This window comes from Salvelinus namaycush, chromosome 40, assembly GCF_016432855.1.
Source record: "Salvelinus namaycush isolate Seneca chromosome 40, SaNama_1.0, whole genome shotgun sequence".
Taxonomy (NCBI): Eukaryota; Metazoa; Chordata; class Actinopteri; order Salmoniformes; family Salmonidae; genus Salvelinus; species Salvelinus namaycush.
In genome coordinates this window covers 5,908,868-6,022,085 of record NC_052346.1, presented here as the reverse complement: position 1 = coordinate 6,022,085, position 113,218 = coordinate 5,908,868, and the positions used below count along the sequence as shown (strand labels likewise).

General features: G+C 43.6%; 4 protein-coding genes across 4 annotated transcripts; 3 read left to right on the top strand and 1 right to left on the bottom strand.

Moving 5' to 3' along the window:
* Positions 1–3,272: 3,272 nt before the first annotated feature.
* LOC120033674 (ADP-ribosylation factor-like protein 4C) lies at positions 3,273–4,788 on the top strand. The gene has a single exon (XM_038980107.1). It carries the CDS (start codon positions 3,737–3,739, stop codon positions 4,313–4,315), a length of 579 nt encoding a protein of 192 aa, XP_038836035.1. The 5' UTR covers positions 3,273–3,736; the 3' UTR covers positions 4,316–4,788.
* Positions 4,789–35,853: 31,065 nt separating this feature from the next.
* Positions 35,854–52,710, top strand: aox6 (aldehyde oxidase 6). Its single transcript, XM_038979356.1, has 31 exons — positions 35,854–36,117; positions 36,393–36,450; positions 37,061–37,157; positions 37,677–37,785; positions 37,865–38,053; positions 38,147–38,227; positions 39,110–39,193; positions 39,529–39,766; positions 39,847–39,998; positions 40,267–40,360; positions 40,472–40,581; positions 40,730–40,914; positions 41,106–41,268; positions 41,372–41,461; positions 42,116–42,285; positions 46,573–46,699; positions 48,063–48,282; positions 48,397–48,521; positions 48,651–48,784; positions 48,926–49,013; positions 49,121–49,207; positions 49,340–49,531; positions 49,848–50,075; positions 50,175–50,270; positions 50,426–50,554; positions 50,709–50,783; positions 50,904–50,956; positions 51,204–51,318; positions 51,471–51,725; positions 51,879–52,046; positions 52,329–52,710. Exons 1-31 carry the CDS (start codon positions 36,064–36,066, stop codon positions 52,380–52,382), a joined length of 4,020 nt encoding a protein of 1,339 aa, XP_038835284.1. The 5' UTR covers positions 35,854–36,063; the 3' UTR covers positions 52,383–52,710.
* Positions 52,711–69,822: 17,112 nt separating this feature from the next.
* LOC120033332 (basic leucine zipper and W2 domain-containing protein 1-A) lies at positions 69,823–79,855 on the top strand. Its single transcript, XM_038979630.1, has 12 exons — positions 69,823–69,949; positions 70,664–70,737; positions 70,848–71,024; positions 71,265–71,359; positions 71,506–71,571; positions 71,728–71,863; positions 72,163–72,272; positions 76,198–76,368; positions 77,626–77,772; positions 78,393–78,531; positions 78,829–78,951; positions 79,080–79,855. The coding sequence occupies exons 2-12, from the start codon at positions 70,674–70,676 to the stop codon at positions 79,109–79,111; spliced, it is 1,260 nt and encodes a 419-aa protein (XP_038835558.1). The 5' UTR covers positions 69,823–69,949; positions 70,664–70,673; the 3' UTR covers positions 79,112–79,855.
* A 1,720-nt stretch (positions 79,856–81,575) lies between these two features.
* Positions 81,576–82,644, bottom strand: LOC120033180 (transcription factor 15-like). The gene is made up of 2 exons (XM_038979462.1): positions 82,144–82,644; positions 81,576–81,593 (listed from the first exon to the last, which is right to left on the bottom strand). Exons 1-2 carry the CDS (start codon positions 82,642–82,644, stop codon positions 81,576–81,578), a joined length of 519 nt encoding a protein of 172 aa, XP_038835390.1.
* Between the last annotated feature and the right edge of the window lie 30,574 nt (positions 82,645–113,218).

Here is a 113,218-nt window from a genome sequence, read left to right as displayed (position 1 = left end):
CCTACTGAAAATAGCAGCAGTGTTTCAGCACTGTTTCTCCGTCCACCTGTAGTGTACCCTCTCCTCTGCAGGCAGGCTGTGTCCGCTGGACCATAGCAGAGGCAGTACCAGGTACACTGGAAATGGAGTGGAAGACAAAGTGAAGGGACTTCTGAGTGTGTGGGGTCGATTTCAGGGAAGGAGAAATGTCAAACCTCGCTGAACGTAGAACTAGATAGAGCAGAAGTTAGAACATTAAATGTATCCTCATTTAGCTGTTAATCAGGCATTCAGGTGTAATATACAGAAACCGTAGGCTACTAAAATCACTTTGTTTGGCACCAAATGTTCTTCTAAAACTAACAAAAACTAACAAAGTCACCTCTGCATCCCAAATGGCACCCTATTCCCCACATAGTGCCCTACTTTTTACCACATCCAATGGGGCTCTGGTAAAAAGTTGTGCACTATATAGGGAAAAGACAGCCAGTTGAGACGCAAACTGAGAGAACTGGAAGGAAATCAATGTTGCTGATAGCTCTTCATGCCAATGAAGCACTTTACATCAGAGCTAATGTAAAATGCATGAGCTAGCCTGGCTGGAAGGATGTCTCAGGTGTCAGGCAGTAGGACTGGTTAAACACCAATAAAGAAGTGACATTTCACACGGAGAGAGAGAGAGAGAGAGAGAGAGAGAGGGAGAGAGAGAGGGAGAGACTCCTTTGTCTTCCTTTAGGGAGCTGGATAGGGCAACATTATTTGCAATGTGTTGATTTGTGATGAGCCTCAGCTTTCTTTCTTAATTTTATTGATCCCAGCTCCCACCACAAGCTGCATCAATGAGCCACGCAAGGATAAAAAGCCACTTGTGGGGAACACGGCCCTGTTGAGTCAGGTTGCACAGTCTCTCTCTCTCTCTCTCTCTCTCTCTCTCTCTCTCTCTCTCTCTCTCTCTCTCTCTCTCTCTCTCTCTCTCTCTCTCTCTCTCTCTCTCTCTCTCTCTCTCTCTCTCTCTCTCTCTCTCTCTCTCTCTCTCTCTCTCTCTCTCTCTCTCTCTCTCTCTCTCTCTCTCTCTCTCTCTCTCTCTCTCTCTCTCTCCCTCCCTCCCTCCCTCCCTCCCTCCCTCCCTCTCCCTCCTTGAGTTGTATAATTAGTTTGCTTCTTTGGGGAAAAAACGTTTTTGTAGGAATAAACAAAATATATAGCCTTTTGGCCAACAAGTCTATATGTTGCAGTGTGTGTATTTATGCATAAACTATTTAGTTACAAAGCATAGGCATTCACTAATAGTCCTACCCTAAATAGCCTCATATATGATTAGGAAAGGCTGATCAGAAAATAAAATGCAGCTCTGGCTGAACTGTGATAAATGGACAAAATATTAATTAGGTGCTTAGTTAATAACCCCTAAGGCAGGCTGTTACATTAAAGGCCCACACAATGCTGGTGATTCTCTGATACACCTCGACGCAGACGACACCATTCTGTATACTTCTGGCCCCTCTTTGGACACTGTGTTAACAACCCTCCAGACGAGCTTCAATGCCATACAACTCTCCTTCCGTGGCCTCCAACTGCTCTTAAATGCAAGTAAAACTAAACGCATGCTGTTCAACCGATCGCTGCCCGCACCTGCCCGCCCATCCAGCATCACTACTCTGGATGGTTCTGACTTAGAATACGTGGACAACTACAAATACCTTGGTGTCTGGTTAGACAGTAAACTCTCCTTCCAGACTCACATTAAGCATTTCCAATCCAAAATTAAATCTAGAATCGGCTTCCTATATCGCAACAAAGCATCCTTCACTCATGCTGCCAAACATACCCTCGTAAAACTGACCATCCTACCGATCCTCGACTTCGGTGATGTCATCTATAAAATAGCCTCCAACACTCTACTCAACAAACTGGATGCAGTCTATCACAGTGCCATCCGTTTTGTCACCAAAGCCCCATACACTACCCACCATTGCGACCTGTACGCTCTCGTTGGTTGGCCCTCGCTTCATACTCGTCGCCAAACCCACTGGCTACAGGTTATCTACAAGTCTCTGCTAGGTAAAGCCCCGCCTTATCTCAGCTCACTGGTCACCATAGCAGCACACACTCGTAGCACGTGCTCCAGCAGGTAATTCTCACTGGTCACCTCCAAACCCAATTCCTCCTTTGGTCGTCTTTCCTTCCAGTTCTCTGCTGCCAATGACTGGAACGAACTGCAAAAACCTCTGAAGCTGGAAACACTTATCTCCGTCACTAGCTTTAAGCACCAGCTGTCAGAGCAGCTCACAGATCACTGCACCTGTACATAGCCTATCTATAATTTAGCCCAAACAACTACCCTCTTCCCCTACTGTATTTATTTATTTTGCTCCTTTGCACCCCATTATTTACATTTCTACTTTGCACATTCTTCTACTGCAAATCTACCATTCCAGTGTTTTACTTGCTATATTGTATTTACTTCGCCACCATGGGCTTTTTTTTTTGCCTTTACCTCCCTTATCTCACCTCATTTGCTCACATTGTATATAGACTTATTTTTCTACTGTATTATTGACTGTATGTTTTGTTTATTCCATGTGTAACTCTGTGTTGTTGTATGTGTCGAATTGCTATGCTTTATCTTGGCCAGGTCGCAGTTGCAAATGAGAACTTGTTCTCAACTCGCCTACCTGGTTAAATAAAAGTGAAATAAAATAAAATAAAAAATAAAACGGCAGCCCTGCCACTTGGTTTGCTATGGAAGCCTGCTGGGGAGTTGTCCTGACATCTAGTGGTGAATCTTTGCAGCACATGCATTTTTTTGTAATGTGATATAAATGTAACTTGCCATGGGTCGTAAAAAAAGGCAATAGGCCTACCTGTAAAAAATAACTGAGAAAAACACCTGGTAAAAATGTGTGTCTAAACTCCACCTCCTCAATTATGGTGCAGTATTCATGTCATGTCATAGGTCTATTCTTCATTTGTATCTTTATTTGCATGTCATAGCTTTACATAGGTGCCAGCAATGTATTTTAATAAATAAATATAACACTGTACAAAGTTTTGTAACCTTGAAATTTCGTTTCACTATTGACCCTTAGTGCAGTTTGCTTGCCGCTATGCACATGTGGCACGGGTAATGTGAAGTTTCGCCCCTCCATACTGAAGTCTATAACATTCCTGATTTGTCTGCTACGCGAAGGCGGAGTCTCCTAGTGTAGTAGACTAATATGTGTGCGCAACGCTGAATGGTAACCCCTGTGGCAACCTTGTGAACCAACAGTCTGTCCACAGCGCTGGGCTTCAGGATGTTATTTTTTTCGCTGATAACAGAGATTTTCTGAATTTAGGCTACCTGGCCTCTTCAGAGAAGGTCAGCATTTGCATATTAATTCATGTCAAGGTGAGATGTTAATACAACAACCCGTGGTGGATTGTTAGGCAGCATCCGATTATTGAATAGCATTTGTTGGCTGCAGCTGTATGCGACGGGAGACAACGTGCCAGAGGTGACTGCATCTCATCGCAGCATTTATTGATAGACCAAGGGGGACTGATGACAATAACAATTTCAGATAGTACTTAATTGTGCTCGTCTACAATACATACATGTTGTCTACCTTGAGAAATGCGTGCTTGCAGAACGCAATAGCAGAAGATGGAACAACAATTACTTTTTTCATATAGATCTCAGAAAGCTATAGCCTATGTGTATGCTTAGCATAAAGCAGGTCCCTCTTATTGGACTTCTCATTCACTAGTGCGTAAAATGGGTAACAGTTTTTCTAACATAGCTGCTTTTCAGTCCCTGCACATTGTAATGCTGGGTTTAGATTCTGCCGGTAAAACGACTGTCCTGTACCGCCTGAAATTCAACGAATTTGTGAACACTGTTCCCACAATCGGATTTAACACCGAGAGGATAAAACTGAGTAACGGTACCGCCAAAGGGATTAGTTGTCATTTTTGGGACGTCGGGGGACAGGAGAAGCTAAGACCGTTATGGAAATCGTACAGTAGGTGCACGGATGGCATTATTTACGTAGTGGACTCAGTGGACGTGGACAGACTAGAGGAAGCCAAAACAGAACTGCATAAGGTGACCAAATTCGCAGAAAACCAAGGGACTCCACTACTGGTGATAGCCAATAAGCAGGACTTGCCCAAGTCTCTACCTGTCCATGAGATTGAGAAGCAACTGGCACTGCATGAGCTCAGCCCTTCTACCACTTACCATGTCCAGCCTGCATGTGCCATCATAGGTGAAGGGCTCCATGAAGGCATGGATAAACTGTATGAAATGATTGTGAAACGAAGGAAATCATTGAAACAAAAGAAAAAGAGATAAAAAGTCATTACTGTGAAGTTGACCGCTATCTTCTGAGCTGTACCATGACTTTTGCTATAGTCGGCATGTCAGGTGATTCTTGTTATGCAGACTGTTACACTTGCAGTGGTTTATTATGATACACGGTATAGCTTTGGAGTTATTGGTGAAGTTCGTCACTTTTAGCTGTGCTGTTACATTCAATCACACAGAGGGAGGAAAATAAAAGCTTGCCTCTTGCTATCAGAAATGTCCTTGACAGGCTGGTGGTACCTGTTTGTTGCTGCGTCACAGTATTTTCTTGTCAATACTTTTTTTCTCCTGAAGAGTGAATGGCCTACACAGCACTTTTTGACAGACTGGAGTAGCCCATATTATTTCCTGATTGGAATGAACGTCATTAGTCAATATAAATGTGCTTATAATTTTATTTTTCCACTTTGCACGCTCTGTTTATGTTACTAACGGATTTTGAGAGAGACCGTCCATTTCGTTCTAACTGGGCAAGCAGTGCTGTTTTATAGTAGAATACAATAGCCTACTTTGGGTTTAAGGTGTCTTTCAAATAAAGAAGGCTATTCATATTTTGCACGTTTCATCACAATATTATCTTGAACGTTTGTTTCATGACTGATGCCCATTCTACTTAATGCAGTGTCAATAAGTGCCGATGAAGATTTAGTCTGAAGTGCATTACTGTGGCTTGGAAACACGATGACATTCCGAAAGGAGGCTAATAATTAGTAGGACACGCTTTTGTCATTATTGTTATGTCGCCAGATTGACTTTAGATGCAGTATAACTTTAGCTAGCTAAGATTGAGGGGAGAGTGCAACATTTTTGCTAGCTAACATTAGCATTGTTAAGTTACCTATTTCTGAAAAACTTTGCAATCTCACGGCAACATTGCCATCTCTCTCAAGTAAACTTGACGACATCATAATGATGGCAAAGTTGTTTTCTACTAATTATTTGTCTTTAGTAATATCATCGGATTTCCAGGCCACTATAGTGTAATTTTAATGAAACAGTCATTAGCCCACACTCAGAAAGTTTGAGACTGCAGTCCAAACACTTAAAAGACACACCCTCGTTCACTTACTTTCGCCTTACAGGCTGACTACACCGCTCGCGTGCATTGCAAAAAATAAATGTAAAAATCTATATTATTCCATTATTGCACCCACACTGCTTGCGCACGCCAACGAGCATCTGCGTTGCCAAGGGCTAAAATAGAAGTCAGTTCTATTTGTGACACAGATCACGCTGCAAGTCCTGCCTCTCCCATCTCCTCATTGGTTTATAGAAGCAGGTACCCACGTGCCATCTCCTCATTGGTTATACCCATATGGGTGACTGAAAGACGTACGAGGTCAGTGGCGGTAATACACCTAATTTATGAAAGTTGCCAATCGCCATATAAAGTCCATAGAAGAAAAAGCCTAGAAGAAGGAGAGATGACTAGAAATGATTCGGTTGACCGGTTTATGTGTGGATTAATTGTCAGAGTAGAGGACCTTGTGCATTTCAGGTAAAATAACAACTCAATCTTTATATCCCAGGACAAATTAGCTAGCGACAGCAAGCTAGCTAAATAGGACAAATTAGCTAGCAAAATTAACATAAATGTTTAATGCTTTTCAACCTGTCCCCAAATTAATGTAATTTGTTCAGAGTTTGTTTTGATATTTTAACCTGTGTATCGTGATCGTGTTTGGTGTGGGGGGAAATTTATGCACGATGGCGCATGCACGCAGTCGGATTGAGTTCCGTGTTGATGTAACAGTATAACTTTAGACCGTCCCCTCGCCCCGACACGGGCGCGAACCAGGGACCCTCTGCACACATCAACAACTGACACCCACAAAGCGTCATTACCCATCGCTCCACAAAGGCCGCGGCCCTTGCAGAGCAAGGGGAAACACTACTTCTAGGTTTCAGAGCAAGTGACGTAACTGATTGAAACGCTATTAGCGCGTACCCGCTAACTAGCTAGCCATTTCACATCCGTTACACTGACCACACGACTCGCGTTGCGTACGCGAGAGTTGCAAGATAAATTTAAACATACAGTTGAAGTCGGACGTTACATACACCTTAGCCAAATACATTTAAACTCAGTTTATCACAATTCCTGACATTTAATCCTAGTAAACATTCCCTGTTTTAGGTCAGTTAGGATCACCACTTTATTTTAAGAATGTGAAATGTCAGGATAATAGTAGAGAGTGATTTATTTCAGCTTTTATTTATTTCATCACATTCCCAGTGGGTCAGAAGTTTACATACACTCAATTAGTATTTGGTACCATTGCCTTTAAATTGTTTAACTTGGGTCAAACATTTCGGGTAGCCTTCCACAAGCTTCCCACAATAAGTTGGGTGAACTGTGGCCCATTCCTCCTGACAGAGCTGGTGTAACTGAGTCAGGTTTGTAGGCCTCCTTGCTCGCACACGCTTTTTCAGTTCTGCCCACACATTTTCTGTAGGATTGAGGTCAGGGCTTTGTGATGGCCACTCGAATACCTTGACTTTGTTGTCTTTAAGCCATTTTTCCACAACTTTGGAAGTATGCTTGGAACTATGGAAGTATGCATTGTCCATTTGGAAGACCCATTTGCGACCAAGCTTTAACTTCCTGACTGATGTCTTGAGATGTTGCTTCAATATATCTACATCGTTTTCCTGCCTTATGATGCCATCTATTTTGTGAAGTGCACCAGTCCCTCTTGCAGCAAAGCACCCCCACAACATGATACTGCCACCCCCGTGCTTCACGGTTGGGATGGTGTTCTTCGGCTTGCAAGCATCCCCCTTTTTCCTCCAAACATAACGATGGTCATTATGGCCAAACAGTTCTATTTTTGTTTCATCAGACCAGAGGACATTCCTCCAAAAAGTACAATCTTTGTCCCCATGTGCAGTTGCAACCGTAGTCTGGCTTTTTTATGGCTGTTTTGGAGCAGTGGTTTCTTCCTTGCTGAGCGGCCTTTCAGGTTATGTCGATATAGGACTCGTTTTACTGTGGATATAGATACTTTTGTACCTGTTTCCTACAGCATCTTCACAAGGTCCTTTGCTGTTGTTCTGGGATTCATTTGCCCTTTTCGCACCAAAGTACGTTCATCTCTAGGGGACAGAACGCGTCTCCTTCCTGAGCGGTATGATGGCTGTGTGGTCCCATGTGTTTTCACATAATGATTGTGTTTTCATATATGCCCTACAGTCAATTTTGAGTGCATGTCTACTTATATTAAATATAAAATTATTAATATACGCCTACTGTATGATAGCTAGAAAATTAATTAGCTAACTAATGTTAGCCTGCCTATTGTAGCTGGAACTTCTGAAGAAGGTAAATGTTTTATTTCTACAATTTCTAAAAGATAACCAAACAAAACATATTTACTTTTTACGAGACGTGCTTGTGCCGTCATGTGCATTAGTAGCACAATTTCAAATTTATTTGCATTCATTTTGACTTCTCCATTAATGTTGTTTTTAAGTTTCCGCTGACTTTTCTTAGATGTGCAATCGTCGCGAATTCAATTATGGGGAGTTTCAGGCCCCGGTGTGAACATAATTGTACACTCGCAAAGCCGACTAAAAATGAGGGCTGAGGGGCTTACGTTGCAAACTTCCCTTGCTTGGCTAATCATTTGGACCGCCCTCCAAGATGGCGACGGGGATTCCCCCAAGGGCATAAGGCGAAGGCAAGTGGACGAGCGTGTGTCTTTTAAGTGTTGGGACCGCAACCTATGTGTTCTCACTTCAATAGCATGATACTCAGCCTGTTCTAGTTGCTACTTCCTCGTTTACATTGGTAGTAGTTAAATAAAGGTTAAAAAAACAATATATATATAATAATTATTGGTAGAATAATAACTAGCCAACAATAGAAAAACCAAACTGTATGTACAGTAAGACACATTCATATTTTTTTCGAAATTAAAATGTTTGTTAACAAAACTTGTACACTTTTATTTACTTCCCTGAGAGGTATTGACACTTAATGGTATGTTAGTAAGTGTGTTTGATTTGATTTGACTGAGTAATTTAAATGTGGAGATTGTTGGCTGATTGTCCAATGCAGATAGATTTGCATTGAAACTGTTCTTTTTCTGAGTATATCTATACAACTGGATAGGTGTAACGATAGTCTATGTCGTCCTCCTCATCGGACGAGGAGAGGCGAGAAGGATCGGACCAATATGCAGAGTGGTTAGTTTCCATGGTAATTTAATAGACACGAAAACAATATGCGATACAAAATAACAAATGAAACTACCGTGACAGTCCCGTGTGGCGAAACACTAACAAGGAACAAACACCCACAAACCACACGTGAAACCCCGGCTGCCTAAGTATGATTCTCAATCAGGGACAACGATTGACAGCTGCCTCTGATTGAGAATCATACCAGACTGAACACAAAACCCCCAACATAGAAAACACACATAGACAACCCACCCCAACTCACGCCCTGACCATACTAAATAAATACAAAATAAGGGAAAATAAGGTCAGGAACGTGACAATAGGATGTTTTTTTTAGTAGTAGGTAGAATATTTAAAAAGTGAAGAGGTATACAAAATACATCATTCATTCTTACATTTTAAAACTGCTTATACAGTGTGACAAAAAATGTGTGCGCACAGTCACATCTCAGGTACAGAGGCTAATGGACTTAGGCAGATTTTTATTTTTATTTAACTAGGCAAGTCAGTTAAGAACTAATTCTTATTTACAATGACGGCCTACACCGGCCAAACCCGGACGACGCTGGGCCAATTGTACACCGCCCTATGGGACTCCCAATCACGGCCGGTTGTGATACAGCCTGGATTCAAACCAGGGTGTCTGTAGTGATGCCTCTAGCACTGAGATGCAGTGCCTTAGACCGCTGTGCCACTCAGGAGCCGGTGATGATGGGATGTCCCAGACCAGTTCATGCTAACCAACCACACACTTTACCTTTCAAAGAAAGGGGCGTTTAAAAGGAGGGACACAAAAATATATCACACCGTGATTTTTGTATTTATTATTTTCAGTATTATACAATAAACTGAATAGTAAAGTATTAATTATTAATAGATTGCAATGGACTCTGGTTTTAGGCATAACTGGTAAATTATACAAAAAATGCCAAAGAACAGTAGTAGTTTAACAGTAAATTACTGTAAAGACTTGCTGTATTTCGAATGGTCCTGTAATTTCACTCCACAGAATACAGTACCCTACTGTATTTTTGGAGCACCTAAAACCTGTTGTCTCATTAACATATTTTGAGGCGTGCCTTGTAAGAGGGTGCATGTATTGCACCCGTTAGTGAGAGTGATGTACCCATTTCATTGATATGTGGTACTGTAGTAGTGTACCAACAATTACATGTGTATAGGGGACAGATTGGAGTGTCAGTAAGTAATGATTGAGTATTTGCCATGTCCTTTGGTCTGTTTTGCACTGTAGTCATTGCTAGTTTGGAAGCCTTTGATAAGGCCTCTAAAAATGCAATTGATATAAAAGACCAGATATTCATAAATATTTTATATACAGTGGGGAGTTTACCAAGTACCATGACATTCTAGCTAAAAACCTGGTTTCCTCTGCCAGGAGGCTGACACTTGGATCTTCCAGCAAGATAATAACCCCAAACACACATCAAAATCTACAAAGAAATGGTTAATTGACCACAATATCAACATTTTGCAATGGCCATCTCAGTCTGCAGACTTGAACCCCATTGAAAACATGTGGTTTGAATTGACGAGGGCAGTGCATAAGAGCAGACGAAAGGATATCAAGGATCTGGAAAGATTCTGTATGGAGGAATGGTCTCAGAAAAACAAGGGATCCAATCATTTCGACCCCCATTTTTCTAAAGATTTTTTTTATTACTCGTTATACAACATCTCTTTCTCTGAGCAATTGTATTAATATAGTAAAAAAAAAAGAGCATTCAATAAAGCTGAGTATTTGTATTATTTATTTTATACAGTCTTTTTTGCTCATCTTTATCAAGGGATCCAATAAGTCCGTATATACAGTGCATTCGGAAAGTATTCAGACCCCTTGACCTTTTCCACATTTTGTTACGTTACAGCCTTATTCTAAAATGGATTCAAAAAAATTATTAAAAATCCTCATCAATCTACACACAATAACCCATGAGGACAAAGCCAAAACAGGTTTTTATTTTAAAAAATATGCTAATATATACAAATTAAAACTGAAATACTTTATTTATATAAGTATTCAGACCCTTTGCTATGACACTCAAAACTGAGGTCAGATGCATCCTGTTTCCATTGATCATCCTTGAGATGTTTCTACATCTCCTCCATCATTCTTAAATGGAAGAAGTTTGGAACCACCAAGACTCTTGGCCGCCCGGCCAAACTGAGCAATCAGGGGAGAAGGGCCTTGGTCAGGGAGGTGACCAAGAACTCGATGTTCACTCTGACAGAGCTCCAGAGTTCCTCTGTGGAGATGGGAGAACCTTCCAGAAGGACAACCATCTCTGCAGCACTCTACCAATCAGGCCGTTATTGTAGAGTGGCCAGACGGAAGCCACTCCTCAGTAATGCACATGACAGCGCGCTTGGAGTTTGCCAAATGGCCCCTTAAGGCCTCTCAGACCATGAGAAACAAGATTCACTGGTTTGTTTAAACCTATATTGAACTCTTTGGCCTAAATGCCAAGCGTCATGTCTGGATGAAACCTGGCACCATCCCTACAGTGAAGCATGGTGGTGGCAGCATCATGCTGTGGGTATGTTTTTCAGCGGCAGGGACTCTGAGACTAGTCCCGATTGAGGGAAAGATTAACGGAGCAAAGTACAGAGAGATCCTTGATAAAAACCTGTTCCAGAGCGCTCAGCCCCTCAGACTGGGTCGAAGGTTCACCTTCCAACAGGACAACGACCCTAAGCACGTGCCAAGACAATGCAGGAGTGGCTTCGGGACAAATCTCTGAATGTCCTCGAGTGGCCCAGCCAGAGCCAGGACTTGAACGCAATCGAACATCTCTGGACAGACGTGAAAATAGCTGTGCAGCGACACTCCCAATCCAACCTGACAGAGCTTGAGAGGATCTGCAGAGAAGAATGGGAGAAACTTCCCAAATACAGGTGTGTCAAGCTTGTAGTGTCATATCCTTGAAGACCCGAGACTGTAATCACTGCCAAAGGAGCTTCAACAAAGTACTGAGTAAAGGGTCTGAATACTTATGTAAATGTAATATTTTATACATATTTTATTCTTCTAAATTTGCAAACAAAAATAAAAAACAGTTTTTGCTTTGTCATTATGGGATTTTGTGTTTAGATTGATGAGGGAAAAAAACGATTTAATCCATTTTAGAATTATGCTGTAACCTAACAAAATGTGGAAAAAGTCAAGGGGTCTTACTTTCCGAAGGCACTACATAGTATATACACTGAGTGCACAAAACATTAGGAACACCTGCTCTTTCCATGACAGACTGACCAGGTGAACCCAGGTGGAAGCTATGACCCATTATTGATGTCACTTGTTAAATCCACAGGTTAGAGAAGCTTTGAGACAATTGAGACATGCATTGTATATGTGTGCCATTCAGAGTGTGAATGGGCAAGACTACATTTTTAAGTGTCTTTGAATGGGGTATGGTAGAACGTGCCCGGCGCACCGGTTTGAGTGTTTCAACAACTGCAACGCTGCTGGGTTTCCCGCGTGTATCAAGAATGGTCTACCAGCCATTGGAGTAAAAGCTCTGACGAAGGCCTTGAGGCCGATACGTAAAGCTTAATAATAAAGAGCAGTGATACAAGCAAGAGCAGTGTGCGGGTTTCTTCTTTTTTCTTAAGCATTGGAGTTAACATGGGCCAGCATCCCTGTGGAACGCTTTCGACACCTTGTAAAGTCCATGCCCCAACGAATTGAGGCTGTTGTGAGGGCAAAAAGGGTGCAACTCAATATTAGGAAGGTGTTCCTAATGTTTTGTACACTCAGTGTATATAAAATAAGATAGTACTTCATTAATCCCCCAGAGGAGAAATTTGATTGCACCAGCCAACACATAGAGTACATCACCAATAAACACACAATTAAAACACAACAAGGAAACACAGACACTAATAGCAGCACCCCATCAATGAATATAAAAACAAAGAATTCATGTTAAAAAGTCTCATGGCATAACGTAAAAACGATCTACAGTATTTTGGACCTAGGTAAAATTAATCTGTCTGATATCGCACTGCGATGCTCCAAGCAGATACTGTCGGGTGGGTGGCCAGTGTTGACCTCTATACTCAAATCAAATGAAATTATAATTTGTCACATGCACTGAATACAACAGTGAAATGCTTGCTTACAAGCCCTTAACCAACAATGAAAAATACTTTTTAAAATTACAGGAGGGAGGGACAATTCAAACAGTCTGGGTAGCCATTTGATTAGATGTTAAGTAGTCTTATGGCTTCGGGGTAGAAGCTGTTTGGAAGCCGTGCAGTAGCAGAGAGAACACTATGACTAGGGTGGCTGGAGACAATTTTTCGGGCCTTCCTCTGACACCGCCTGGTATAGAGGTCCTGGATGGCAGGAAGCTTGGCCCCAGTGATGTACGCACTACCCTCTGTAGTGCCTTGTGGTCGGAGGCTGAGCAGTTGCCATACCAGGCAGTGATGCAACCAGTCAAGATGCTCTCGATGGTGCAGCTGTAGAACCTTTTGAGGATCTGAGGACCCATGCCAAATCTTTTCAGTCTCCTGAGGGGGAATAGGTTTTGTCGTGCCCTCTTCACGACTGTCTTGATGGGCTTGGACCATGTTAGTTTGTTGGTGATATGGACACCAAGGAACTTGAAGCTCTCAACCTGCTCTACTACAGCCCCGTCGATGAGAATGGGGACGTGCTCGGTCCTCCTTTTCCTGTAATCCACAATCATCTCCTTAGTCTTGATCACATTGAGGGAGAGGTTGTTGTACTGGCTCCACACGCCCTCCCTATAGGCTGTCTCGTCATTGTTGGTGATCAGGCCTACCACTGTTGTGTCGTCAGCAAACTTGATGATGGTGTTGGAGTCGTGCCTGGCCATGCAGTCATGAGTGAACAGGGAGTACAGGAGGGGACGGAGCACGCCCCCCCCTGAGGTGCCCCCGTGTTGAGGATCAACGTGGCGGATGTGTTGTTACCTACCCTTACCACCTGGGGGCGGCCCATTAGGAAGTCCAGGATCCAGTTGCAGAGGGAGGTGTTTAGTCCCAGGGTCCTTAGCTTAGTGATGAGCTTTGAGGGCACTATGGTGTTGAACCCTGAGCTGTAGTCAATGAATTGCATTCTCACATAGGTGTTCCTTTTGTCCAGGTGTGAAAGGGCAGTGTGGAGTGCAATAGAGATTGCATCATCTGTGGATCTGTTTGGGCGGTATGCAAATTGGAGTGGGTCTAGGGTTTCTGCGATAATGGTTTTGATGTGAGCCATGACCAGCCTTTCAAAGCACTTCATGGCTACCGACTTGAGTGCTACGGGCCGGTAGTCATTTAGGCAGATTACCTTAGTGTTCTTGGGCACAGGGACTATGGTGGTCTGCTTGAAACGTGTTGGTATTACAGACTCGGACAGGTAGAGATTGATAATGTCAGTGAAGACACTTGCCAGTTGGTCAGCGCATGCTCGGAGAACACGTCCTGGTATTCCATCTGGCCCTGCAGCCTTGTGAATGTTGACCTGTTTAAAGGTCTTACTCACATCGGCTGCGGAGAGCGTGATCACACAGTCGTCCGGAACAGCTGATCCTCTCATGCATGTTTCAGTGTTACTTGCCTCGAAGCGAGCATAGATGTAATTTAGCTTGTCTGGTAGGCTCGTGTCGCTCTCGGCTGTGCTTCCCTTTGTAGTGTGTAATAGTTTGCAAGCCCTGCCACATCCGACGATCGTCGGAGCCGGTGTAGTACGATACGATCTTAGTGCTGTATTGACGCTTTGCCTGAGCTTCTTGAGGATCCGATTATCCAGGATGGGCTCTAGATTTTCCTGGTGGGTGCCGATGATAGATCCAGCCTTCTTGATGATTTTGTTCAGCCTGTTGGCATCATCCCTTGGGAGGTTTTGTCATTTTAGTGCACCTTTTAATGAATCACATTGTCTGAAATCGTTGAAAATACACTGAAAACATAAAAAATGTACAAAGCCATGTAAAAACAAGTTGACATTGAGGTTAAAGAAAGTATGCTTCCTCAATTTACAAAATGTTGCCAACCGTTACTTCAGACAAAGTCAAGACATCAATATTCTTGTAAAAAGATGTATAAAAAATCTTAAATTACAGCTAACTTTGAGCAAATTCTGAATTTGCAAATAATCGCGATTAATCACAGCAAATCCTGCAATTAACTTAATATTTGTATGCTGTAATATGAAAACACATTAGCTAGCAGCCAACAATGCTTAAACCAATCCCAAGTAATTACTGTAAAATACCTTTTTTACAGTAACTTACAGCCAACTGGCTGGGTGTAAGTTACCGTAAAATGAACAGGACATTTTGTCACGCCCTGACCGTAGAGAGCTTTTTACGTCTCTATTTTGGTTTGGTCAGGGTGTGGTTCTCAATCAGAGGCAGCTGGCTATCATTGTCTCTGATTGAGAACCATACTTAGGTTGCCTTTTCCCACCTGTATTGGTGGGTAGTTGTCTATGTGTTGTTGCCTGTCAGCACTAATTTTTGTATAGCTTCACGGTTCATTTGTTATTTTGTTAGTTTGTTTAGTGTTCGTTCTTTAATAAATTAGTATGTACGCATCCCACGCTGCGCCTTGGTCTCCTCTCTTTGACGGCCGTGACAGAACTACCCACCTCCAAAAGACCACGCAGCGTGGTAAGAGGGAGCAGCGTTTTTTGGAGAGTTGGACATGGGAGGAAATCCTGGACGGCAAGGGACCCTGGGCACAGACGGGAGACTATTGCCGTCCTAAAGAGGAGCTGGAAGCAGCTAAGGCGGAGCGGCGACGCTACGAGGAGTTGGCTCAAAGAGGCGTGCACGAGAGGCAGCCCCAGATTTTTTTGGGGGTGTGGCAGAGTCAGGTTGGAGACCTGAGCCAACTCCCCGTGCTTACCATGGCGAGCATGTGACTGGTCAGGCCCCGTGCTACGGGGTGATGTGCACGGTGTCCCCAGTGCGTACTCATAGCCCGGTGCGCTATATTCCAGCTCCTCGCATCGGCCGGGCTAGAGTGGGCACCCAGCCAGGACGGAGGGTGCCGGCTCAGCGCATCTGGTCTCCAGTGCGTCTCCTCGGCCTGGGTTATCCTGCGCCAGCTCTACGCACGGTGTCCCCGGTTCGCCAGCACAGCCCAGTGCGGCCTGTTCCAGCTCCCCGCACTTGCCGGGCTACAGGGGGTATCCAGCCAGGACGAGTTGTGCTAGCTCTGCGCTCCAGGCCTCCGGTTTGTCTCCTCAGCCTGGTGAGTCCTGTGCCTGCGCCCAGCCCGGAGCCTCCAGAGACGGCCTCCAGCTCGGAGCCTCCAGAGACGCCCTTCGGTCCGGAGCCTCCAGCGGCGCCCTTCGGTACGGAGCTTCCAGAGGTGACCTTTAGTACGGAGCTTCCAGAGGCGCCCTTCAGTACGGAGCTTCCAGAGGCGCCCTTCAGTCCGGAGCTTCCAGAGACGCCCTCCAGTCCGGAGCTCCCAACAAGGGTGCCCAGTCCGGCCCCCACCATGAGGGTCCCCAGTCTGGGGTCGGCGGCGAGGGTCCCCGCTCTAGAGGCGCCACCTAAGTGGGCCAAGCCAGAGGTGGAGCGGGGTCTACGTCCCACACCAGAGCCGCCACCGCGGTGAAATGCCCACCCAGACCCTCCACTATTGGTTCAGGTTTTGCGGCTCTGCACCTTTGGGGGGGGGTACTGTCACGCCCTGACCGTAGAGAGCTTTTTATGTCTCTATTTTGGTTTGGTTAGGGTGTGATTTGGGTGGGCATTCTATGGTCCTTTTTCTATGATATGTATTTCTGTGTGTTTGGCCGGGTGTGGTTCTCAATCAGAGGCAGCTGGCTATCGTTGTCTCTGATTGAGAACCATACTTAGGTTGCCTTTTCCCACCTGTATTGGTGGGTAGTTGTCTATGTGTAGTTGCCTGTCAGCACTCATTTTTGTATAGCTTCACATTTCGTTTGTTATTTTGTTAGTTTGTTTAGTGTTCGTTCTTTAATAAATTAGTATGTACGCATCCCACACTGCGCCTTGGTCTCCTCTCTTTGACGGCCGTGACACATTTTTGTACTGTGCAGGTTGCAAAGGGAGGTAATATAGCTTTCTTAACCTGACTTAGTTGACAATAGTATGTGTTCTTTTGAAAACCAAAGAGATATTCTTTAGTTTGCCATTATATACTACAAGATTACAGTCACAGTGATATCCACTATTATTGTGGTGGTAATGCAATGTCTTGCACAAACAGCATTTAAAACCCCTCTTGTCATCTTCAAATTTCATATATACATCTGGGTTGTGAAGCTGTTGTTTACAATGGGTTATTAAGTTTCTAGATTGAAATACCAATGTAATAACATGTTATCCTTCATAATCATGCATGCCAATTGAAAAACACAATGCTTGTCATTTGGCATAGCAATCACAATAAATATATTTAAAACTATGTACAACCATAACATTAGTGGACTAAATGCTTATTCCTCCTGGACTGTAGCTATTGGGTTACAGTCTAAAGTAAGACACCACAGCCAATTAAATACAACATGAAAGGGAATTCTGGATTGGAGTGGTTCCTCTAGAATAAACTACTGTAGGATACCAGGGTTGAGTCCCAAATAGCACCCTATTGCCTATTTAGTGCACTACTTTTGACTAGGAGCTATAGGGCTCTGGTTAGAAGTAGTGCACTCTATAGGGAATAGGGTGCCATTTGGGACCCCGCACAGCTAGGGATTGGACTCAGGCACTCATTCTAACTTCCTGAAATATTCAGGAGCTATCTCTTCCCTCACATTCCATCACACAACTTTGCTACACTCCTACCTGAGTGAGAGGGGTGTGAAGGCAGCCATCTAGTGCACATCTAGTGCACATTTTTACACACTTTCTCTCTCTCTCTCTCTCTCTCCTCTCTCTCTCCCACAAACTCGTCCTGAAGTGCACACACTCTGCTCCTGTCTCCTCTCACATCCTTTCACCTGTCATCCATACTCTCTTCACTGCCTCTCACAGAGGCTTTTAACTCTCATCTCCTAACACACACACACACAGACTCCATCCTCCATCCCGGCCGTGCCATTTCCCCTTGGTAGGCTTGCCTTGCCCTGCTCTTACAGCAGGGCAAAGCAAGGGGATGTCAGTGAACACGTATCTATGGGGGCATGTAGAGGAGATGCACTCACTTTCAGGAGTGAAGAGTGAAAGGCCCCAGAGGTATGTCTGCAGGGAGAGTGTTGTTATTCTGCTATAAGGAGCCTGTTAGATGTTGGAGTTGAGTACTAGTTTCTGCCCTCGATGCCCTTTTTTCTCTTCTTCTACTTCATCTTTAACTGCATTTCTCAGTAGATGTAAATAGCTTGATTTCTCTAATAGGTCTACATCAGGTGGTAAGTATTTCTAGTGACTCCATAGGAGTATAATTGCATATACTTTATGTTTCTCTATATAGTCAAGTACACGGCTGGTAAAAAGTGGCCATTTATTAAACCGCCTCAGGTAGCTCCAGTGAGAGTCACAAAAACGAATGTTAAAACATTTCCTCACCTATTTCTCACTGACTCAAGCAGTGACAGACAGGGGAGCTACAGAAAAAGATCATTCCAATTGACTGTGTTATTTTGTTGCCCTAGTTTTCCCTGCGTTATTTCCCGCCCACTCACATATAAAACTCTTGCTGTTTTGCTGTTTCTCTCTCTCACTCATTTATTCCTAACCTACTGTAAAATACAGACCTACTTAGCCACATTTATATACTGTACTCTCTCTTTTGTTTATCCATCCAGGTCTTAAATATTGAATAATCTTGCTTTTTCAGCCACCTCTTCTTATGGATTATGTCGGTGGTCATGAATGAATGTGGGGATATTTAAATCTCTCTGTTTTTTTTCTTCTTCAGTAGAATAATCCATTGACTTTCATCTCCAGCGACATCAGCTGAGCTCGTTCCGAAAAGAGAAGAGAGACTGTGCTTTTTTTCCCCCACTGAGCTTGAGGCTGCTTTATTCTCCGCAAACAAGGATGATAGGGATGGGAATGTGCTTAAGCCTCTCCTTTCCATGTGGTTCAGTGATTAGGAAGGCATCATAATGGTATAGAGTAACGAGCAGATTGCACACATTCTGTCAGGCCATCATTCAGTGATCATGTGCAAGCTTCATAGTCACTCGGAGAACACGACGGCCGTTTTGACATGCAGGTTGTACATGTTTAGTCAGGACATGTTTTTTTTATGTGAACATGTGCAGGCTTTATAGTCACTTGGACTACACATGTGTTGTCCATCTCGGGACCTGATCATGCCGTTATTCCTCTGTTCAAATAGAACACTACTCTCTTCCCCCTCATTCCTCTCCTCTTTTATCTCTCAAACCATAAGTCTTCATCTTCATCTTCACATTAGACATTAATCATTTGCTGATCAACGTGTAAGGAAAAGAGCCAGAGGAGACACTTGGACTCTGTCAAAGAGCCATTGACTTGGTTGACTTGTTATAACCCTTTATAGACTACATACTAATTAAGGACCCTAAGGGCCCTAAAGCTCGTGACTATTCCGACCCTCGTTCTTTTGAGAATTTGCATAAAAGAATGTAAAAGTCCTTTCAATATGTTTTATTGTGTATTTTTCCGTGTTACGTAAGTTCCATTACCGGTCTGGGATTTTCCCATGTTTGCCAGAGGGTTTCAGACAGATACACCATTGAGAAATGAGAAAAGTATAGCCTGAAATCCCGTTTGCCATTTGGACAGGATAGAAATCAACTGCAGTGTTATGTAAGCGAAGTACATTTTGAGTAACTGCCTTGTGACAAACCCTAAGCATGTGACATAGCAACAAACAGGGTCTTTAAGGACAGTTGTTATGAACCAAGAGTTCATAGGGAGACATAAAATGTTCTTCAGGTTTATAGAGGGTCATAGAGGTGAGCATTGAATGGACAAACAATAACTGAGATTTCCTCCTTCATAAACAATTGCATGACATTAGACGGCCATTTGATGAAGCATGTTTCGAAGGGGGACAGAAGCATGCTATAATTATATTCCGAAACACTTTTACGAGTTTTAACATAGTAAACAAGCTGTAACAACTCAAGTCTGAGAGAAGGAGTATGATCTATGGCCAGTTCTCTGTCGAATTCCCCACAACAGCTCAACAGATTATAGAGAGGAGAGGGAGGGACTTAATGGCATCTGTCTGTAGAGGCTCAGTCAGACTGAATCCAAACCCTGGCTGTCTCTCTCTGAAGTGTGGGTTAACACAAAGAGAAGAAAGACCACTTTTATGTGGAGCTACTGTCTGCTTTGACAGCCACGGTAGGTTACATATGCAAGAGAAGTGAGGAAAGACTGTTGAAGTGAGGAAAGACAAAGATTCTCACGGCTTTCTGATGAAGCCTGATCTTGCCCATGCACTTCAGAGCATACTATGGCATAACAGTGTTCCAAGTGCAGAAACAAAAAATTCACTAAAGAGGTCACACTCAGGTTTATTTATTTTATTTTGATTTAACCTTCATTTAACTAGGCAAGTCAGTTAAGAACAAATTCTTATTTTACAATGACGGCCTACCACGGCCAACCCCTCCCCTAACCCGGAAGACGCTGGGCCAATTGTGTGCCGCCCTATGGGACTTCCGATCACGGCCGATTGTGATACAGCCCGGGATCGAACCAGGGTCTGTTGAACATCACAGTAGGCTCTGGTGGCAATCACTCTGATTAATATTCTCATCTATAATTCTGTTGAAGACAAGATGAATCAGAGTTCAGACGCAGGGTAACTCGCTGCCGGTGTGTTTCTCGTTTCTCTGTTGATCCTCTCTGAGAAGCAGCAGTTGTGGGGAGTTTAGATTGCTGGGGAGATGGAGTAGCACAGAGAGAGATGCGTCAGAGAGAGAGACAGACAGACAGAGAGACAGAGAGAGAGTGCGAGAGAGAGAAAGAGCAAGACAGACAGACAGAGAGAGAGGGAGAGATTGACAGAGAGAGAGCGCGAGAGAGAGAGAGAGAGAGCGCGCGTGAGACAGCCAGAGAGAGAGAGGGACAGAGAGACAGCCAGAAAGAAAGAGAGACAGGGCCTCATTTGCATTCTATCCGGAGCTATAAAAATGTCTCATTATCATTTTAATTATTAGCGTAGCAGAGACAGAGATGGGAATGGAGACGGAGACGATCCTTCACAGAGCCTTTAATTAGGTGGTAGTGGTGAAGGCTGCAAATCCTCTTCTCAGAGGCAGCGAATAAAAACATGTGATACGGGAGAGCGAGAAAAACAAGCTAAAAAGTGACTGAAGAATCAGTGATGAAGTCCATGTGATCTCCAAGTCAATGTGTACTCTTCTCTGTTGTGAAAGTTCTGTCTTGTGATGTATCAGATATACAATTGCACATGCTTTACAGACCTGGCCCAACAAGTATCTTAGCATTAGCATAAATTGTCAGATTTATCGTCTAAGCCGCAGAAGTGTCAAACTCAATTCCAGGAAGGCCGTGTGTATGCTGGTTTTTATTATTTATTTTCAATTTGGGTCCAAATAAGACCTAAACAACCAGGTGAGGGGAGTTCCTAATTAATCAATTACCTTAGTTGATCAGTCACATACAAGGAAGGAGCAAAAACCCGCAGACACACAGCCCTTGAGGACTGGAGTTTGACATGTGTTCTAGGCCAATGTCATCTGGTTGAAATGTGCTGATACCACATGTTGGTTATCTCCATGTTTTTGTAGTATGGCCCCTTTAGCTATATGTGACTGGTGCATTTTAGAGGTTTTAGTTATACAGGATCTGCCGTTTACAGAAAACGGAAACAAGAGAGACCTCGTTTGAGTACCAAATGGCACCCTATTCCCTATATTCCCTATATATTCCCACTTTTGGGCTCTGAACAAAAGTGTGAATAGGGTGCCATATGGGACTCAGTCCTCCTCTGCAGCTGTTATTCTCTGACATCTAGATATTCCATGGTTAGTGTCAGTTCCGGTTATCATTTTCCTATGTAGCCACTACATTTAAGCAGTACGAGCAGCACCAAGGTCTAATAGCATAAGGCAACATTCATGAATCCGACTCAAACTGATGCCACGCTGCCTCAAGACACTCATTCTGTGCATACATGCATTGTGATATGCATAGTGGTTTCTGATCTTTGATTCACTGCCACAAATTCACCCATCAATCTCGCTGCATATGGGAGTGGATGCAGTAAGAGTCCTGAGGAGAGGAGAGACTCCTAACTCTCCTTTACAGGATGCCATCAATCTTACTCACAACACAGGCATTACTAAGTCCTTTCAGGACCCATTCTGTAAAGGGCAGGCTGAGTTAAATAAGGTAAGAGAGAGAAAGAAATCCATTGTCAACACTTTCTCCTTCCCCCCCAACAGTCCTGTCACGTCATGAGTGTATATGATATGATCAGATATTTGTTTGGGATTGGGTTGATTTTTCCCTGAGCTCAGCTGAAATCATCCAGAAAAACTCTAACTCAACCTCCTAGTTTGTTTTATGCGTGATGAGTTACAGAACACGGTAGTAGTGTATCATAATTGCTTTTGTGTACAAGATATGTGGTCCAAATGGTATCCAATATCAAGGCACAAGGCGAGACCCAAATGCAGACACGGGAGTCTTACAATGTTTATTAATCCAAAGGGGTAGGCAAGAGAATGGTCGTGGACAGGCAAAAAGGTCAAAACCAGATCAGAGTCCAGGAGGTACAGAGTGACAGACAGGCTCGTGGTCAAGGCAGGCAGAATGGTCAGGCAGGCAGGTACAAAGTCCAGAAACAGGCAAGGGTCAAAACCGGGAGGACTAGAAAAAGGAGAATGCAAAAAGCAGGAGAACGGGAAAACCGCTGGTTGACTTGGAAACATACAAGACAAACTGGCACAGAGAGACAGGAAACACAGGGCTAATTACACTGGGGGAAACAAGCGACACCTGGAGGGGGTGGAGACAATAACGAGGACAGGTGAAACTGATCAGGGTGTGACAATCCAATATCTGTCTAGGTCAGCTGTTGGGTGAGTGTATTGTAAATGGAATGGGCCAGAGGAAAGCTTTCTCTCAGAACGTCCCCGGTCATGAAAGTTCATATCCTAAAAAGCTCTCTTTTTCTCCTCTTACAGATATCATGTTTAGAGGCAGGTGGATCATACTTCGCAAAGAGAGCAGGAAGGCGTCAGTACAATGCCCCCTCTCAGTGCTCCCAGCATTAACTAGTCATTTGGCAGGAATGTGAGATGTGAGCGCAAAGCAGAGCTACCTCCTTGGCTCCCTGTCAACAGCAGGATAGACCAATCCCACCACACACACACACAATCCAGGTGGAGCCTGGTGAAAGCACTGTCTGTTCTGTACCTTCCAGAGGAATTCACTGCATGGGTAAAAGAGATTAAAAAAAAGAGATACCCTGTGATCCTACAGCGGTTTACTGGGCTTTGTACTTCATCAAAGTGGTATACTACAAAGCAGGATCAATGAGGAATAATCAGGAATAACTATAGATTTTCTGCTTCATTGAGAAAGCTACGCTTAGATATGTTGTTGAGTCAATTAGACCATGCCCATTTCAAGCTTATTTTTCTAAAAAAGTAAAAGTTATTTCAGAATATTTAGTTAACTGGCTCATTCATTGATCCTGCATTGGTGTATACTCCACCGGTTGTTTCACTTCATCCACCGCAGACATATTGTAATATTGCAATGATCTGACCCTTGAGGTAGTTATACCTCAGGTGTTTAAGTATTCAACTCTTCCCAGTTTAGACAATACAGTGTTTTGAGCTGTTTTGGTTCTGCACATTCTAAGGAATGGTAATCATGGGTTGATTGTTGAGCTTATCTCTTCAATAATTTTTTTTTTACATAATGATAGAGCAGTTTGTTCATCTAGGTCTAGGTCAGCTGTTGGGTGAGTGCGTTGTAAATGGAATGGGCCGGAGGAAAGCTTTCTCTCAGAACGTCCCCGGACATGAAAGTTCATATCCTAGACCTAGATCCATGCCCACCATAATGCAGCTGCACTTGCAAAAGCTCTCTACTGTCACAAGTGTAGAGAGGAGTAGGCAAGAGGCAGTCGCAGGTTTAGAACTACTGAATTTATTAAAGCACTATATATATATATATATATATATATATATAAAAGCGGGACAAAACCCAAAGTGCAAAATAACAAAGTACTCAGGAAATAGTAGGAGAGATTCCTCTCAGGAAAACAAGCAACATTTACAATGACCAACAAAGACAAATGACAGAGGGAGTGTATATAGTGATGGAGTGGGGATTGGAACCAGGTGTGTGTAATGATGACGAGACAAGTCCGGGGTTGATGAGTGAATGGTGTTTGCCAGCAGCAGGTTCGGCAGCAGCTAGAAAGGCCGGTCCTGACCTTTAACTACGAAGGTACCTACCCAGTTCCTGATTTACCCTTTCCACCTGCCCATTAGATTGGAGACGGTACCCGGAGGTGCGGCTGACCGTGACCCCCAGTCGTTCCATGAAGGCCTTCCAGACACGGGAGGTGAACTGAGGACCACAGTCAGACACAATGTCCTCCGTAATCCCGTAGTGCCGGAAGATGTGAGAGAAGAGAGCCTCCGCGGTCTGCATGGCCGTAGGGAGACCAGGCAGAGGAATCAAACGACAGGCTTTGGAAAACCGGTCCACAACAACTAGAATGGTGGTGTGCCCCTCCGAGGGGGGAAGGTCTGTGACAAAGTCCACGGAGAGATAGGACCAGGGTCATTGTGGAACCGGCAGCGGGTGGAATTTGCCACCCTTGCTCTGTGTGCAGGTGGAGCAGGAAGAGACGTAAACCTGGACATCCTGGGCCAAGGTGGGCCACCAGTACTTGGCGGAGAGACAGTCGATAGTATGGGCTATACCCAGGTTCACCGACACAGGTGTTGTGTGTACACAGGCGAGGAGACGTTCCTGCACATCAGAGGGCACGTAGGTACGCCCCTCGGGACAGTGAGCAGCCACAATGCAGAACAGGGGAATAATGGGTGTCACTTTCTCCCTCCGATCCTCTGTGTCATACACCCGGGACAATGCATCAGCCTTGACGTTCTTAGATCCCGGCCGGTAGGAGAGGGTAAAATCAAGCCTGGCAAAGAATAGAGCCCACCTGGCCTGATGCGGGTTCAGCCTCCTTGCTGCTCGAATATACTCTAGGTTCCGGTGGTCCGTCCAAACAAGGAATGGGTGTTGAGCATCTTCCAGCCAGTGGGTCCAGCCATGTTTTCAGCTCCTTCTTGACGGCCAGCAACTCACGATCCCCCACGTCATAATTCCGCTCCGCGGGAGACAGCTTCCATGAGTAGAAGGCGCATGGATGGAGTTTAGGCGACGATCCAGTGCGTTGGGAGAGAACAGTCCCTACTCCAACCTCAGAGGCGTCCACCTCCACGATGAAGGGCAGAGACGGGTCAGGATGAGCCAGAACAGGTGTGTTTGTAAAACGTTCCTTGAGCGCACGGAATGCTTCGTTGGCCTCATCAGTCCAACGCAGCTGTCTAGGACCTCCCTTCAGGAGGGAGGTGAGAGGGGCCACCACTGTGCTGAAACCCCTAATGAAGCGCCTGAAATAGTTGGCAAAACCTAGGAAGCGCTGCACCGCCTTTATGTTGGATGGAACAGTCCACAACCGTACTGCACTGACCCTCTGCTTTTCCATCTCCACTCCCGTGGTGGATATCCAATAGCCCAGGAAGGAGACCGCCCTGTCAGCCTCTTCAAAACAATGATGCCTCTCCAAAACAGACCTGACATGAGAGAAATGTTGCTCGGGTGTAGTGGAGTACACCAAGATGTCGTTTATGTACACCACTACATGTCTCCAAACACCTTGTTAATGAAGGATTGAAACACCAAGGGTGCATTTGTCATGCCGTAGGGAATTACCCTGTATTCATAGTGGCCGGTGCTGAAGGCGGTCTTTCATTCATCCCCTCTCTGATGCGCACCAGGTTGTAGGCACTGCGTAAATCCAATTTGGTAAAGTACTGAGCACCGTGCATCTGTTCGATCATAGTGGGTATGAGAGGCAACTCTTTTGCAGGTCGACAGTGCAGTCCCATAGGTGACGAGGGGGCAGGCATGCGGCATGAGTCTTTGAAAAAGCCACCTGTAGGTCCTGGTATTCCTCCAGGATAGGGACGTGGATGGCCTGGTCCGGACATTCCATGGAGGTGGCACAGATAGACACAGAGAGACACCTCCCCTGACACTCCTGCGACCAACCCAACAAACCTCCTTTCTGTCCACGATATCCTGGGGTTATGCAACTGTAACCAGGGGAAACCTAAAACTACGGGGTGTGCAGGAGAGTCTAAGATGAGGAAAGTGATGCGTTCATGGTGGTTGTGAGGGAAATGGGAATCGTGGTCTGGCACACCAGTCCTGCTCCTAGGGGACGGTTGTCTAGGGCATGGACTGGGAGGAATGCGTAATGATAAGGCCACTGACCGGCCTAGGAAATTGCCTGCAGAACCTGAGTCCACTAGGGCAGGACTTAGTGGGGGGCCAGGATAGTCCGGGAAATTGACAGGAATGAGGACGGGTTGGGTGGACAGAGAGGAGCAAGGCACGTCCACGGCTACCTGGGAAGGTGCAGGAGCGTTCCTCGGCCTGTAGCTTCCTCGCCTGGTTCTCCTTCTGGGACAGGTGTCCCAGGGGTGGTCCGACTCGCCGCAGTAGGAGCAGAGACCCTGTTGATGGCGGCGTTGGCATTCCTCTGGGGAAGGTGCGTCGTGCCCCCCTCCATGGGCTCAGTCTCGTTGGAGGTTCCTAGGAGAGACCCGAATCCCCGGGATGGGCAACGACGGGCACACAGGAGATTGTCCAGGTGGATGGCCGTGGCGATGAGCTGGTCCAGCGTGAGGTCCTCATCGCGACAGTCCAGCTCGGTCTGGACATCAGCCTGTTGCCCGCTGCGGAAAATCATCAACAGGACCCTGGTCATTCCAGCCAGTGGACGCAGCCATCGTCCAGAAATCCAGAGCGTACTCAGATGCTGTCCTGGACCCCTGGTGTAGACGGAAGAGACGCTCACCTCCCTCTCAGCCCTACCTCCCTCTCACCTCTCTCTCGGCCCTCCCAGTGGTCGAAAATGGCACGGAAGAGTTGGGTGAAGCGCTCATAGGACTGCACTTCTGGACCGTCCATCTCCCAAACGACGTATGCCCACTCCAGAGCCCGGCCTTTTAGCACCGAGATCACCAAGGCCACCTTGTCTCATCTACCTCCATTACAGGACACATGGACAAGGGACTCAGATTTAAGCAGTTTTTTTCTCCTCTTACAAATATCATGTTTAGAGGCAGGTGGATCAGACTTTGCAAGGAGAGGAAGAAGGTGTCAATACAATACCCTTCTCAGTCTCAGTGGTCCCAGCATTAACTAGTCATTTGGCAGGAATGTAAGATGTGAGCGCAGAGCAGAGCTACCCCCTTGGCTCCCTGTCAACAGCAGGGATGATTGTTGAGCTTAGCTCAATCTTTTTTTATATATTTTTTTACATAATGAGAGCAGTTCGTTCCTCAAGAAAGAGTTCCACCCCCTTTTGCCCCTCAGAACAACCTGAATTCGCGGCGGCATGGACTTCACAAGGTGTTGAAAGCGTTCCACAGGGATGCTGGCACATGTTGACCGCATTGCTTCCCACAGTTGTGTCAAGTTGACTGGATGTCCTTTGGGTGGTGGACAAGTCTTGATACTCACTGGAAACTGTTGAGCGTGAAAAGCCCAGTAGCGTTTCAGTTTTTGACACACTCAAACCGGTGAACCTGGCACCTACTACCATATCCTGTTCAAAGGCACTTAAATCTTTTGTCTTTCCCATTTACCCTCTGAATGGCACACATACACAATCCATGTCTCAATTGTCTGAAGGATTCTTTAACCTGTCTCCTCCCCTCCATCTACACTGATTGAAGTGGATTTAACAAGTGACCTCAATAATGGATCATAGCTTTCACCTAGATTCACCTGGTCAGTCTGTCACGACTTCCGCCGAAGTCGGTCCCTCTCCTTGTTCGGGCGGCGTTCGGCGGTCGGCGTCGCTGGCCTTCTAGCCATCGCCGATCCACCTTTCATTTTCCATTTGTTTTGTCTTGTCTTCCCACACACCTGGTTCCAATTCCATAATTACATGTTGTGTATTTAACCCTCTCGTTTCCCCCATGTCCTTGTCCGGAATTGTTTATTGTATAGTGCTTGTGCACGTTATGTCTGGTGTGCAATGGGGTTTTGTTCCATTTTATATATTGTTTTTGTTCACGGTGATTTTTATTATTAAACTGTGCTGTTGTAACACAGTCTTTGCTTTCCTGCGCCTGACTTCTCTGCCGCCAGTACGCACTCCTTACACAGTCTGTCATGGAAAGAGCAGGTGTTCCTAATGTTCTGTACTCTCAGTGTAATATACTGTCTGGTTTAAGTGTGGACTTACATCTTTAATTATTGTAGAAACCATGTAGGAATTACAACTACTGTATTTTTATACATAGCCCCCCAATTTTAGGGGCTCAAAAGTAATTGGATAAAATAACATAATCATAAAATTGTGAGTTTTAATACTTGGTTGAAAATCCTTTGCAGTCATCGACTGCCTGAAGTCTGGAACCCATAGACATCACCAGATGCTGGGTTTCTTCCCTGGTGATGCTCTGCCAGGCCTTTACTGCAGCTGTCTTCAGTTCCTGCATGATCTTGGGGCATTTTGCCTTCAGTTTTGCCTTCAGCAAGTTAAATGCATGCTCAATTGGATTCAGGTCAGATGATTTTGGCCATTGCAGAACATTCCACTTATTTGCCTTAAAAAAGTATTGGGTTGCTTTCGCCTTCCAATGAGTTTTGAAGCATTTGGCTGAATCTGAGCAGATAATATAGCCCTAAACACTTCAGGATTCATCCTGCTACTTTTGTCAGCAGTCACAGCATCAATAATACCAAGGGAACCAGTTCCATTGGCAGCCATACATGACCACACCATAACCCTACCTCCACCATGTTTCACAGATGAGGTGGTATGCTTCGGATCATGAGCAGTTCCTTCCCTTCTCCATACTCTTCTCTCCCCATCATTCTGGTACAAGTCGATCTTTGTCTCATCTGTCTATAGGATGTTGTTCCAGAACTGTACAGGCTTTTTTAGACGTTTTTTTGGCAAACTAATCTGAACTTCCTATTTTTGAGGCTTACCAATGGTTTACATCTTGTGGTAAACCCTCTGTATTTACTCTGGTGAAGTCTTCTCTTGATTGTTGACTTTGACACAGATACGCCTAACTCCTGGAGGGTGTTCTTGATCTGGCCAACTGTTGTGAAGGGGTTTTTCTTCACCAGGGAAAGAATTCTTCTGTTATCCACCACAGTTGTTTTCCGTTGGTCTTCCAGGCCTTTTGGTGTTCCTGAGCTCACCAGTGTGTTCTTTCTCTTTAAGAATGTACCAAATAGTTGATTTGGCCAAACCTAATGTTTTTGCTGTCTCTCTGATGGGTTAGCTTAGATTTTACAACCTAATGATGGCTTGCTTAACTGGCAGTGACAGCTCTTTGGACTTCATATTGAGGGTTAACAGCAACAGATTCCCGAATGCAAATGCCACACTTGAAATCAACTCTAGACCTTTAATCTGCTTACTCGTAAATGAACTGATGAGGGAATAACACACACCTGGCTATGGAACAGCTGAGCAGCCAATTGTCCAATTACTTTTGGTCCCTTAAAAAGGGGGGGACCACATATAAAAAGTGTTGTAATTCCTACACCGTTAACCAGATTTGGATGTAAATACCCTCAAATTAAATATTTCATTTCAATATGCTGTGGTAGACAGCTAAAATAATAATAACCTGGTCAATGTCCAAATATTTATGGACCTGACTGTATGCTACACTGTAGATGGGTCTCTATCCTCCTCTTTCACATGAAAGGGAGGAAAGAAATCCTTCAACAGGAAGAGCTTAAGATGTGTTTATTACCCCTGCTGCGTCGGTGGTAGCCTGTTTCTCTCCCTCTCGCTCTCCCTGTCTTTGTCAATTATTTCTGATGTGACACTAAAGGAAGGCTAGGGATGAATAAAGAGGAGCTTTGCACGTATATGCTCAACGGAAATCCGATTTGCAGGGATGGAACGTAATAGTCGTTCAAAAAAGGGCAGCCGTTCATGAGACGGCACAGAAACATGAGAAATGTGGAAGTTGGGAGGGAGGCTCGTGATCGTTTTACATCATTTGAAATCGAAGACAAGTGGATCGGAAGAGAATACACACACACAGCAGTAGAAGGATGCCTGAGGGTGCAGCACACCCACCTCTCTGCAGGGACACGGCGAGCAGTAAGTCAATGGAAACGGAGTATCTACAGCGTCAGATAAACTACAGCTGCTGGGCTTTGCTGCCCAAAGGTAAATTCAATTACAGGTATTCGGCAGGCAGAGTGCTGCAGGATGAGGAAGACTGGCATCCCTTCAGAAAATGAATGAACCCCCTGGGTTAGACTACACACACACAAACGCATAAGCACGCACGCACACACACACACACAAACACACCCCTGTTTGCTGCCACCAAATGCCTTTACGTAGGCAGAGAGGAGTCTGGGATATGCTTCCCCTTCACACCAACACAGTGGGAATGATACTATTACAGCAACCAGCTCTGAGGGCTGAGGTAAGCGAACGGGGAAGAGAGTGTAACCACAGCAACCACCATAAGCTCACCATATGCAGAGAGGTGGGATCCAATAATAACTGATTGACTGCAGATCCAGAGTGTATGTGTTTGCATATGGGTGCAATGTGGTCTTCGGGTAGGCCTATAAGCTTTTGATCCTCAATGTTCTGTCTGTCTTTTCTGTTTGTTCCCTTCATCCTATTGCTGATCATTCCATTGCGAGACATGAAACAAGTGAGCACACATGAGCTTCTATTTTAATAACCCTTTCAAATCTATATAGATTTAATGCTTCCTATATTTCACGGTGGTTGTAATTTAACAGATGGTATCTTAAGTACTTTTAATATCACTCTAGCCATTATTGTTTGTGGATTTTCATTCCCAGATAAGATTTTAAGGTACGTGTAAAATTCTATGTCTGGCATGGAGTCACAACAACACAATGCCCTAAAGTGTTCTTTGGCCAATTCCCTTTTCTGTCTGAAGGGCACACTTGTGTATCTTTTGTTAAAAAAAACTAAAAACACTACAGAAAGATAAAAGAGCTATGTTAAGAAAACAAAGCAAAGTACAGCATCTTGAATGTAGTTGACTAGCGTCATACATCAGGGAAGAGCTTTATGAATGTCAACGAAAGACAAAGTGTTATCGTGATGCCTATATTTTTGCAAAAGCTTCACTCTCTGTGCCTTATGAACGATACCATGTTGCTGTGGAGGGTTGAAAGCACGTCATTTACATCCTACAAGCCTGGAGCCTCACCACCGCTGAATTCCCCCAGATTAATTGTACAGCAGAGGACTGTAATTCAGAGGGTAGTATGTCAAGATTTGGGTGCACTCACACTCAATACGAGTCCCAGCGGGGTTGGAGTGAGGCTGTGAGAGAGAGATTAAATAGTGATTGACTCTAGTAGTGTGAGACGAGATAGTACCCCATACCCCCATTAACTATTATCATTAAGCTATTACCTCTCTGGATAGAGCACTGCACAATGCAGAATGGGGATGGTGGTTGGTGGTCCAGAATCACCTAATTGTTTATCAAAACCAACCAACCACTGCCAAGTAGCTTTCAGTGCTGCCCAGTCTTGACCTCTTCTAATGCGGCTGAGCCTTAAAGCCTCCGTCTAAAGCCCCTTTAATATGTGTAAACAGACAGTTTGGGGTGTAACTCTGAGATGAGGTGAGCTGGAGTGTATTCGTTAGGCACCAAAACCGACTGAAACCGGGAGGGACTACCTGAACTTGTTCAATAAGAAACGCTTGTTTTTCGCTTTCCATTGCAAAGCGTTTTGCTACGGCGTGCCCTAATGAACACGACCCTGGATAGCTACTGTACCTACTGCAGCTGGAGCCACTCAGACCCTGCAGGCCAGCCCTACCCACAGCTCACAGGACCAGGCTGTGCAAACACCTGCAGCCGCACATCAAACAGCAACACTCATAGGACGGCCCATGAGAAGGACCTGAGAACTGGGAAAGCCGCAGGGCAACGTCTGGACTAGATTACTAGATCACTCTGATCCTAGAGGTCTAATGGGCTTTGCTGCTGGTCACCCCTGTTATTCACTTCACCCTCTGATCATGTAGCTTCCAGGCTTTCCCAAGGTGAGATGTTACTTCTCAAGACCAAAGGCTTGGGTTGGGCAGGTAGAACAAGAGCCGCAGCTCTGTAAAGGGCTCTGAGTATAACTACAGTATGTAGCAGTATGATAGGCACTCCTTCAGTACACAAAAAGTATCGGCAAGAACTGTTGACGACTTTGTATGTTCCAAATATGATCCAGGAACAGATTGTCAATGTGAAGGAATTTTGTGTACGTACTGTATATCAACAGTTGTCTCACATGGAACTGACACTGTATGTACACCTATAGCAGCTGGGTTCTACTTGAATGCTTTGATACTCTGGGCTGGCAGGTTTATTGAGTTTTTTTGTGGTTTTGATCTTTTCATGGTATATTAAATCTTCAAAGAAATATCCATGCAGGCTTTCCTCTTATTTTTACATCATAAACTCCTGAGCTCTTTGAATAATAATATTTACCACTCTCTCTCTTTCTCTGTCTTGTCTGATCAGGGTCTCAAAGCACTGGTAATTTTATCTCCATCCTTCTCTCGCTCTCTCTCCATCTCAGACTGTGTAAGCGGTCTCTTGCCTGCATGTGAGATTACACTGTGTACAGCGCACATCCTCAGGGCACTTCAGTTCTTATTTAACATGCTCGTACACTGGCTGGCTGCTGCCATTAAACTGTTCTCCTCTGATCTAAATTAATTACAAATGGTCCCTGGCAGTGACCGTTTTGCCCCTTGCTACTTTCACTCACTTTACAATATCTTCATTCCCTTTCTGACTCAATAACTCAGGGTAGACTTTCTGTTTGCAGCCTTGAATCCTAGACTTCATAACTGAGAATACGCGGGACAATTTGAGAGAAAGAGCAGCAGAGAGCGAGTAGTAGAGCACTGCTCAAAGACTCTGTGATTGTAAATGCCACGACTGAGGCCTCTGTTTTGCGTCACTGTTTGCACGCTTTGAAAATAAAGTCAAGTCTAACAGCCTTCACCCCAGCTGAAGCTTTATAAGTTACATTTGAGTGAGGGCAGGAAATGGAATGCTCTCTAGCCAGCCACATGCAAGAGCTTTAATTAGTAAGTAATGCAGATCTGAGGTGCCTTCAATTCGATTGAATGTTTGCTACGTTGCGTAACGATTTGTGCTGAAGGACACGTTTCCCCAAAACGCTCTTGTCCTTTTCTTGAACAGACTTTGAGGTACATTTGCTCCATTTGGTGGGTGTGGCAGGTGTGGCTTGAAACAATGAGTGATGTCTTTAAAGTGCAGCCGCGCATTTTGAACCCCCAACCCAACCCAACCCAACACCTCCCTGTTTTTTCAACTGGTCACTCAGTACAGCAGTGCTCCATTTTATTTCAATGTTCCACTACGTGTTTGCGTACTGAACGCAGCCCAGATCTGTGTCTCGTTGGATGTGCAGCTGTTTCACCCTGGGAGAGAAGCTAAGACCATACATACATAAATATGTGGTGGAATGGGGAGCAGATGGGGATCTGGAAGGAGTGATGAGGTAATGGAAGGAGGAAACATCTATGCCAGGGTGATGGGTTGTAACGTTTCCGCGACACTGATCCACAGGGGCATGACTACAATACAGGGACCTATGCCATACACTTGAACACCACCGCCAGCCTGAGAGAAACCGTACATATAGCTTTTAAGTTAGAAAAGTAGATGTTTGAACTGAGGTTGAGAGAGACACAAACGGACACAGTGGGCGAGACACAACATGAGCAGTCGAGTACTAATCCCAGTATGCCTATGTATGCTAGGCTAATCCCAGTCATCCCAGAGGAGAGCAGCCTTCCACAGCCTTACAGCACCCTGCATTAGCAGCACTGTGATGAGCGCTCCAGGAGGCACGCTGCCCATGATCATTCCCCAGCAGGGGCCCAGCAGGGAGCCAGTTGCAGTCTGGGGCTCATCCATAAACATGAAGCGTAGTCCCACTGGGCATCCATGGTGGTGCCCCACCACCACTACTCACTCAGCACCCTAAAGTGTCTGCCCTGTCCTTCACCACTTAACATTGCTTTAATGGTTATTTTGATGTAAGTCTCCCCTTCATTTAAATCATGTTTCATCTTCATTTCAACTCCAGAGTTTGGCTGACTAGTAACACCAATGGGTTAAATTCCCCAGTCTGGATTCCTGAGAGGGTTTGCTTCTCGAGTGAGGGAAAGAAATGAAGGAAAGAGGTTTTCAAGTCAAATTCAGAGTCATGTTGTTCACTCAACCTCTTGGGGAAGTCAGACTGAATTAGAAACGAGCTGAGAACGTAAATCCGTCTGACTGTGCTCTAGTCGTCTGAGCATTATGTAAGTGTGTTCTGCAGTCCTGATCCTATCTTCAAAGTTGACTGTTGAAACAGCATGTAAGACACCACATTAGACCCGGCAGCACGACTGAAATCACTCAGATCTCCTAGCTGAGTAACCAAAGACAGAAGCTAGACTGTACTGTATGTACACTGATGTTGTTTTAGGTAGGGGACATCCAGTATCATAATAAAGGAATAACATCAATGTGAACCCCTGAGGGGAAAAGGGAAAAGCACACTGATGTGGTACCTATCATACCATTACATTATTCTATCTCCCTATTCACACAAACAATCCAGAAGAAGCTCATATTCAGCTGACATGCTAATTGTATGTATGGTTTGGGGCTTATCTACAGTAACCCCTGGTACACGAAGTCATGAACTCAATGGGGTCACTTTAATGAATTAATAGATTCATTCATTAATACTAATTTCTGTGTCTTGTCATACAGAATTATTAGACACCATTTTCTTGTGAAAGTGCTCTCAGTGCATTTCTCATTCTCAGTCCCCTGGGACAGACCTGTCCTACAGAGCAGCAGAGAGGGACCTGGCAACGGAACAACAGCCCACAGACAGGAAGCACAGTCTAGGTCAGCCTGTCTGACTGGGAGACAATGTGCTGCTGAAGAGACACAGAGAGAGAGAGACAGAGAGAAAGAGAGAGAGAGACACAGAGAGAGACAGAGAGAGACACAGAGAGAGACAGAGAGAGAGAGAGACACAGAGAGAGAGAGAGAGAGAGAGAGAGAGACACAGCGAGAGAGACACAGAGAGAGAGAGAGAGAGAGAGAGAGAGAGAGAGGGAGAGAGAGAGAGAGAGACACACAGAGAGAGAGACACAGAGAGAGAGAGAGAGAGACACAGAGAGAGAGACACAGAGAGAGAGACACAGAGAGAGACACACAGAGAGAGAGAGAGAGAGAGACAGAGAGAGAGACACAGAGAGAGAGAGAGACACAGAGACACAGAGAGAGAGAGAGAGAGAGAGAGAGAGAGAGAGAGAGAGAGAGAGAGAGAGAGAGAGAGAGAGAGAGAACAAGGTGTCCTGCCAACACCCAAAAAGGCTATCTATCAGTCTTCCTCTGAGAGTGTGGAATGTAGTGCACATGGGCAGAATACATTTAACCCTAACCATGCCTCTATGAAATCAAAACAACACTCCACAAACAACATCATGATATTGAAAATGATTTATTCTACTTTTTTTACTGCCCATCACATTATGATTTGGCATGGTCTCAGAAAGAAAATTACTCAAAGGGCAATTGTTGTATATTATAAATGTCAGCTTTATATTTATTTTTATTTTAACTTTATTTAACTAGGCAAGTCACTTAAGAACAAAATCTTATTTGCAATGACGGCCTAGGAACAGTGGGTTAACTGCCTTGTTCAGGGCCAAAACGACAGATTTTTACCTTGTCAGCTCGATCAATCAATTTGGTAGCCTAACAAGTGATTAACAATGATTTTGTTGAGAGGATTTATGTAGGTTAGGTTCTAGTGCCACCCTCTGGTTAGAAATGCATAGTTTCATTCTCTTTGGTCAAAATTATGCGAAGAAAACAACATTTAATAGGTTATTTTTCCATTTAGGGCACGTTACGATACCAAGATGTCATTCATTGAATTGTATTAATCCTGTATCGGGACACTATCGGTTAGTGTTGATTGAATTAAGAGGTTTCAACTTTGTTGTTACATAACATTGACATTGGGAGGTGGAGTCAATTTACAGTAGACTATGGCACTCCAAATGTACTCTCTCCTCTGACTACCGTATCGATTTAAAACCAGTAATTATCAACTGGTTTAGGGGACTGTTGTATATCAACCACTAGGTGAAAAGTTCTACAAAACTGGCAGGAAAGCAGCTGAATTTGCTTTCGTCAAGGAGGCGTGTGAGGTCACTGGGGAATTTATTGAGTGGTCGCAAAAACAGTCAACACTGGACTTTAATGCGCAAATGAGAGGAAAATGAGTGAGAATAAAGAAACCGACTGCTTGTGTTTCTATGTCAACGGTAAAAAGGTAAATAATTGACTGTATTATTCTATTGTGCATTAGCTGTATGTTGGTTTCAAGTTGTAGCACTTTGCGATTATTTTGCACATTGCCGAACTTTAGCCTACTGTTCCTCTACAAAACTGTCTGCATGGCTGCTAATGTTGTTTACCAATGATTACTTCCCGTCGTCTGTGTTTGTACCGAAGATACTGGATGTAGGCCTCAGGTCAACTCTCTCAGAATGACCGAAAAAACTAATGCCAAGTACTTTACACGATTTCTCTCCTACTTTCAAACAGGTGACCGAAAACAATGCAGACCCAGAGACTATGTTACTGTCTTACCTCAGAGAGAGGTGTATCCTTTTCTTGCTGAAGATGTATCGATGAGAAGTGACGCACCAACATTGAATTAAGTATTTACATTGAAATGAATAATATAGTGCACTATTGTTGTTGTTGTCATTGTGATTACACTCTTATTAATATTTATCCTAAAGAAAAACGGACAGATGCTGTGTAACCTATAGCCAATTTATTGCACAATCAGTAGCTTATAAAAATCCATACTTTATGGGTAGCCTAGGGTGGTGCACTGATTTTATAAGTGTGTTTTGTTTACCACACAAGCCAGTCCAGAGTTTGAGGTGTGACAATAATGATAAGGCCTATCAGAGATAGTTCCATGGGGCGTGTCACTGTGAGTGTGTATTTTCCTTTGATTATGGCTGTATAATATATCCCTTGGAATCATTTATTGTTATGGTATGTGGAAATATGGATACTGATAGATTGTCTAACCCAAGCAGATTGTCTCCTCAGTTGGTAGCGTTGTGGGTTGAATTTCTGCATTGATCACATACTGAAAATGTATCCATCGATCACTCACTGTACTGTAAGTCACTTTGGATAAAAATGTCTGCTGAGTGGCATATACTATTATAGTCCTTGACAGTGCCTGACTCCAGTGAGGTTGACTGGTACCAAGTACGGATGTGGAGGAGGAGGATGTGGAGCCTGTACTGTCATGGTGTCTCGCTACCAGCCTGGCACCAAGACCATCCTGTATCCTTTCATCCCTCAACAAACATCCAACATTTGGATATATGATTGACTGATTTTTATGAAGTTTACACTGTTGATGAATACTATAATTGGCATACTGAGACAGTAACTTTTAAGTAGGCCTTTCCTGTGGGGTGGCAGGTATCCCAGTGGTTAGAGCGTTGGGCCAGTAACCGAAAGATTGCTGGATTGAATCCCCGAGCTGACAAGGTACAAATCTGTCGTTCTGCCCCTGAACAAGGCAGTTAACCAACCCACTGTTCCCTGGTAGGCTGTCATTGTCAATAAGAATTTTTTCTTAACTGACTTGTCTAGTTAAATAAAAATGAATAAAAAATGAGATGGCAGCAGCAGGTGCCCTTTGGACATAAGTTCCATGAAAGAAAACTGATAAATGGACAAATCCAACATTTATCCTCCAATGTTTTCTTGTGATGTCCTCTATTATACTTGAATGATATATTATGTTCATATTGAAAATGTAAATGCCACTCAGGCCAGTTTACCTTCACCTACTAGCCATTACTCTGCCAACGCCTGCCTGCTGCCAGTCTGCCAGCTTCAGGGGGCAGCCGTCACCACTGTGGAGGGCATTGGCAACACCAAGACCAGGGTGCACCCAGTACAGGTAGGCCCTACGACGCATGGATGAGTGAAGCTCTCATTCAGTGTGGCTGACTGGATTATATGCTTGTGTGTGCTTGCAGGAGCGTATAGCTAAGGCCCACGGGTCTCAGTGTGGGTTCTGTACTCCAGGCATGGTGATGTCCATGTACACTTTACTGAGGAACAAACCACAGCCCAACATGGAGGACATCACAGTGGCACTTGGAGGCAATTTGTGCCGGTGCACAGGATATCGTCCCATTGTTGATGGCTGCAAGACTTTTAGTCCGGTATAAATTATATTGCACATAAGACACATGCATTGCATTTGTATTTACTGTCTGTAAAGTGAATGCATAATCCATCCTGTTATCCATCTTTAGGAATCAAACTGTTGTCAAGCCAATGGTAATGGTGCTGGATGTTGTTTGAATGGAGATTCGCCTCCGGAGAGATCAGAGAATGTGAGTGAATCTTTCTATTCAGGCCGTACACATTTTATGACATGTTTAACAGATTTTCCTTTTTTGAAAAGTGAGGCAAGTGAGCGAATAAACATAAATAAATCATGTAGAACCTCTTGTTAAAATACTATATTAACCTTAGTTCAACGCCTAGTGACCTAATCAAGAGATTCTTGCCTGACTTGAAGGCTTAAAGAGGCATGGTTCAGCCATAGCCCGATAGGAAGTATTTTTATCTCTTTACTGGAAGCTTGAGGACATTTTATTTTTGCTCTAAATCGTACAACTTTAAAAAAATATATATATATATATATATATTTATTTTGTATATTTTTGTGTGAAGAGGGGCATGCATTAAAGGGTAATATGCAGTTGCTACATCCATTTTTGGACTTGTAAATGAATGATATGTACCCATTCATTCTTGAAAATATAACTTATGATTCATGGGCTTAGTTCAACTGTCGTACCACATCAGAGCCCAAAATATAAGCTTGTTTTACTCCAATGTTTGTAAACAAAGTAATGTAAAGAAACTCTATATACCCTCAACATGGTTAAAAATGATAATTTGGATGGATGGTCAGTCCTTGCATCCATTGCTCTGTCTATGCTCTGTATCACAACCGGCCGTGATTGGGAGGCGCACAATTGGCCAATGGTTAGGGTTTGGCCGGGGTAGGCCGTCATTGTAAATAAGAATTTGTTCTTAACTGACTTGCCTAGTTAAATAAAGGTTCAATTTAAACAAATGTTGATGATACTGTAAAGTTATAGTTCACAATGCCATGACATTGCTTCATTTAATCCGATTTAACACACTTGTTTTATAAAAAGCGAGACGTGTTTGTTGGCATACATGACCTTGACTGTGTCTTCCAGGAGCTTCCACCACAGCTGTTTGACCAGGAGGACCTCCTCCCTCTGGACCCCACCCAAGATCTCATCTTCCCCCCAGAACTCATAGTAAGGCAGCGGGACAAGTGGCTACTCAATGTACTAGTGGTCAAATAGTGAATTACACAGTTTGATATGCTCTCATCATATACTGTATGTCACTGTGTAACAGTCAAAAAGTATCATTCTTCAGTCTAAAATAGTTGAATTAACAACCTTTACACAAGACAGAATTATTAATTGACACCAAATCGGCAAAATACTGTTATTTTGCTATAAGAGTTGTCCGTTGAATGACTCATAGGTCTTATAGTCTGTAATGTCATTAAAACAGTCTATATCCTCGTTAGTCTATAACCTAGCGATATTTATATCCTGACAATCCTCCGCTATTCTCCACTCAGCTGATGGCAGAGACGGAGCCCCAGGTTAGTCAGCTGTTCCGTGGGGAAAGGATGGTGTGGGTCTCCCCTGTGTCCCTGGAGGAACTGATCCAGCTGAAGACCAGCCACCCTCAGGCCCCGCTGGTCATGGGCAACACCAACATCGGCCCAGACATCAAGTTCAAAGGTGCCTGGCATCCCATAATAATATCACCCACCAGAGTCCAGGAGCTGTTCGAGGTTACCAAGACTCCGCAAGGTTAGCTCTCTCGTTTTTATTCTCTCGGTTCCGGTCTCTCTCTCTCTCTCTCTCTCAGAACTGTTCATGTGTGTCTGTAGGTGTGTGTATCGGGGCTGGCTGCAGTCTGTCTGTGGTTAAGGCCCTGTTGGAGGGGCTGGTCCAGGAGATTCCTGAGGAGAAGACTGAGATATACAGATCCCTCCTACAGCAGCTGGGGAACCTGGGAGGACAGCAGATACGTAACGTTGCCGTGTGTATGAGTCATCTGTTTCTGTTATTCACTAACAAGTTTGTAGCCTGGTCCCAGATTGTAGCCTGGTTTGTCCGGTCTTGCCAGCACCTTTGGTTATTGTTGGCTATATAGCACAAACAGGTCTGGAACCAGGCTAACAGCTGTGTTGCACATTACTGTCCAAATCTCTACGTCTTAACTACCCTCAGGGGATCACTGGTAAACATGTATTTCTGCATTTGTTTGACTGTTAAACATATTTATGGTGTGTTTCTGTGTGTGTTAGTCCATTGGAGGCAATATTGTCAGTGCATATCCCAATTCAGACCTGAACCCTGTGTTCGCTGCTGGGAACTGCACACTTAATGTGGTGTCAAAGAGTGAGTTGTCAGTAGTGACCATTTTCATTCATTGAATTTATTCCGTGTCTAATTTAACCATGTTTTGTATTGAATTATTACAAATCATTGTGTTAATTGGTTCTCTTCCAGGGGGAAGACAGGAAATCCTGCTTAATAAAGATTTCTTTGTGGGGTTTGGAAAAACATCTCTCAAACCGGATGAGATTGTCCTGTCTGTGTTCATACCAGTATCTAGACAGGTACAGTAAGAATCCACTTGGGAATGGAGAACCTCTTGAGAATCTCATGCATTTGACCTCACCAGGAAGAACTCCTGGCCTTGAGGTGAGCTGAATCCTGTGACTGCGCGAACAACAACGTTTTTCCAAATCTAATGTGTGTTTGCAGGGAGAGCTCATGCGAGCGTTCCGCCAGGCCCCTCGTAAGGAGAACGCCCTGGCCACGGTGACCACTGGGATGAGGGTCATGTTCACAGAGGGTTCCAGCGTGGTCAAGGAGCTTAGTATCTACTACGGCGGTGTAGGGCCATGCACTGTCAGCGCCACCAAAACATGTGCTGCAGTCATCGGAAGGTACAGAGGGAATTTTTTAGGATTTGTTTAATGGGCTATTTTCTTTTGAGGAGAGCTAGCTAAACTTGTTTGTAATTCATATGTTTCCTTGTTACCCTCCTCAGTAATGTTCTTGTTGTGTTACATTATCTGTGTTTTACATCCTTGCTTGTTTTGTACCCCCCCCCACGTCCAAACACACACCCCTCCAGGAAGTGGGATGAGCAGACGCTGAGTGAAGCCTACACCCAGCTCTTAGATGAGATATCCCTGTCTCCCTCCCACCCCGGTGGGCAGGTGGAGTTCCGCAGGTCCCTAACTCTCAGCCTCCTCTTCAAGTTCAATCTGGAGATGTTGCACAAGCTCTGGGAGATGGTATGGACTGGGTCACTCTTCGCCCAATTGGTAGCCTACTTAATTTGGAACTTGGATTTGCTAATGTTTCTCTAAATATAGATATGTTTTTGGCATTGTACAGAATGTGATCCAGGAGGACCTATCAGAAGAGATCAGCAGTGGAATACGTCCACTACCTAAACAGCTACAGCCCAGCCTACAAGAGTTCCAGGTCTGTTTGATTTTATTTTATTTTAGTCGGTTGAAGACGAATTTAGCGATTTCACCTAACCCAACCAGTGACTCTATTCCTCATTGTGCAGTACGTGTGATCTGACAACATGAACAAATGCTCCAAAAACACCCAAATCGTCCTTTTAGAAACATGATGCAGGTCTTTACATGTTGTACACGTGACATTGTCATTCTGAACGTTGTATTCCGTTTTGTTGCGACTCGAGCGATACCTCACCGTCCTTTCTAGCGGCAGGCTATACGGAGAATGGAACAGCTGGATAGGGGAAACGGCTCGAGTCGTACCATTTCATGTTTACAGCACCTAATGAACCTGCATCATTATACTGGGACATTTCTAAAAGGACGTTTTAGTTTTTTAGTATTTGTTCATGTTTTTTCAGAGTACTGCATAACGAGGATGAGGAAGTGAAGCGCTGGTTGGGGTAAATTGTAAAAATACAGAAAATCGTAACAAAAAAAGTGTCTGGACCCTTCTATAACATGCGATTTATATCGAAAATGTTAATTTGCTTGTAAAAATGAGAACTTCTCCTTTTTTAAGAACAAATTCTTATTAACAATCATGGTTTGATCATGTTACCCCTTCCTTAATCTCAGTTAACCCAGGACTAAAATCTCACACTTGCAGGCTGTGGTGAAAGGCCAGAGTGGTGACGACCCAGTAGGTCGGCCTATCATGCACCGTTCAGCCATCAGCCAGGCTACTGGAGAAGCTGTTTACTGTGATGACATCCCCAAGATGGACGGAGAGCTCCACCTAGTCCTGGTCACCAGCACCAGACCACATGCTAAGATCCTGTAAGTCCTGGAGAACATTGCAAAGGATTCATGGATAAGTTTCCTCACAAACCACTTTTTTTAGTTCATAACATACTGAGCTCTATTTTAACAAACCTAAAGCAATTGTAAATCTAAGCACTGGCGGTAGCACTATAGGTCAGGGGGATCAGAAATATTTGTGCTATTTTCACAGCCGGAATTGTGAGCGCATTAGCTAGTGGTGGCACAATGAATAAACAAGTTGTAGGTGTGACGAGGGCTTGGCCACTCACTGGCCTATCAAGGCGTTCCATGGCTTAATACTGCATGCTTTTGTCATGTTCTGTTGGTTATTGGCAGTCTGTGCGGTATCATCAACACTAATTCGGCTGGGGGAACGGAATATTCTCGTCCTAGTCCCCCTTAAAAACATTTGGAACTTATTCGGGGTCTTAACTTATTGTTCAGAGTTAGAACAATAGAATGCACAAGGTGCAATTAAGAAATTTGGTTGTGCGTAAGCAGTTACACAATTAGTCCATGTCAGCTCATTTCTTTTCTTACAGCGGCCAGCTATCTAAACTTGTAAGCATGGTCAAATTACCGACCTGTGTGGGGTCCATTGATCATCAGTTATTATATTAAAAACTGCAAATGTTTGCCTCCAACCGATGGCAAAATGTGCTAGAATTCAGAAAATTTGCTGTAAAACTGCACATGGAAGTGCACATCAGCCCCATGGAAAAAATGCATAGAATTGCAGAAAAGTTGCTTTTAAAAAAGCAATATTTTCAGTTTCTGGCCTACGTGGAGTTTTTAAAAATAATTTTGTATTTATTAACACGCATACAAAATAATAAAAGGAGCTGGCCAAAATAATGTGTACTGAACAAAAATATAAACGCAACATGTAAAGTGTTGGTCCCAGGTTTCATGAGCTGAAATGAAAGATCTCAGAATTTTTCCATATGCACGAAAAGCTTATTTCGCTTACATTTTTTGCAGAAATGTGTTTACATCCCTGTTAGGGAACATTTCTCCTTTGCCAAGATAATCCATCCACCTGACAGGTGTGGCATATCAAGAAGCTGATTAAACAGCATGATCATTATACAGGTGCACCTTGTGCTGGGGACAATAAAAGGCCAATCTAAAATGTGCAGTTTTGTCACACAACACAATGCCACAGATGTCTCAAGTTTTGAGGAAGTGCGCAATTGGCATGCTGACTGCAGGAATGTCCAGCAGAGCTGTTGCCAGAGAATTGAATGTTAATTTCTCTACCATAAGCCGCCTCCAACGTCATTTTAGAGAATTGAGTATGTCCAACTGGCCTCACAACCGCAGACCATGTATATGGTGTCGTGTGGGTGAGCGGTTTGCTGATGTCAACGTTGTCAACAGAGTGCCCCATGGTGGCGGTGGGGTTATGGTATGGGCAGACATAATCTATGGACAACGAACACAATTGCATTTTATCGATGGCAATTTGAATGCAGAGAGGTACAGTGACGAGATCCTGAGACCCATTATTTTGAACATTCATCCGCCGCCATCACCTCATGGTTCAGCATTATAGTGCACTGCCCCATGTCACTAGGATCTGTACACAATTCCTGTAAGCTGAAAATTTTCAAGTTCTTCCTTGGCCTGCATACTCACCAGACATGTCACCCATTGAGCATGTTTGGGGTGCTCTGGGTCAACATGTACGACAGCGTGTTTGAGTTCCTAACAATATCCAGCAACTTCGCACAGCCATTGAAGAGGAGTGGGATAACATTCCACAGGCCACAATCAACAGCCTGATCAACTCTAGGCGAAGGATATGAGTTGTGCTGCATGGGGAAAATGGTCACACCAGATACTGACTAGTTTTCTGATCTATGTCCCTACCATTTGTTTAAGGTATCTGTGACCAACCGATGCATATCTATATTCTCAGTCATGTGAAATCCATAGATTAATGAATGATGAATGTATTTCAATTGACGGATGTCCTTATGTGAACTGTTACTCAGCTTAATTGTTGCATTTTATATTTTTGTTCAGTATAGATAAAAACGGATTTCCACTTACTGTTTTGCTGCTCTCGAACTTGATCTTTTTAATAAAGCTTTGTGATTAGCTAAAAATCTATGCCTTTAAAATAATATTGATTGTTTTAAGATTGTCATACCATGGATTATTTAGCTATTTGATTTAGAATTTTAGGAACCCTGTAGGTATCCCCCCAAAAAGTTATTTGATAAAATATTGCATTTGGCCTTTATAGCCCATAGAAACGCATTGAATAAAACATTCATAAATGGCAACAGACAGTCCAAAAATGTAAAATGTTTTGAAGTGTTTGCCCTATATCTAGGAGATATACAGTAAGAAAGCTCAGGAAATATTTTAGTTATTTGTACACATTTGCCCCCTTTTTTTGGGGGGGGGGGACAAAACTACCTCCAAAACCAATGTGTTCGTGAGAGAAGCATCTTTCAGCTTAGATTGTAGGCCAAACCGTTTGGACACAAGTCATTTTTGTGAGAAGACCGATTATCGGGGGTGTCTCATGGTCTGACAAATACCGCTGTAGCTCGGCCGCCTTCCACCGCCGATGCGGAAGGCCGATTTATAGGCTGATGCGGTGGATTGAGATGCAGCCCATGGGAAATATTTTTAGCATAAAGTGATGGATTTTGTTGGAGATTGACACACAAGTGTGTCAATAGACTCTTAATTAAGATTTATTTTAAAGCGGTCTTAGGAGCCAAACCCTTTATTAATATTCTTGTCTACTTGGTGAATGGATTGGGCCAGACAAAAAAGACTGCCTTCATTGAGAGGCTAAACTTGGTTTTTAATCTAATGAAACAAAATGGGGAATGTTTCTTTAATATGGGGTTTAAGTGCACAAACACCTTGTGTTCCATGTGCATATGGGCACAGTGTCATGGCTGGATAGGCTGCACTTCCGTTGTCAAAATACATGCCATAACCAACCGCGTTACCGCTAAGACCAGCTTTCGGTTGGTCTTAAATATCCTCACCAGCACATACTGAAATTTTGACCTTTTTCAAATTTTTTAAGGACACAGCTCAGCTATAGCCACCCCTCCTACCTCAGCACAAGCAAGCGCAGGGTGTGAAAATAAAAGAGCACCGGCTTTAGTAGGGGAGGCAGGTAGCCTGGTGGGTAGGAGCATTGGGCCAGTAACCGAAAGGTTGCTGGATCGAATCCCCGAACTGACAAGGTAAAAATCTGTCGTTCTGCCCCTGAGCAAGGCAGTTAACCCACTGTCACCCGGGTGCCAAAGATGTGGATGTCGATTTTAAGTCAGACCTCCGCACCTTTGATTCAGAGGGGTTGGGTTAAATGCGGAAGACACATTTCAGTTGAATGCATTCAGTTGTACAACTGACTAGGTTTCCCCGTTAACAGGTTGAAATTGCCAAAGATCATGTGCTTGACAATTGCGCTGGCTTAATGCTATCTGAAAATAGAGCCCACTGTGTAGCCTAGGGGTAACCAACTAGATTCAGCTGCGGTGCAATTTTTGGGGAGTTGGAGGTCGGGGGGGGGGACGGGATGTAATTATAATTTGTACTATGCAAATTGCCTACAAGTAAGCCCAATAAGCGATTTTATTGGAAAATAGCATAGTAACTTCATACCTTGATTACATTGAGACACGATCACGTCTCTTTTTATTTGTGGGATTACTAAATCATTTTTCTAAATTAAAATCATTGTTTGTTTTCCTAAACTTGAGGGCCAAAAATAATCACTTGCAGGCCGGTTTTGGTCCACGGGCCGCCTGTTGTACACCCCTGGTGTAGATCATACAGTGAGCAGAGTCCCAATCATTCATATAATCACCAATACTGCCTCTCATTTAATGAGGAATCTTAAGATATTCATTTGGCTGCACTGTGCTAAATATTGAATTATAAAAATCCAATAGAACCCTCTATCCACAGCCAACAGTAATAATGGGTTTTATCCAGGTTGTATAGAATACAAAGTATAGACCTTACTCACTCATTCACTATTCATTGGACAGGAAGTGGGCTTCATAGACACACCAGTGTAGAGAGACTGGCTATTGTTAACCAGCATGGTGCGTCATGTGGGCCTCAATAGGTAGTTATCCTCATTGTTAAATGGGTATACACCACCATAGATCCTTATCTGAATGTCATTCACTGTAAATGAGTAATGGCCATATGAACACAACGCCATGTATAATCCTAACCTGTATGAAATGAGAGGTAGTATTGGTTAGTATGTGAATGACTGTCTCTCTACTCACTGTATTTTTTCCCCCCTCCTAACAGAGACATAGATATCAGTGAAGCTCTCCAGGTTCCAGGTGTGGTGGATGTCATCACTTCTAAAGACATCCCAGGGAAGAAGTTTAGGACGTTTACAGGCATAGACGAGGACATTCTGGCTCAGAATGAGGTATTGTAGTGCTTCATCGAAGAGACACAACCAGAATCGCACGTGTCATATCATATGTGTTGTTGTTTTCATACAGTGTATGATGTCATCAAAGGCTTGTCCAGTGTGTTGTCACACCGGAACTGAGTAGCCATGCTGTTTATTCACCTCACAATGTAGACTATACTGTGTATATACAAAAGTATGTGGACACCCCTTCAAATTAGTGGATTCTGCTATTTCAGCCACACCTGTTGCTGACAGGTGTGTAAAATACAGCACACAGCCATGTAATCTCCATAGATTAACATTAGGCAGTAGAATGGCCTTACTGAAGAGCTCAGTGACTTTCAAAGTGGCCCTGTCATAGGATGCCACCTTTCCAACAAGTCAGTTCTTCAAATTTCTGCCCTGCAAGACCTGCCCCGGTCAACTGTAGGTGCTGTTATTGTGAAGTGGAACGTCTAGGAGCAACAATGGCTCAGCCGCGAAGTGTTAGGCCACACAAGCTCACAGAACGGGACCGACGAGTGCTAAAGCGCATATCGTGTAAAAATCATCTGTCCTTGGTTGCAACACTCATTACCGAGTTCCAACTGCCTCTGGAAGCATCGTCGCTGGGAGCTTCATGAAATGGGTTTCCATGGCCGAGTAGCCGCACACAAGCCTAAGATCACCATGCGCAATGCCAAGCGTCGGCTGGAGTGGTGTAAAGCTCGCCGCCATTGGACTCTGGAGCAGTGGAAACACATTCTCTGGAGTGATTAATCACGCTTCACAATCTGGCAGTCCGACGGACAAATTTGGGTATGGTGGATGCCAGGAGAACACTACCTGCCCGAAGGCATAGTGCTAACTGTAAAGTTTGGTGGAGGAGGAATAATGGACTTGGGATGTTTTTCATGGTTCGGGCTAGGCCTCTTAGTTTCAGTGAAGGGAAATCGTAACGCTACAGCATACAATGACATTATAGATGATTCTGTGCTTCCAACTTTGTGGCAAACTTTTGGGGAAGGCCCTTTCCTGTTTCAGCATGACAATGCCTCTGTGCACAAAGCAAGGTCTACAGAGAAATGGTTTGACTGGCCTGCACAGATCCCTGACCTCTTCGAAAACCTTTGGGATAAATTGGAACGCCGACTGCGAGCCAGGCCTAATCGCCCAACATCAGTGCCTGACCTCACTAATGCTCTTTTGGCTGAATGGAAGCAAGTCCCCCAACTCCATATTAAAGCCCATGATTTTGGAATGAGATGTTCGACGAGCAGGTGTCAACATACGTTTGGTCATGTATGAAGGCCATTCTCACACAGATGCATGACTGTAACTATTAACTATGTCCACAAATGTTATTGCCAGGTTTATGTACGTCTCTCTTCCTCAGGTGTCATGCGTGGGTCACATGGTGTGTGCAGTGGTGGCTGACACCAGGAAGCAGGCTAAGAGAGGGGCGGCTCTAGTGAAGATCGGCTATGAGGATCTGCCAGGCCCAGTGTTCACTGTTGAGGAGGCTATTGAGAAACAGTCCTTCTTTCTGCCCCAGAGGATGATCGAGCGAGGCAACGTGGATGAGGCTTTTGATAAGGTTGACCACATTTATGAAGGTACAGTATGTCTTAGTTTCGTATGCGTACTAGGTGTGTCAACCTGGTTCCTATCTTGAGTGTTTGTACCGGTTAAGTCAATGTACTGAGCCGCGTTGTGCTCTTTAATCTCAGGGGAGATCCGGCTTGGTGGTCAGGAGCATTTCTACATGGAAACACAGAGCATGGTTGTTGTGCCTTCTGGAGAAGAGAGGGAGCTCAAGGTTTATCTCTCCTGTCAACACCCAACCTATGCCCAGGTACAGTCAACTCTACTCCTTCAATCTCCATCCCTGAGGATAGGAAAATATCAAATAGTCACTGTTGAAGTGTAAGTCATTACTCCTAATTGCCAAATGAAATGTTTCTTGTCTGTGTCTTTTCTGTAGGAATCCATCGCGGAGACTCTTGGGATTCCCTCCAACAGAGTGTCCTGTCATGTGAAGAGAGTTGGCGGAGCGTTTGGAGGGAAAGTGACCAAAACGTCTATCATAGCCTGCATCACTTCTGTGGCTGCGTGGAAGTAAGTAAAATACTTCAAAAATAACTGACTTGATCCAATGACACATTACATATTTAACCCAAATGCAATGGTACTCTATGAATCCAAAACATCATTTATGTGTTTGTTTGAGTCCCGGCCTGTTCTGATCTGTCTACCCAGGACTGGTCGGGCCGTGCGTTGTGTTCTGGAGAGAGGAGAGGACATGCTGATCACTGGGGCCCGCCACCCTGTCCTGGGCAAACACAAGGTGCTCCCCCTCTTAAGGCTTTGTGATATGACTGACTCACAAAGGGAGGCATTTGAGGGATCTCTAAGTGGTACTGTAGATTTGACTGATAATGATAATGTCTCCAGGTGGGCTTTATGAACGATGGGAGGATAATGGCTGCTGATCTACATTATTACGCCAACTCTGGAAACACTGCAGATGAGTCTTTGTTGGTGAGTCACTCTTCCTCTGCCTTTCACCATTCAATTCTTAGGTTTCAAGGAGGACTTGGGGTTAACACCAGACTCCGTCTCTATGCTTGTCATAGGCAGTGTCTGAGCTCTTTGCTCCCTCCTTTTCTCCAGGTAATAGAGAAGATTCTCCTTCACCTGGACAATGCCTACAACGTGCCCAACCTTTGCGGTCGCTCGGTGGCGTGTAAAACCAACCTGCCCTCCAACACGGCGTTCCGAGGCTTCGGCGTGCCCCAGAGCATGTTGGTCACTGAGAACATGATCAATGACGTGGCCATGAAGTTGGGCTGCAACGCTGAAGAGGTCAGAGGTCAAGTGTTAGGGGTCCGGGAGGGTAAATGGGGACAGGGAGGAAAGCCATATAAATTTACGCTAATTTACGTTTCTATGATGAAAGAGTGGGTGGTACCAGAGCCTTCTATTGAGGAAAATCGAATTGATATAAACAAAAATCTCTCAGTGGTTAGTCTCATGACAGACATGCATAAATTAAGTCTGTTCAAAGACTGATGACGTCTGATTATTAAGCTGAATATGCTATAAATGCCTTAAAGGTTTCATAAAGTACTGTGTACACTTCATAACGCTGTACTCTTAATATTTTCTCTTTCTTGAGCAGATCCGTGAGATAAACATGTACAAGGAGGTGTCCCTGACACATTACAAGTTTGAGTTTGATCCTAAGAACCTCCTGCGTTGCTGGGATGAATGCAAGGAGAAGTCTGACTATGGCAGCAGACGCAAATCCATCGCCCAGTTTAACCAGCAGAACCGCTGGAAGAAGAGAGGCATGGCCACGATACCCATTAAGTATGGCATCGCATTCTCAGACGGCTTCCTTAATCAGGTTTGCTTTGCCTTGCACTGTCAAATTAGTCAATCAAATTATACATAATGAATCAATAAAATAGAGGTTTGATATTTTCGCTGTGTGTCTGTGAGACAGGCTGCATCTCTGGTACACATCTACAAGGATGGTTCTGTTCTAGTCAGTCATGGTGGAACCGAGATGGGCCAGGGAATACACACTAAAATGCAACAGGTAGGTACAGTATTTTCTCACTTAGCTTGACTTAGTTGGTGTGAAATAATGATTGTAGTCCACATTCTGTACTAACTATAACTATTCCATAAATGTGTACTGCTTCTACTTGGCTGTATGTACTTTTTACATTCAATCAATGAATCTATCTTCAGGTGGCGAGTAGAGAGCTGCACATCCCCGCCTCTCTCATCCACATCACAGAGACCAACACCAGTGCTGTGCCCAACACCTGCCCCTCCGCCGCCTCCTTTGGCACGGATGCCAATGGCATGGCCGTGAAGGTACAGTATTGCCTGGGATCTCCCCAGCTAGCCCGATCCCAGATCAGTTGGTCCTCCAACACCTGATGTGGATATTTTCCTGTTGGCGTGTTAGTATGGATATTCAATCGATCAATCATATTCAACCAGTCTTTTTTTTTGTCTTGTCCATTAGGATGCCTGTGAGACCCTGTACCAAAGACTAGAACCTGTCAGGAAACAGAACCCAGAAGGCACATGGCAGACCTGGGTATTTCATATTGATGTCCACTTCCCATGATAAAATGATTTAAGTAGAACAGAGGGATATGAATCAGTTCATGAATAGCGACATGGTTCTAAATGACCAGTTTTGTGTTCTGGAAAATAGGTGCACTCAGCATTCATCCATAAGATCAGTCTGTCAGCTACTGGATACTACAGGTAATGAGATTCAACATAGACTTCCATGCAGACCTAACGCATGGGAGTGTACAGAAAGCCTTTCATCTCGTCTTTTATTTCACTATTGCAGATACAAAACCATTGACTTTTAGGACTGTAGGGCCTATGTGTGAAATATTGCTACTCTTACCTAATGTGGAAAGATACAAACATGTATAGATTTACAGTAGATAGCAGTGTGTGTATAAATGATGTGTAACACACAAAATGCTGACGTTTTGTATAGGGGTCATGACCTCCACATGGACTGGGAGAAGCAGGAGGGCAAGCCGTATGCCTACTACACCTACGGTGCCTGTTGCAGTGAGGTGGAGGTCGACTGTCTCACTGGAGACTACAGGGTAACCTCACTTACACAACCAGTATCTCTTACATGCTTTTACTGTTGTTACACACTTTATCTTAGGTACTAGTCAGCTGGTCAAATTAAGACATTCACTATTTCATACTATGAAATATACACAATTTGACGTTGTTTTCTGCCCATGTCTAGACGGTGAGGACAGACATTGTTATGGATATTGGCAGGAGCATCAACCCCTCCGTAGACATTGGCCAGATTGAGGGCGCCTTCATCCAGGGTTTGGGTCTGTACACCATGGAGGAGCTGAAGTTCTCTCCCTCGGGAGTGTTGTACACGCGTGGCCCGTCCCAGTACAAGATCCCTGCTCTCTGTGACATACCACTTCAGTTCAACGTCTACCTGCTTTCAGACTCTGACAACCCACATGCCATCTACTCATCTAAGGTGAGCGACGGGTGTGTGTGTGTGTGTGTGACCAGGAAAAACTATCGTTAAACTAGTTATAGCCTTTAACCAAGACCTTTGGCGTCTACAGTAGTCCGTGAAGAATGTTCTGTCGAGTTAATTTGACGATAAAGTAAATATTCTTCTCTACAGGGAATCGGAGAGCCAGTGCTGTTCCTGGGTAGCTCTGTGTTCTTCGCCATTAAAGACGCGGTGGCAGCAGCCCGGGTAGAGGCTGGTATGGTGGGACCCTTTACCCTGAACAGCCCTGCTACCCCAGAGAGGACCTGTCTGGCCTGTAACACCCCCTTTACTCAGAAGGTAAGGCGACGCCACCAGCCAGTCTCAATTCACTCCCTACCCCAACCCATAATGCTTGACCCTAACCCATCAATGTTTGCCAATTTGAATATGGAGTTTTCATACTGCTTCCATCTTACAGATCTGCAAACATAAAGGAGTTAGGAACAGGAAGGGGTAGGGAGTGAAATGGAACCGGCAAGTCACCAGTTCAATGTACTGTACCTTATTCACATGGCAGCCATGACTGTTTGAAATCCAACTTACTGCTCAGGAGTAATGTCAGCCATTGTTCTCTTCCAGATTCCAGCCAGCAAACAAGGATCATTCCAACCATGGGCTTTGAGTATTCCCTGAATTAAAATAACATTCTGATTTGTATTGAGGTATTGATCACTGCCATAAGGAATACTACCTAATCATAGAATGTTACTAACACAGAAATTCTATATTTAGCTGAATAAGGATTAATAACACTGTATGATTGTAATACTTTAAATATCAAATTACAAAAGAAGCCTACGCTTTTGCTGCCAACCTATACTTTGCTTAAAAATATATATATATATAATAAGTCTGTCTCAAATTAAATTTGATGTAAAAGGTAGGGTTGTCCAATTGTGAATCTATCCAATGCCATGTATGCCTTTTCACCTTCAATAAATTGCATGTTTCTCAACTTGAATACATGCTTCAAAAATGTATCCTTTATTAGTCAGACATCAGAATGCTTTACAGCACAGAATTAAACCAACGATCAAAGTTCACTTCTATTTTTAGGTGAATCTGTGTTCCTCTGTTTGTTGACTGCTCTTGGCTGTAGGTCACAGATGCAGGATGTTAAAGTTTGAACAAACAGCCCAAAACATACACGACCAAACAACACCAGATGGTGTATTTATCTTACCCTTGGTTCCTAGGACAAAAGTGAAATTTCAAGCAACAGCGTCAAGCGCATATTCTGGACACATTTCCAAGTCATCCAGAAAGCACACAATCTGCAAGCAACCCACCAAGACCGAACAACACATTACGATTTGGTGAATGATTAATAGTTGGCGCCAAGCCCAGGTCTGACGAGGCTGCCAAGTCATCTTCAGTTGACTCATATGCTGATACTCCATGGTTTGAATGTTCCTTTCTTTGGAGATGGAGCCTTGAGGAAAAAAAGATAATGCCCGTTAAACTAATGTTGTTGGCGAAAGGGTATCGGAGAGACCAAAACAGTAGACATGGGCCAGTTAGTGGACTCAGAATAAGCCTAGTCCTGAACTAAAAAGCACTTTCAATGGAGAATTTCCATCAAACTGCTTTTTAGTCTAGAGCTAGACTTGATCTGTGTCCTCCGAAATGAAGAAAAGTTACCATCTTAGTGAACTGGTCCTCACAGGCCATGCGTATCCTCTCAGCAGTAGCAGGGGGAGCTTAGAGGGAAGCTGTCTCCTAACCCCTTCTCTACGGGCTGCAGCAACTGCCTCCTTTTATGGCAAGAAGATGGTGCTGGCCAAGAACACTGGCGGCTCGCCTATACCCTATAACAACCTGGTCGACCATCAATTACCACTTAAAGTGAATCCTCAGGAACCTTGAGTGAAAGCATTTTGTGTTTTACACGACAAACTTGAACTTGACAATGTGGCATGGTGCAAATCGTTCAGTCCAGAGAATGATCTTTATTTAGGCCTAACTGATGCCTTTATGGATGTGTCAAGTGATGTTGTTTGTCATGCCTTGGACATGTAGATGGCATGTGGGTTCTGTGCGTTGGCTAGCAGGTGGACATCAGAGGGCAGGAATCTTGTACTGGAACGGACCCCTGGTCATCAGAACCCCCTCAGGAGAGAACTGCAGCTCCTCTATGGTGTACAGACCTATGCCTTGGACAAAGCTTCCCTCAATCCTGAATATATAGCACCGTGTTAACTTTGTCTCAAGTCATATTGGAATGTATGCTACTGAAGATGTCCTATATTGATCCATAATACTGTAGAAATATACAGCCACTAGACCTGTGAGTGCTAGACAGTGCTGTACACGTCCTATATCTAGAGCTGGATTGAGGCTTCTTCCAACAGCCATCACAATATCTGTTCTGAGATTCTGCAACAAACACACAGTTAATTGTATAAAGCCAATGACGTCCTTGAGACATAACATAAATCAAAGGCTCATACATGCTTATTGCAAGTTCTAAGGCATGCCTGCAGGTACAGTATGAAGTAGTGTTAATGAACATTTCACTGATTTAGACAAAAGGTAATACTGTACTTCATGCTCTCCAGTGAGACAGTCTATCTCCACTTCTGAGCAGCCGGCCCCAAAGGTGAAGTAATAGTAGGCTGGACCCTCGCTGTTCTCCCAGTCAACACCCGTGTGAGGTCCCCTGGAACCCATACGGTGTCCATATTAGGATAGCCTACTTGTCACTGAGACTTTCCTAATATGAGAGCCGTAATCGTGCCGTTGCAGTGATCACGGCCTTACAACAGTCAGTGATACGTTGCATTGCTTCATTACACACTACAGTCTACTGTATTGACAGGGTACGTACAAGAAGAAGACAGTTGCAGATTAGCTGACCTTCTGGCAATAAGCCTCGACAATCTGTGGGAAAGAACACAAGTTATTGTATGCTATACCATTATGGAGATTGACACAAAAACATAATTATATTGAGTTTATTATAGTCTGGTGGATGTTTGTTGATTACCCATTGTTGCCATGTATATTTGGGATGATTTTCCATGACTGGCTTCAAGCGCCTCATCAGTTTCTCACAAGCATCCTGAAATCATACACAGTAACATTTGGTACAATAAACACATTGAAACAGTATGCCTTTATAAGCCTATGAGAAGCCTGTGAGAACAGAACATTGGAGCTAGCCTAGTCCCAGATCTGTTCGTGCAGTCTTGCCAACTCCTATGGTCATTGTCCATAGGAGTTGGCGTGACAACACAAACCGATCAGAGACCAGGCTTTGTTGAAATACCTTGACTGCCATGCCCACTGCGTCCGTGCCAAAGGAGGCTCCTGAGGGTGCAGCATTGGGAACGTTGCCCGTACAGGTATTTTTTATGTGGATTGAGGACATAGGCACCTTCAGGATACGACCGGCAATCTGAATGGCTTTGGTGTTGATGCCCTGACCCATCTCTGTGTCACCAGCACCGAGCCATCCTTGTAGATGGTCATCAGAGCTGCACCCTTGAGGGAGGGGTACAGAGCGGGGGGTATCCCTATCTCGTCCTTTGAAATGTTTCCAGAGGATGTTGCCTTGGGAGAGCAGTTTGAAATTCTGCTGTTCTATTAAGTGTAAAGGTACCCAGCTCCTAATTAAGTAAGGCCTGGCCATTTGCTTTTGCCTTACGTTTCACCACAAACGCCAGCACACACAACCCACCTGTTGTGCATATTTGTTAGTGGTGTTAATACCGTGTCTGATTTATTGCGTGGGGTCTTTTTATTTGGGTTTTGTGGGTTCTTCACGGGTTAGAAAGGATGCACATTTAAAGGGCACACAAATACAAATTTCTGAAGTATCTATTGTCCGAATTTTGGTTGCACACATGTAAATTCTCCTGATAAGAAATGTACTGAAAACTCCAATGTAAACCTGGTACACAGAATGTTTGAAATGTCTTTAAATAATGAGTCTGAAGTACAGGGAAAGCAAAGGGGAAAATAACACTCAGTTAATGGTGTTGAATGACCTCTGTCCTGACTTTCTGGTGAGGCCTGATCACCCTGGCTAGAAAGGCTAGAGACATTGGGTGAGATTTAAGTATAATATGTAAATACTGGTAAATATGAAGAAGTGTTGTTTTGTTTTTGTCTTGCGTCAAAACAAATCTCACCAGATTGGGTCTGCTGTATGGTCTGGATTTCTCCCTAAGAGTTAGCCCTCTAACTCCCTGACACTAAAATGATAAAGGAGTATAAGTCCATTTGAAAAATGGTTTCAACAGTGTGTTATTCTCTTTGACATTTGTCTTAGAAATTTGAATTAAGAATATTGGGAATGTAATAATTTGTCATACAGTGAATTGTTTGTCTGGATTTCCTGAATCATAAATGCCCTGTTGTTCCGGTCTCTCTCAAGATTATGGCGAAGGTGACCACAGATGGTATCTAGATGCATGGAAGGGATCATTTGACCGAGAACAGTGTGAGCCCCTTCCCCTCTAACCGGCTGAAGTAATGGCAACAACGGCGTTCACTATGGCCTTTTCTCTCAGGAGTGAGGCATGAGTCCGGAGACCGTCCACGTGGAGTGAGCATGGAGAGAGATCACGTCTAAACTTCTCTCATTCTGCTGGTGTACTGGTCAGAAAATGGACTAAATAGAATGGACTGCAAACAAAAGGTGGTGGAGGCTCAGGTGAAACATTTGTCTGTTTGGGAAAATCTGATTATTCCCCAGATATTGAAATCGGGACATTATCAAAGGGCCATTCACTTTGACGTGCATGAGTTACATGTGTGCCATTGGGAGGATGAACTGTAAAGCTTTCTGAAGAAGAAAATGAAGAAACGCCAGAAGAATGAGCGCCGAGTGATGGACTCAACGTGAAGCACTAGGGACTGTCATTCTAAATTTGGGTTGGATAATTTATCAATAGTTCTATTTATGATTCGGAAAGGCGAGAAGGAGAGACAGAGCGCTGCCCCTAAACTGTGAGGAGAGCACAAAGTGAGGGGAGGGTGCACTGCCCATCCTGCAGGTGGTTTCTGAAACTAATTAAGAATCCAGTGAGTTTAGGGAGGTTATCAGAAAACCTACTAGATTGTAGCTTGTGCGAACCATAATTGGGACATTGATAGTACGGTCTTTGTGGTCCTTGCCCCAATCTCATTCTCATCAAGGGTGGTGTGAAATGATTAAACCTTATTATTAAACAACAGAATATTCTCTATCTTCCCTCTACAAGTCAATATGGTCTCGAGGTGGCGTGGAACATGTGAGTGATCATTGTTCCAGATGAGGGACGGTTGGAAACTGACTAGAGCCCGTTTTAGTATGTTTATAACTATATACAGTGCATATAGTACAGAACTGAAATATCACATTTACATACAGTACCAATCAAAAGTTTGGACACACCTACTCATTCAATGATTTTTCTTTATTTTTATTATTTTCTACATGGTAGAATAACAGTGAAGACATCAAAACTATGAAATAACACATATGGAATCATGTAGTAACCAAAAAAGTGATAAACAAATCAAAATGTATTTTATATTTGAGATTCTTCAAATAGCCACCCTTTGCCTTGATGACCGCTTTGCACACTCTTGGCATTCTCTCAACCAGCTTCATTGTCACGTCTTCCACCGAAGTCGTTTCCTCTCCTTGTTCGGGCGGTGATCGGCGGTCGGCGTCACCGTTCTTCTAGCCATCGTCGATCCATTTTTCATTTTTCATTTGTTTTGTCTTGTTTTCTACACACCTGGTTTCAATTTCCCTCATTTATTGTTGTGTATTTAACCCTCTGTTCCCCCCCATGTCTTTGTGTGGAATTGTTTATTGTAAGTGCTTGTGCACGTGTTACTGGTGCGCGTCGGGTTTTGTACCCATGTTTGTTTATTTCGTTATGCCGTTGGTTTTACAATTAAACTGCTCCGGCTATTACCTAGTTCTGCTCTCCTGCATCTGAATTCCCTGCCACCAGTTACGCACCCCTTACAGAATTCCACACCACCCATATGGAGTCAGCAGGAGCAGGTGCCCCTGGTATAAGGGGTCGAGGAGCGCGTCCTGAAGCAAGAGGCGATGATCCACCATCTCGGCGCCACCATGGACCGCTGGGAGAGACAGGGAGTTCCACCAGCGCCTCCCCCAGCACAACCGGGGCCTCCACTACTCACTCCCCCTGCACCCAGTTCCAGTGGGATTCGCTTCACCCTCCCCGGGGGGTACGATGGGACGGCTGCCCGCTGCCAGGGTTTCCTGCTGCAGTTGGATTTATACCTGGCAACCATCCACCCGGCTCCTTAGGGCCGTGAGAGGGTGTCCGCCCTCGTCTCATGTCTCTTGGGGAAAGCCCTGGAGTGGGCCAACGCCGTGTGGGTGGAAGGAGATGCGGTGCTGGACCACTTTGAGGAGTTCACCCGTCGTTTCCGGGCAGTCTTCGACCACCTGCCCAAAGGCAGAGCAGGTGAACGTCTTTTCCACCTGCGGCAGGGGACGAGGAGCGCACAGGAGTTCGCTTTGGTCTTTCGGACCCTGGCCTCCAGAGCGGGATGGAACGACAGGGCCCTGATCGACCACTATCGCTGCAGTTTGCGCGAGGACGTCCGTCGAGAGTTGGCCTGCAGGGACACCACCCTTACCTTCGACCAGCTGGTGGACCTGTCCATTCGGCTGGATAACCTGCTGGCTACCCGCGGACGTCCAGATCGGGGTCTGTTGGTTCCATCCCCCAGCACCACCGCTCCAATGCCCATGGAGTTGGGAGGTGCTGCGCTCAGGGAGACCGGTGGAGGTTCCGTCTCGAGCACCATCTGTGGCTGCAGAGGTCACACTGCCGGTCGGTGCCGGGTTGGTTCCTCTGGGGGTCAAGGCAGCAGACAGGGCACTCTGGCGTCACCCCAGGTGAGAAAGCACCATTCTCACCCAGAGCCCTCTGTTGCACACATGTTTTTGTTCGTCACTTTTCCTGAGTTTTCCCCGCATTCCCAGCATAAGGCGCTCGTCGATTCAGGCGCGGCTGGGAATTTTATTGACAGATCATTTTCCCATAGTTTAGGAATCCCCATTGTTCCTGTGGCTACGCCCTTCCCAGTTCACGCCTTAGATAGTTGACCATTAGGGTCAGGGTTGATTAGGGCGGTCACCGCTCCTCTGGGCATGGTGACGCAGGGGGGTCACACGGAGAGAATCAGTCTCTTTCTCATTGACTCTCCTGTGTTTCCTGTGGTGTTGGGCCTACCCTGGTTAGCTTGTCATGACCCCACTGTTTCATGGCTACGGAGGGCTCTCACGGGGTGGTCGCGAGAGTGCTCGGGGAGGTGTTTAGTGGTTTCCGTAGGTGCTACTACGGTGGAAAGTCCAGACCAGGTCTCCACCGTGCGCATTCCCCTCGAATATGCCGATTAGGCTCCCGCCTTCTCCAAAAAGAAGGCGACTCAATTACCACCCCATCGACAGGGGGATTGTGCGATACATCTCCTGGTAGACGCTGCACTTCCCAGGAGTCACGTGTATCCTCTGTCACAGGCGGAGACGGTGGCTATGGAAACATATGTCTCCGAATCCCTGCGTCAGGGGTACATTCGGTCCTCCACTTCCCCCGCCTCCTCCAGTTTCTTTTTTGTGAAGAAGGAGGGAGGTCTGCGCCCGTGTATTGACTACCGAGGTCTTAATCAGATAACTGTGAGGAACAGTTACCCCGCTACCTCTTATCGCCACGGCGATTGAGTCAATGCATGGGGCGCGCTTCTTCACCAAACTTGGTCTCAGGAGTGCTTACAACCTGGTGCGTATCCGGGAGGGAGACGAGTGGAAGACGGCGTTCAGTACGACCTCCGGGCATTATACCTCGTCATGCCATACGGGTTGATTAATGCTCCATCAGTCTTCCAAGCCTTTGTAGACGAGATTTTCAGGGACCTGCACGGGCAGGGTGTAGTGGTGTATATTGATGACATTCTGATATACTCCGTTACACGCGCCGAGCATGTGTCCCTGGTGCGCAAAGTGCTTAGTCAACTGTTGGAGCATGACCTGTACGCCAAGGCTGAGAAATGTCTGTTCTTCCAACAGTCCATCTCCTTCCTAGGGTACCGCATTTCCACCTCAGGGATGGAGAGTGACCGCATCTCAGCCGTGCGTAATTGGCCGACTCCTACCACGGTAAAGGGGGTGCAGTGGTTTCTAGGGTTTGCCAATTACTACCGGAGCTTTATCTGGGGTTTTGGTCAGGTAGCGGCTCCCATTACCTCACTGCTGAAGGGGGGACCGGTACGTTTGCAGTGGTCGGCTGAGGCGGACAGGGCCTTTGGTCACCTGAGGGCTCTGTTTACCTCGGTTCCAGTGCTGGCCCATCCGGATCCCTCTTTGGCATTCATAGTGGAGGTGGACGCGTCCGAGGCTGGTATAGGAGCCGTGTGTCACGGCCGTCGTCTAGGTGGAAATGACCGGACCAAGGTGCAGCGTGTTGAGCGTACATTCTTTTATTTAGAATGTCGCCAACAAAACAAGAAACAAAGAAACAACCGTGGAGCTTAATAGGGCTATAGTGCCACTAACAAAGTCAACTACCCACAACCACCAAAGGAAAAAAGGCTGCCTAAGTATGATTCCCAATCAGAGACAACGATAGACAGCTGTCCCTGATTGAGAACCATACCCGGCCAAAACATAGAAATACAAAACATAGAAATAAAGAAACTAGAATTCCCACCTTAGTCACACACTGGCCTAACCAAAATAGAGAATAAAAGCCTCTCTATGGCCAGGGCGTAACACTGTGCTCTCTCAGCACTCTCTCAGCACACTCATATGTATATACTGTATTCTACACTATCTATTGCATCTTAGCCTATGCACTCTGTGAATGCTTATCCATACATATATATATATTCTTATTCAATTCCTATACCGAGAGTGTTGTGTATTAGGTATTTGTTGTGGAATTGTTAGATATTACTTTGTTAGATATTGCTGCACTTTCGCTACTCTCGCCATAACATCTGCTAACCATGTGTACGTGACCAATATAATTTGATTTGATTGTATGGAATAAGGATCACTTACTAGTTAGATTGTACAACCCAGATTGAAGGGTTTGAAAGGATAAAGTGTCTGGATTTACTTTTAATAGAAGTGTTTTGATATAACCTTCTTTGATAGAGTAAGCCACAATCTAATGCTTACCTTAATATGTAACAATAATTATCACAGAGTGATAAAAGGAGGGAGTGTGATGGAAATTTCATCTGCGTATCAGATCGTATGTTTAGTATAATGCTGCTTTTCTAATAACCTGTCTTGGTTGGGTTCATGAGAGTGACTGATTGATTGTATATGGGAGGAATCCCTTCCCATATTGATAAGCAATTTGGCAGTATGCCAAGAACATTGCTCTGGGAACCAAAAGGAGCATCTCAGAGAAGAACGCTCGTGAGGTATCAGTCAGTCAAATGCAGGAACCAAGTTCAATAATGAATAATGTAAATCATGCTTATATGACTTGTTTGTGTAGCAATTTGTAAGGACTGAAAGGATAGATTGTATTGAGTTTGTGAACCTCTCCGGCTGTGATAATAAAGATAACTTAATTTACTTTGAATTTGACTCCTTAGTGATGAATTTACACGACAATAGGGTGCTGGGTCAGGCGTGTAACGCAAAGTCTAGCAACCCAAAGGTTGTGTGTTCCAATCTCATCACGGATAACTTTAGCATTTAAGCTAATTAGCAGCTTTGCATCTACTTAGCATGTTGGGCCAGTTCCCGAAGGTTGCTGGATCGAATCCCCGAGCTGACAAAGTAAAAATCTGCGTTCTGCCCTTGAACAAGGCAGTAACCCACTGTTCCCCGGTAGGCCGTCATTGTAAATAGGAATTTGTTCTTAACTGACCTGCCTAGTTAAATAAAGGTTAAATAAAAAATAAAACTTTAAATGTAAAATTAACCTTAACCTAACTCCTAACCTTAACTGCCAACCCTAACCCTTAGCCTAGCTAACATTAGCCACCTAGCTTACATTAGCATTAGCCACCTAGCTAACATTAGCCACAACAAATTGGAATTCGTAACATATCATACGTTTGCAAACTTGTAACATATTGTACGAATTGCAATCTGTAATATATTGTACGAATTACAATTCGTTACATATCATACAAATTGTAAATGGGAAAATATCAAACAAAATGGATTATGGACATCCACAAATTAATAAATACCACACGAAATGTAACATATCATACTAATTGGAGTGTCCCAGATTTACATTTACTATGTTACGTCTACCCCGGAGTCCAGGATGAAAGTATTGTCATGTATTTGAAAAAAATCAGGTTGGAGTTATGAGTTAAACTAAGGTCATCATCAATATCCAGAGTGGTATTTGAATGAGAGAGTAAAGCAGTTATTCCTCACTGGTTTGGAGTAAGCGATGTCAATGGACAGGAGGACTTCATCTGGTCTAAGCTCTGTCTTGCCAAAGCCAGTGAAGAGTTCTTTATTCAGAGTGATCTCCCTTGTCCCATTTTCTACAACAAAAAGACAGTTTCATACTATGAATCTAGGCATCACTCAATCAACCATGTCCTTCCCATTTAGGTCATGTGATATTGCATGATCACGAACTGAAAGAAAAATGATCAAATCAAGGAGAATCGTGCAGTCCAAGGCAGCTAGAGCACCATTGAGATCATACTTTGGATTGGCACTGAGGATATTGCCTCCAATGGTCTGTAGACATGGGACATCATAAAACCGATCAAATAAAACACATCAATAAGGCTTTCGGGCAAGAGTAATGCAGTGATCTAATGTCATACGACTGGCCTATTGCACGACAGTGGCCCAGCGACACCCTTTTCACACTACATAGCCAAACCAAGCTGTCTGTGCTTGCCTGGTTACGCATTGACCATAGCTGCTGGAACCATGCTAAAAAGGTGAGAAGAAAATATATGAGCCGCCACAGTTAAGTTTGTTGGGTACATACAGGTGTGCTATCTTAATTTGATCATTCTGTTGTCACAGAGAATTAGGCTTCTAAAGTTGGTCATTTAAAATGTCAGACATGATTTACCCTAACTAAAAATGTATCAGCCAATACAAACATGTCCATTAATTATAATCCACATACTAATTAAAGTGTCCTTTTGCTGCAGGATTACTTTCCTGCTGTGAGAAACTGGTCAAATTATGATAGAACATCTGTATCTGTAGGTAACAGTTATAGGGCTTACAGCCATGTTGCGGATCTGTTTCCCTGCTAGACACTGTAGGGTCTGAAGCAGGGCCTGGTACCCCCTGGTTCTCTCTGCCTCCATCTCCCTCACAGCCCTTTCCATCTCCTCCTTCAGACTGGACAGGGTGCAGACAGCCCCTACACTCACACCTGCATGGACACGAACACAAGTAGATGACGAAAAGCTGAAAAGTAATTTAAATGAACAGACAATAAATACACATCTAAACCTACCATCCTTCCCCCACGTCATAGTATGTAAATCTGAAACTCTCCCGGCGTAGATGATGAGAGGATCATGGACTCCTTTCACTTGCATTTTTGGTCCTGCTCAAAATAAATACACGCATAAAAGATACAATGTGGCTTAGTAGTCATCAGGATGAATATTTTTTTATACCGTATACAACGTATGGGTCTAAACTCAGCAAAAAAAGAAACGTCCACTTACTGTCAACTGCATTTATTTTCAGCAAACTTAACATGTGTAAATATTTGTATGAACATAACAAGACCCTGGGCATGAGCAGGGACCCTGGGGGTCTTTCTTTTGGTGTTTTTCAGAGTCAGTAGAAAGACCTCTTTAGTGTCCTAAGTTTTCATAACTGTGACCTTAATTGAAAAAGCTAATTTGCCCCTTAGGGCCATGTAGTTACATGCTGTGACTACCTTTACATGAATTAGTGTTAAGGTATTCTTTTGGTTAACCCTATCAGTTCCGAAACCCCAGCAAAAATCTGCTTTTCATTTATCGGACTTTCATTTATCTGCATGTCCAGCCCTTATATTTAGCCTGACAATTAAATGTTTTACCATTTTAGTTTCACAACAACCAGGGCTACAAGTAGAGTAGTACACAAAACAATTTGACATAAACAGCTGCATTCATGATTTTTATTGACATAAAATAAGGTCTGCCAAAGCAAAAACCTGATAAAAAATGAATTTATATGAATGCAGAAATTGTTTGCTCACTGGGAAATGAATATCCAACTAGTCAGTGACAACTGTGTGGAGTTTGTGACAGCAACTACAGTAAGTGAGCTTATTATAGCATTTTAGACACTATGTCACAATAGACACAAAACGTGCATATTTGTGAGTCTCAGCTTTTAATCGTTTGTAGCTGAAACCATTCGAACTCCACAGACATTTATGTAAAAGACCCAGCCCCGCGCCCCTTCGGGATCCGCCCTTGTCTCACAAACACCGCTCTAGCTCAGCCCCCATTAACCACAAAGACTAACGGATGCAGAATAAATATAAAAAGCCAAAGGTTCACCCCAGAAGTCTGTAGCTCAAACACACAATGTTTAAAAGGTGTTAAAAGTCCAAAACACGCTGGCATTATGGTGGGACTCGTTGGGTTATGGGGACTATACCATTCCCTAACGCATCTTGCGCAAAGTATAAGGTTGGAATTCATTAGGTGAAAATGTAAAGTATTTAACTCACGTCACTATCCATGTGTTGCTTAGTTCCATTCTCTATACAGCACTTTCCCCCTGATTCTCCATTCTGGCCATTCCGGCAACATCCCTCTCCATTCTCTGATACCTAGTGATATGTAACATGCATTTTACAGAACATGTGTCAAAGTAATAAAAAGAGAAAACATGTGCATTTTGGTTAACAGACATGTGCTTTGAATCAAACAACTAGCTTGTGGAAATGGGTTAAAGGCATCACAGAAAGTTTTGAATCCATTAATGATCGGCCTGTAGCCAGTACAGCGGCAGAGGTTTCCTTTGAGAATGTGGTCAAAAAACTTGTCAATACTGTTTGAAAATAGCTAGCACCTACAGCTAATGTTTTTATAGAGACCTTTGGACTACTCAATATTATAAAAATAATAATAATAGTAAATAGCCTATGTTTTATATTTGATCTATAAAATATATAGAAATTACCTCCTAGAGCTTCTCTGATGACATCCATGGTGGGATGTGGTTTGTTCCTCAGTAAAGTGCACATGGACATCACCATGCCTGGAGTACAGAACCCACACTGAGATCCGTGGGCCTTGGCTATACGCTCCTTGAAGTACCTAGACATATCAGCTTCCCTTACAATGAATGGTGAGATACACTTGTAGGATTTAGGATCACAAAACCCTATATAACCCTATAGTAGGACCTACCTGAACCGGATGCAGTTTTGGTTAACAGACATGTGCTTTGAATCAAACAACTAGCTTGTGGAAATGGGTTAAAGGCATCACAGAAAGTTTTGAATCCATTAATGATCGGCCTGTAGCCAGTACAGCGGCAGAGGTTTCCTTTGAGAATGTGGTCAAAAAACTTGTCAATACTGTTTGAAAATAGCTAGCACCTACAGCTAATGTTTTTATAGAGACCTTTGGACTACTCAATATTATAAAAATAATAATAATAGTAAATAGCCTATGTTTTATATTTGATCTATAAAATATATAGAAATTACCTCCTAGAGCTTCTCTGATGACATCCATGGTGGGATGTGGTTTGTTCCTCAGTAAAGTGCACATGGACATCACCATGCCTGGAGTACAGAACCCACACTGAGATCCGTGGGCCTTGGCTATACGCTCCTTGAAGAACCTAGACATATCAGCTTCCCTTACAATGAATGGTGAGATACACTTGTAGGATTTAGGATCACAAAACCCTATATAACCCTATAGTAGGACCTACCTGAACCGGATGCAGTTTGGTCTTGGTGCTGCCGATACCCTCCACTGTTACCACAGCAGCCCCACGCAGTGTGCAGATGGGCTGCAGACAAGCGTTAACAGTGCAGTGGCTAGGATCAGAGGTCAAGGATATTACAAGCAGTGCCGTCTCGAATGGACGCAAACTGAAGAAGATTCCAGTCATTTTACCCCAAAACTGGGTTTCTCAGTCATGATATTTTGCAGTGTTATTTAGTAAAATATTAAATGAAATGGTTTGCTTCCCAGATATAGTTGTGAGGGCAGTATTAGAACGAAAGGATAGAGAACTCTGTTGTGGAGTTGGTCATATCTGGACACCATGACCGTGCAGGCCCCACCCCCTCCACAACCATACTTAGTCCCAGTTAAAAGCACTATATAGAGAAGAGATACATGTAGATGATTTTGGCTAAGCATTTTGAAATGACTCACTGCTACTCAACCCTGCACCTTAGAGGCTGCTGACCTATATACATAGACATGGAATCACTGGCCACTTTAATAATGGAACACTAGTCACTTTAATACTGTTTACTTACTGATTTACTAATCTCATATGTATTAACTGTATTCTATTCTACTGTATTTAGTCAATGCCACTCCATCATTGCTCGTCCTAATATTTATATATTTCTTAATTCCATTTTTTTACTTTTAGATTTGTGTATTGTTAGATACTACTGCACTGTTGGAGCTAGGAACACAAGCATTTTGCTACACCTGCAATAATATCTGCTAAATATGTGTATGTGACCAATGCAATTAGATTTGATGAACATAGACATTATGTGCTGTTATTTACATAAAAAAGGTGTTGTTATTTTGTTGAGGAAAAGTACCTTTCCTTCTGAGGAATTTGAGGAGCACCTCCTCTGGATTGGCATTCCTCTCTAAGATCTGAAATGCGTACACACACACACACACACACACACACACACACACACACACACACACACACACACACACACACACACACACACACACACACACACACACACACACACACCACAATCTATTCTAAGACAACCAAGCCTCTGTCTGTGAGAAAACAGTAACAAGGCATATCTACATCAGAAGACAGGAAAGTCCCTGGAGACAGGAAAGGACCCTGGAGAGTCAAAATGATATCACGGGTGGCTTGAGAATGTCATACTCTCTGCATCTAATCTACAGTACTATCTGTGACTATAATCAGGATATTGGTGTATCAGTCTGCTGACAATCATGTGCTTTACATAAAAGTCAACATTTTGAGGTGGGAGGACTGGAGGAATATGCATCAATATATTGAATACTGCATAATAAAATATTTCAGAAGATTATACATTTTAGAAAGCAGCCTTTTGTTTAATATTTTCTTACAGTGTTGAAGTGATATGATTTGCTCATACTAACCATAGAAATAATAGAAAGTATCACAAACACAATAAACATTTACCAGACAACTGCATAGCGTAAATGACAATTATTATTCAATTTCATTTGGAACTAATGTCAATTGAGCTGCTCAGCAAAAGGAAAATATACCGTCCTCTGCAGTTTGAAAATGTGGCCTGATGTTATTCCAAAAGACCAGTACAGCATAAATGGTCAAACCAACATCTAATGGAGAGTAAATAAAGTGTTGATCCAATATGGTTAAGCAGTCCGGATTTTTTTTTTACACAGGCAGCCCAATTCGGATCTTTTGCTCCATCCTTCTGAGAATCCGTAGGCGAGCGAGTAAACACCCACTGCCATCCGTTCTTCTTGATAACGTGCAATCATTGGATAATTTTTTTTGATGATCTACGATTAAGATTATCCTACCAACAGGACATCAAAAACTGTAACATCTTATGTTTCACCGAGACATGGCTGAACGACGATAAGTACAATATAGAGCTAGCAGAATTGTCCATGCACCAGCAGAACAGACCCCCACCCCTCTAAAATTAACGAGGGGTGGGGGTGTGTGTCTATTTGTCAATAACAGCTGGTGCGCGATGTCTAATATTAAAGAAGTCTCGAGGTATTGCTCGCCTGAGGTAGAGTACCTTATGATAAGCTGTAGACCACACTATCTACCAAGAGAGTTCTCATCGATATTATTCGCATCAGTCTATTTACCACCACAGAACGAAGCTGGAACTAAGACCACTCTCAACCTTCTCTATAAGGCCATAAGCAAAGAAAAAAATGCTCACCCAGAAGCAGCGCCCCTAGTGACTGGGGACTTTAATGCAGGCAAACTTAAATCAGTTTTACCACATTTTTATCAGCATGTCACATGTGCAACCAGAGAAAAAAAATACTAGACCACCTTTACTCCACACACAGAGATGCATACAAAGCTCTCCCCCGCCATCCATTTGGCACATCTGACCATAATTCTAGCCTCCTGATTCCTGCTTACAAGCAAAAACTAAAGCAGGAAATACCAGTGGCTCGCTCAATACGGAAGTGGTCAGATGATGTGGATGCTACACTACAGGACTGTTTTGCTAGCACAGACTGGAATATGTTCCAGGATTCATCCAATGTAATTGAGGAGTACACCACCTCAGTCACCGGCTTCATCAATAAGTGTATCGACGACGTCGTTCCCACAGTGACTGTACGTACATATCCCAACCAGAAGCCATGGATTACAGGCAACATCCGCATCGAGCTAAAGGCTAGAGGAGCGGGAGACTAATCCAGACTCTTATAATAAATCCCGCTATACCCTCAGACGAACCATCAAACAAGCAAAGAGTCAATACAGGTTTAAGATTGAATCCTACAACACCGGCTCTGATGCTCATCGGATGTGGCAGGGCTTGAAAACTATTATGGACTACAAACGAAACCCAGACGCGAGCTGCCCAGTGGCGCTAGCCTACCAGATGAGCTAAATGCCTTTTATGCTCGCTTCGAGGCAAGCAACACTGAAGCATGCACAAGAGCACCAGCTGTTCTGGATGACAGTGTGATAACGCTCTCGGTAGCCGATGTGAACAAAACCTTTAAACAGGTCAACATTCACAAATCCGCAGGGCCAGACGGATTACCAGGACGTGTACTCAAAGCATGCATGGACCAACTGTCAAGTGTCTTCACAGACATTTTCAACCTCTCCCTGACCGAGTCTGTAATACCTAAATGTTCCAAGCAGACCACCATAGTCCCTGTGCCCAAAGAAGCGAAGGTAACCTGCCTAAATGATTACCGCCCCGTGGCACTCACGTCAATAGCCATGAAGTGCTTTGAAAGGCTGGTCATGTCTCACATCAACAGCATCCTCCCGGACACCCTAGACCCACTCCAATTCGCATACCGCCCCAGCAGATCCACAGATGACGCAATCTCAATCACACTCCACACTGCCCTTTCTCACCTGGACAAAACCAACACCTATTAGAGAATGCTGTTCATTGACTACAGCTCAGCGTTCAACACCATAGTGCCCACGAAGCTCATCACTAAGCTAAGGACTCTGGGACTAAACACCTCCCTCTGCAACTGGATCCTGGACTTCCTGACGGGCCGTCCCCAGGTTGTAAGAGTAGGCAACAACATGGCTGTCACGCTGATCCTTAACACTGGGGCCTCTCAGGGGTGTGTACTTAGTCCCCAAGCCATAAGACTGTTGAACAATTAATAAAATCGCCAGCGGACAATTTACATTGACCCCCCTCCCTGCTACTTGCTGTTTATTGTCTATGCATAGTCACTTCACCCCCAACTACATGTACAAATTACCGCAACTAACCCCGCACACTATCTCGGTACCGGTGCCCCCTGTATATAGCCTCGTTATTCTTATTGTGCTTTTATTATTCCTTTTAATTTTAGAATACTTGGTGAATATTTTCTTAACTCTTCTTGAACTGCACTGTTGGTTAAGGGCTTGTAAGTAAGCATTTCACGGTAAAGTCTACACTTGTATTCGGCGCATGTGACAAATAAAGTTTGATTTGATATGACATCGAAAATCAATTCACTGCAACTTGGTGGGATGACATCATTGATGTTTACTCAAAAGCAGCAATCTGAAACTCTGAACTATCATTTGCGGCAGTTGAAATACCTTTGGAATTGACCAATGTCACATGGCTTGAGCTTGACAATCATTTACACACATTATCAAGAAAGTTATATCATGACAAAGAAACATTACAAATACACGATAGAGCCATATTTAAACACGCATGCGTACTTGCGAAAACCGGTCACTGGTTGGTTCCGGAAAGGGTATTTTTGTTAGGTCGATAGAACTGAAATCGGGTGTTTGAATTTGTTCTTACTCTAACCGTTTTTTATCTGCATAAATTTCGGTAGGTGACCTGCATACTTTGCACATTCGGTAGACAATTTAATCTACACGTGTCTGTTTAAACTAACATTGGCTAGCTAGAGTTCTTTTTCAGGCATTGTTCGCTAGCAAGCACAACTTGGCTAACGTTACCTAGCGAACTAAATGGCTAACAACTATCATGTCGGAAGAACTGGCTTTGTTAGATATGGCACGTTGAAACGCATGTATAAGTAACTACCCACGGTAGAGACACCTAGTTGCCATATCGACGTCCTTTGGTCCAAGTTTTGTTGGCATTACAGGAAATTGTAGCTTGTTAGCTAACGTTAGCTGCTATGGGAGTTTCGCTGGTGCCACACGAACAAGCAAGGCCTGGCTGAACAGGCGCATGGGGGAAGGTCCCGGTGCTCACACTAAAGCCTACCATCTTGGATGGTAACTAAGCAGGCTAGCTAACTTCACCTAACTACATTTTGATTGTAACCTAGCTTTGTCATGATGAATATAAAACAATGTCAACTTTACCAGTTATCCAAATTACCAGGTGTGGCTTGCCAAAAGATATCCAGAACAAGGCATAGCATAGCTCTGACTGGCTCTTATGGGCCTAACGTTACATAAACCCTGTTGGGCAGAGCACGTTTCCAACTAGCTATACAAAACTAGTAAACATTATCAGGCTATCTTGACAGTGCTCAATCACAGACGTTAATATGAAACTTCTCTCATCCAGAGTGTCTTTTATGAATAATCAAAAGCAGCAAAAGCCAACGCTAACCGGCCAGCGTTTCAAAACGAGGAAAAGAGGTAAGTTGGGCATCTTCATTGTCGACCAAATTGACCACTACTTTTTTTTGGTTTCACCTAGCTATGTCAAAATGCTACCGGCGGTGAAATTCTGGCATGTTTTTCAACAGATGAAAAGGAGAGATTTGACCCTACTCAGTTTCAAGAAAGTATCGTACAAGGCTTAAATCAAACTGGCTCTGATTTGGAAGCTGTTGCAAAATTCCTTGATGCCTCTGGCGCCAAGCTTGACTACCGCAGGTATGCAGAGACGCTCTTTGACATCCTGGTGGCTGGCGGAATGCTTGGTGAGTACAGATCTTTAAGCAGTGTTGAAAGTCAGTAGCTTTCAGGGATCCCTTGCCCCCTTCCAAAGTCCCACCCATCTAACCTTCTACAATGTGTTTTTTTGAGAAGGAAAGAGGATTCGTGGAAAGTTTTAGAGGAAGTGTAGTGTTGGAAGTCAGTTTCCATACCATTTGGAAAGCCACTAAAGTCCAGATCAGCACACTGACACTTTCTCTTTCTCCCCCTTCACCTGTCGGCAGCCCCAGGAGGTAGTATATCTGACGACCTGACCCGCACAGAGTTCTGCCTCTTCACGGCACAAGAGGACATTGAGACAATGCAAGCATATGCTCAGGTAAGAGGATGTGGAAATAATTTATTAGGCCGAAGTATCTATATCCAACTATAGATATACATCTGTCAAGAAGCTCTACCCAGCTAATCAATGCTGTATAATTAATTTACCACCATTTCACATCTTCCTTTGTTTTGGACTTGTAGGTTTTTAACAAGCTGATCCGGCGTTACAAGTACCTGGAGAAAGGGTTTGAGGAGGAGATCAAGAAGGTGAGACGGTTGGTTTGAGCTCCTGCATGGCAGTTGGCACTGATGGAAGTTGCACACAATGGAACCTGCATGAGCTGTTTGAATGGGATATTTTATTTTCACAACAAAGAACTAAAACACTTACCCAGCATGCTCATTATTCTATCTACTCCACAGTTGCTGCTCTTTTTAAAAGGGTTCACCGAATCAGAGCGCAACAAGCTGGCCATGCTCACTGGCATTCTGTTGGCCAATGGAAACATATCAGCCGCCGTCATTGGAAGTCTCTTCAACGAGAACGTGGTCAAAGAGGGTGAGTGTCTGCCATCCCACCACTATCTTTACCTGGACCTGTCCAATAAGAGCTGCTTGTTTTCATTTTCACAAATGTTTGGTTACGGTGGGCCCTTATGAACATGACCCTCTTCACTGGATACCCACCTTTTTGTTAAATGGTCTCTGAAATGGACACAGAATTCAGTCAAACGACTTATTTTTTGTGAATCCAATGTCTCTGAAATGAATGTTTTTAGTTCATACAAAATAGTGATTTGAGTGCTGTTCATTGCAGGGTACCTGCTGCTTTGACTGTTGCTTTATGACTGTTTGCAGGAGTATCTGCGGCCTTTGCTGTGAAACTGTTCAAGTCCTGGATCTATGAAAGGGACATCAACGCTGTTGCTGTCGCTCTCCGCAAAGTCGGCATGGACAACAGGCTGATGGTAAAGCTACAAATCCTTACTTTTTTTTTTTGTCCCTCCAAGTATACCAATACATATAGAGTATGTGGTGCTTTCCTCAACACAGATTAAAGGGATGGTTCTCCAAAATTACATGCGTTTCCTTATAACATTTAATGGCGCCGGAGAGGATGGCTACTGTTTTATTGGCTCTTAACCAACTGTGCTTTTTTTTTTTTTTTTTTTTTTTGCGTTTGTAAATTATTTTGTACATAATGTTACAGCTACCGAAATGTGACCGAAATGAGCTTCTGGACATCAGAACAGTGATTACTCATCTTGAACTGTACAAAGACTTTTTCTTTAATGAGTTGTACAAGAGGGATTTACTCCAGACACCCGAACAGGCCCTCATCCCTGTCGTTCACAGCAGGAGAAAGAGACAAAGATTTTGCGGGAGATTGGGGGTGCCTTGTGAGGATTAGGCGTTGAGTGGCTAATCTGCCTTTGCCATCCGTACTGTTAGCCAACGTACAATCGCTGGAAAATAAATGGAACGAACTAAAAGCATTTATATCCTACCAACGGGACATTAACTGTAATCTTATGTTTCACTGAGACATCGTGGCTGAACAACAACATGAATAACATACAGCTGGCGGGTTATACACTCTATTGGCAGGATAGAACAGCAGTCTCTGGTAAGACAAGGGGTAGCGGTCTATGTATATTTGTAGGAAGGAAGTCTCAAGGTTTTGCTCGCCTGAGGTAGAGTATTTCATGATAAGCTGTAGACCACACAATCTACCTAGAGTTTTCATGTGTATTTTTCATAGCTGTCTACATACCACCACAGACCGACGCTGCACTAAGACCGCACTCAATAAGCTGTATACCACCATAAGCAAACAGGAAAACGCTCATCCAGAGGTGGCGCTCCTAGTGGCCGGGAACTTTAATGCATGGGAAACTTAAATCAGTTGTACCTCATTTTTATCAGCATATTAAATGTGCAATCAGAGAGGGGGGGGGGACTCTAGACCACCGTTATTCCACACAGAGATATGTACAAAGCTCTCCCTCGCCTTCCATTTAGCAAATCTGACATTCTTTCCTGATTCCTGCTTACAAGCAAAAATTATAGCAGGAAGCACCAGTGACTCGGTCAATAAAAAAGTGGTCAGATGACGCAGATGCTAAACTACAGGACTGTTTTGCTAGCACAGACTGGAATGTGTTCCGGGATTCTTTCGATGGTATTTAGGAGTACACCACATCAGTCACTGGCTTCATCAATAAGTGCATCAATGACGTCATCCCCACAGTGACTGTACGTACATACCCCAACCAGAAGCCATGGATTACAGGCAACATCCGCACCTGGTTAAAGGGTAGAGCTACCACTTTCAAGGAGTGGGACTCTAACCCGGAAGCTTATAAGAAATCCCGCTATGCCCTCTGAACCATCAAACAGGCGAAGCATCAATATAGGACTAAGATCAAATCGTACTACACCGGCTCTGACGCTCGTTGGATGGGGGCAGGGCTTGCAAACTATTAGACTACAAAGGCAAGCACAGCTGAGAGGCTCGTGTCACTGGGCAGCTATCAGATGAGCTAAATAACTTCTATGCTCGCTTCGAGGCAAGTAACACTGAAACACGCATGAGAGCATCAGCTGTTGCGGACTGTGTCATCACGCTCTCTGCAGCTGTTGTGACTTTTAAACAGGTCAACATTCACAAGGCCGCAGGGCCAGACGGATTACCAGGACGTGCACTCTCAGCATGCACTGACCTACTGGCAAGTATCTTCACTGACATTTTCAACCTCTCCCTGTCCGAGTCTGTAATACCAACACGTTTCAAGCAGACCACCATAGTCCCTGTGCCCAAGAACACTAAGGTAATCTGCCTAAATGACTACCGACCCGTAGCACTCAAGTCGGTAGCCATGAAGTGCTTTGAAAGGCTGGTCATGGCTCACATAACACCATTATCCCAGAAACCCTAGACCCACTCAAATTTGCATACTGCCCCAACAGATCCACAGATGATGCAATCTCTATTGCACTCCACACTGCCTTTCACACCTGGACAACAGGAACACCTATGTGAGAAAGCAAATCATTGACTACAGCTCAGCATTCAACACCATAGTGCCCTCAAAGCTCATCACTAAGCTAAGGACCCTGGAACTAAACACCTCCCTCTGCAACTGGATCCTAGACTTCCTGACGGGTTGCCCCAGGTGGTAAGGGTAGGTAACAACACATCCTCCACAATAATCCTCAACACGGGGACCCCTCAGGGGTGCGTACTCAGTCCCCTCCTGTACTCCCTGTTCACTCATGATTGCACGACTCCAACACCATTAAGTTTGCCATTGACACAACAGTGGTAGGCCTGAAAAACGACGAGACAGCCTATAGGGAGGTCAGAGACCTGCCCGTGTGGTGCAAGGACAACCTCTCCCTCAGCGTGATCAAGACTAAGGAGATGATTGTGGACGACAGGAAAAGGAGGACTGCGCACACCCCCATTCTCATTGACAGGGCTATAGTAGAGCAGGTTGAGAACTTCAAGTTCCTTGGTGTCCATATCACCAACAAACGAACATGGTCCAAACACACCAAGACAGTCGTTTAGAGGGCACGACAAAACCTATTCCCCCTCAGGAGACTGAAAAGATTTGGCATGGGTCTTCATATCCTCAAAAGGTTCTACAGCTGCACCATCGAGAGCATCCTGACGCTTGCATCACTTCCTGGTATGGCAACTGCCCGGCCTCCGACTGCAAGGCACTACAGAGGCAAGTGCGTACGACCCAGGCTTTTAAACAGCTTCTACCCCCAAGCCATAAAACTCTTGAACATCTAATCAAATGACTACCCAGACTATTTGCATTGTGTGTGTGTCTCTTCCCCCCCCCCCTTACGCTGCTGCTACTCTCTTATCTATGCATAGTCACTTTAACTCTACCTACATGTACATATTACCTCGACTAACAGGTGCCCCCACACATTGACTCTGTACCTGTACCCCCTGTATATAGCCTCGATATTGTTATTTTACTGCTGCTCTTTAGTTATTTCTTACTTTTTAAAAGGTTATTTTCTGAACTGTGTATTGTTGGTTTAAGGGCTTGTAAAGTAAACATTTCACCTGTTGTATTCGGCGCATGTGACAAATAAGTCTTGATTTGTTTACCCTGTAAGCCCTGTGTCATACTAATTCTACGGAAGGCCGAGTGTCTGCGGGTTTTCGCTCGTCCCTTGTACTTGTTTGACTCAAGGTCACTAATTAGTAAGGCACTCTCCCCACCTGCTTGTCTAGGTCTTAATTGAAAGGGAAAAACCAGCAGGCACTAGGCCCTCCATGGAAATAGTTTGATACACCTACTGTAAGCAGTCTATGGACAAGGCATGACAGCAATCCATGCTTTGGGTTAGTATCCCTGGCACTGTTTCCGTATGTTAACATTTTAGCATTTGTGGCACAATTTCAACATGCTAACGTTTCAGCATTTATGAACAAATCCCATTAAAGTCATGGGACCGATATTAACATTTCACACCACTTTCAAATCCTCTGAGTGACTTTGTTGAGCGTCACAATCAATTTTAGGTACTTTTGGATGATTTGGACATGTGTGGAAAATGCTAATTGGTCCCATGACTTTAATGGGATTTGTTCATATATGCTGAAACGTTAGCATGTTGAAATTGTGCGAGGGATACTAAACCAAAGCATGGATTTCTGTCGTACCTTATCCATAGGAGTAAGGAAGCAAGTATAATTTTGTAATTTGGGTGAACTATCCCTTCAAGACTAGTCGTAGTCTAAAAAGCATGTTCAATGGAGATTGTCTGTTGAACCAGCCCTAAGAGTTTTTATATAGGCCTATAGATTTAAAACAAAATAAATATTGAATGGGAACTAATTACTTGTATCAATATCTGTCATAGGAACTCTTTCCTGCCAACAAGCGGAGCTGTGAACATTTTTCTAAGTACTTCACTGACGCGGGACTGAAGGAGCTGTCAGACTTTGCCAGGAACCAGGAGGCCATCGGGTCCCGTAAGGAGCTGCAGAAAGAGCTCCAGGAGATGATGGCCCGCGGGGACAACTTCAAAGATGTGAGGCCCGGCTTCTCTATTATTCTTATACGGTGGGCTCAAAGTATTGGGACAGTGACCCCAATTTTTGGGGGGTCTCAACTGCATGCAGAACTTGATATTTGAAATGATACAATGACCGGTTAAAGTGCAGACTCAGCATTCATTTGAGGGGATTTTCATCGATCGGGTGAACTATTTAGAAATTACACCACTTTTTGTACATAGTCCCCGCTTTTTTTTTTAGGAGGACTAAAAGTATTGGGACAAATTAATTTGTTTTAAAGTAGTCAACAATTTAGTATTTGGTCCCATATTCCTAGCACGCAACGATTGTAGCGTAATACTCAAGAAGCCTAGAGGCTGTAATCGCTACCAAAGGTGCTTCAACAAAGTACTGAGTAAAGGATTTAAAGTTTTTGCTTTGTCATTGTGGGATGTTGTGTGTAGATTGAGGGGGGAAAAACATTTTAGAGTAAGGCTGTAATGTAACAAAGTGGAAAAGTCAAGGGGTCCGAATGCGCTGTACAGTTCATATAAGGAAATCAGTCAATTGAAATACATTTGAGGCTTTTCTATGGATTTCACATGACGAGGTGCATGGCCCTGGGAGGGCATCAGCCCACCCACTTGGGATCTAGACCCAGCCTATCAGAATGAGTTTGCTTCCACAAAAGGACTTTATTATTGACACAAACACTCGTCAGTTTCATCAGTGTTCCGGGTGGCTGGTTTCTACCATTCCCGCAGGCGAAGAACCTGGTGGAGGTTCTGGGCTTGTGTGGTTACACATTGTCTGCAGTTCTGAGGCTAGAAGTACTGAAAAATTCTCTAATGGCTTATGGTAGAGAAATGAATGCTCAATTCTCTGGCAATAGCTCTGATGGACATTCCTCTAGTCAGCAGAGGAATTGCATGCATCTGTGACATTGTGTTGTGACAACTGCACATTTTAGTGGCCTTTTGTCCTCAGCACAAGGTGCACCTGTGTAATAAGCATGCTGTTTAATCAACTTCTTGATATGCCACACCTGTTGGGTAGATGGATTGTTTGCAAAGGAGAAATGCTCACTTGCAGGGAAGTAAACAAATTAAAATACACTTTTTGTGCATACGGTATGGAGATTTTTTTTTAAATTTTCCCACTCGTGAAACATTGGACCAACACTTTACATGTTGCATTTATATTTTTGTTCAGTGTGTTATATATATGCATACATGCATACATACACTTGATAGCTGGGCATTGTTCATTGACATGTTCCCTGCTTTGTTTAGATAATTGCCTACGTCAGGGAGGAGATGAAGAAGACCAGCATCTCTGAACAACTGATGATCGGCATCGTGTGGTCCAGTGTCATGAGCTGTGTGGAATGGAACAAGAAGGAAGAGCTGGTCTGTGAACAATCTATCAAACACTTGAAGGTAAATGCTTTTTGTAATTGTAGACTTCTGTGTTCTTGAACAGGTCTTTTGCCTAAGATTTCACAATGAGACAAACCTAGATGAAGGTTAAATTAGTTGCTAAGTTAACTTCAGATTAGTGTTTTGTGGAACTGTATAGTATTGGAAGAGGGTGGGGTGGTACTAATATGGGCCAGATTGGAGTGTGATTTAGGTTTTAGTTCAGTCAACCACCTTGTGCCCCCCCCCCCTCGTATAGCGGTTAAGAGTGTTGGGTAAGTAACAAATGTTGCCGGTTCAAATCCACAAGCCGACTAGGTGAAAATACTGTCAATGTGCCTTTAAGCAAGGCACTTAACCCTAATTGCTCTGGATAAGAGCATCGGTTGAATGACTAAAATGTAAATGTAGGTGCTTATATTGCTGCTGTGCTTGCCCCTGACATCTTGTCATTGAAACTAAGAATCTGTTCTTAATTGACTTGCCTATTTAGTAAATCAAAGATTGGATACATGGAAACTAATTGGTCCTCTCTCCACCACAGCATTAGTCCTCTCCTGAAGTTGTTAACCTCCAAAGGAGGTCATCTAGTCTCTAACCCTCCTGTACCCTAACCCCCTGTCTTTCTCTCTTCTCCACAGCAATACAGTCCTCTCCTGAAGGCATTCACCTCCCAGGGAGCCTCTGAGATTATCCTGCTGGTGAAGATCCAGGAGTACTGCTATGACAACATCCACTTCATGAAGGCCTTCCAGAAGATTGTGGTGCTCCTCTACAAAGGTGTGGGCCCTGGTTGAAAGTAGTGCACACTAAAGGGAATTAGGGTGCCATTTTGGAAAGACTGTGTGTAGGGGGTGTCTCATGTGACATGACATTTTGGTACGTTCATTAGGTACCAAACGGAATAAAATGGACTGAAACGGGTACAGACTTCCCCAGACTTCTCTAATAAGAAACATTACATTTTTTTCCATTGAGGCTTTATGGTGTGCCCTAATGAACCCTGGTCCCCTGGCTTTCATGACCTTTGACCTAACATTCTTATGTTCCTTGTTCTCCCCCCCTCTCCCAACACAGCGGATGTTTTGAGTGAAGAGGCCATTCTTAAGTGGTACACAGAGGCACACGTTGCTAAAGGAAAGAGTGTTTTCCTCGAGCAGATGAAGAAATTTGTTGAGTGGCTGAAGCATGCAGAGGAAGGTAAAAAAAAAAAAACACGTTTTCATAGTAAATAGTCACCTTTTTGAAAAACACCAAAGTTCTCTTAATATTCATGTTGATGTAAATTGTAATGTTCTGATTTGTGTCGACTCTTTTCTGTCTTCCAGAGTCTGAGTCCGAGGAGGAGGAAGAGAACTGAGAACTCGACCCTCCGGATGTGCATTTTAAACAGCACAGTAGGAGCAGTAGAATGTTACTGAAGTGCTAGTCTCTCCCAGTCCTGTTTTTCTATTTTACCTTCTGGTTTCTTTCACCCTTCTCCAACTTCAACATTTACATTTAATTCAAGAGCTGTGATGTCAACAGTACACTCCTTATTAGATTTTATTTGAAACTTACCCTTAATAGTTCACATATATTGTGAATTAAAACCTCAATCATAAAATGAACAAATTAAGTGTTGATTTGTTTGGAAAGATGCAGAAATGAACTCCCTTTTTTTATTAGTATTTCATTCTACTTGAAGATTAAGATTTTATGTTGCTGCATCCAGTCTAAAGTCTGATATAGCAGTATCCGGGATATCATGGTTTATCTGTTAATATTGCAGTAGTGCGCCTTCTTGCCGTGTGACTTAAAGGCACCCTAAAATGACAAGTCATTGCCTTCTCGCCAAAGGATTTACCGGTAGCCCTATCCTCATGTTAGCTCCTTTCCTTACCTTGGCCTTTTGGACAAACCTGTAATGAACAGTTGAATTGGTGATCAGATGAACGTTGTGCGGTGACTGTCATCTTGGGTAGAACCACCTTTTGACCTAACTGACATCCTCTCTGGAAGATGAATTGCCAGCTAAGTAATTAATATTGGTTACTACTTTAATCTGATTAAACCAATTGACTTTTTTAAAGAAATAAAGATGACATTCATATTGTTTTGATTATTTATGGTATACATTGTATGTTTGTGTAGCAATGCAATCAATTACTATACTTTAACTTGGCTGCCTGCTGTACTAATACATCTCCACCTGAGGTCCCAAATTCACACACAGCTTAATGTTATTACTGGGTATCCACAGTAAATGGTCTTGAGTGATTTAAAAAATATATATATATTTTAAGGCTGTATTAATGCAGGCAGCACAATTCTGATCTTTTGGCCAATTATTGACAAAAGAATCTGATCTGATTGGTCAAGTTAGTGAAAAAAATCAGAATTGGACTACCTGTGTAAACTTGGCCTAATGGTCTTTTTACATGCACATTCAAGTCATCAGTCCAATATTTTTTTTGAAAGTAGTTTAATGATTGTTTACAAGTCAACTAATATATATTTTTAACTTATTGTACAAAAATACATTTTTTTTTCTTCTTAAACAGCTTCTCATTATGTGCAGAGGACAATTGTCTTCCATAAGTTAGGAGAAATTCAAGTATGTTTACAACAATGATACACATTACAATAGACTTGGCGGTAGGCCTATAATTCTATTAGGTTAATACATTCAGAGGTCTTCATTGAGGTAAAAGTGTATTGCAATCAGTGTGCAACAAGTTATGTGTTTTGGATAATTCATAAAAATAAGATTGTATTTTTATCTTGCATGATTTTGAAGTAATTTGATATATACCCAAGTCGATGCATAAAATACAAATATTGTGTAAAGCTTAAAGGTGTTGAAGGTCTAGTGCAGTCAATTCTGTCCCGGTCTTCTAACTTATATTGTGCTGATGAAACTTAACACTGTAAAAGTATGAAAACATGTGATCAGTGTTATTTCCTGATAGTTGCTGGTTGAAAATACAATCTACACAGGACCTTCTGATCAGCAGGTTTGCATGGGCGGGAGTTTTGAATTCACCATGCGGTTAATTGGTTAATACACCATGACCTATAAGAGTTCCAAACTTCTCTGCCAGTAACGGCTAGTTTTCAGTTTACCCTTCCAACTCAGACCACTCCCAGACAGTCCTAGCAAAATTCTTGCTGGAGAAAGTTGTGCTAAAAAGCAATTATTTTCCAATTTTAATGGAAATCTATTACAGTAAGGTACTTTTAAGTATAAATTATTTAATGGTGATATAAAAACAGCTGCATTGGGCCTTCAAAGGTGCAACCAATACTGCACAGACACACATGCAGAACTATTGTGTGTTTGTGAATTGTGAAAAGGCTTGTGCAATACATGCAAGTAAACATTTCTCAACATACGGTATAACATTGAGCTCCCAAAAGCAGTGTTTACATATATGTTATGTTTTCTTCTGTTCCACACCATGCTACATTTGACATGGAATATGATTTGATGTTGTGGTAAAGTGTGTAAACACCAAGTGTGGTTGCTTCTGCTGTACTAGTGGGCCGGGCCTATATAACACTAATTCATCATATTTGGATTCAAGCACATTTTAAATTTGTTTTGCCTCCCCCATTTAGATTTCAAGACTCCCATGAAAGCAGTGGCTTATACTCATTTACTAATAAGTGCACTATCCTGGTTAAAATTAAATACAATTTTACAGCTACCAAAGTATATTTGGGGCTATTGAGTTTGAATTCATAATAATCAAGCAAGCAAGGCAAAAGATGAGTCAGTCAGGAGACAAGCCAACCAGTCCACTACTCTACTGACAGCAACCGCTGCATGGCCTAAGTTTGGGTTACAACCATGTGACTGGCTGCATGGGGGAGGCGAGACTGTGTTTTTAGGAGCGCGACACTAGGGCTTACTATTTCTGATACCGAAATAGCCCACTGTCAGGTGGAACCTTACACATTGTGCTCGAGTTACAATTTGACCAAAACACAGTGTATAAGACGCACATGTGAGAACGGAAAGTGCATTTCAGTGGGGGGGGGGGGGTTGTCCTAAGATTTAGCAAAAATATGTACAAAGTTATATCTTTTTTTTCACTCGTAGGTACATGTAAACATCCGTGCGACTTGGTATGCATCCTTGTTGTGACCATGTCAGATGGCTGTGTGCTTTTCTCCATCTCTGAGCTGTGAGGGTAGAGAAATTGTAGTAGTTTACATTGAAATAAAACCGTTGAAATACTATTGATTGTGATGCTGTTATGGAATTGCTCCAATGTTAAATAAAGTACTGTCCCGTTATCTAAATGTAGCCAAATCCCATCCATTTTTTCTTGTGGAGATTACGTGCAGCCTTCCATGATAGCCCACAGTCTGTCAACCAATAAATACTGATTTATTTTGAGGACTCACCGTTTTCCTCTGGTTACTGAGACAGAAAGTGCATATGGGCCTGAGCGGGGGGCTGCTGCTACTGATGTTGGTGCTGCTCTGCAGTATGCTGTGGTACCTGAGACAGGGCTGCCCGTCCAAACACTCGTCCCCCAGTAGCAGCACGTTGGCAAGGTGGGAGATGTAGCTGGACGCCAGGCGCAGCGTCTCGATCTTGGACAGTTTCCTGTCTGCCGGTTCTGTGGGGATGAGGGTGCGCAGCGCGGTGAACGCCGTGTTCACGCTGTGGGTCCTGTCCCGTTCCCGCGCGTTGGCTACCTGTCTCTGTTTGCTAACGCCCGGCAGACGGCTGCTGTACCCCCCCTCCCTCTGCCTGGCTCCCTCCCGGCACTCTCCCTGGGGGCTACAGCCACCGCTCGTCGACTTGTTGTCGGAGCTCTCCTCGCTTCCACTATCCAGCTCGTCCAGGTCGGAGGGGAAACCGTCCGGCGTGGCACCCTGTTCGCTCCCTGTGGACTTCATGGTGGACCTGGCTGGGTGTCTAAGGCGGGGGACTGAGCTGGGATCTGCGACTGGCTCTGCAACTGTGTCTGTTTCATGGTGCAGCCGACTGCTGCCAACCACTTTATAAAAGCAGAGTGAAAATAGCACCTGGGACCAGCTGCCGCCGTGTGATCCGGTGACTGGGGGTGGGGGATCCTGCGTTAACTGGGCTCACGCCATTCCCTTGGCAGAGCAGCATGCCATTTCTTGAATAACGGATCCGTTCTGGGCCCGGTCACCATGCATGCGGCCTCTGGAAAAGGAAAGACAGGTGGAGGCTAGAGAGTAGAGGCCACCTGTCGTGGTTCTTGGGTGCTAGAGGTTTATATATATACCCCCCCCCTACGGAGAGCCAGCACACTCCCACTTTGCTCCTAACCCCTGCCCCTTGACCCCTAACCCTTCCATGTTTGCAGATCTGTAAAGTGGAAGCAATATGGTGGAAGCTTGACCATTACACTGCTTACAATTTGCAGACTTGTTTACGTGTTGCAGTGCGTTTTGTTGCCAACCTTACTTTGCTACCTGACAACTTTACGGTTTTTACTTTTTAATTACCGTTTATATTTATTGTTTTTCCCTCACTTAACTTTTTTTCATTCAACTTTGTCACTCCGGACGCTTTATCTGGACATGGTTCGCCAGGACCTCCAACAGCCGAAGCTAAGTAGTAACAGTAACATGATGCCTTCTAAATTGCAGTCGCTGTACTCATAATATACCGGAGAACGATCGCCTTACGTCGAGGATAGCTGTGCTGCAAGCCCAGCTTCAGACGCAATCGTTAGGCAAGGGTAAGTTCAGTGTAGGAAAGGATGAAACAGCGTCTGTGCCACCAGTAAGTACAGATAGTAACGTTAGTATAAATCCCCTCGCACGGTCCCCGCAGCCGGACAACTTTCTCATGGCTTCTGGAGGGAAATGCTGTAGGAATGCTCAACTGGTGTCGCTCATTCAGCAGACAGAAACTTTCAACCGGTTTTCCCCATTAAGTAGCGAGTCGGAGTCTGAGGCCGAGCCTTCTCTTGTCTCTACTCCTCCCGTTACGGGGTCTGGGACGCCGAAGCTTCCCACCATTAGCTCTGACAAATTGAAAACCCTAGTCATTGGCGACTTCATTACCCGCAGTATTAGACTTAAAACGAATCATCCAGCGATCATACACGGTTTACCGGGGGCAGGGCTACCGACGTTAAAGCTAATCTGAAGATGGTGCTGGCTAAAGCTAAAACTGGCGAGTATAAGAGATATTGTTATCCACGTCGGCACCAAAGATGTTAGGATGAAACAGTCAGAGGTCACCAAGCGCAACATAGCTTCAGCATGTAAATCAGCTAGAAAGATGTGTCGGCATCGAGTAATTGTCTCTGGCCCCCTCCCAGTTAGGGGGAGTGACGAGCTCTACAGCAGAGTCTCACAACTCAATCGCTGGTTGAAAACTGTTTTCTGCCCCTCCCAAAAGATAGAATTTGTAGATAATTGGCCCTCTTTCTGGGACTCACCCACAAACAGGACCAAGCCTGGCCTGCTGAGGAGTGACGGACTCCATCCTAGCTGGAGGGGTGCTCTCATCTTATCTACCAACATAGACAGGGCTCTAACTCCTCTAGCTCCACAATGAAATAGGGTGCAGGCCAGGCAGCAGGCTGTTAGCCAGCCTGCCAGCTTAGTGGAGTCTGCCACTAGCACAGTCAGTGTAGTCAGCTCAGCTTTCCCCATTGAGACATGTCTGTGCCTCGACCTAGGTTGGGCAAAACTTAACATGGCGGTGTTCGCCTTAGCAATCTCACTAGGATAAAGACCTCCTCCATTTCTGCCATTATTGAAAGAGATCGTGATACCTCACATCTCAAAATAGGGCTCCCTCACTTCAAAGGCAGTTATAGTTAATGAACTAATCACTGATCATAATCTTGATGTGATTGGCCTGACTGAAACATGGCTTAAGCCTGATGAATTTACTGTGTTAAATGAGGCCTCACCTCCTGGTTACACTAGTGACCATATCCCCTGTGCATCCTGCAAAGGCGGAGGTGTTGCAAACATTTACGATAGCAGAAAATATGACGTTTTCTTTTTTTGAGCTTCTAGTCATGAAATCTATGCAGCCTACTCAATCACTTTTTATAGCTACTGTTTACAGGCCTCCTGGGCCATATACAGCGTTCCTCACTGAGTTCCCTGAATTCCTATCGGACCTTGTAGTCATAGCAGATAATATTCACATTTTTGGTGATTTTAATATTCACATGGAAAAGTCCACAGACCCACTCCAAAAGGCTTTCGGAGCCATCATCGACTCAGTAGGTTTTGTCCAACATGTCTCTGGACCTATTCACTGTCACAGTCATACTCTGGACCTAGTTTTGTCCCATGGAATAAATGTTGTGGATCTTAATGTTTTTCCTCATAATCCTGGACTATCGGACCACCATTTTATTACGTTTGCAATCGCAACAAATAATCTGCTCAGACCCCAACCAAGGAGCATCAAAAGTCGTGCTATAAATTCTCAGACAACACAACAATTCCTTGATGCACTTCCAGACTCCCTCTGCCTACCCAAGGACGTCAGAGGACAAAAATCAGTTAACCACCTAACTGAGGAACTCAATTTAACCTTGCGCAATACCCTAGATGCAGTTGCACCCCTAAAAACTAAAAACATTTGTCATAAGAAACTAGCTCCCTGGTATACAGAAAATACCCGAGCTCTGAAGCAAGCTTCCAGAAAACTGGAACGGAAATGGCGCCACACCAAACTGGAAGTCTTCCGACTAGCTTGGAAAGACAGTACCGTGCAGTATCGAAGAGCCCTCACTGCTGCTCGATCATCCTATTTTTCCAACTTAATTGAGGAAAATAAGAACAATCCGAAATTTCTTTTTGATACTGTTGCAAAGCTAACTAAAAAGCAGCATTCCCCAAGTGAGGATGGCTTTCACTTCAGCAGTAATAAATTCATGAACTTCTTTGAGGAAAAGATCAAATTACGGACTTCTCTTTAAATCTGCTTATTCCTCCAAAGCTCAGTTGTCCTGAGTCTGCACAACTCTGCCAGGACCTAGGATCAAGAGAGACACTTAAGTGTTTTAGTACTATATCTCTTGACACAATGATGAAAATAATCATGGCCTCTAAACCTTCAAGCTGCATACTGGACCCTATTCCAACTAAACTACTGAAAGAGCTGCTTCCTGTGCTTGGCCCTCCTATGTTGAACATAATAAACGGCTCTCTATCCACCGGATGTGTACCAAACTCACTAAAAGTGGCAGTAATAAAGCCTCTCTTGAAAAAACCAACCCTTGACCCAGAATCTCTAAAAAACTATCGGCCTATATCGAATCTTCCATTCCTCTCAAAAATTTTAGAAAAAGCTGTTGCGCAGCAACTCACTGTCTTCCTGAAGACAAACAATGTATACGAAATGCTTCAGTCTGGTTTTAGACCCCATCATAGCACTGAGACTGCACTTGTGAAGGTGGTAAATTACCTTTTAATGGCGTCAGACCGAGGCTCTGCATCTGTCCTCGTGCTACTAGACCTTAGTGCTGCCTTTGACACCATCGATCACCACATTCTTTTGGAGAGACTGGAAACCCAAATTGGTCTACACGGACAAGTTCTGGCCTGGTTTAGATCTTATCTGTCGGAAAGATATCAGTTTGTCTCTGTGAATGGTTTGACCTCTGACAAATCAACTGTAAATTTCGGTGTTCCTCAAGGTTCCGTTTTAGGACCACTATTGTTTTCACTATATATTTTACCTCTTGGGGATGTCATTCGAAAACATAATGTTAACTTTCACTGCTATGCGGATGACACACAGCTGTACATTTCAATGAAACATGGTGAAGCCCCAAAATTGCCCTCGCTAGAAGCCTGTGTTTCAGACGTAAGGAAGTGGATGGCTGCCAACTTTCTACTTTTAAACTCGGACAAAACAGAGATGCTTGTTCTAGGTCCCAAGAAACAAAGAGATCTTCTGTTGAATCTGACGATTAATCTTGATGGTTGTAAAGTCGTCTCAAATTAAACTGTGAAGGACCTCGGCGTTACTCTGGACCCTGATCTCTCTTTTGACGAACATATCAAGACTGTTTCAAGGACAGCTTTTTTCCATCTACGTAACATTGCGAAAAGCAGGAACTTTCTGTCCAAAAATGATGCAGAAAAATTAATCCATGCTTTTGTTACTTCTAGGTTAGACTACTGCAATGCTCTACCTTTCGGCTACCCAGATAAAGGCCTAAATAAACTTCAGTTAGTGCTAAATACGGCTGCTAGAATCCTGACTAGAACCAAAATATTTGATCATATTACTCCAGTGCTAGCCTCCCTACACTGGCTTCCTGTTAAGGCAGGGGCTGATTTCAAGGTTTTACTGCTAACCTACAAAGCATTACATGGGCTTGCTCCTACCTATCTTTCCGATTTGGTCCTGCCGTACATATCTACACGTACGCTACGGTCACAAGACGCAGGCCTCCTAATTGTCCCTAGAATTTCTAAGCAAACAGCTGGAGGCAGGGCTTTCTCCTATAGAGCTCCATTTTTATGGAATGGTCTGCCTACCCATGTGAGAGACGCAGACTCGGTCTCAACCTTTAAGTCTTTACTGAAGACTCATCTCTTCAGTGGGTCATATGATTGAGAGTAGTCTGGCCCAGGAGTGTGAAGGTGAATGGAAAGGCTCTGGAGCAATGAACCGCCCTTGCTGTCTCTGCCTGGCCGGTTCCCCTCTCTCCACTGGGATTCTCTGCCTCTAACCCTATTACAGGGGCTGAGTCACTGGCTTACTGGTGCTCTTTCATGCCGTCCCTAGGAGGGGTGCGTCACTTGAGTGGGTTGAGTCACTGACGTGATCTTCCTGTCTGGTTTGGCGCCCCCCCTTGGGTTTTGCCGTGGCGGAGATCTTTGTGGGCTATACTCGGCCTCGTCTCAGGATGGTAAGTTGGTGGTTGAAGATATCCCTCTAGTGGTGTGGGGGCTGTGCTTTGGCAAAGTGGGTGGGGTTATATCCTTCCTGTTTGGCCCTGTCCGGGGGTATCATCGGATGGGGCCACAGTGTCTCCTGACCCCTCCTGTCTCAGCCTCCAGTATTTAATGTGTCGGGGGGCTAGGGTCAGTTTGTTATATCTGGAGTACTTCTCCTGTCTTATCCGGTGTCCTGTGTGAATTTAAGTATGCTCTCTCTAATTCTCTCTTTCTCTCTTTCTTTCTTTCTCTCTCTCGGAGGACCTGAGCCCTAGGACCATGCCTCAGGACTACCTGGCATGATGACTCCTTGTTGTCCCCAGTCCACCTGGCCGTGCTGCTGCTCCAGTTTCAACTGTTCTGCCTGCGGCTATGGAACCCTGACCTGTTCACCAGACGTGCTACCTGTCCCAGACCTGCTGTTTTCAACTCTCTAGAGACAGCAGGAGCGGTAGAGATACTCTTAATGATCGGCTATGAAAAGCCAACCGACATTTACTCCTGATGTGCTGACTTGCTGCACCCTTGACAACTACTGTGATTATTATTATTTGACCATGCTGGTCATTTATGAACATTTGAACATCTTGGCCATGTTCTGTTGTAATCTCCACCCGGCACAGCCAGAAGAGGACTGACCACCCCTCATAGCCTGGTTCCTCTCTAGGTTTCTTCCTAGCTTTTGGCCTTTCTAGGGAGTTTTTCCTAGCCACCGTGCTTCTACACCTGCATTGCTTGCTGTTTGGGGTTTTAGGCTGGGTTTCTGTACAGCACTTTGAGATATCAGCTGATGTAAGAAGGGCTATATAAATATATTTGATTTGATTTATACTTCTCCAGCCCCTTCAGATCTGCACACATTGAGGGGTCAGGGTGTGACAGACAGTGTGACAGTGCAGATGCACTACATTAACCTTCTCCGACTCTCAGCCCAGGTAAAGACATGGTCATGCTGTGACTCCCTCCTTCATCACAAACCTTCATTTTCTCATCTCCTGTTTCCTGGAAGTCTTTCATCTTCTCCCGCTGACTCAAACGCCGGTCTAACTACCGGAAGCCTCAACAACATACACACAGTCGCACAAACTTCTATTGCACGCAAAGGTGCAAAGGTCACATAATGATGATAATGCAAATCTGGACATAGTGAAAACATTCATCCGGTTTACGTTAGACCACTGTGTCAGTCAAATGACTGCTATTTAAAACACGTTGCACAGTTTCACGTTAGGATGTGTGTTCCTAGAAATCCTGTCAGTAGGATTTGGTGAAGCGTTTCGGGGGAAGTGCTACTTCGTTACAGCATGTCAACAACTCTCAGAACTCAAATTCAAACTCAGTTCAAACCCCAGTGAAGGAATTACTCCTTGGTCTTCGAGTCATGACATCAGCTTTAGCGCCCCCCGACCAGGACCGTGAGTGAATAGTCCAGGTGTACCGGTCACCCGCCAGCTGTTCCTCCACCCCGTGGCAGTCTCCCCATAACCTGTGCCATCTTTAGCCTTGATATAAATATCTATAAATGCACAAGTCACTTATATAGTGTTACTTCAGTAAACTTTAAGATCATCACACCAAGATCTTCGTCATGATACCAACAATAGTTTGTGTTCCCGAGAGCAATGTAAGTTGTGTGGAAAGGGAATTCTAATCACAGCAATTTCATATCAATAGGTTTGAGTGATTTCAAAGGGCCAACTGAGCTAATCAATGCAACCATAAATTGTGGAAATGAAAATGTAAAAAATTAGGGGAGTTAATTTGTATGTGCATTGTCAAGTTGTTTTGGTATTTCAGGTCTACACTATGGGTTATATAGCAATAGACTGCATGTCACCACTAGATGGCAATATAGCACTGGTGTGGAACTACAATGAGCCACTTTGACAGCCTTTATTTGTGTAGGTGGGCACGGGCATACATGCGCAGGAATGGTGCTGTGTCAGTCGTGTGTGGGCTGTGTGTGTGTGACAGAGCATTGGTTGACTTACTAGTGACAAGTGCGTGACATGTTTGACGCAGCAGCTCTGTCACTAACACTGTTGACAGAGGGAGAGCTCAGAGGCAAACTGCTCCTGAGAGAGAGAGGGGGATAGGGGAGAGAACGACAGGAGGTGGGAGAGAGAGGGGAGAAAGAGAGGGAGAGGAGGGGGCTGAGAGATTCAAGGAGCGAGGTGCAGGCCTACATGCTTGTCTGTCTGTGCTAAAAGAGAGGTGTGGTTCAGCCTTTTCTTTCTGTTAGTAGGGTCATTAGCAGCAGCTGCTTCTCCCCTTTGCTTCTGGACCATTATGCAACACTAGGAAACTTTGCACCTCCCAAATCACTTTGATTACCACCCATAGACGTGTACAGGCACACTTTATTGGTAAATATGAAGGGTTTAGAGAGATCAGACAGTGAGACTGGGGACTAACAGAGTGAAAAGAGAAAGAGACAGACAGACAGACAGAGAGAGAGAGAATAAAATAAAAATACATTTGTATTTGTCACATGCGTCGTAAACAACATGTGTAGATTAACAGTGAAATTCTAGTTTACGGATCATTTTCCAACAATGCAGAGTTAAACATAAAAAATAGAAGTCGTGACACAAGGAATAAATACACAGCGAATAACAATAACGAGTAAAAATAACATGGCTATTTACAGGCAGTACCAGTACCGAGTCCATGTGCAGGGGTAAGAGGTAATTGAGGTAGCTATGTATATATAGGTAGGGGTAAAGTGACTAGGCAACAGGATGGATAACAGACAGTAGCAGCAGCGTGTGAAAGTGTGTGTTTGTGTGTGAGTGAGTGTGGTGTGAGTATGTGTGTGTGTGTGTGTTGGGGTTTCAGTGTACGTATGTGTGAGTGTGTGGGTAGTCCAGTTTGTGTGCATAGAGTCAGTGCAACAGAGTCAGTGCGAAAAAGGGTCAATACAGATAGTCCAGGTAGCGATTTGATTAGCAGTCTTGTTTAGCAGTCTTATGGCTTGGGGGAAGAAGCTGTTCACGGTGCTGTTGGTTCCAGACTTGGTGCACTGATATTGATTGCCATGCAGTTGCAGAGAGAACACTCTATGGCTGGAGTCTTTGACAATTTTTGGGGGCCTTCCTCTGACTACGCCAGGTGGTGAGGTCCTGGATGGCAGGGAGCTCGGCCCCAGTGATGCAGCCAGTCAAGATGCTCTCTGGGGCAGCTGTAGAACTGTTGAGGATCTGACAGAGACAGTCAGGACAGTCAGACAGACACAGAAAGGGAAGTTCTGACTAAATTTGTTGGAGGGGAAGATCCATTGTCATTTCTGTGACAAAATGAACAGCGTTTTCATTTAATGCAAGCAATTCTGTTATTCCAAAAGAAATCCATTTCCATAAACTAATATCTTTCAGCATCTTGTGAGGGATAAAGAGCAGAGAATACAACAGTCATTTCCATCACAAAGTTTGTTTCGCTTCTCAAAGTTTTAACCGCGAGAGACAATCGCTGAGGGTGGATCTCAGGCTTTCCCGTGATATTTACCATCCAGGAGTTGGTGAGGTTGCCACAGAATTATTCGGAACACTATTTCAAAAGCAGAGGCTGCTTGTTTGGGTTCAACTAGAATTAGCTGCCAGTATGCAGAGTACGGGGGATTAGAACAAAGATACGCAAACATCAACTGACTTGCAAAAAGACTAATCCTACTGAGCTCAAACAGGGCAACTAAGACTCATTTAAATGAGATTTGAAAACCAACCACAAAAGGCTGCTGGAGCAGAATAGCCTGTCGTAATTGGCTCAGAGTTGATGCAGTTTGGTGGTGGTTTTATCTGTTTAATCCCCATTTCCTCCTCATCCTCCACCTCCAGTGACTCACATAGTGAATGTCTGTGGCCCCTGGGCTAGGTGAGGCATCCCTCTAACCCCTGTACCCCTAACTTCCTCACTGCATCATTACCAGGGGCCTCATTTATAAATGGTTTGGTATGCACAGATTTGAACATAAATTGTTCATGGATATTACAAAAGGTGTACCACAGGGGTCAGTACTGGGACCTGTTCTCTTTACTATTTATGTAAATAATAATGGTATATCTGTTAACTTGTATTATTCATCTGTATGCGAACAACACTGTCATGTACGTCATTGCCCCAACTGTTGACCAGGCTTTGTTAGAGCTGCACAAACCAAAAGGGGACCATCGCGCTCTTCCAGAAGCGTGGCTGGTGTGTAAAACCCGTGAATTCAGACAAACAAAAGGTGTGATGGGTCCGCACTCAAAAAGATGTTGCATAAAGCTTACTTAATGTATAAAAGTAAGCTTTATGGGACATATTTGTGAGTGCGGACCCATCACACCTTTTGTGTGTTAGAGCTGCAATCTGACCTTGTTACCTTACAGAAAGCCTTGGTTGGCTTAAAACTTGAAGGACTAAATATATGTTTTTCTCACAAGAATGTTTCTACATATTTATTCATTAGACAAAGACTTAATGCTTAAAAAACATACGGATGAGCTAGTTAAAAAGCTAAGGCTCCTTTTTTATAAATATAGTTGAAGTCGGAAGTTTACATACACTTAGGTTGGAGTCATTAAAACTTGTTTTTCAACCACCACAAATTTCTTGTTAACAAACTATAGTTTTGGCAAGTCGGTTAGGACATCTACTTTGTGCATGACACAAGTAATTTTTCCAACAATTGTTTACAGACAGATTATTTCACTTATAATTCACTGTATCACAATTCCAGTGGGTCAGAAGTTTACATACACTAAGTTGACTGGCTTTAGAAGCTTCTGATAGGCTAATTGACATAATTTGAGTCAATTGGAGTTGTACCTGTGGATGTATTTCAAGGCCTACCTTCAAACTCAGTGCCTCTTAGCTTGACATCATGGGAAAATCAAAAGAAATCAGCCAAGACCCCAGAAAGAAAATTGCAGACCTCCACAAGTCTGGTTCATCCTTGGGAGAAATTTCAAAATGCATGAAGGTACCACGTTCATCTGTACAAACAATAGTACGCAAGTATAAACACCATGGGACCACGTTTCCGTCATACTGCTCAGGAAGGAGACACGTTCTGTCTCCTAGAGATGAACGTACTTTGGTGCGAAAAGTGCAAATCAATCCCAGAACAACGGCAAAGGACCTTGTGAAGATGCTGGAGGAAACAGGTACAAAAGTATCTATATCTACAGTAAAACGAGTCCTATGTCGACATAACCTGAAAGGCCGCTCAGCAAGGAAGAAGCCACTGCTCAAAATCCGCCATAAAAAGCCAGACTACGGTTTGCAACTGTACAAAGACCGTACTTTTTGGAGAGTTGTCCTCTGGTCTGATGAAACAAAAATTTTACTGTTTGGCCATAATGACCATCGTTATATTTGGAGGAAAAAGGGGGAGAATTGCAAACCGAAGAACACCATCCCAACTGTGAAGCACGGGGGTGGCAGCATCATGTTGTGGGGGTGCTTTGCTGCAGGAGGTACTGGTGCATTTCACAAAATAGATGGCATCATGAGGCAGGAAAATTATGTGGATATATTGAAGCAACATCTCAAGACATCAGTCAGGAAGTTAAAGCTTGATCGCAAATGGGTCTTCCAAATGGACAATGACCCCAAGCATACTTCCAAAGTTGTGGAAAATGGCTTAAGGACAACAAAGCCAAGGTATTGAAGTGGCCATCACAAAGCCCTGACCTCAATCCTATAGAACATTTGTGGGCAGAACTGAAAAAGTGTGTGCGAGCAAGGAGGCCTACAAACCTGACTCAGTTACACCAGCTCTGTCAGGAGGAATGGGCCAAAATTCACCCAACTTATTGTGGGAAGCTTTTGGAAGGCTACCCGAAACGTTTGACCCAAGTTAGCAATTTAAAGGCAATGCTACCAAATACTAATTGAGTGTTTGTAAACTTTTGTCCCACTGGGAGTGTGATGAAAGAAAGAAATGCTGAAATAAATAATTCTCTCTACTATTATTCTGACATTTCACATTCTTAAAATAAAGTGGTGATCCTAACTGACCTAAGACAGGGAATAGTTACTAGGATATAAATATCAGGGATTGTGAAAACTGAGTTTAAATGTATTTGGCTAAGGTGTATGTAAACTTCCGACTTCAACTGTAGATCTTGCCTCTCCCTAAATAGCAGGAAGCAGGTTGTACAGTCAACCTTCTTGCTAGTTCTTGATTATGGTGACACCGTTTCCCAGATTGCAGCAGTCACTACTCTACTCTCCTTTGGATGCCGTCTACCATAGGGACATTTGTTTTATCACAGGGCGACAGTTTTAATACTCATCACTGCATCCTGTATCAAAAGGTTGGCTGGTCCTCATTAAAGTCCCATAGATCAATTCATTACTCCCTATTTGTTCACAAAGCCCTACTACACAAGCTTTCAACTTACTTAACTTTGTTGTTAAAGTATTTTTTTTTAAACCATGAGAGACCAAACCATGGTTGGTTAACTCTTGAGATTGCTCGGGTCTCCACCGAATTAGGTAAATCAGCTTTTAGTTTTAATGCACCTCATTACTGGAACCAACCTCAAAATACACTGGAATTGGATGCTCTGACGCCGCATAGGGAAAATGTAAATATTGATTTGGGAACTATTTGCTGTGGAATGTGGCTGTTTTCTTGATTGATTGTTGTGCTGTATTTTAGTTTGTTTTTCTGATTTTCATTTGATTTGGTCTATGAATTGTACGTGCAGATTGTATGCGCAGGGCTCCTTTGCGAAAGAGACCCTGATCTCAACGGTGACCTGTTTTAAATAAAGCTAAAATAAAAAATATAGACATTACACAAAGCACATTTCTTCTCACATTTTAAGAAATGATTGTATGCAGAATGAGAATCAAGACTATGTATTGTGCATAACAAATGGACTTTAATATCATACATTGCCTGGGTTTGATTTGTGATTAATACATAACCTATTTGATGATATGTACAACAGTATAAAATTATAAAACATCAGACAACCAAATAAATAACAATTCCAAGTGAGTTTTTAGTTTGACCGTAAACTGCCAACTTGGTGAGTTTGTTCCACAGTACACAGGACTGTTTTGTGCTTTGTTTTAATCGTATAAAAAAAGCCAGACTTCAAAAGATAAAATACAGTATTATACAAATATTATACATATATTATGTACAGATCATAATCTTTGGAATTGTGACGTATATTACAAATTATTTTGAAGAAACATTAACAGTGGGTATTGAGCATCCTGATATTCAGTGTGGTGGCTCCATTAGGAGTTGCATTGTCTTGTTTCAGCCCAGCATCTTCACTACATAGTTCACAGACCTCCATCAGCCTCGTGGAATTGGGAGATGAAAAACACCACACATATTTTGGCCACACTCATTCCACCGTGCATTCATACAGTCTTGAAATGGACCAGCCAATGCAAAAGAGTGGAAAAGCCCTCATCAATAAAAGATTTCTGACTTTCAGGCGTGAGCTTGATGCTCAGCTTTCAAATTATACTCCCAATTCCTCTCTTGATTCCAGTCACAGTAGGTGTTGAGGTGATGTATCTACTTACCTTATGGGAACACAGGACCCCTGAATATCCTTTCCTGCAGGCACAGACATTAGGGCGGATACAACGGCTCCCGTAAAGACACTTCTGTTCACAGAGTGCTATAGAAATGTCAGAAATCACAATGTAGAAATGACAAATTTGAAAATGAAAATCACAATGCAGAGAAGAGAGAGAGAGAGAGAGGCAGCAGGTGAAGGACAAGTCCTAAATCAGCCTAGCATCCTAATAATGACATCGTCATAACGACAGAGCTGACACTAATCTCTCTCTACTCATATTACCATCCTGAGGATTCTGGGTAAGTCCCAGAGAGGGGCCAAAATGGAGCCATGACAACACAGTTACCATAATCATCCCATCAAACCTCTGAATCATTACCATGCATAACTAAATGTGAACACTGGGACTGAGTCTGCCTTTGAATTTAAGGCAGGAATGACTTTATTATACACTTGAATACTGTGTGGACTGAATTTTATAGATTTTACTACGCCGTATACTTGGGAGATTTACTTACAGCTATTAGTGGTTTGATAGAAAGAAATAAATAGGGCTGAGGCAGTGTAAACAGATAAACAGAAATGATGAATCATCTTTACGGACGGTGACTTCACTATAAAGGGAGTTAAGTACTTCCGTTCCTCTCATGACTCCCGAGTCATTTTTCAAAGTCATGTATTGGCTGGTTAATGCTGGGATGCTGAACGAGCTCCTGCAGGAACTACTAGTGATACTCTGATGAGATGTAGCTGTTAGTGTTTGTGTGTGCAACAAAGACACAGCGGATTGTTAACGTGGTTGGGGCTCTTGTTGTTGCTGCTGCTGCTGTGACCAGATGATAAAAGTTGTTAATGGAGAGCTTGTTAAGCATGGTGGTGGTGAGAGTGAGCTGACGAGGGATGTTTTAGAGACATATGAAACTGGCAATAAACGTCAATAAAAGAGAACAATTGTAAAATATACTGTGTCCATAAAAATGTATATACACTGCTCAAAAAAATAAAGGGAACACTTAAACAACAGGAGTTGCTGACGTATGACGTAAAGGTAACGTAAGGGTAATGGCGGACTGAAGGGATTTATGTAGAGCACCTCAAGATAAAACATAATATTCGAAATATCTGCTAAATTAGACTAAAATATTAGCACTACTTAATCTGGTGAGTGATAACCTTCAATCTGGACAATAACACAAAACAAATCCTAAAACTAGAGACATTTATCGACAAATATTACGAAAACAGGCAACAACCAAACATGACGGAGAGTAAGACAGGGGAACCGATTCAAAAACGAAAACGTGACTCCTCAACCGACACGGATGATTTAATATTCTCACCACCGGGAATGGTAAAGGTCGAAACCGATCTGTTAAAATCAATAAATGACAAACTGGGTATACTTGAATTAGTTAGTAAGGATATAAAAGAGTTGAAGGCAAGCCTAGAGATGAGTGATGAAAAAGCTGCGACATTGGAGAAGCAAACACACGCGCTAAAAGGGACAGTCAATAAGATTGAAACCGAAATGAATGGAATTAAAAAGGAGAACACCGTTCTGAAGGAAACCTTACTAGACATACAAACTAGATCCATGAGAGAGAATTTGGTACTTACAGGTATCCAAGAAAAAGAAGGAGAAGTTCCTGAATCTATAGTTAGAGAGTTCCTCCTTACAGCGCTTCAGATTCCACGCGAAGTTATCGACAAAATCCAACTTGAACGCGTTCACCGCTTCGGACAGAGAGGGCAGAGGTACGAACGCCCAATCGTTGCCAAATTTGCTTCATTTAAAGATAAAATAATGGTTAAAAGCCTGGGTAAAAGACTTGCTGGGACCAAAATTGGCATGAATGATCAGTTTCCGAAGGAAATTGCAGAACGGCGCAAAGTTCTGTATCCAATTTTCAAAGAAAATAGATTAAAAGCGAAACGAGTAGCTCTCGTCGTTGATAAACTATATATTGATAACCAGTTGTTCAGAGACACAAAGACTACTCCATGGTTATTTTAAAATTACAAAGTTCTCATAGACGAGGGAAATAAACACAATTCAAGCCCGGTTACTGATTGTAACAATACAATAAAAAATATAGCTTTTCTATAAATCTTCACATATAACTAATTGAACACACAAGCACTAATTCAACATAGTGAAGATAAAAACTAAGTAAACAGAAGGCACAGTATGTGTGGATGGTATGGTTTGTGTTTATTTTTTATTTTATTTGTTATGTTTGGAAAGTTGAGTGAGTGAGTAATGAAATGGTTGCATATCCCAGAGCCAATGTATTGCTGTGAGCCGGGTATGAGAGGGCTTTCAATGTTGTTCAGATGATGGATATACTTTTATAATGAATTATACGTCTTATTTATTTATTGTCCTATCATGGAGAACTACATTTTTTATTTATTTTTTTATAAATTATATCTAATTATTTATTATCCTATTTTAATGGTACGGTCCATGGCACTATACCCTAGACACCCACCTGAATGACCCAGATACTAAGGAGAAGTCCCTAACTGTTTTATGTGCCCGCTGTAAGCGGTCTGTATGCAGCTAAAATGAGGTCAGAGACCAAGAGCAGCACTGCCCCCTCAAGATTCTGAGCCTGCTTGGCAGGGTTGGTCCTGCAAAGCCAAAGCCCCATAAAGGGAGAGCATAATATACAAGGAAATTCTCAAAGCTGCTAATGAGAACCTTGACGACCTTGTACCTAGCCGGTGGGGATTCCGGTGGGGTGCCCCCACCCAGGCAGTGGCAGTGCTGGCAACACTAGCTGCAGTAACCCATGGGGAGGGGGTCACACTCGGACATTCAGAGAGGGGGTATATTATTGTGGCCCTGGCGGCACAAAATCAAAGTCGGACTGCATGGAGATGCGTGGGGACATGGTCATGACGGATGACCGTATTGTGGGTGTTTCAGGAATAAGGTGTACATTTGACCTCCATTATCTAGGATATGACAATGGTAAATAAATCTCTCAATTTTTGCTAATTTTTTGTGCGGTCTTGCAGGCCTTCTCATGCAGCTGCAACTGCAAGTGCATTTGTAAATCATGACCCATCTTGAGTTGGGCTCTGGGATGGTGCAATTGTTGAGAAAGTGAGCTTATGGTTGTGTGGGGGTAAGGGCTGAGTGTGTGTGGGTGTATGTGTGTATCCCACAACTGTTGCGAAGGAAGAAGTAAAAGATGTTAGGGACAATAGAGGATGATCCACAGATATATATAATACAAATCGAGGTGAGGGCAATGGAAATGCATATGGTAATTGATCTTCTTCAATTCGGTAAATGGCACTGTATGCTCTTTTCAAAGAATGGATCCCAGTCGGTTCAGGGCTATGGGATACAGGGGGTCGAGGGTGGTCTACCGGGCATTGGGATGACAAGCCATCTCGAGATGAGGCCTTTTAGCGGGTGGAATAGTAGGGACCAATTGGAGGTTTACTTAGTAGAAATGCAAATATCATGGTACAACTATATAGACACTCAATCATTATGTTACTTTTTAATAGTACGTTTACAAAAATATATTCTGATTAAAAGAATGAAAGGTGTGTCTCATTATGGTAAGTGGTGAAATAAGTATAGCCAGTTACAATTGTAATGGCTTAGCAGATAATAAGAAAAGACGATCAGTATTTACCTGGCTAAAAGAGAAGGATTATAATATCTATTGTTTACAGGAAACCCATTCAACAGTTTTAGATGAAGTTTTGTGGAAAAAGAACTGGGGGGGCAAAATATATTTCTCCCATGGGCAAAGAAATTCAAAAGGGGTGATGGTTTTAATTAACAATAATTTTGATCCAAATGTGCAAATTGTCCAAACAGATCCTCAAGGTAGATGGATTATTTTAAATATGTTATTGGACAATAAACAAATATGGCTTGTTAACCTATACGGTCCGAATAATGATGATCCAAGCTTCTTTGAAAATATATATAAGAATTTATCAACTCTACAAGCAACACTAGACTCTATTATTATAGTGGGAGATTTTAATACGGTCTTAAATACCTCTATAGACCGGAAAGGAAATCACACTACAAACTATCACCCTCAGGCACTTAAGGAAATCATGAATGTCATGGATATATTGGAATTAGTGGATATATGGAGACTTAAATACCCTGATTTAGTGAGATATACATGGCGGAGGCTGAATCAAGCTAGTCGTCTTGACTACTTTCTTATACCATTCTCTCTGGCACCAAAAGTTAAAAAAGTGTTGATAGGGGACAGAATGCGGTCGGATCATCACATAATTGGCATATATATTTCTCTTACAGAATTTTCACGTGGGCGAGGATATTGGAAATTTAATCAAAGTCTACTAGATGATAAATTGTTTAGAACTAGGACAGAAGATTTTATAACTGACTTTTTCAGACATAACATAGGTACAGCAGATCCCCTTATTGTATGGGACACTTTTAAGTGTGCCTTTAGAGGCCATGCAATTCAGTACTCATCTATAAAACAAAGGGAATTTAGATCAAAAGAGTCCATATTAACAAAGGAAATTGAAGGACTAACAGTACAGTTAGATAGCAATAAAAACGGTACCATAGAGGCACAGAATAAGTTAGAGGAAAAACAAAAAGAAATGGAGGAACTTATTCAAGAAAGATCCAGTGTAATATATTATAAAAATAAAGCGAACTGGATGGAATATGGGGAAAAATGCACCAAATTCTTTTTCAATCTTCAATATAGAAATGCTACCAAAAAAAATGTATTAAAACTTGTTACAAATGATGGAGTCACGCATGATTCACCAAATTATATTTTGAAAGAGGAAGTAAAGTACTTTAAGAATATGTTTTCGTTTCAGGCTCCTCCATCTCCACTAACTGAAACTAATTGTATGGATTTTTTCCCTATTAATAATGTAAAATTAACATCTGTACAGAAAGACTCATGTGAAGGCCAAATTACAGAGGAGGAACTGCTTGATGCAATTGGGGCCTTTAAGGATGGGAAAACTCCAGGGCTGGATGGCATACCAGTGGAAGTATACAAAACTTTTTTTGATATACTCAAAGGACCATTATTAGCTTGTTTTAACCACTCCTATATAAATGGTAGATTATCAGACACGCAACAAGAAGGTCTGATATCGTTATTACTGAAACAGGACCCAAGTGGTATATATAAAGATCCAGTCCAATTAAAAAATTGGAGACCTCTTACACTTCAGTGTTGTGATGCAAAAATCCTAGCAAAATGCTTGGCGCATAGAATAAAAAAAGTTTTGTCAGATATTATTCATCCTAATCAGACAGGTTTTTTACATGGACGATACATTGGAGATAATATAAGGCAAGTACTGGAAACAATAGAACACTATGAAATATCGGGGACACCAGGTCTGGTTTTCATAGCTGATTTTGAAAAGGCTTTTGATAAAGTACGACTGGAGTTTATATATAAATGCCTAGAATATTTCAATTTTGGGGAATCTCTTATAAAATGGGTTAAAATTATGTATAGTAACCCTAGGTGTAAAATAGTAAATAATGGCTACATCTCAGAAAGTTTTAAACTATCTAGAGGAGTAAAACAAGGTTGTCCACTATTGGCATATCTATTTATTATTGCCATCGAAATGTTAGCTGTTAAAATTAGATCAAACATTAATATTAATGGATTAGAAATCCGTGGCTTAAAAACTAAGGTGTCATTGTACGCTGATGATTCATGTTTTCTTTTAAAACCACAACTAGAGTCTCTCCACGGCCTCATAGAGGATCTAGATACCTTTGCTATCCTCTCTGGATTAAAACCAAATTATGATAAATGTACCATATTACGTATTGGATCACTAAAAAATACACATTTTATATTGCCATGTAGTTTACCAATTAAATGGTCTGACGGAGATGTGGACATACTCGGTATAAAAATCCCAAAAGAAAGAAATGATCTCACTCCAATAAATTTTTATAGAAAGTTAGCAAAAATAGATAAGATCTTGCTACCATGGAAAGGAAAATACTTGTCTATTTGTGGAAAAATCACCCTGATTAACTCTTTAGTCATATCACAGTTTACCTATTTGCTTATGGTTTTGCCTACACCTAGTGACCTGCTTTTTAAATTATATGAACAAAAAATATTCCATTTTATTTGGAACGGCAAGCCAGATAAAATTAAAAGGGCCTATTTATATAACGAATATGAATTCGGAGGGCAGAAATTATTAAATATTAAAGCATTAGACCTCTCACTAAAGGCATCAGTCATACAAAAGTTATACTTAAATCCAAACTGGTTCTCTAGTAAATTGGTACGAATGTCTCATCCTATGTTCAAGAAGGGCCTTTTTCCCTTTATTCAGATTACACCTGCTCACTTTCGGTTGTTTGAAAAGGAAATAATCTCCAAAATATCCTTATTTTTTAAACAAGCCTTAGAAAGTTGGTTGCAATTTCAGTTTAATCCACCTGAAAGGACGGAACAAATAGTACAACAAATATTGTGGTTAAATTCAAATATAGTAATTGATAAAAAAACTGTATTTATCGAAGAAATGTTTAAAAAAGGTATAATTTTGGTGAATGATATCATAAATAGGACTGGTGGAGTTATGTCACACATGCAGCTAACACAGACATATGGAAATGTCTGCTCTACCCAAAATTACAACCAATTAATTGCAGCATTACCACAAAAATGGAAGAGGCAAGTAGAAGGGGAAAAAAGTAAGGAACTTGTATGTCGGCCCTGTATTAAAGAACATAAATGGTTAAAGAAAAGTGTGATAAATAAAAACATATACCAATTTCATTTAAGGACCAAAAAACTGACAGCTGTGCCATATAAATTGCAAAATAGTTGGGAAGAGATTTTCGATGTACCCATTCCATGGCACATGGTTTATGAATTGATACGCAAAACAACGCCGGATTCAAAACTTCGAATTTTTCAATTTAAATTACTGTACAAAATTCTTGCAACTAATAGAATGTTATATATATGGGGTATACAATCTTCCCAGCTCTGCAGATTCTGTTGTGAGGAGGCAGAGTCATTAGATCATTTATTTTGGTATTGTCCATATGTAGCTCGTTTTTGGTCACAGGTCCAGGAATGGCTGAAGAATTGCAACATTTGCCTAGAACTAACGCTACAGATAGCAATACTGGGGGATTTGAAAAGCCATAGTCAATCAATCAATAATATAATAATTATTTTAGCAAAAATGTTTATTTTTAATTTACAATCTGTAGAAGCTATGAGAATAGGAAGGTTCAAATCTTTTGTGAAGCATCACAGCACAGTTGAAAAATATATGGCAAATAAAAATCCGAAATGGATGATGTTGGAAGATAGATGGGAAGGGTTGAGTGGAACTGAAGGGTGGGACTAATAACAAGATAAACAATGTAGGGCATACGGGATCTGTGAAATGTGTATAGCTTTTGTGAAATAGCACAGTTACAAGTGGAAATAAAATTGGATGGACAACAGAAATAGAGGAAGGACTAAGAACAAACAAGAGAGAACTATTATAAAGTAGTCTGTGTCTGTAAAATAGGTATAAGATGTATAAATTGAAGGTAAAAGCAGAAGTGTTTATTAGTTTACTCCAATTGGGGGAGCGGTGGTAGGGTTACGGGGAATAATAATAAAGGTATATTCTTTAAAAAAGTATGTATGTCTATATAGGTATGTGTATGTATATATGTATATATGTATGCATGCGTGTATGGATATATATATTTACCCAAAAAAATATGGGGGATTGGAAATGATGCAGACAATTACATTGGAAGCAACATTCTTTCCGCAATATTAAGCTGATCCACCCCAAAAAAAAAATAAAAAAATAATAATAATAATAATAATAAAAAAATTAAAAAAACACTTAAACAACACAATGTAACTCCAAGTCAATCACACTTCTGTGAAATCAAACTGTCCACTTAGGAAGCAACACTGATTGACAATAAATTTCACATGCTGTTGTGCAAATGGAATAGACAAAAGGTGGAAATTATAGGCAATTAGCAAGACACCCCCAAAAAAGGACATGCACATTTGTGGCCTGCTGGAGGTCATTTTGCAGGGCGCTGGCAGTGCACCTCCTTGCACAAAGGCGGAGGTAGCGGTCCTGCTGCTGGGTTGTTGCCCTCCTACGGCCTCCTCCACGTCTCCTGATGTACTGGCCTGTCTCCTGGTAGCGCCTCCATGCTCTGGACACTACGCTGACAGACACAGCAAACCTTTTTGCCACAGCTCGCATTGATGTGCCATCCTGGATGAACTGCACTACCTGAGCCACTTGTGTGGGTTGTAGACTCCGTCTCATGCTACCACTAGAGTGAGAGCACCGCCAGCATTCAAAAGTGACCAAAACATCAGCCAGGAAGCATAGGAACTGAGAAGTGGTCTGTGGTCACCACCTGCAGAATCACTCCTTTTTTGGGGGTGTCTTGCTAATTGCCTATAATTTCCACCTTTTGTCTATTCCATTTGCACAACAGCATGTGAAATTTATTGTCAATCAGTGTTGCTTCCTAAGTGGACAGTTTGATTTCACAGAAGTGTGATTGACTTGGAGTTGCATTGTGTTGTTTCATTGTTCCCTTTATTTTTTTGAGCAGTGTAGTATGTATAAGCTGAAAGTAGAAGCCTAAGTGTTGTTGTCCACTAGTTTACTCCAATTAGGGGAGGGGTGGTAGGGTTAGGGGAACATAATAAAGGAAAATATATATGAAAAAAATATATATATATACAGTGGGGAGAACAAGTATTTGATACACTGCCGATTTTGCAGGTTTTCCTACTTACAAAGCATGTAGAGGTCTGTAATTTTTATCATACGTACACACAAAAATCCAGAAAATCACATTGTATGATTTTTAAGTAATTAATTTGCATTTTATTGCATGACATAAGTATTTGAAAACCTACCAACCAGTAAGAATTCCGGCTCTCACAGACCTGTTAGTTTTTCTTTAAGAAGCCCTCCTGTTCTCCACTCATTACCTGTATTAACTGCACCTGTTTGAACTCATTACCTGTATAAAAGACACCTGTCCACACACTCAATCAAACAGACTCCAACCTCTCCACAATGGCCAAGACCAGAGAGCTGTGTAAGGACATCAGGGATAAAATTGTAGACCTGCACAAGGCTGGGATGGGCTACAGGACAATAGGCAAGCAGCTTGGTGAGAAGGCAACAACTGTTGGCGCAATTATTAGAAAATGGAAGAAGTTCAAGATGACGGTCAATCACCCTCGGTCTGGGGCTCCATGCAAGATCTCCCCTCGTGGGGCATCAATGATCATGAGGAAGGTGAGGGATCAGCCCAGAACTACACGGCAGGACCTGGTCAATGACCTGAAGAGAGCTGGGACCACAGTCTCAAAGAAAACCATTAGTAACACACTACGCTGTCATGGATTAAAATCCTGCAGCGCACGCAAGGTCCCCCTGCTCAAGCCAGCGCATGTCCAGGCCCGTCTGAAGTTTGCCAATGACCATCTGGATGATCCAGAGGAGGAATGGGAGAAGGTCATGTGGTCTGATGAGACAAAAATAGAGCTTTTTGGTCTAAACTCCACTCGCCGTGTTTGGAGGAAGAAGAAGGATGACTACAACCCCAAGAACACCATCCCAACCGTGAAGCATGGAGGTGGAAACATCATTCTTTGGGGATGCTTTTCTGCAAAGGGGACAGGACGACTGCACCGTATTGAGGGGAGGATGGATGGGGCCATGTATCGCGAGATCTTGGCCAACAACCTCCTTCCCTCAGTAAGAGCATAGAAGATGGGTCGTGGCTGGGTCTTCCAGCATGACAACGACCCGAAACACACAGCCAGGGCAACTAAGGAACGGCTCCGTAAGAAGCATCTCAAGGTCCTGGAGTGGCCTAGCCAGTCTCCAGACCTGAACCCAAAATAAAATCTTTGGAGGGAGCTGAAAGTTCGTATTGCCCAGCGACAGCCCCGAAACCTGAAGGATCTGGAGAAGGTCTGTATGGAGGAGTGGGCCAAAATCCCTGCTGCAGTGTGTGCAAACCTGGTCAAGAACTACAGGAAACGTATGATCTCTGTAATTGCAAACAAAGGTTTCTGTACCAAATATTAAGTTCTGCTTTTCTGATGTATCAAATACTTATGTCATGCAATAAAATGCAAATTAATTACTTAAAAATCATACAATGTGATTCTCTGGATTTTTGTTTTAGATTCCGTCTCTCACAGTTGAAGTGTACCTATGATAAAAATTACAGACCTCTATATGCTTTGTAAGTAGGAAAACCTGCAAAATCGGCAGTGTATCAAATACTTGTTCTCCCCACTGTATATATTCCCCAAAAAATATATGGGTGATTGGAAATGATGTAGACAATTACATTGATGGAAGCCACAATCTATCTGCATTATTAAAGCTGATCTACCCCTTTAGAAAATAAATAAAGAGGTTTATCAGCGGTAACTCTGGGGGAATAACCACTGTCTAAATCGGTATCTCAGTGGTATCATAAACCAGCCCAGGACTGTGTAGAGCTGGTCTCAGGAGTCAACACCAGAGGAGGCTGGTGGGAGCTATAGGAGGACGGGCTCATTGTAATGGCTGGAATGGATTGAATGGAATGGTATCAAACACATAATAGAACACATGTAAAGACTTCAACATAGGAATGACCAATATCAATATTCAGACTGTGGTGTCACTGCAGAAGAACTAAAAGGTTCTAAGTAAGGAAACCTCAGGTTTGACTTCTAGCCATTACAATGAGCCTGTCCTCCTATAGCAACACAACATCAATCAATTCACAAACCACTGCTGATGAATGAGTTAACTATGGCTTATGAATGAGTTACGAGTAGCTTATGAATGAGTTATGTATGGCTTATGAACGTTCTAAATGTATTGTTATGAATGTGTTATGAAGTCCTTATGTCCTTACCAGAAAATATTTTGGTATGTTATAATTGTGTCCATATTGTGCTCTAAACAGGCTTGCATATAGCGCTTTACAAGCTGTTAACATTCTATGTGACTACCTGCTGCTATTAAATGCTTGTTTGTGAGGGCATGACACAGCCTGCCGTCGGTGAACCACTACACATCCCAAACGCCATGATTAATTGTTCCCGTACGCAGCTAGCGTGGAGGCATCTGTTTACAGGTAGCGGTGCAACTGTGGAAGTCCTACGTGAGCCCACTGACGTTTATCGCACCGCTTTCCTCTCCATCCAGATGGACAGTCACACACATACCAAGCACCGCCCGCCGTTCATACACATGGGCTCACATACACCTGCATAAGGGAGGGAGGGATGGGGAGACTAGAACTTACCATCTCAGCTCATACATATTAACCAGAATAACTATCCACAGTATCTCACACAGCAGAGAGAGATTTTCAACTGACCCATGTACTTCAACTGACCCATGTACTGTACCTGATAACCATAATCAATTTTTTTATTTTACCTTTATTTAACTAGGCAAGTCAGTTAAGAACAAATTCTAATTTTCAATGACGGCCTAGGAACAGTGGGTTAACTGCCTTGGTCAGGGGCAGAACGACAGATTTGTACCTTGTCAGCTCAGGGATTCGAACTTGCAACCTTTCGGTTACTAGTCCAACGCTCTAACCACTAGGCTACGCTGCCGCCCCGATCAATGCATTGGAGAGGACAGACAGTTCTACCATGAGCACATTGCTGAAGCTATCACGGCACTAATTACCCATTAGTAGCAGGTTGGTAATGTATAGCTAAATTAAAACCTTCACGTAAAACCCCCTGCATGCATCACTACTCTTAGTCAATAGCACTCCATAGCATCAATTTGACTATACCCAGTCTCCACATGAAGCTCTGAAATGTTGGTTCCTGCTCCCTTGGGCGGGTGCCTCTTACTGGGTGCATCCATCAAATGCTTCCCTCATCCATATGGCTCAATTTACCCGCCAATATGCTGTACATTAACAAGGCTCTGGAATTAACTGGCTCCACTGTGTTGAGGGCACTTTGTCACACTGACACACATATGGTGGTGGGTAAGAGATGATGAGGAGGAGGAGGAGGAGGAGGAGGAGGAGGAGGAGGAGGGATAGAGGACGAAGAGAGGAGAGGGAGGAGGTGGAGGAAGAGGAGGTGGATGAGGAGCAGGTGGAGGGGCGGGCCATGGAGGAGGAGGTGGAGGAAGAGGAGGTGGATGAGGAGCAGGTGGAGGCACGGGCCATGGAGGAGGAGGTAGAGTGGCTTTACTCCCTTTTTTCACAGCGCCATCCGGTGTATCCCTCGGCACAGGAGCAGACGCTGTTTCTCATGCATACGCCCTCGTTCTTACAGGGAGGGCTGCAGACAGCTGGGAAACAGCAAGAGATAGAAAGACAGGGGAGAGATGGAGAAAGAGAGGCGGGGAGCGATGGAGGTGAGAGAGAGAGAGGTGGGAGAGAAAGAGATGCACCTAAACCTCTGTCAATCTATTGTATTAGTTTTCCTTTCATTCAACAAGTAAATACACAAGTCAAAACTCCCACAGCAGGCCCATGTGTGTTGTCAGGACAGTATGTGGACAAGGACATGGGCAGACGGAATGGTGTGTGTGTGGCTCAGCTGGTAAGAGTGTGATGCTAGCAATGCCAAGGTTGTGGAGACCACACACTAAAAATGTATGCAGCCACTTTACTGTAAGTCACGTTGGATAAAAGTGTCTCCTAAGTGCAACAATTAAATGAAGAGTGTAATTTACCGTTTTGACACTGGGTGCCGTAGAAGCCCCGGGGACAGCCACAGGTGTTCAGACGAAGACAAGTCCCTCCATTCAGACACACGGGAGCACACAGCTGGAGGACAGACACTCAGAACAATCAACCAATCAACCATTAAATCAACTGACCATTCAATCAATCAAATGTGTTTATAAAGCCCTTCATACATCGACAGTTGTCACACAGTGCTTTACAGTAGCCCGACCTAGACCCCAAAGAGCAAGCAGAAGGACAGAAGAACACACCAGGAAGGTATCTTTCTGCATGTGCAACAGCTAATGGGGTTCCTAATAAACTGAAAGAAAGTGCCCAGGACCAGAGCTGTACCTGTCTCACAGGAGGGTCCGGTCCAGCCAGGCAGACAGGCACACTCATCAGGAGACATACACTCTCCTCCGCTGTGACAGTGGCGGTTACACGCCACTACGGAACAGAGAGATGGGATAGAGTGAGCAACACAGAGATACCATATAATTGTAAGGTTGTACCTGGATTTTTGTGAAAACTGAGTTATTGACGTAGCATTGTTCTGGACAATGTTCTCCACCTATATAGTATACCCCAAGGAGGAGGGACACAGCCTTGACGTTAACACCATTGGTTTGCCAAGTCCAATCCAATTTCAATGTGAGTAACCTGACAAAGATCCATCTTGGAATAAAATACTAATTAAGGGTTGCAAATCAAATCAAATGTTATTTGTCACGTGCGCCGAATACAACAGGTGTAGACCTTACCGTGAAATGCTTACTTACAAGCCCTTAACCAACAATGTAGTTCAAGAAAGAGTTAAGAAAATATTTACAAAATAAATGAAAGTAAAAAATTAAATAGAAAAGTAACACAATAAAATAAGAATAACAAGGCTTTTTACAGGGGGTACCGGTACCGAGTCAATGTGCGGGGGAACAGGTTAGTCAGGCTATATACAGGGGGTACCGGTACCGAGTCAATGTGCGGGGGAACAGGTTAGTCAGGTTTTATACAGGGGGTACCGGTACCGAGTCAATGTGCGGGGGTACAGGTTAGTCAGGCTATATACAGGGGGTACCGGTACCGAGTCAATGTGCGGGGGTACAGGTTAGTCAGGCTGTATACAGGGGGTACCGGTACCGAGTCAATGTGCGGGGGTACAGGTTAGTCAGGCTATATACAGGGGGTACCGGTACCGAGTCAATGTGCGGGGGTACAGGTTAGTCAGGCTATATACAGGGGGTACCGGTACCGAGTCAATGTGCGGGGGTACAGGTTAGTCAGGCTATATACAGGGGGTACCGGTACCGAGTCAATGTGCGGGGGAACAGGTTAGTCAGGCTATATACAGGGGGTACCGGTACCGAGTCAATGTGCGGGGGTACAGGTTAGTCAGGCTATATACAGGGGGTACCGGTACCGAGTCAATGTGCGGGGGTACAGGTTAGTCAGGCTATATACAGGGGGTACCGGTACCGAGTCAATGTGCGGGGGAACAGGTTAGTCAGGCTATATACAGGGGGTACCGGTACCGAGTCAATGTGCGGGGGTACAGGTTAGTCAGGCTTTATACAGGGGGTACCGGTACAGAGTCAATGTGCGGGGGAACAGGTTAGTCAGGCTTTATACAGGGGGTACCGGTACAGAGTCAATGTGCGGTGGAACAGGTTAGTCAGGCTATATACAGGGGGTACCGGTACAGAGTCAATGTGCGGTGGAACAGGTTAGTCAGGCTATATACAGGGGGTACCGGTACAGAGTCAATGTGTGGGGGAACAGGTTAGTCAGGCTATATACAGGGGGTACCGGTACAGAGTCAATGTGCGGGGGTACAGGTTAGTCGAGGTAATTTGTACATGTAGGTAGGGATAAAGTGACTATGCATAGATAATAAACAGCGAGTAGCAGCAGTGTAAAAAACAAAAGGGGGGGGCTGTCAATAAAATAGTCTGGGTGGCCATTTCATTAATTGTTCAGCAGTCTTATGGCTTGGGGGTAGAAGCTGTTAAGGAGCCTTTTGGATCTAGACAATACCGCTTGCCGTGCAGTAGCAGAGGGAACAATCTATGACTTGGGTGACTGGAGTCTTTTACACATTTTTGGGGCCTTCCTCTGACACTGCCTAGTATATAGGTCCTGGATGGCAGGAAGCTTGGCCCCAGTGATGTACTGGGCTGTACGCACTACCCTCTGTATGTGGTGGAGCAGTCAGGTGTGTGTGTGTCATACTTCATTTGTGAGTGATGGCATATTCAATTTGCATGATGAATGATTTGTGATGATGTGTGTTGAACTCACTAGTCTCACATCTGGGACCCACAAAGCCGTAGGGACAGGAGCAGGTGCTGGGTCCCACGCACGTTCCTCCGTGCTCACAGGGCAGACTGCACAGAGCTGTGGGTGGGGATGTTATGAATGTGTTATGCATGGGTTATGAATGTATTATGCAGTTCTTATGTAGGTACCCTTCAAATAAAGTATTCATGGGAAAATAAGCAGGAAAATAAGCAGCCAGGCTTTGCCCTCACATTTCTACTTCAGTCAGCTAGGACTAGGAACCAGTGTCTCACTACAGCTTGGTTTAACCTCATCTCCATTGCATTGGTGGGGTGGACTCTGATTCTGAGCTGTAGGTGGCAGTAGTGTTTCAAGCCTCTGTCAGTAATGTCTCAAACCAGCTCAAATAGGGAGGGCTTATCAAATGCCCACAACTGCTTCATTAGATCTGCACTCGCTCACACGCACACACCCAAATGTACAGTACCGGACATGGACCGGACTTCCCTCAGCAGTGCCGTCTCGTCTTTGAGTGATGAGCTTGCTTTCTCTGTGTGACGACAAGCTCCTGTCTATAGTCCGACACAGAGACAGTTCTGATTGGCCCCTAACAAGAACAGATAAGCCGCGGCCCATATGTCACCCTATTCCCTACGTTACGCACTAATTTTGACCAGATCCCTGTGGGCAAATGTGCCATTTAGGATGCAGACGTATAATTACCTGTCTCACACGTCACCCCGTGGTAGCCTTTAAGGCACTCAAACGCCCCCGGGGCGACGCCCTGGCCTCCGTTCCTACACTCAGGTTTACAGATCGCTGAGGAGAAGATTGTAAAGACGTCAAACGATATGGAAGGCCTGACAGGTTAAGCAATGCATGGGAATAAAAAACAACAATATCAGAATGATGATGTGGTATTTTGAGAGACTAAGAGAGAGAGAGAGAGAGAGAGAGAGAGAGAGAGAGAGAGAGAGAGAGAGAGAGAGAGAGAGAGAGAGAGAGAGAGAGAGAGAGAGGGGAGAAGGAGGGAGAAAGAGAGAGAGAGAGAAGATAGTTTTATCTGTTTGACAGTTGGTCCCGGCGAAGCCTGGTTTACAGCGGCATGTGTTGGGAGCGGCACACTCCATGTTCCTGCCACACGCATGCCTGCACACAGCTATAGATAACAGGCAGGCGACACACACACACAAACACACAGAGGCAGCACCATAGGCCAATTACAAGCTGCTTCCATCTATTCCAACTCCAACCTCCCTTACTGCATCTGTACAGAAACATCTGTCAACTCAACCCAACCCACGCTGCTCTGGTACAGAGAGCACTCAGCTAGTCAGCTTGGAAAAACGACCATCATTAGGAGGCCTTTTGGAGAGGCTAGAGAAAGGCATCACTTTCATTCATAGAAAAGGATTGATGCACAGGTGGTATTCAATACAGCCGGTAAATAGCAATGGTAAGGGGCCTCTGTAATGGACCAGTGATAATAGATAATAGATAATAGTGTTTCTCAAAGCAGTAGCTCTTTCTCAACAGTGATACAGTGGTACCAGATAGTGTTTCTCAAAACAGTAGCTCTTTCTCAAGAAGAGGGATCAACCTTGAGCCTACTTAACAAGCCTCTTAATTCTTTGCACCTCTCATGTTCCTTTTTGTCTTATAATCACATTGTTCCGTAATCTTTTGTTTTTAAATAAATAAATACAATAAAAATGCCTCTGCATGTTTGTCTGTCTCCGGTGTATGCCAGGGGACACCTTCCACAGTGGAAACCCCCGTCCCTGGTGGGTTCACAGGGGACCCCTGGGAAACAGGGCATGTCAGCTCAGGTCAGAGGCCGCTCCCGCTCCACTGCCACACTATCACTGATCCTGGTCCCACGGTGGAAGTGGGGAGACGTGGCCCTGTGGAGGGGGGGAGTAAGGGGGGTGTGGTGGTACTTTCGGACAGAGGTGGTGAGGGTGAGGGAGAGCAGGGGTTCCTGGTGGTGGTCAAGTAGGTCAGAGGGGTTCGAGCCAGGCCCCGTCAGTGCTCCGTCGGCGGAGAACTCGGACTCGGAAAGGGAGTAGGTAAGGGAGGATAGGGCTGCGGTCAGCGGGGTCACAGCTTTAGGGAGGGTCCAGGGCTTGGTCAGGGTGGGCACCACTACCACATCTATGAGCTTCCCCTGGCTTGTCTGCCTGGACTCTGTGTTGGCTGAAGAATGGGGTGGAGTCACCTTGGATTGGGTTGGTGTAACCTTGGAGTATGGAGGAGTAACCTTGGAAGTGGTGGCACTCCACACGACAGCTGCAGACTCTCTGGTTGTCACCTTGAGTGTGGTAGCGCTGGCATTGGTACCTGTTTTGTCACGAGTCCTAGTGAAGGCACTGATGGAATGATGACTGCCTGTGGTAAGGCTGTGGGAACCTTCAGGTGACATAGGGGTGTGTCTAGGAAATTGGGGCGTGGCCGCCTCTTTCCACCCAGTGATTGGCCCTCGGGCGGGCGAGAGGGGAGGGTGCGGGGGGCTCTGATAGGCTCCCCTGGAGACTGGCGAGGAGAGGGAGGAGAGACGTTTCATTGTGTGCCTGGGGGGCAAGGTGGGAAGGTGGAGTTGGGACACTTTACTGTTGCTGTGGTGGTAGGGTTTGCTGCTCTTGGCTAGTGTTAGCTGCTGCTGGGTCAGGTGAAGGTTACCTGAGGAGAGATAATGATGTGACACAAAAAAACTCTATACCTACTGTATAAGGTTACACTCTTAGAAAAAAGGATTCCAAAGGGTTCTTTTCCTGTCCCCATAGGATAACCCCTTTTAGTTCCAGGTAGAACCCTTTTTGGTTCCAGGTATAACTCTTTTGGGTTCCATGTAGAACCCTCTGCAGAAAGGGTTCTACATGGAACCAAATGGGTTCTACCAGGTCCTTCAATGGGTTCTCCTTTGGGGAAAGCTGAAGAACCCTTTTAGGTTCTAGATAGCACCTTTTTTTTAAGAGTGTAGGGTTAGGGTTGTGGTTGAGGGTTAGGATTGAAGTGGAATGTAGAC

Bases quoted from the DNA above. Each gene is read 5' to 3' on its own strand.
- LOC120033332 (XM_038979630.1), top strand. From the start codon at position 70,674: ATGAATAATCAAAAGCAGCAAAAGCCAACGCTAACCGGCCAGCGTTTC. The intron at 72,273-76,197 runs GTAAAGCTACAA...TATCTGTCATAG, and splicing joins GCATGGACAACAGGCTGATG to GAACTCTTTCCTGCCAACAA. The intron at 78,532-78,828 runs GTGTGGGCCCTG...CTCCCAACACAG, and splicing joins TGTGGTGCTCCTCTACAAAG to CGGATGTTTTGAGTGAAGAG.
- LOC120033674 (XM_038980107.1), top strand. From the start codon at position 3,737: ATGGGTAACAGTTTTTCTAACATAGCTGCTTTTCAGTCCCTGCACATT.
- LOC120033180 (XM_038979462.1), bottom strand. From the start codon at position 82,644: ATGAAGTCCACAGGGAGCGAACAGGGTGCCACGCCGGACGGTTTCCCC.
- aox6 (XM_038979356.1), top strand. From the start codon at position 36,064: ATGAGTGAGAATAAAGAAACCGACTGCTTGTGTTTCTATGTCAACGGT. The intron at 49,014-49,120 runs GTGCTCCCCCTC...TAATGTCTCCAG, and splicing joins CTGTCCTGGGCAAACACAAG to GTGGGCTTTATGAACGATGG. The intron at 50,555-50,708 runs GTACAGTATTGC...CTTGTCCATTAG, and splicing joins CCAATGGCATGGCCGTGAAG to GATGCCTGTGAGACCCTGTA.